At 53.6% G+C, this 143,733-nt stretch overlaps 1 protein-coding gene across 2 annotated transcripts; it reads right to left on the bottom strand.

Moving 5' to 3' along the window:
• Positions 1 to 26,428: 26,428 nt before the first annotated feature.
• Positions 26,429 to 118,036, bottom strand: LOC140411766 (heme-binding protein 2-like). 2 transcript variants are annotated; one of them, XM_072500748.1, is made up of 5 exons: positions 117,979 to 118,036; positions 49,361 to 49,554; positions 38,100 to 38,229; positions 29,116 to 29,290; positions 26,429 to 28,214 (listed from the first exon to the last, which is right to left on the bottom strand). In XM_072500748.1, exons 1-5 carry the CDS (start codon positions 117,995 to 117,997, stop codon positions 28,049 to 28,051), a joined length of 684 nt encoding a protein of 227 aa, XP_072356849.1. In that variant the 5' UTR covers positions 117,998 to 118,036; the 3' UTR covers positions 26,429 to 28,048. The 2 variants fall into 2 exon arrangements, with proteins under 2 accessions (XP_072356849.1, XP_072356850.1); XM_072500749.1 differs by lacking the exon at positions 117,979 to 118,036 and adding an exon at positions 116,426 to 116,581.
• Positions 118,037 to 143,733: the final 25,697 nt, after the last annotated feature.

Genomic DNA, 143,733 nt, shown 5'->3' with positions numbered 1-143,733 from the left:
GAAAGACAAAACTCGATTAGCCTTCTTAATCACCTGTTGCACCTGCACACCAACTTTTTGCGACTCGTGCACCAGCACACCCAGGTCCCTCTGCACAGCAGCATGTTTTAACATCTTACCGTTTAAATAATAATCCATTCTGCTGTTATTCCTCCCAAAATGGATAGCCTCACACTTGGCAACATTGAATTCCATCTGCCGGACCTAGCCCATTCACCTAACCTATCCAAATCCTTCTGCAGACTTCCGGTATCCTCTGCACATTTTGCTTTACCACTCATCTTAGTGTCGTCTGCAAACTTTGACACATTGCACTTGGTCCCCAACTCCAAATCATCTATGTAAATTGTGAACAACTGAGGGCCCAACACTGATCCTTGAGGCACACCACTAGTTACAGGTTGCCAACCAGAGAAACACCCATTTATCCCCACTCTCTGCTTTCTGTTAGTTAACCAATCCTCTACCCATGCTACCACTTTACCCTCAATGCCATGCATCTTTAGTTTATGCAGCAACCTTTTGTGTGGCACCTTGTCAAAAGCGTTCTGGAAATCCAGATATACCACATCCATTGGCTCCCCGTTATCTACCGCACTGGTAACGTCCTCAAAAAATTCTACCAATAGAACCAATAGAATTATGTCCAATATCAATCAACAGCAACTTAAACTGAAGTGTTCTGATTGATGTCAAGTCAACTCTGATTGGCCGAGGCGTTGCCATGGAGAATGCATGAGGAACAATAGTCTCCCCAAAACCTCCGCATAATTCAAAAACAACGCAGCAACTTGGACACATTCCTCCTGTTTTTGTCTGAATCTGTGTCACTTGTAGAAAGTGTAAATGACTCACATTTAACCTTGACTGATTATCTTAAATTGGTTTAGTTAGATAAGATAATTGGATTATCTTAAAGTGCTAACTTAGTTAGTGTTAGTGTTAAATTAGTTAGTGTTAGTGACAAATTAGTTAGTGTTAGTGACAAAGTAGTTAGCGTTAGTGCTAACTGAGTTAGTGTTAGTGTTAAATTAGTGTTAGTGACAAAGTAGTTAGCGTTAGTGCTAACTGAGTTAGTGTTAGTGTTAAATTAGTGTTAGTGACAAAGTAGTTAGCGTTAGTGCTAACTGAGTTAGTGTCAGTGACTTTTTGGACTGAAAGTGGTTATAAACTCCTGGACACTGAGGAATCCTCTTGTTGCTCGTCCAACAGCCCCCTACACCTGGCATTGTCAAACTCGGGGGTGTGACCCGGGGGTGGGTCGCGGGTGGGTGTCGGGAGGGTCGCGGAGCCGTCCATTGCGGTGCTCCCAATCGCGCAAATCCACGCGCAACAGCTGGCTTTTAACCATGCCGGCTGCAAGCGGCCTTCAAAAAGGCCGTGTCCATAGAAATAAAATTTGGCCGCACTGCGCATGCGTGTCCGGTCATTGGTGCGCTGCGCATGCCCACCGATGATCAGGCACGCTTTCGCAGTGCGGCCAAATTTTTTTTATGTGCTCGGGCCTTTTTTTTTTGGCAAGTTCGGGGAACCAAAGGGACGATTGGGGCCAAAGGGACCAAAAACCATTTCCTCCATTTTTATCAGCAACAAACAAGTAAGAGAAAATGGTGGGTCGCGCAGGTCAGCCGGCGTGGGTCGCGAAGGTCAGCCGGCGTGGGTCGCGAAGGTCAGCCGGCGTGGGTCGCGCAGGTCAGCCGGCGTGGGTCGCGAAGGTCGGCCGGCGTGGACAGCGAAGGTCGGCCGGCGTGGACAGCGAAGGTCAGCCGGCGTGGGCCGCGAAGGTCGGCCGGGTTGGGTCGCGAAGGTCGGCCGGCGTGGGTCGCGCAGGTCAGCCGGCGTGGGTCGCGCAGGTCAGCCGGCGTGGACAGCGAAGGTCGGCCGGCGTGGGTCGCGAAGGTCAGCCGGCGTGGGTCGCGAAGGTCGGCCGGGTTGGGTCCTGAAGGTCGGCCGGGTTGGGTCCTGAAGGTCGGCCGGGTTGGGTCCTGAAGGTCGGCCGGGTTGGGTCCGAAGGTCGGCCGGGTTGGGTCCTGAAGGTCGGCCGGGTTGGGTCCTGAAGGTCGGCCGGGTTGGGTCGCGAAGGTCGGCCGGGTTGGGTCCTGAAGGTCGGCCGGTTGGGTCCTGAAGGTCGGCCGGGTTGGGTCGCGAAGGTCGGCCGGGTTGGGTCGCGAAGGTCGGCCGGGTTGGGTCCTGAAGGTCGGCCGGGTTGGGTCCTGAAGGTCGGCCGGGTTGGGTCCTGAAGGTCGGCCGGGTTGGGTCCTGAAGGTCGGCCGGGTTGGGTCCTGAAGGTCGGCTGGGTTGGGTCCTGAAGGTCGGCCGGGTTGGGTCCTGAAGGTCGGCCGGGTTGGGTCCGAAGGTCGGCCGGGTTGGGTCCTGAAGGTCGGCCGGGTTGGGTCCTGAAGGTCGGCCGGGTTGGGTCGCGAAGGTCGGCCGGGTTGGGTCCTGAAGGTCGGCCGGTTGGGTCCTGAAGGTCGGCCGGGTTGGGTCGCGAAGGTCGGCCGGGTTGGGTCGCGAAGGTCGGCCGGGTTGGGTCCTGAAGGTCGGCCGGGTTGGGTCCTGAAGGTCGGCCGGGTTGGGTCCTGAAGGTCGGCCGGGTTGGGTCCTGAAGGTCGGCCGGGTTGGGTCCTGAAGGTCGGCCGGGTTGGGTCCTGAAGGTCGGCTGGGTTGGGTCCTGAAGGTCGGCTGTGTTGGGTCCTGAAGGTCGGCCGGGTTGGGTCCTGAAGGTCGGCCGGGTTGGGTCCTGAAGGTCGGCCGGGTTGGGTCCTGAAGGTCGGCCGGGTTGGGTCCTGAAGGTCGGCCGGGTTGGGTCCTGAAGGTCGGCCGGGTTGGGTCCTGAAGGTCGGCCGGGTTGGGTCCTGAAGGTCGGCCGGGTTGGGTCCTGAAGGTCGGCCGGGTTGGGTCCCGAAGGTCGGCCGGGTTGGGTCCTGAAGGTCGGCCGGGTTGGGTCCTGAAGGTCGGCTGTGTTGGATCCTGAAGGTCGGCCGGGTTGGGTCCTGAAGGTCGGCCGGGTTGGGTCCTGAAGGTCGGCCGGGTTGGGTCCTGAAGGTCGGCCGATGGTAAAAATGGGTCCCCGGAAACAGAGTTTGAAAAACACTGGTCTACACGGAGTCACCTCCAGACTGAAATCCAGCTCCTCCCACAGTGATGACATCACCCTGTTGGGGCGTAACCAGGATCACAAACCCATCACCAGGTGACATCACAAAGGAGACAACAGCCAATCACAGCAGCTCGAATGATGTCACCGAGCAGCTGTGGCCCCTCCCACTCACGATGTAACAGGGTCACATGACCAGGCTCGTCTCCAGTCTGTCTACAGGCTCATCATATAACCTGTGTTCATGGCCAATCCGTCCTGTCTCTGACTCCCCTCCCCATGGACGGAGTCTCCTGAGAGCATCGCCCAAAATGTCCCCTCATCAACCCTGTCTCTGGTGTTACAAATGTGACGTTCCACTATTCAGTAATGTCCCTGCACACCTCACACTTTATACCTCACACAGACTCCCTCTCCTTATATCAGGGAATGTGTCTGTACTGCTCCAGTAGGAAGCAGGTTGAGGGAATGGTGTTGGGATGGGCAGGAATGTCACTGCCTCCTCTATGTCTGAAATCACTTCATTCCCTGGAATAGGAAGGGGCATCAGAGGCAATAATTGTTGGAATGATAAGGAGTATCCAGTGATTTGAGTATTGGAGCAACAATTATATCAGGCCAATGACTGGTTAAACCTTCCCCACAATAGTCCATCAAATATTCCCAGATCACGTACATCACAGGGTTACACACAGAATAAACCACTTTCTACAAAGTCCCCATCAGACACTCCCAGGACAGGTACAGCACGGGGTTAGTTACAGAGTAAAGCTCCCTCTACACTGTCCCCATCAAACACTCCCAGGACAGGTACAGCACGGGGTTAGATACAGAGTAAAGCTCCCTCTACACTGTCCCCATCAAATACTCCCAGGACAGGTACAGCACGGGGTTAGATACAGAGTAAAGCTCCCTCTACACTGTCCCCATCAAACACTCCCAGGACAGGTACAGCACGGGGTTAGATACAGAGTAAAGCTCCCTCGACACTGACCCCATCAAACACTCCCAGGACAGGTACAGCATGGGGTTAGATACAGAGTAAAGCTCCCTCTACACTGTCCCCATCAAACACTCCCAGGACAGGGACAGCACGGGTTAGATACAGAGTAAAGCTCCCTCGACACTGACCCCATCAAACACTCCCAAGACAGGTACAGCACGGGGTTAGATAGAGAGTAAAACTCCCTCTACACTGTCCCCATCAAACACTCCCAGGACAGGTAGAGCACGGGGTTAGATACAGAGTAAAGCTCCCTCTACACTGTCCCCATCAAACACTCCCAGGAAATGTACAGCATGGGGTTAGATACAGAGTAAAGCTCCCACTACACTGACCCATCAAACACTCCCAGGACAGGTACAGCACGGGGTTAGATACAGAGTAAAGCTCCCTCTACACTGACCCCATCAAACACTCCCAGGACAGGTACAGCATGGGGTTAGATACAGAGTAAAGCTCCCTCTACACTGTCCCCATCAAATACTCCCAGGACAGGTAGAGCACGGGGTTAGATACAGAGTAAAGCTCCCTCTATACTGTCCCCATCAAACACTCCCAGGACAGGTACAGCACGGGGTTAGATACAGAGTAAAGCTCTCTCTACACTGTCCCCATCAAACACTGCCAGGACAGGTACAGCACGGTGTTAGATACAGAGTAAAGCTCCCTCTACACTGTCCCCATCAGACACTCCCAGGACAGGTACAGCACAGGGTTAGATACAGAGTAAAGCTCCCTCTGCACTGTCCCCATCAGACACTCCCAGGACAGGTACAGCACAGGGTTAGATACAGAGTAAAGCTGCCTCTACACTGTCCCCATCAAACACTCCCAGGACAGGAACAGCACAGGGTTAGATACAGAGTAAAGGTCCCTCTGCACTGTCCCCATCAGACACTCCCAGGACAGGTACAGCACAGGGTTAGATACAGAGTAAAGCTCGCTCTACAGTGTCCCCCATCAAACACTCCCAGGACACTTACAGCACGGGGAGAGATACAGAGTAATGCTCTGTATCTTGATATCAAGTCAACTCTGATTGGCCGAGGCGTTGCCATGGAGAATGCATGGGGAACAATAGTCTCCACAAAACTTCCGCATCATTCAAAAACAACGCAGCAACTTGAACACATTCCTCCTGTTTTTGTCTGAATCTGTGTCACTTGTAGAAAGTGTAAATGACTCACATTTAACCTTGACTGATTATCTTAAATTGGTTGAATTAGATAAGATAATTGGATTATCTTAAAGTGCTAACTTAGTAAGTGTTAGTGTTAAATTAGTTAGTGTTAGTGACAAAGTAGTTAGTGTTAGTGTTAAATTAGTTGTCAGCGCACTAAAAATTGTTCAACAAGTGCTGCCCAATCACACAGGAGGCTTTATTTTGTGTGTTGCGAGCACGAGCTGGTTGGGTACGGCCTGTACTTTGCCTGTTATTAACAACCAGAGAAACATGCAGTTTGATTAGATCAGCTGGTCATTGGCACTAACGCTTTCCGTACCTGGCATCGCACCGACCGGCACTGAGATTCAGACACAATGTGGATCAAAGTCTTTTCAGGCTGATGGTGGTTATAAACTCCTGGACACTGAGGAATCCGCTTGCTGCTCTTCCAACAGCCCCCTACACCTGGCATTGTCAAACTCGGGGGCATGACCCACGGGTGGGTCGTGGGCGGGTGTCGGGAGGGTCGCGGAGCAGTCCATTGTGGCGCTCCCGATTGCCGCAAATCATTGATGCAGAGTAAAGCTCCCCATCAAACACTCCCAGGACAGGTACAGAACGGGGTTAGATACAGAGTAAAGCTCCCTCTACACTGTCCCCATCAAACACTCCCAGGACAGGTACAGCATGGGGTTAGCTACAGAGTAAAGCTTCCTTCCTACACTGTCGCTATCAAACACTCCCAGGACAGGTACGGCAGGGGGTTAGATACAGAGTAAAGCTCCCTCTACACTGTCCCCATCAGACACTCCCAGGCCAGGTACAGCACGGGGTTAGATACAGAGTAAAACTCTCTCTACACTGTCCCGATCAAACACTCCCAGGACAGGTACAGCACAGGGGTAGATACAGAGTAAAGCTCCCTCTACACTGTCCCCATCAAACACTCCCAGGACAGGTACAGCACGGGGTTAGATACAGAGTAAAGCTTCCTTCCTACACTGTCGCTATCAAACACTCCCAGGACAGGTACGGCAGGGGGTTAGATACAGAGTAAAGCTCCCTCTACACTGTCCCCATCAGACACTCCCAGGCCAGGTACAGCACGGGGTTAGATACAGAGTAAAACTCTCTCTACACTGTCCCGATCAAACACTCCCAGGACAGGTACAGCACAGGGGTAGATACAGAGTAAAGCTCCCTCTACACTGTCCCCATCAAACACTCCCAGGACAGGTACAGCACGGGGTTAGATACAGAGTAAAGCTTCCTTCCTACACTGTCGCTATCAAACACTCCCAGGACAGGTACGGCAGGGGGTTAGATACAGAGTAAAGCTCCCTCTACACTGTCCCCATCAGACACTCCCAGGCCAGGTACAGCACGGGGTTAGATACAGAGTAAAACTCTCTCTACACTGTCCCGATCAAACACTCCCAGGACAGGTACAGCACAGGGGTAGATACAGAGTAAAGCTCCCTCTACACTGTCCCCATCAAACACTCCCAGGACAGGTACAGCACGGGGTTAGATACAGAGTAAAGCTCCCTCTACACTGTCCCCATCAAACACTCCCAGGCCAGGTACAGCACGGGGTTAGATACAGAGTAAAACTCCCTCTACACTGTCCCGATCAAACACTCACAGGACAGGTACAGCATGGGGTTAGATACAGCGTAAAGCTCCCTCTACACTGTCCCCATCAAACACTCCCAGGACAGGTACAGCACGGGGTTAGATACAGAGTGAAACTCCCTCTACACTGTCCCGATCAAACACTCCCAGGACAGGTACAGCACGGGGTTAGATACAGAGTAAAGCTCCCTCTACACTGTCCCCATCAAACACTCCCAGGACAGGTACAGCACTGGGTTAGATACAGAGTAAAACTCCCTCTACACTGTCCCGATCAAACACTCCCAGGACAGGTACAGCACGGGGTTAGATACAGAGTAAAGCTCCCTCTACACTGTCCCCATCAAACACTCCCAGGACAGTTACAGCACGGGGTTAGATACAGAGTAAAGCTCCCTCGACACTGACCCCATCAAACACTCCCAAGACAGGTACAGCACGGGGTTAGATAGAGAGTAAAACTCCCTCTACACTGTCCCCATCAAACACTCCCAGGACAGGTACAGCACGGGGTTAGATACAGAGTAAAGCTCCCTCTACACTGTCCCCATCAAACACTCCCAGGACAGTTGCTATAGAAAGGATAGAACAGGAGGTAAGAGAGGAGGGGGAGTGGCGGTTTTGATTAGGGAGAACATCACGGCAGTACTTAGAGGGGATATATCCGAGGGTTCGCCCACTGAGTCTATATGGGTGGAACTGAAAAATAAGAAGGGAGAGATCACCTTGGTAGGACTGTACTACAGGCCCCCAAATAGTCAGCGGGAAATTGAGGAGCAAATATGTAAGGAGATTACAGATAGCTGCAAGAATAATAATGTGGTAGTAGTAGGGGACTTTAACTTTCCCAACATTGACTGGGACAGCCATAGCATTAGGGGCTTGGATGGAGGGAAATTTGTTGAGTGTATTCAGGAGGAATTTCTCATTCAGTATGTGGATGGACCGACCAGAGAGGGGGCAAAACTTGACCTCGTCTTGGGAAATAAGGAAGGGCAAGTGACAGAAGTGCTAGTGAGGGATCACTTTGGGACAAGTGACCATAACTCCATTAGTTTTTAGATAGCTATGGAGAATGATAGGTCTGGCCCAAGAGTTAAAATTCGTAATTGGGGCAAGGCCAATTTTGATGGTATCAGACAGGAACTTGCAGAGGTAGATTGGGGGAGACTGTTGGCAGGCAAAGGGACGGCTGGTAAATGGGAGGCTTTTAAAAATGTGTTAACCAGGGTGCAGGGTAAGCACATTCCCTTTAGAGTGAAAGGCAAGGCTGGTAGAAGTCGGGAAGCCTGGATGACTCGAGATATTGAGACTCTGGTCAAAAAGAAGAAGGAGGCATATGACGTACATAAGTAACTGGGATCAAGTGGATCCCTTGAAGAGTATAGAGATTGTCGAAATAGAGTTAAGAGGGAAATCAGGAGGGCAAAAAGGGGACATGAAATTGCTTTGGCAAATAATGCAAGGGAGAATCCAAAGAGATTCTACAGATACATAAAGGGGAAAAGAGTAACTAGGGACAGAGTAGGGCCTCTTAAGGATCAACAAGGACACCTATGTGCAGAGCCACAAGAGTTGGGTGAGATCCTGAATGAATATTTCTCATCGGTATTCACGGTGGAGAAAGGCATGGATGTTAGGAAACTAAGGGAAATAAATAGTGATGTCTTGAGAAGTGTGCATATTACAGAGGAGGAGGTGCTGGAAGTCTTAAAGCGCATCAAGGTAGATAAATCCCCGGGACCTGATGAAATGTATCCCAGGATGTTGTGGGAGGCTAGGGAGGAAATTGCGGGTCCACTAACAGAGATATTTGAATCATCGGCAGCCACAGGTGAGGTGCCTGAAGATTGGAGAGTGGCGAATGTTGTGCCCTTGTTTAAGAAGGGCAGCAGGGAAAAGCCTGGGAACTACAGACCGGTGAGCCTAACGTCTGTTGTAGGTAAGTTGCTAGAAGGTATTCTGAGAGACAGGATCTACAAGCATTTAGAGAGGCAAGGACTGATTCGGGGCAGTCAGCATGGCTTTTTGCGTGGAAAATCATGTCTCACAAATTTGATTGAGTTTTTTGAGGGGGTGACCAAGAAGGTAGATGAGGGCAGTGCAGTAGACGTTGTCTACATGGACTTTAGCAAAGCCTTTGACAAGGTACCGCATGGTAGGTTGTTGCAGAAGGTTAAAGCTCACGGGATCCAGGGTGAGGTTGCCAATTGGATTCAAAATTGGCTGGACGACAGAAGGCAGAGGGTGGTTGTAGAGGGTTGTTTTTCAAACTGGAGGCCTGTGACCAGTGGTGTGCCTCAGGGATCGGTGCTGGGTCCACTGTTATTTGTGATTTATATTAATGACTTGGATGAGAATTTAGGAGGCATGGTTAGTAAGTTTGCAGATGACACCAAGATTGGTGGCACAGTGGATAGTGAAGAAGGTTATCTAGGATTGCAACGGGATCTTGATCAATTAGGCCAGTGGGCCGACGAATGGCAGATGGAGTTTAATTTAGATAAATGTGAGGTGATGCATTTTGGCAGATCGAATCAGGCCAGGACCTACTCAGTTAATGGTATGGCGTTGGGGAGAGTTATAGAACAAAGAGATCTAGGAGTACAGGTTCATAGCTCCTTGAAGGTGGAGTCGCAGGTGGACAGGGTGGTGAAGAAGGCATTCGGCATGCTTGGTTTCATTGGTCAGAACATTGAATACAGGAGTTGGGACGTCTTGTTGAAGTTGTACAAGACATTGGTACGGCCACACTTGGAATACTGTGTGCAGTTCTGGTCACCCTATTATAGAAAGGATATTATTAAACTGGAAAGAGGGCAGAAAAGATTTACTAGGATGTTGCCGGGACTTGATGGTTTGAGTTATAAGGAGAGGCTGGATAGACTGGGACTTTTTTCCCTGGAGCGTAGGAGGCTGAGGGGTGATCTTATAGAGGTCTATAAAATAATGAGGGGCATAGATAAGGTAGATAGTCAACATCTTTTCCCAAAGGTAGGGGAGTCTAAAACTAGAGGGCATAGGTTTAAGGTGAGAGATTCAGAAAGGCCCAGAGGGGCAATTTCTTCACTCAGAGGGTAGTGAGTGTCTGGAATGGGCTGCCAGAGGTAGTAGTAGAGGCGGGTACAATTGTGTCTTTTAAAAAGCATTTAGATAGTTACATGGGTAAGATGGGTATAGAGGGTTATGGGCCAAGTGCGGGCAACTGGGACTAGCTTAATGGTAAAAACTGGGCGGCATGGACTGGTTGGGCCGAAGGGCCTGTTTCCATGCTGTAAACTTCTATGATTCTAGGTACAGCACGGGGTTAGATACAGAGTAAAGCTCCATCTACACTGTCCCCATCAAACACTCCCAGGACAGGGACAGCACGGGGTTAGATACAGAGTAAAGCTCCTCTACACTGTCCCCATCAAACACTCCCAGGACAGGTACAGCACGGGGTTAGATACAGAGTAAAGCTCCCTCTACACTGCCCCCATCAAACACTCCCAGGACAGGTACAGCACGGGGTTAGATACAGAGTAAAGCTCCCTCGACACTGTCCCCATCAAACACTCCCAGGACAGGGACAACGCGGGGTTAGATACAGAGTATAGCCCCAGACCACAGCAATGTGGTTGTATCAGGTTGTCAACAGGTGGACAGGGTGGTGAAGGAGGCATTCAGCAGGCTTGGTTTCATTGGTCAGAGTATTGAATACAGGAGTTGGGATGTATTGTTGAAGTTGTAGCAGACATTGCTAAGGCCACACATGGAATACTGTGTTCAGTTCTGGTCACCCTATTATCGGAAGGATGTTGTTAAACTAGAAAGAGTGCAGTAGGAAGTCTTACAACACCAGGTTAGATTCTGTAGCAGCTCGGACACTGAACGGCCTAACGGAATGGCACGGAATAGCACACTTCAGCTCAGGCCCATCAGAAAACACAGGGCACGGAATGAGCTTTGACTTTTCGGGGTGAAGATATTTGCAGTCTTTCCAGCCTGCCACAAGGGGGAGCTGCAATGTCAACACAGTTGTGGGGGGAGATTTCCCTTCGGAAAGAATATGTGGAGAGGTTGGACAACATCTGCTCCTGGTTCTGGGTCTGTTGATTTGGGGGGAGGGGGAGCAGATGTTTTCGTGCCATTGAGTCACGGGTCAGCCCAGGTTTCTGCCTGTGTCCCTGAACAGCGAGTTGTTCATTTCTGTGTGAGCTCTCTGGTGCTCTGGGGTAAAAGACAGGTGATATCCTGCAGGGAATTCTCTGTCCAATATTCAGTCAGGGGCCTGGGAGCAGAGCATCATCCTGTCCTCGCGTCACAAATGGGATGTGGTGGGTCTGGGACAGAAGGGAAATTACAGGAGGATGATAAGGATGTGCTACTAAAAAGATTAATGATGGAATGTGCCAATTTGCTTTGTTAGCCCAGTCTGGGGTCATTCAGGCAGAGGTCGCTGCAAATGAACAGCACTGGCACCAAATGCTTAGCTCCCAAACCCCCTTTTGGGTGTAATGTCAAGGCTCCAGTACGAGTGAGGATGCATTTATACAGTGCAAGCTCACAGCTTGCTTCGTGCCCTGAAGGTACATTAAGCAGCAACATTAAAGGGGCTGGTGCAGGAGGATCGCCGACATCTGAAAGTTGCCCTCCAAGCCAGCCACCACGCTGACGTGGATATATATCTGACAGGGTCAGAATGCTGGAACTCCCTCCCTAACAGCACTGAGGGTGTACCTACACCACATGCACTGCAGCGCTTCAACACGGCAGCTCACCACCACCTTCTCAAGGGCAATTAGGGATGGGCAATAAACACTGGCCCAGACAGCTAAGCCCACACCCAAGAGGTGAACTAAAAAACACGGTTCCATTTAGTCCGAATTCTGAGAATTTGTCGAGGTCGTGATTGTCGAAAATTATAAGAAAACCAATTAAAGATTTTTATTTTGCCCCTGCCGTGTGTTTAGAATATTGGTATAATTATAATACAATGAGGGCAGCACGGTGGCACAGTGGTTAGCACTGCTGCCTCACGGGGCCGAGGACCCGGGTTCGATCCCGGCTCTGGGTCACTGTCCGTGTGGAGTTTGCACATTCTCCCCGTGACCGCGTGGGTCTCACCCCCACAACCGAAATGTGTGTAGGGGAGGTGGATTGGCCACGCTGAATTGCCCCTTAATTGGAACAAAAAAAATGATCCTATGGCTGAGGGAGGCAAGGGAGCAAAATGAGGGTGGGGGGCCTCAATGTCCATCACCAAGAGTGGGTCGGTAATACCAGCACAGACCGAGTTGGCCGGGTCCTGAAGGTATTCCCCAATCGGAAACCCTGCTCAACCAAAATGCCCACTCGCTGCTGAGGTCCCGGACGGAGGCGTTCAAGTCTGACCCCCCTGACCTCGATAAGAAATCCTGGTACGACGTACGGAAAGCCATCAGGGACGGCAAAAGGCAATACCGGATCAAACTAGAATCCCAGGCCAACGACCCAACCCACGACCATAAGACCATAAGACATAGGAGCAGAATTAGGCCACTCGGCCCATCAACTATGGCCGGGCCTACACAAGATGACAGGCTACAAAGCAAGGCCGGGCGGAATATCTGGGGCTGGAGCATCTCTACTCGAGGAACTGAACAGGTTCAATGCCCGCTTTGAGCAGTCAGCCAATGTATCAGTGCCTCCCGCCCCAACAGCCCTGGACACACCCGTACCCACTATTACAGCCTCAGGGGTAAGAGCTGCCTTCTTGAAAGTGAATCCGCGGAAAGCGACGAGCCCCGACGGAGTCCCTGGGCGAGCACTCAGAGCCTGCACAGACCAGCTGGCGAGTGTATTCGCAGATATCTTCACCACCTCACTCCCCCGCTCTGAGGTCCCCACCTCCTTCAAGAAGACCACCACAATACCAGCACCAAAGAAGAACAAGGTAGCCTGCCTCAACGACTACCGACCGGTGGCCCTGACGTCTGTTATCATGAAATGCTTCGAGCGGCTAGTCATGAGACGGATCCACGCCAGCCTCCCAGACGGTCTCGATCCACTGCAGTTCGCCGATCACCGCAACCGGTCCACAGCAGATGCTGTTTCCCTGGCTCTGCAATCAACACTCGAACACCTCGGCATGGGGGGACCAGGACAGGTTGTTGGTGATCTGGACACCTAAAAACCTGAATCTCTCGACCCTTTCTACTTCGTTCCCATTGATGTAGACAGGGCCATGTTCTCCTCTACGTTTCCTGAAGTTGATGACAATCTCCTTCGTTTTGTTGACATTGAGGGAGAAATTACTCCTATTATTCTCCTTATACACCTGTGACTGTGGCTTAAGGGGCTAAGGGGCTGGTTTAGCACAGTGGGCTAAACAGCTGGCTTGTAATGCAGAACGCGGCCAGCAGCGCGGGTTAAATTTCCATACCAGCCTCCCCGAACAGGCGCCGGAGTGTGGCGACTAGGAGCTTTTCACAGTAACTTCATTGAAACCTCCTTGTGGCAATAAGCGATTATTATGATTACATTTCCCTCCAGCTCAATTTTCAAATTTGCTGATGACACCACCGTAGTGGGTCGGAGTTCAAACAATAACGAGACAGAGTACAGGAATGAGATAGAGAATCTGGTGAACTGGTGCGAAGACAATAATCTCTCCCTCACTGTCCACAAAACAAAGGAGATTCTCATCGACTCCAAGAAGCGTAGAGGACACGATAGTTAAGAAAGCCCATCAACAACTCCACTTTCTCAGAAGACTAAGGAAATTTGGCATGTCAGCTACGACCCTCACCAACTTCTACAGATGCCCCATAGAAAGCATTCTTTCTGGTTGTATCACAGCTTGGTATGGAGCCTGCTCTGCCCAAGACCGCAGGAAACTACAAACAGTCGTGAATGTAGCCCAGTCCATCTCGCAAACCAGCCTCCCATCCATTGACTCTATCTATAATTCCCGCTGCCTCAGAAACGCAGCCAGCATAATTCAGGACCCCACGCACCCCGGACATACTCTCTTCCACCTCCTTCCGTCAGGAAAAAGGTACAAAAGTTTGAGGTCACGTACCAACCGACTCAAGAACAGCTTCTTCCCGACTGCCATCAGACTTTTGAATGGACCTACCTCGTATTAAGTTGATCTTTTCTCTACACCTTGCTATAACTGTAACATTATATTCTGCAGTCTCTCCTTCCTTCCCTATGTACGGTGTGAATTGTCTGTACAGCGTGCAGGAAACAACACTTTTCACTGTCCACTGATACATGTGACAACAATAAATCAAATCCAATCAAACACAACAAGAACACCTACATCAGACTTCTGTTCATCGACTACAGCTCCGCCTTCAACACCATTCTCCCAACAAGACTAATAACCAAACTCCGCAACCTTGGACTTGACCCCTCTCTGTGCAGCTGGAGCCTCGACTTCCTCACCAACAGACCCCAATCTGTCAGGATAGGTAACAGCACCTCCTCCACAATAGTCCCCAACACCGGGGCCCCGCAAGGATGTGTGCTCAGTCCTCTACTGTACTCCCTGTACACACACGGCTGTGCGGCAAGATTTAACTCCAACTCAATCTGGAAGTTTGCGGATGATACGACTGTGGTGGGCCGTATCTCAAACAACGACGAATCAGACTACAGGAGGGAGATCACTTGGTTGCATAGTGTACCGAAAACACCCTCTCTAAATGTCGGAAAGACCAAGGAACTGATCAGCGACTGCAGGAAGCACAGCACGGCCCCCCCCCCCGGCCTGCATCAATGGCTCAGAAGGGGAGATGGTCGATAGCTTTAAGTTCCTGGGGGTCACCATCACCAACAGCCTGTCCTGGTCCACTCACGTTGATGCAACAGTCAAGAGCACTCAACAACGTCTCTATTTCCTACGGAAGCTAAAGAAATTCGGCATGTCTGCATCAACTCTCACAAACCTCTACAGATGTGCGATAGAGAGCATCCTATCCAGCTGCATCACAGCCTGGTATGGAAACTGCTCGGTCCAAGATCGCAAGAAGCTGCAGAGTGTGGTGAACTCAGCCCAACGCATCACACCAGCTTGCCACCCCCACATTGATTCTGTCTACACCTCCCGCTGCCTCAGGAAGGCAGGCAGCATTATCAGAGACCCCTCCCACCCAGGCATTGCCTTCTTCCAGACCCTTCCATCAGGCAGAAGGTACAGAACTCTGAAGACCCGCACATCCAGACATAGAAACAGCTTCTTCCCCACAGCTACCAGACTCCTCAACGACTCCCCCTCGGACTGATCTGTTCCCTGTAAGAACACTGTTCACGACGCCCTATGCTGCTCTTGTTTGGCCTTGTTCCTCACTGTAACCAATAACTATTTGTTGATGTATCATTTGTCAATGTTCTCTGTCGGTTATTCTTGTGTCTACTATGTACGTCCTGTATACGTTCCCCCGGCCGCAGAAATATACTTTTCACTGGACTTCGGTACGTGTGAGAATAAAAACCAATCAATCAATAGCTGCTGGACGGGGACTGTGGCAGGCGGCGAGGGAAGCAACACGAGGGACAAACATACTTGACCCCATCCTCACCAAGCTGCTGCAGAGGGATCTGTCCATGACAGGATCGGTAGAAGTGACCGCCGCACAGTCCTTGTGGAGACAAAGTCCCGTCTTCACATTGAGGATCCCTCCATCGTGCTGTGTGGAACTACAACTGCGCGAACAGGTCGAGCCACTCCAGCCTGGCCTCCATGAGGTGCTGGGGGCCATCAGCAGCAGCACTGTACTCAGCCTCAATCTGATTCATAGATTCATAGAATTTACAGTGCAGAAGGAGGCCATTCGGCCCATCGAGTCTGCACCAGCCCTTGGAAAGAGCACCCACTTAAGCCCACACTCCCACCCTATCCCCGTAACCCAGTAACCCCACCTAATCTTTTTTGGACACTAAGGGCAATTTATCATGGCCAATCCACCTCACCTGCACATCTTTGGACTGTGGGAGGAAACCGGAGCACCCGGAGGAAACCCACGCACACACGGGGAGAACGTGTAGACTCCGCACAGACAGTGACCCAAGCCGGGATCGAACCTGGGACCCTGGCGCTGTGAAGCAACAGTGCTAACCACTGAGCTACTGTGCCGCCCATTTCCCAACAAGAAGTCAAGTTTTGCCCCCTCCCCATTCGGCCCATCCACGTACTGAATGAGAAATTCCTCCTGAATACACTCGACAAATTTCTCTCCATCCAAACCCCTGGTGCTATGGCTGTCCCAGTTAATGTTGGGAAAGTTAACGTCCCCGACTATTACCACCCTATTGTTCCAGCAGCTATCTGTAATCTCCTGAGCAGTTTCTATTCAAACCCGTTTCCCCGGTGACGCTACTCACGAGATGAACAAAGGACAAGAGTGGATTTGTTGTTCAACCCAATGTTATTCCAGAATCTTATTGTCCAAACTCGATTCACAAAAACAACTGGAGTCAAATGTTTCCACAAGGCCCAAAATCAAACCTGATCATCAAACAAACATCGACTAAATGTCTTTCTGTCTCTCAGTGTCCAGAGTAAAATGAGCTGGCACAAACATCGCAGCAAATGCTCTGCCTTTATCTGTCTCTCACTAACTTAACTGCGACAATTGTTCTGCTGTCTCTGTAAGGTGGGGAATAAAATATCCCTGTGATCACAGAGCTGTCTTTAAAACTGATGGGGGAAATCTCGGAATAATGTTCCCCCTGTGCTGATCGGGGCTGTGTCCATTCCCTGAAATGTGAATGTTTAAGAAGGTGATTTCTGATTCCAGTATCTGAGTATCCAATAGCAGGGCCGGCCCTCTCACTGACCCTGTATTGTTATAGAGAGAATGTCCCAGGTGTCAGCGTGAAGACCAATCCTTTTCCCGCTGATTGACACAATCGGGTGGGTGTAAAAGGAGCCGCGATTCCCTATATCTCAGATTGTATTAAAACATAGAACAGACAGTGCAGAAGGTGGCCATTCGGCCCATCGAGTCTGCACCGAACCACTTAAGCCCCTCACTTCCACCCGATCCTCGGAACCCAATAACCCCTCCTAACCCTTTTTGGACACTCGGGGCAATTTAGCATGGCCAATCCACCTAACCTGCCGTGGGAGGAAACCGGAGCACCCGGAGGAAACCCACGCAGACACGGGGAGAATGTGCAGACTCCGCACATACAGAGACCCAGCGGGGAATCGAACCTGGGACCCTGGAGCTGTGAAGCCACAGTGCTAACCCCTGTGATACCGTGCTGCCCTGGTTTTTTTTTAACTTTCTGCTGGCCGGTTTGTTTTGCCTCACGGTATTGGCGAATGTGTTTCCCATGACACACTTCATACGTCCAGTAAGATTCAATCCTGTAAGAACAACTGCTCTGTTTGAACAGAGGTTCCAGTAGATCCCTGGGCCCATGTCCTTTGTAATCATAGAACATAGAACATCGAACAATACAGCGCAGTACAGGCCCTTCGGCCCACGATGTTGCACCGAAACAAAAGCCATCTAACCTACACTATGCCATTATCATCCATATGCTTATCCAATAAACTTTTAAATGCCCTCAATGTTGGCGAGTTCACTACTGTAGCAGGTAGGGCATTCCACGGCCTCACTACTCTTTGCGTAAAGAACCTACCTCTGACCTCTGTCCTATATCTATTACCGCTCAGTTTGAAGCTATGTCCCTCGTGCTAGCCATTTCCATCCGCGGGAGAAGGCTCTCACTGTCCACCCTATCTAACCCCCTGATCATTTTGTATGCCTCTATTAAGTCTCCTCTTAACCTTCTTCTCTCCAACGAAAACAACCTCAAGTCCATCAGCCTTTCCTCATAAGATTTTCCCTCAATACCAGGCAACATCCTGGTAAATCTCCTCTGCACCCGCTCCAAAGCCTCCACGTCCTTCCGATAATGCGGTGACCAGAACTGTACGCAATACTCCAAATGCGGCCGTACCAGAGTTTTGTACAGCTGCAACATGACCTCCCGACTCCGGAACTCAATCCCTCTACCAATAAAGGCCAACACTCCTGTAGAGGGTTCCATCTCTGCTACTCCACTACTGGGCCGATATCTGGGGTTTGAGTATCTGTGTGTGTCTCTCTCCAGCTGGCACTGAAACTTCAGAGGCCAGGGGATGCCGCACTGGGACACCTCTGCGGGAGAGAGCACTGAATCAAGCCTGCCGTTTATCCCTAACCGGAAGCCTGAGGCTTATATCACACAGATATCCAGACCCCCACCAATGCCCAGGTGATTCTCTCTCTTGCCGGCGGTACAACACCCACCCGGTTCCTACTTCGCTGGAGTAGCTTTCCCAAGAGAGAGAATAGGACACTGCTGTTTATTACCTAACCAGCAGCCTGTCCTGAGTCAACGGGTTCGAATCGTTCAAGATGACCCCAGATTCTCGACCCCGGAATTAAGGTGAGGAATATCTTAACAATGACTTGGTCAGAGATCGCTGGTGAGAGATTGAAGAATTGAAACAACTCCAATTATCAGCAAATCGAGGTTTATTGCAAAACCCAGGTCAAAATCATCAAACAGAAGAAATTATAATAAAATCTTAAGCTCTAACACAAACTATGTCTATTCAGGAAGTATTATAACGGACACAACGTAAAATCTTATTGTTACACAATTTTAGCAATGGCACAAAACACAAATCAAGCCCCCTGCCCCAAAGCCTCAACCACTATCAAAGTCCCGGGAGTTTCGCTCGCTGCTGCAGGGTACTTACAGTCCAGGGCTGCGGCTCGAGCGGGAGGTCAGGTCGAAGGTGGAGAGGTCAAGCCAAGAGACCCTCAATCGACACACAGCCCCTTTTATATTGTTTTACCTGGCTTTTTCCTGTGTTCGGCCAGCCCCTTTTGCATTGAATCGGTAAGGTTTAAAGGTCCCGCTGGTCCCGCCCCCTTTGAGCCGGTCAGACCTGTCGACGTCCGGGTTCTCCTCGCAGGTCCGCTCCTTCCAGCCAGGCAGACCTGTCCCGATTTGAACTTGGCGCCGACTCCGCCCCCTCCACCCAGTGAGTTCCTGCCGGTGGCTTCTGTCAAGATTGGAGTACCTCCCCCAGGTCCGCCTCCAACTCGGGTTTTTCTACCGTTTATCTTTCCGGGGCTTTTCCAGCGCAATATACTGAGCCCAGACAGTCTGCCTTTTGGGATAACGAGGTTAAGCTCTCTTGTGAAGATTTTCAAAGTCTTCCATCTGCTCTGGAGATCGCTGCTATGTTGATGGGGTGTTGATTGGATTCCGCTCTGGTGGAGGCCAAGTCATTTACATCTGCATGGGGGCTATGACCATCCCATTGTCCTGCTTGCAGGCAGGCCCCTTTGTATTACCGTGCCCCTTTGTCTGTGTTTAATCTTATCTAGTTGTCTGGCTCCTTCTTCCTTGTAGCTCCTGGGGCGGGCGGCGGGGTGGGGGGCGGGGGGGGGGGGGGGTTATAAGTATCCATACACCTACCCAGCTCAGCAGGCCAAGCCTGCTGGGAAATTTGGTTATGTTCCCGTCTCTGGATTTTACTCTTGAACAGTCCAAAAAGGGCCGAATTGCCCGAAAACCTTACAGATGCCCCTTCGATACGTCCCTACCTGCTTGGTTCGTATCGACACTGGTGAAGGGCAATCATTTCCTTTCGTGTGGACCGCAGGCACCCCCTCAACAACCTGCGAAACTACAAGTCCCAAGACAGTTCCCTTAATCTAGGCTACCCCTAATTTAATTGAAAGGGACCATCCTTACAAGACCATACTTAATTTATACACACAGTAACATACACACATTTCACCGGAACCCCAAACGTAAGGGTCCCTGTACAAACACCACAATCAAATAATTGAAACCCGCGAATCCATACAACTATTTACATTTGAATCTCTTTATTACACTAAGGATCCTCTTTTCTGGGCTGCACTTCGCTTCTTCCCAAAAGCCCGTTGAAGGCTCTTCATTTTCCTCCGCCGTCGATACCTGCAGCTGAGAGATGTTGTACCCCCTGGGTACAACATTTTCTTTGTGGGGACAAACACTAAACCATTCTCAGGCCCCCCTGGTGGTGATCGGACAGTTGTGAGGGTCGATTGGTTGGGCTGTGGGCAGGGGTCTCTTTACCTGAACCAGCAGTTCGGTAGCTTTTACAGTCATCCCTTCCCTGGGCGTTACACATCCCTCCCCACTGCGGTCAATTCATCCCGTTCCCTGGGTTCTGCCACCACCTTACAAAAGTGATCGATGCCCCTTGTGGAAATGCCTTGGCAGACCCCCATAAACACAAATAAATGCCCTGGTCAGAAGCCCACCACTTATCCCAGCAAACGGTGATCCTACCCGGTGACCCCGTGATGGTCTGTTAGGTGTTGTTGTCCAGGCGTTCCCAGTCCGAGGACCGATCCCTCATGTCCAGGCTCAGCTTCCTGGGCCACCACCATCTCCCCAAAGGAACGTCCCCCTTACAGGTTAAACACACCCGCCTGCCCTCAGTCACCCTAACCCGGTCAGTCGCCACCTGTATCTCCTCGCAGAGTACAGAGGCCTCTCCATAGGTGAAGCTCTGGTGGCTGGAGTACCTGGTCGAGTTCGACCCCAGCCATCCAGGCCACCTCCCCAGGTGGGAGTAGCGGGTCTGCTCTGTGGCCACCTGGTCTTCCTGTCCGGTAGTGACAAGAGGGGCTCTGCCGCCAGAGCACCCGTAGACGAAGGACTCTTCTGTCTCGCCTCTGCGGAGTTCTCCCGGTCCCACCATCGCCAGGATCATCAGCAAGCTCCACATCGGCGGGTGCCCCATCTGTAAAACAGACAAAACACATCCTTGCCTCTACAGAACTACCTACCTGAAAGTGCATGGCTTCTATCCAGCGGCAGCAGCAGCTCCCGCTTTGAAGTTGGGAAATCGACATGAAATTGCCGCAGCCTGTCTGTGATTCTGTGTCCACAGCCCGGCTCCACCAGGGTCCTAGTGCCTGCTGCTCATTCTTTATATTACTGCACTATGCGCTCCTGTGATCCCACGATCCTAAATAACCCACACACCACTAAACACTAATTAGAACTAACAGGGGGGGAATGCTATGTACAATGCCACCCATCTCCGGGTGGCCAAATTAAAACTGGACCCCACTATACTGGGGCTGTTCACCTGTTTGGACCATCGGCTCGGGCCAGACCTCCCCCTCCCGGGGGTCCGGGCTGCCCCTTGCCTCTCCTTCCCCAAAGGGGTTCGGGGATCCCTTTCTGCTCCCTCCGGAGACTGGGCTACCTGTGGCAGCACTGGGTAATGTCCTACATCCCTCACCGTTCCCTTCTACTGGGGACCATCTTACCGGGGGCTTGGAGACCTGATTGCTTCTTCGTCCCCTGGATGGTTCCCACGCCCAAGGTGATACCTCCCTCTCCTCTGCCTCCCTAGCCTCTATACTAAGGCAGGCCACCTGACCCACAGGTAATGGCTTGGGAATCGTTACTGTCCCTGGGCTGGGTGCTTGCAGCACTGTCGGTTTCTTTGGGACTGCCCCATCGGGACAGCACCTTGTCACCGGTTGTGTGACCGTGGAGTCAGGGACCTCCCCCACCGTCGTTAATTCTACGGGGGGTTTCTCCACTACCACCCCCAGTCTTCCCCCCACCTTGCTCTTTCTTGCCCTTATGGGGTGGAACAATTTAAATTGACTGATGTGGCGTTCGCATGGGTCCCACCTTAAGGGATTTAAACTGCAAATAGCCCCTGAGGCAGCCTCCAGAATGGGACCCTGCACCTGGACCGGACCAGGGTCTGGGGCTAGAACTACCCCTGCGCTCCCTTTTTCCTGAGGCTGCTCCCTGGGTAGTCATACGGGTTCTTGTGGTGTGGGTGCGGGCAGGTCCTGGCCCGTTGCCATTGCCACCCGTCCCGACCCAGCTGCTGGGCTCTGCAAAAAGGCTAAAAGTTTTTTTAAATCGATGGTTTCCGGGGCAGCTGCTCCTGCCACCGGGGTCTGACTCTCTACTGCGGGAGCCCTCTCCTCCTTGCTAGGGTTCTCACACTCCCTCTTAAAATGCCCGGTCTTACCACACCCGTAGCATACCGGTCTCTTGTCGGAGGTCCGGGTGCCCTCATGCTTCCATGCGCGATTTCATGCACTTTACCCTGAAGGAGCTTTTCCTCACTCCTCTCCCCGTTGCGATATGCGAGGGTGAGTTTCCTAAGGACCTCTGCCTCATTAAGGGCCGGGGTCTGCGGGTCGAACCAGTGTTCAGCTTTTGCCCTAACGTTAGGGAGACAGTTGGCTACTAGGGTCTTTAGCCAGTGGGCTGTTCTCTCCCCTAAATTCTGTCTATCCGCGGGAACCCCGCATGCCTCCACATAGACAGTCCACAGCCTGTCTGCGAACATAGTGGGAGATTCCCCTGGTTGCTGCTTGGTTTCCCCCACCCTCATGAAAGGGCTCCCCAGATTCAAGCCCATTGCCTCCAGCACAGCAGTCTGTGCTGCTGCCCATGTGTCAGGTCGTCCCCCATTCCCGGAGGTCACTGCCCTGCATAGTTGGGGATCTAGGGTCATCAGGAGCATCCTTACCTGCTCCCCCTCGTCGCAGTCATTAATGCTGGCTGCCTGCTCCACCTCCATAAAATGAAGCGACGGATCCCCTTTCGGAGTTAGCCTGGGAACGTGGGCCACCATCCCCCTGAGCACGGATGCCCCATGAGGAATTATAATGTCGCCCTCAACCAGTCCCCTATTCGCCAGCCCCGCCGGGGGACCATACCTTCTCTGCCTGACAGGGCACATCTGCCCTACCTGGGGTTCCTGCTCCTCCGCCTCCCCGGCGTCCAGCTCTCCTGCCCCGTTGGGTAGCCCCCCTGTCCCCGGGCTAACTACCCATATAGGAGACGCCGCTATCTGGGGATACACCACTGACCCCCCTTGGACCTGCCCCTGACCGGGCGGTCCGAACCCTACCTGCTGACCCGGCCCCATCACCGGCATCCCAGGCAGCGGTCTGTCCCCATCCCATGGGGACCCACATACGAAACCAGGCGGGCACGCCGCCAGCTGGGGGTACCATGCTGACCCCCCCTGGACTTGCCCCTGAACGTGCAGTCCGATCCCCCCCTGCCGACCCGGACACAATCCCGGTGCCTCAGGAGGCGGTCTATTCCCCTTGGCCTTTGAGGAATCATCCGCTGCGAGGAGCATCTTGCCCCTTGGGAACCCCCCTGGACCTACCAGGTGTACCTGTCCCCTGACCTTGGACAAGGTCTCCTCCAACTCCGTTATCCGTGCCTGGCACGGCCCGTGAGCACAGTCCCCTACTTCCTCGCGAGCCACTCGGTATGCTGCCTGGATGTCCCGGTACTTCCCCTCCAGCTTCCTACACTGCTCTGTACTCCGAGCATAGAGTTCCTGGAGCCTCCATTCCTTTATCTTACCCTCCAGCCACACTGCCTTCTCCAAGTGCCTTTTGTGTGCCTTACTTTCTGTCCATGCGGCCGCCGCCATTACGGGTCGCTCCGCATTGATTAGTTCTGAGACCCAAGGTTTGGTGAGGTTGACCTTTTGCCACATATACGAGGAGATTCTCTCCTCCATTTTACTTCGTTCCCTCACCCCCTCTGCCACGTCACATACTCCAAACCACCGGGCTCCTGCCGCGGTCGCCATTGTAGAGGGTGCCATCTCTGCTACTCCACTACTGGGCCGATATCTGGGGTTTGAGTATCTGTGTGTGTCTCTCTCCAGCTGGCACTGAAACTTCAGAGGCCAGGGGATGCCGCACTGGGACACCTCCACGGGAGAGGGCACTGAATCAAGCCTGCCGTTTATCCCTAACCGGAAGCCTGAGGCTTATATCACACAGATATCCAGACCCCCACCAATGCCCAGGTGACTCTCTCTCTTGCCGGTGGTGCAACACCCACCCGGTTCCTACTTCGCTGGAGTAGCTTTCCCAAGAGAGAGAATAGGACACTGCTGTTTATTACCTAACCAGCAGCCTGTCCTGAGTGAACGGGTTCGAATCGTTCAAGATGACCCCAGATTCTCGACCCCGGAATTAAGGTGAGGAATATCTTAACAATGACTTGGTCAGAGATCGCTGGTGAGAGATTGAAGAATTGAAACGACTCCAATTATCAGCAAATCGAGGTTTATTGCAAAACCCAGGTCAAAATCATCAAACAGAAGAAATTATAATAAAATCTTAAACTCTAACACAAACTAAGTCTATTCAGAAAGTACTATAACGGACACAACGTAAAATCTTATTGTTACACAATTTTAGCAATGGCACAAAACACAAATCAAGCCCCCTGCCCCAAAGCCTCAACCACTATCAAAGTCCCGGGAGTTTCGCTCGCTGCTGCAGGGTACTTACAGTCCAAGGCTGCAGGAGGTCAAGTTGAAGGTGGAGAGGTCAAGCCAAGAGACCCTCAATCGACACACAGCCCCTTTTATATTGTTTTACCTGGCTTTTTCCTGTGTTCAGCCAGCCCCTTTTGCATTGAATCGGTAAGGTTTAAAGTTCCCGCTGGTCCCGCCCCCTTTGAGCCGGTCAGACCTGTCGACGTGCGGGTTCTCCTCGCAGGTCCGCTCCTTCCAGCCAGGCAGACCTGTCCCGATTTGAATTTGGCGCCGACTCCGCCCCCTCCACCCAGTGAGTTCCTGCCGGTGGCTTCTGTCAAGATTGGAGTACCTCCCCCAGGTCCGCCTCCAACCTCGGGTTTTTCTACCGTTTATCTTTCCGGGGCTTTTCCAGCGCAATATACTGAGCCCAGACAGTCTGTTTTTTGGGATAACGAGGTTAAGCTCTCTTGTGAAGATTTTCAAAGTCTTCCATCTGCTCCGGAGATCGCTGCTCTTCTCACCTCGCTATGTTGATGGGGTGTTGATTGGATTCTGCTCTGGTGGAGGCCAAGTCATTTACATCTGCATGGGGGCTATGACCATCCCATTGTCCTGCTTGCAGGCAGGCCCCTTTGTATTACCGTGCCCCTTTGTCTGTGTTTAATCTTATCTAGTTGTCCGGCTCCTTCTTCCTTGTAGATCCGGGGGGGGGGGGGGGCGGGGGGGTTGTAAGTATCCATACACCTACCCAGCTCAGCAGGCCAAGCCTGCTGGGAAATTTGGTTATGTTCCAGTCTCTGGGTTTTATTCTTGGGCAGTCCAAAAAGGGCCGAATTGCCCGAAAACCTTCCAGTGAGGAGGTTGCAGAGCTGCTTCAGCGGGATTTGGACAGGCTGAGTGAGTGGCCACATGCCTGGCAGATGCAGTATAATGTGGATAAATGTGAGGTTATCCGCTTCGGGAGCAAAAATAGGAAGGCAGATTATTATTACATTGAGAGAGGCGGATACTCAGCGAGACCTTGCTGTCCTCGTGCATCAGTCGCTGAAAGTAAGCGCGCAGGTACAGCAGGCAGGAAAGAAGGCAAATGGTATGTTGGCCTTCATAGCGAGAGGATTGGAGTCTAGGAATAGGGATGTTTTACTGCAATTGTATCGGGCATTGGTGAGGCCACACCTGGAGTATTGTGCCCAGTTTTGGCTCCCTGATCTGAGGAAGGATGTTCTTGCTATGGAGGGAGAGCAGCGAAGGTTAACCAGGCTGATTCCTGGGATGGCGGGACTGTCATATGAGGAGAGACTGAGTCAGTTAGGATTATATTCATTGGAGTTTAGAGAATGAGGGGGTCGCATAGAAACTTACACAATTCTACCAGGATTAGACAGATTCAGAAAGAACGTTCCCGATGGTGGGGGAGTCCAGAACGAGGGGTCATAGTTTGAGGATAAGGGTAAACCTTTTAGGACTGAGGTGAGGAGAGATTTCTCCACCCAGAGAGCGGTGAATCTGTGGAATTCACTCCCACAGAAAGTAGTTGAGGCCAAAACGTTGTGTGATTTCAATAAAGAATTAGATACTGTGCTTGGGGCGAAAGGGCTCGAGGGATATGGGGGAAGGCGGGATCAGGGTATTGAACTTGATGATCAGCCATGATCACAATGATTAGCGGAGCAGGCTCGAAGGGCCGAATGGCCTCCTCCTGTATCTCTGTCTGTTTCTATGTCGGGATTCTATGAACCAGATCCCAAATTAAATTCCTCCCCGGCCCACCCAGATTGGGGAGATTTTCCAAACAGGGAAGAAATTCCCAACACCAGGTCGATGATTGATCCATGAATTGTTGTGTGTTGGCCTCTATCTCTCCAGTGATATCCCATTGACAGAGTTAGAAAGACTGCTCAGAGTGGAGTGTGACAGATTGAAGTGTCGGACTGCACGCGGTGTGAGCTGTCACCTGACCAATATGGAGCTCGCTCTCCAAGTGTCACATCTCCCAATAAATTACTCTCCGTCTCTTCGTTCTTTCTCATTCTTTAACTTTACACCTCAACATCTTAACAGAATCATTTCACTGAAATGTGCAGAGTTTATCTGATATGAAAGTAGCGATGTGATCAGTGACCCAGATTTATTTGTGAGGAAGAATCTAACACGAGACCAAATGTGTAAATGCATCACCCTCTTTATTTCACAGTGAGAATCCATTCCCAGCAGTTTGAAAAACAAAAGACAAACAAAGACTAGAAGACGATGGATTATTTACTGCACCAGACAAACCTGTGAATGGGTCACCTGTTAACGGGAGTCAGATCTGAATCGATCATTTTCTCAGTCACAGATTCAGTCTGTCGATATTCCCAAAGTCAGCTCCCACTGTGGGTTTGAGGAGATCGGAATGGAAACTTTATTCCACCTTCAGTCTCTGGATTCTAATTTTAGATTGGGATTCTTTCTCCGGTTTAAGGACCAGTTTTAAGCTGCTTCACACCTGGGTCACAAAACTCCCACTTTCACTTTCGTGACCTGGGCCCATCTGTTTCCTGAACTTGGACTGATCTGAGTCAGACCAAACCGGATTGAGAAACAACCTTTTTAATCATCCCCACCACAATGTCCAGTGTTTGATTCTCAGGACTGGCAGGAAAAGGGAATATTTTACTGCCCACACAGGGTGTGGTCTCCATTAGCAGGTTTCTCCAGTGAGTGACGTGTTCTTCCTACAGTGTCCAGTGTCTATTCCACACAGTCTGTTCTCTGGTCCATTCCCATTATATTTCAGAGCACAGGACACAGAACTATTCAAACATTGAAGCAAAATCTTCCCGATGATGTGATGAAAATCTCATTATTTTACAAATGGTGAACACACTGTCTCTTTACAGTTTAAACATTCCCTTGTAATTAAATAATTCCATCTGGAACTAACTCCGAGTGAGAGAGCCCAGGAACAGTCCCACATCTGATCACTCCATGATTTCACATTTAACAGCTTCAATACTCTGTGCTCTGTAACAAATCCCAACTCTTTTCACATCAACTTGAAACATTCTGGTCAGTATGATGGATAAATATGAATATATTCCATGGCTGTGTGAAGATGGAAAATTCTGGAACTATATCTGTCACTAGGATCATCTCAGTCTCAGTCTCACAATTCATTGAAAGCAAGATTACAGAAAAAGCAAATTAGTGCAGTGATTAATCTCCGTTCCCCAATAGAGGGCCCACCACCCGGTACAATTGAGTTTTGCCCTGTATCTGTGCAGTGTGGAGACGTGTTCAGCAATGAATTTCAGATGTTGAAGGGAGACCTAATTATAAATAATATTAATGGGAAATAGAGCAGGCGGGATTCAGAGACAGTCAAATATATCAGGGCTGGAGTCACATGTACGGTTCACGTGTGGGTGGACGATCACGTGTGTGCTCCACATTTGGTTGGTTCAGTGAGTGGTTCAGAACATGGCAGGTAGAATATGATGTGGTGATGTTTGGGCTCCTTAGTTAAGGGTGGATGAACCGAGTTTAGTGGGAGTGCATTCCCTGTTTATCAGACAGATTACACACTCGAGGGACAGTGTGGGAAGGTGGAGTTCAGGTCGAAGATCAGCCATGATCTTCCTGAATGGTGGAGCGGATTGAAGAGTCTCTGTTTTTATTTAATTTTCACAACAGACATTGCGTTCCCTCAAAAGGTCCTTCTTGAGGGAAGGAGATTAAACTATGCTCGGTATTCCAGATTAAACTCAATGGAAAGTTAAACAGTTTTAGAATAGAGTTAAGCACATCTCACTGTTTGATGTCTTGAAATGTACAGAACCTTCCAGAACACCTTCATTCTCCTGTCTTCATAAAACCCATTTCCATTAACCCTTGTGTGTCAAAATAACCGATGCCAAAAAATGTGCTATTGAAGGGCTGGTTGTCTTGTTCCAAATCCTTCAGTAATTGAATCACACGTTCTTCAGTTTGTTGTTCATTAACTTTCTTGTCAAAAACCCTGCAACAGGATTAAGAACAGAGGATTTAATTTTTATACTCCCGACAAAACCTGTTTGGAAAGTCGGTTGCCGGGACAACAGGGACAGGAGTTGACCATTCAGCCCATTGAGCCTCCTGCACCAGTCAGTTAGTCCACAGCTGGAGTAAGATCATCGAGAAGCTGGCCAAATGGGCAGACAAGTGGCAGATAGAGTTTAACACAGAGAAATGTGAGGTGATGCATTTTACAGAAAGGGTGGAGAGAGTCTATCCAGACTTAATGGCTCAGTTCTAAAGAGAGTGCAGTAGCAGAGGGACCTCGGGGTGCCCCCCCAGGATAGATTCTCTGCCATTCCGGTGGGAAAAACGCCAGTGTGAGAAACATTCTTCACAATGTAGTGTGCCAAAGTCAGGATGCGTGGCACTGCCCACAGAGTTGAGGATGGAGAGCGCCCACAACCCTGGACCCTGGAGCACCACAGCAGTGGGTTGGGGGAGATTGGGCCCTTGGATCTTCCGTATTATGTGTTCTGGAGGGGGTCCTCCTGCTGGCCTGTTTCTGGGTGACCAATGTTGCTGGAAATCGATCTGCATTTTCAGGAGGTCCACCTTCTTTTGTCAACATGGCTCAGTGTTGTTGGACATCTTTTCAATATGACACCCGGGCAGGAGGGCGGACTACACACCATCCAGGCCTGACCCACTGCTGAAAACAGCGGAAAACACCCAGGGGAATAATTACTGATGGGTGGGAAGGTTCAGAATGTTTTCCGGCAAGAATCCGCAGCAGGAACACTCCACATTCCTGCCCACACCACAGCACTTAGTCTCAAAACGGGAGAATCCCACCCCAGGCTGATGTTGATACAAGAGCTGACAGAAAGGAACATCAATCCCAATATATCAGTCACTAAACTCACCTGGCATAGTACCCAACAGGAGGTCCAGTTTGTAATGTAACTGCTGGATCTGTTGGTTCCGGTGGATTGTTGACTTCGGGAACTATCCAGACAAACACACTGAATCTTTGTTGTATTTTGCCATTTTCCAAGTATCCAAAAACTCCCCAAGGTGCAGCGAGAGGAATAATGGTACCTGTAGACAGAGAGACACGGCATTTAACTGGGTGATCAGCTTACGGGGAGTAACAAGTTACAGGCGAGGGGGCAGGGTCACTTTGGTGAGATGTGGAAAATGTTGTGATATCACTTTAAGGGAATATGCAAATGAACAAGTAGCCAGGATGTAGAGCAGCACGTGACGAACTAACTCCACCATCAACAACCAAGAAACAAATCACCCCGAAGCCCTGACAATCGTGGCTGGAGACTTCGACCAGGCCAACCTCAGGAAGGTTCCACCCAAACTCCATCAACATATCTCCTGCTCCACCAGAGGTGCGAACACGCTGGACACTGCTACACGGGCATCAAAGGGGCCGACCGCTCCATTCCCCAACCACACTTTGGCAAATCCGACCACAGGTCGGTATTCCTACTTCCGGCTGACAAACAGCAACTCCAGCGCGCTGAGCCAGTCAGGAAAACCGCGCAGTGCTGGTCCGAGGAATCTGAGGCCATTCTCCACGACTGCTTGTAGTCTGTGGACTGGTCCATATTCAAGGCCCCGGCAGCGAACCTGGACGAATACGCAACCACCGTCACAGACTTCACCAGGAAGTATGTCGAGGACGGTGTCGCAAAGAAGACAATACGGGTATTCCCCAAGCGGAAACCCGGCTCAACCAAAAGGCCCACTCGCTGCTGAGGTCCCGGACTGAGGCGTTCAAGTCTGACCCCCCTGACCTCGATAAGAAATCCAGGTACGACGTACGGAAAGCCATTGGGGATGCAAAAAGACAATACCACATGAAACCAGAGTCCCAGGCCAACGACACTCACCCACGGCGACTATGGCCGGGCCTACACAAGATAACAGGCTACAAAGCAAGGCCGGGCGGAATATCTGGGGCTGGAGCATCTCTACTCGAGGAACTGAACAGGTTCAATGCCCGCTTTGAGCAGTCAGCCAATGTATCAGTGCCTCCCGCCCCAACAGCCCTGTACACACCCGTACCCACTATTACAGCCTCAGGGGTAAGAGCTGCCTTCTTGAAAGTGAATCCGCAGAAAGCGACGAGCCCCGACGGAGTCCCTGGGCGAGCACTCAGAGCCTGCGCAGACCAGCTGGCGAGTGTATTCGCAGATATCTTCACCACCTCACTCCCCCGCTCTGAGGTCCCCACCTCCTTCACGAAGACCACCACAATACCAGCACCAAAGAAGAACAAGGTAGCCTGCCTCAACGACTACCGACCGGTGGCCCTGACGTCTGCTATCATGAAATGCTTCGAGCGGCCAGTCATGAGACGGATCCACGCCAGCCTCCCAGACGGTCTCGATCCACTGCAGTTCGCCGATCACCGCAACCGGTCCACAGCAGATGCTGTTTCCCTGGCTCTGCAATCAACACTCAAACACCTCGACAACAAGGACACCTGTGTAAGACTGCTATTCATCGACTACAGCTCCGCCTTCAACACCATTCTCCCAACAAGACTAATAACCAAACTCCGCAACCTTGGACTTGACCCCTCCCTGTGCAGCTGGAGCCTCGACTTCCTCACCAACAGACCCCAATCTGTCAGGATAGGTAACAGCCCCTCCTCCACAATAGTCCCCAACACCGGGGCCCCGCAAGGATGTGTGCTCAGTCCTCTACTGTACTCCCTGCACACACACGGCTGTGTGGCAAGATTTAACTCCAACTCAATCTGGAAGTTTGCGGATGATACGACTGTGGTGGGCCGTATCTCAAACAACGACGAATCAGACTACAGGAGGGAGATCACTTGGTTGCATAGTGTAACGAAAACAACCTCTCTAAATGTTGGGAAGACCAAGGAACTGATCAGCGACTGCAGGAAGCGCAGCACGGCACACACTCCCGTCTGCATCAATGGCTCTGAAGGGGAGATAATAATAATAATCGCTTATTGTCACAAGTAGGCTTCAATGAAGATACTGTGAAAAGCCCCTAGTCGCCACATTCCGGCATCTGTTCGGGGAGGCCTGTATGGGAATTGAACCCGTGTTGCTGGTCTTGTTTGGCATTACAAGCCAGCTGTTTAGCCCACTGTGCTAAACCAGCCCCTAAACCAGATGGTCGATAGCTTTAAGTTCCTGGGGGTCACCATCACCAACAGTCTGCCCTGGTCCACTCACGTTGATGCAACAGTCAAGAAAGCCCAACAACGTGTCTACTTCCTACGGAAGCTAAAGAAATTCTGCATATCTGCATCAACTCTCACAAACGTCTCCAGATGTGCGATAGAGAGCATCCTATCCGGCTGCATCACAGCCTGGTATGGAAACTGCTCAGTCCACGATCGCAAGAAACTGCAGAGTGTGGTGAACTCAGCCCAACGCATCACACCAGCTTGCCACCCCCCACATTGATTCTGTCTACACCTCCCGCTGCCTCAGGAAGGCAGGCAGCATTATCAGAGACCCCTCCCACCCAGGCATTGCCTTCTTCCAGACCCTTCCATCATGCAGAAGGTACAGAAGTCTGAAGACCCGCACATCCAGACATAGAAACAGCTTCTTCCCCACAGCTACAAGACTCCTCAACGACTCCCCCTCGGACTGATCTATTCCCTGTAAGAACACTATTCACGACGCCCTATGCTGCTCTTGTTTGGCCTTGTTCTGCACTGTAACCAATCACTATTTGTTGATGTACCATTTGTTCCCCTGGCCGCAGAAAACTACTTTTCACTGTACTGAGTTACATGTGACAATAAATATCAATCAACCAATCAATGGATCAATTCTGGATCCGTGCTGCCGTCCCCTTCCATCACATGAGTTTAAATTTTGCTAAGTCTGTTGTAAAAATGGTAATTTGTCAAACTCGTTTTGAAAGTTTCCATACATAACATCATTGTACACCCTCAACCACCATAAACCATTAAACATTCACCCACAACCACCATTAACCATTAAACATTCACCCTCAACCACCATTAACCATTAAACATTCACCCTCAACCACCATTAACTATTAAACATTCACCCACAATCACCATAAACCATTAAACATTCACCCTCAACCACCATAAACCATTAAACATTCACCCTCAACCACCATTAACCATTAAACATTCACCCTCAACCACCATAAACCATTAAACATTCACCCTCAACCACCATTAACCATTAAACATTCACCCTCAACCACCATTAACTATTAAACATTCACCCACAATCACCATAAACCATTAAACATTCACCCTCAACCACCATAAACCATTAAACATTCACCCTCAACCACCATTAACCAATAAACATTCACCCTCAATCACCATTAACCATTAAACATTCACCCTCAACCACCATTAACCATTAAACATTCACCTTCAACAACCATAAACCATTAAACATTCACCCTCAATCACCATAAACCATTAAACATTCACCCTCAACCACCATTAACCAATAAACATTCACCCTCAACCACCATGAACCATTAAACATTCACCCTCAACCACCATTAACCATTAAACATTCACCCTCAACCACCATGAACCATTAAACATTCACCCTCAATCACCATAAACCATTAAACATTCACCCTCAACCACCATTAACCATTAAACATTCACCCTCAATCACCATTAACCATTAAACATTCACCTTCAACAACCATAAACCATTAAACATTCACCCTCAACCACCATAAACCATTAAACATTCACCCTCAACCACCATTAACCAATAAACATTCACCCTCAATCACCATAAACCATTAAACATTCACCCTCAACCACCATTAACCAATAAACATTCACCCTCAACCACCATGAACCATTAAACATTCACCCTCAACCACCATTAACCATTAAACATTCACCCTCAACCACCATGAACCATTAAACATTCACCCTCAATCACCATAAACCATTAAACATTCACCCTCAACCACCATTAACCATTAAACATTCACCCTCAATCACCATTAACCATTAAACATTCACCTTCAACAACCATAAACCATTAAACATTCACCCTCAATCAACATTAACCATTAAACATTCACCCTCAACCACCATTAACCATTAAACATTCACCCTCAACCACCATAAACCATTAAACATTCACCCTCAATCAACATTAACTATTAAACATTCCCCCTCAACCACCAGAAACCATTAAACATTCACCCTCAACCACCATAAACCATTAAACATTCACCCTCAACCACCATAAACCATTAAACATTCAACCTCAACAACCATTAACCATTAAACATTCACCCTCAACCACCATTAACCATTAAACATTCACCCTCAACCACCATTAACCATTAAACATTCACCCTCAACCACCATTAACCATTAAACATTCACCCTCAACCACCATTAACCACCATGCAATGGAAGGATGCTTTTCTAATTGGAGGGCTGTGACCAGTGGTGTTCCACAGGGATCAGTGCTGGGACCTTTGCTCTTTGTAGTATATATAAATGATTTGGAGGAAAATGTAACTGGTCTGATTAGTAAGTTTGCAGACGACACAAAGGTTGGTGGAATTGCGGATAGCGATGAGGACTGTCAGAGGATACAGCAGGATTTAGATTGTCTGGAGACTTGGGCGGAGAGATGGCAGATGGAGTTTAATCCGGACAAATGTGAGGTAATGCATCTTGGAAGGTCTAATGCAGGTAGGGAATATACGGTGAATGGTAGAACCCTCAAGAGTATAGAAAGTCAAAGAGATCTAGGAGTACAGGTCCACAGGTTATTGAAATACAGGTCCACAGGTTATTAGAACCTTAGTTAGGCCACACTTGGAGTATAGTGTTCAATTCTGGTCGCCACACTACCAGAAGGATGTGGAGGCTTTAGAGAGGGTGCAGAAGAGATTTACCAGAATGTTGCCTGGTATGGAGGGCATCAGCTATGAGGAGCGATTGAATAAACTCGGTTTGTTCTCACTGGAACGAAGGAGGTTGAGGGGCGACCTGATAGAGGTATACAAAATTATGAGGGGCATAGACAGAGTGGATAGTCAGAGGCTTTTCCCCGGGGTAGAGGGGTCAATTACTAGGGGGCATAGGTTTAAGGTGAGAGGGGCAAAGTTTAGAGTAGATGTACGAGGCAAGTGTTTTACGCAGAGGGTAGTGGGTGCCTGGAACTCACTACCGGAGGAGGTAGTGGAGGCAGGGACGATAGGGACATTTAAGGGGCATCTTGACAAATATATGAATAGGATGGGAATAGAAGGATACGGACCCAGGAAGTGTAGAAGATTGTAGCTTAGTCGGGCAGTATGGTCGGCACGGGCTTGGAGGGCCGAAGGGCCTGTTCCTGTGCTGTACATTTCTTTGTTCTTTGTTCTTTGAAAGGGGCAACACAGGTGGAGAAGGTAGTCAAGAAGGCATACGGCATGCTTGCCTTCATTGGCCGGGGCATTGAGTATAAGAATTGGCAAGTCATGTTGCAGCTGTATAGAACCTTAGTTAGGCCACACTTGGAGTATAGTGTTCAATTCTGGTCGCCACACTACCAGAAGGATGTGGAGGCTTTAGAGAGGGTGCAGAAGAGATTTACCAGAATGTTGCCTGGTATGGAGGGCATAAGCTATGAGGAGCGATTGAATAAATTCGGTTTGTTCTCACTGGAACGAAGGAGGTTGAGGGGCGACCTGATAGAGGTATACAAAATTATGAGGGGCATAGACAGAGTGGATAGTCAGAGGCTTTTCCCCAGGGTAGAGGGGTCAATTACTAGGGGGCATAGGTTTAAGGTGAGAGGGGCAAGGTTTAGAGTAGATGTACGAGGCAAGTTTTTTACGCAGAGGGTAGTGGGTGCCTGGAACTCGCTACCGGAGGAGGTGGTGGAAGCAGGGACGATAGTGACATTTAAGGGGCATCTTGACAAATATATGAATAGGATGGGAATAGAGGGATACGGACCCAGGAAGTGTAGAAGATTGTAGTTTAGTCGGGCAGCATGGTCGGCACGGGCTTGGAGGGCCGAAGGGCCTGTTCCTGTGCTGTACATTCCTTTGCTCTTTGTTCTTCTTTGTATTAACCATTAAACATTCACCCTCAACCACCATAAACCATTAAACATTCACCCTCAACCACCATTAACCATTAAACATTCACCTCAACCACCATTAACCATTAAACATTCACCCTCAACCACCATAAACCATTAAACATTCACCCTCAACCACCATTAACCATTAAACATTCACCCTCAACCAGCATTAACCATTAAACATTCACCCTCAAACACCATTAACCATTAAACATTCACCCTCAACCACCATAAATCATTAAACATTCACCCTCAACCACCATTAACCATTAAACATTCACCCTCAACCACCATTAACCATTAAACATTCACCCTCAATCACCATAAACCATTAAACATTCACCCTCAATCACCATTAACCATTAAACATTCACCCTCAACCACCATTAACCATTAAACATTCATCCTCAACCACCATTAACCATTAAACATTCACCCTCAATCACCATTAACCATTAAACATTCATCCTCAACCACCATTAACCATTAAACATTCACCCTCAATCACCATTAACCATTAAACATTCACCCTCAATCACCATTAACCATTAAACATTCACCCTCAACCACCATAAATCATTAAACATTCACCCTCAACCACCATTAACCATTAAACATTCATCCTCAACCACCATTAACCATTAAACATTCACCCACAATCACCATTAACCATTAAACATTCACCCTCAACCACCATTAACCATTAAACATTCACCCTCAATCACCATTAGCCATTAAACATTCACCCTCAACCACCATTAACCATTAAACATTCACCCTCAACCATCATAAACCATTAAACATTCACCCTCAACCACCATTAACCATGAAACATTCACCCTCAACCACCATTAACCATTAAACATTCACCCTCAACCATCATAAATCATTAAACATTCACCCTCAACCACCATTAACCATGAAACATTCACCCTCAACCACCATTAACCATTAAACATTCATCCTCAACCACCATTAACCATTAAACATTCACCCTCAACCACCATAAATCATTAAACATTCACCCTCAACCACCATTAACCATTAAACATTCACCCTCAACCACCATTAACCATTAATCATTCACCCTCAACAACCATTAACCAATAAACATTCACCCTCAACCACCATTAACCATTAAACATTCACCCTCAACCACCATTAACCATTAAACATTCACCCTCAACCACCATAAACCATTAAACATTCACCCTCAATCATCATTAACCATTAAACATTCACCGTCAACCACCATGAACCATTAAACATTCACCCTCAACCACCATTAACCATTAAACATTCACCCTCAACCACCATTAGCCATTAAACATTCACCCTCAACCACCATTAACCATTAAACATTCACCCTCAACCACCATAAACCATTAAACATTCACCTTCAACCACCATTAACCATTAAACATTCACCCTCAACCATCATTAACCATTAAACATTCATCCTCAACCACCATTAACCATTAAACATTCACCCTCAACCATCATTAACCATTAAACATTCAACCTCAACCACATTAACCATTAAACATTCACCCTCAACCACCATAAACCATTAAACATTCACCCTCAACCACCATAAACCATTAAACATTCACCCTCAATCACCATTAACCATTAAACATTCACCCTCAACCACCATTAACCATTAAACATTCACCTTCAACCACCATTAACCATTAAACATTCACCCTCAACCATCATTAACCATTAAACATTCACCCTCAACCACCATTAACCATTAAACATTCACCCTCAACCACCATTAACCATTAAACATTCAACCTCAACCACATTAACCATTAAACATTCACCCTCAACCACCATTAACCATTAAACATTCACCCTCAACCATCATTAACCATTAAACATTCACCCTCAACCACCATTAACCATTAAACATTCAACCTCAACCACATAAACCATTAAACATTCACCCTCAACCACCATTAACCATTAAACATTCACCCTCAACCACCATTAACCATTAAACATTCACCCTCAACCACCATTAACCATTAAACATTCACCCTCAACCACCATTAACCATTAAACATTCACCCACAACCACCATTAACCATTAATTATTCACCCTCAACCACCATTAACCATTAAACATTCACCCTCAACCACCATTAACCATTAAACATTCACCCTCAACCACCATTAACCATTAAATAACTGGACGCAGCTAGTTACACAGGATTTCTCTTTAACAAGGTAGAATTTCCTGTCACTGAGTCTCAGACAGGAGCCAGCATTCCCGCAGCATCCACTGAGCTGAGAGAGATGCAGTTTCTCAGCTTCCACAAGGGTTCATGTCGACTCCAAGAGCGGGTTGATGCCTGACAAGGAGCCTTTATTACACTCGGGAAATTCAGCAACCACAGCTGGAATCTCACTCCCAGCACAGGTGGGAAACCTTCCCCGATTCTGGAAACATAAAGCCTGAAGGTATCAAAGAAGTAGGGCTCAGGAGATCATGGGATATGGGGGGAAGGCAGGAACTTGATGATCAGCCATGATCAGAATGAATGGCGGAGCAGGCTCAAGGGGCCGAATGGCCTCCTCCTGCTTCTATTTTCTCGGTTTGTTTCTATGTGTGTAAGTAGCCCAAATAGCGCCTCAACCCACTAGTCACATGTGAGCGAGGAACGCTCTGGGATTGACAATTCTTTGCTCAGTGTGTCAGTCTGTACAGAAAGTTTCAAACGTGACAGGTTAAAGAGTGAGTGGCTGTTTTATAATCTGTTGTTACTTTGAAGGAACATCTGACATACCTGCAACATTCCCACAACGTGCATAACTGAATAGTTTGTCCTGACCGATCGCCAGCGCACTTTCAATATCCACGGCATCAACTTCAGTTTGAACCCATTGGCGAAATTTGAATTCCATCTCAACATAATTCTAAAACAAGAAAATAAAATCCATTACCATGTGACACAACTGAACTCGCACCAAAACACATCAGTGTTGAGGGGACTGTCCTCGTTCCCAGGTGTGGGAGCAGTATTCATGTCCTGCATGGACTGACCTGGTAAAAGAGTTTGGAATTTTTGATGGGAGTCTTGGCATCACCACTTCCAGATTGATTTTCCTGACCCCCTCATGCACTCTTTCAACTTTAGAGTTATCCTGCCCATTGGGCCTCACACCTTCCCCTTGGGCTTTCAATGAAAACAAATGTGGAGAATGTTCTGGAAGGCCATCGACACTGAATCATGTCCAGTAATTGTGTTTCCCTTTGGCTGTTTTACCACATTATTGAAACAGAAAGGTTTCAATGGGTTAGGAATTGGTCCTCGTATCCAGGCACTAATCCAGGTGAAAATAAAACAATGTCATTGGACCATAAGAAATAGGAGCTGGAATCGGCCCAATAACTCCTCAAGCCTTTTTTTTAGAAAATATTTTATTGAAGCATTTGTAATTTTCACAATTTAACATATTGACATTTCTAAAACAATCGCGCGGGTTGACGCACAAAATACCCCCTAAAAGAACAAATAATAAACCACGTCCCCCTCTTCTCCCGCCCTGTCCCCAATTACCCGGAGACTAAGCTCCCTGTCCTTATTTAACATTCCCCTGCCTTCTGTTTTCCTCCCCTCCCCCCCTTTTCCCTTTCCCCCTTACTGCTGACGTTCAATGTTTGTCAAAGAAATCGATGAACGGCTGCCCACTCCGGGCCAATCCCTGTATTGATCCTCTCAGAGCGAACTTGATTTTCTCCAGACTGAGAAACTCTACCATATCGCTGACCCACACTCCTGACTTCGGAGGCTCCGAGTCCCTCCATCTCAGCAAGATCCATCTCCGGGACACCAGGGAGGAGGAGGCCAGAATATCAGCCTCCCTCCCCCCCCCCCCCCGTGCCCCCGGATCCTCCGACACCCCAAATATTGTTAATTCTGGACTCAGAGTTACCCTACCTTCCCGGACTTCGACATAACATCCGCAAATCCCTGGCAGAATTCCCTCAGTTTCGGACATGCCCAAAACATATGGACATAGTTGGCAGGGCTACCCCCACACCGCCCACATCTGTCCTCCACCTCCTCGAAGAACCTACTCATCCGGGCTACCGTTATGTGGGCCCTGTGGGCCACCTTGAACTGAACCAAGCTGAGTCTAGCTCAGGACGAGGATGCATTCACCCTTTTCAAAGCTTTTCCCACAGTTCAGTTCCCAGCTCCCCTCCGAGCTCCTCTTCCCACTTCCTCTTCACCTCTCTGACAGGGGCCCCTTCCCACCCTAACAATTCCCTGTATATCTACGAAACCTTCCCACTCCAATCCCTGTTTTTGACAGCACTTTATCCTGTAGTCCCCTCAGGGGGAGGCGAGGAAAGCTTGGGACCTGCCTCCGTACAAAGTCCCGCACTTGAAGATACCGAAACCCGTTCCCACCCGGCAAGTCAAACTCCTGCTCTAATGTCTCCAAGGTCGGGAAGCCCTCCTGGATGAATAGATCCCCAAACCTCTCAATCCCTGCCTGCTGCCATACCTTAAAGCCCCCATCCAGCCCCCCCGGGACAAACCGGGGATTGTCACAGATCGGTGACCACACTGATGCCCCCTCCAGTCTCATATGCTGCCTCCATTGCCCCCACACCCTCAGGGCTGCCACCACCACAGGGCTTGAGGAGCACCGAGCCGGCGAGCCGGCGAGATCGCAGGGTTTAGATCAAAGATACATTTTATAATCCAAGTGAAATAAAGGTTACTTTATGAGAAAGCCATAAAAACATAATAACTGTGAGAAAGAGAATATAAACCCAGAGACCAGAGCAGGAACTACCAGAACTCAGAGAGAACTCAGAGAGAGACAGAACCTTACTCGGTGACGGGAAAGCACCATCGGAGGACCGAGCAACCCAGAGAAACTAGCAGAAGATCCAAAATTAACTGATTGTCAAGAAAGACTTAAAGTCTGCAACTGGTCCCCACAAGACAAGACCTTATTTGCCTTTCTAACAAAAGTAATTTAATCTTTTTAACGTGAAAGTAAAGTTAAGTTCAAGTTGTTAACCTGAAAGAGTGGTTATTATTACCATTTTGTAAGTTTACTGTACTTTACTTAGCAAGCCGGACCCGTAGGTGAGCTCCTAGGTGGTAAGTAAATAAAATTCTTCTCTGAAGATACAGGTTATGCCGGGGGATAACTTGAAACATTAGTTTGACCCGAATAGCACCCGCTTAAGTCTGCATAGGAGTCAGGGAGTTCAAATCCCTGCTCACCAGTTAGAATATATTGACCCGGGCATCACGGTGGCACAGTGGGTTAGCACTGCTGCATCACGGCGCTGAGGTCCCGGGTTCGATCCCGGCTCTGGGTCACTGTCCGTGTGGAGTTTGCACGTTCTCCCCGTGTCTGTGTGGGTTTCACCCCCACAACCCAAAACTGTGCAAGCTACGTGGATTGGCCACGCTAAATTGCCCCTTAATTGGAAAAAATGAATTGGGTACTCTAAAATCTAAAATCTAAAATCTAAAAAATTGTCTAATAAAAACGAATATATTGACCCTTTTCTGGTATCGAGGGAAATTCTAAGAATAGTGGTGAGGTAAAAACTACACTCCCCAGGAATTGATTCATGCCCTCCCCCCCATCCGGGGGTTCCGACTCGTATAGCTGGCTATACAATTCCCGGGACCCCCCCGACACGAGCTTCTTTTCGTGCTGCTTTCTGCGAGACTCTCAGATCACGAGTATATGTCACTTCCTGCTAGTGACATCACAGGGTTAACCCTTCACAGGACCTGTCCGAATATACTCCATTATACTACACCCCGAGGAACCTGGAATCCTAAATTTACCTTGTTATCTTGTCTGTTTCAATGAGATCGCTCTCATTCTCCTAAATTCCAGAGAGTTCCCGACAATATGATTCCTTTCAGTATTGGACAACTCTGTGACCCAGGAATCAACCCAGTGAATCTTCACTGCATCATCTCCAAGGAATGGACGTCCTGTTTTGGATCCGGTGCGAGCGTGCGTACCCTGGTCGAGGCCAGAGTGGGCCTCCAGGACTGGCAGTGCCAGGTGGCGGGGTTTTCTCAGGGATTACCCGCACCCTAGTCCTATGGAGATGCCTGGGGGCCACCGGGCACCCCGAGGGAGGAGGAGGTGCTGGGGCTGTGCCGGAGACTCCCGCAGGGGAGGTATCAGAACACCGCAGCCCCAAACTCCACCCCTCCTGTCCCTGGAGCCTCCAGTGGGCAGCAGGCAGAACAGGCCGGCACCACACCACCTGGGACACACGGGCAGGAGCCGGGCCCATCCAGGCCCGATCGCCCCAGAAGGCACCCGCCAACCGGGACCCAGGTGGCAGGGCGGGAATCACAGCAGGGCCTCCTCCACTCCTGCTGTACCGTCTGGGGAACTACCTAGGCGCAGTGTTAGGGCTGGAAGGCCAGAACGTTAGACACCAGTTAAGTTGGCACGGGTGCAGGGCACAGTTTCGAGTTAGGGTTTCGGGTTTTCACATTAAACACCAGTTCACACCGTTCCAACCGGCCTCGGTGCTCTGTCAGGGTGTGAGGGGTGGGCTGGTCTGGGCGGGCCACAGAGGAGGTGAGGTGGGGGGGGGGGGGGGAATGGGCGGATGTTGTGGGTGGCGAGGGCTCCCCACGGTACACTCCCCCCCCACCCCCCACCTCCCACCCCACCGACCGTGTGATGGACTGGCCAGCTGGCATGCAGGGTTCACCCAGGTGGAAGGTGCGACCGTGGGCATGAGGCAGACATTGTCAAACGATGTGGAGCACGGAGCTCATGGCAGAGCGGGCTGTCATCACCCTCCATCCCATGGCTCCGACCCGCTGTTACTGCCAACCCAGGGCCCCCAGCTCGGAGCGCCGCAGGTATGTATCACCGAGCGGCAGGCGGGGGATGTGGGGGCCTGGGGGTGGGAGGCGGTGTCCGTGCCCCAGGACAGATTCCCCCCCCCCGTCTAGTTGGTGAACATGGACACGATCAGTCCCGTGCCCATTGGCCCCGGTGCACACATCGTGCGGCCCCCTGAGCTGCCCATTGCAGGGGACCCGGGGGGGGGGCTCACTGTCACAGGGGTCTCTGTGGGGGGGGTTTTCCCTATCACAGGGGTCTCTGTGGGGGGGTCTCCCTATCACAGGGGTCTCTGGGGGGGGGGCTCCCTATCACAGGGGTCTCTGTGGAGGGGTCTCCCTATCACAGGGGTCTCTGTGGGGGGGGGGCTTTCCCTATCACAGGGGTCTCTGGGGGGGGGGCTCCCTATCACAGGGGTCTCTGGGGGGGGGGGCTCCCTATCACAGGGGTCTCTGTGGGTGGGGGGAAGTCTCCCTATCACAGGGGACACTGTGGGAGGGGGGTCTCCCTATCACAGGGGTCTCTGTGGGGGAGGGGTCTCTGTATCACAGGGTTCTCTGGGGGGGGGTCTCCCTATCACAGGGGTCTCTGTGGGGGGGGATCTTCCTATCACAGGCGTCTCTGTGTGGGGGTCTCCCTATCACAGGGGTCTCTGTGGGGGGTCTCCCTATTACAGGGGTCTCTGTGGGGGGGGGGGGTCTCCATATCACAGGGGTCCCTGTGGGGTGGCGTTCCCTATCAGAGGGGTCTCTGTGTGGGGGTATCCCTATCACGGGGTCACTGTGAGGGGTCTCCCTATCACAGGTGTCTCAGTGGGGGGGGGTCTCCCTATCACGGGGTCACTGTGAGGGGTCTCCCTATCACAGGTGTCTCAGTAGGGGGGGTCTCCCTATCACTGGGGTCTCTGTGGGGGGGGGGGGCTCCCTGTGGGTGGGGGGAAGTCTCCCTATCACAGGGGACACTGTGGGGGGGCCTCCCTATCACAGGGGACACTGTGGGGGGGCCTCCCTATCACAGGGGTCTCTGTGGGGGGGTCTCCCTATTACAGGGGTCTCTGTGGGGTGGGGGTCTCCATATCACAGGGTTGTCTGTGGGGGGGGGGGTCTCCCTATCACAGAGGTCTCTGTGGGGGGGTCTCCCTATTACAGGGGTCTCTGTGGGGTGGGGGTCTCCATATCACAGGGTTGTCTGTGGGGGGGGGGGGTCTCCCTATCACAGGGGTCTCTGTGGGGGGGGTCTCCCTATCACAGGGGTCTCTGTGGGGGGGGTCTCCCTATCACAGGGGTCTCTGTGGGGGGGGTGGGTCTCCCTACCACAGGGGTCTCTGTGGGGGGGTCTCCATATTACAGGGGTCTCTGTGGGGTGGGGGTCTCTATATCACAGGGGTCTCTGTGGGGGGGTCTCCCTATCACAGGGGTCTCTGTGGGGGGGGTCTCCCAATCACAGGGGCCTCTGTGGGGGTGGGTCTCCCTATCACAGGCGTCTCTGTGGGGGGATCTCCCGATCACAGGGGCCTCTTTGTGGGGGGTCTCTCTATCACAGGGGTCCCTGTGGGGTGGCGTTCCCTATCAGAGGGGTCTCTGTGTGGGGGGTCTCCCTATCACAGGGGTCTCTGTGCGGGAGGTCTCCCTATCACGGGGTCACTGAGGGGGGTCTCCCCATCACAGGTGTCTCAGTGGGGGGGGGTCTCCCTATCGGGGTCACTGTGGGGGGGTCTCCCTATCACAGGTGTCTCAGTGGGGGGGGGTCTCCCTATCACGGGGTCACTGTGGGGGGGTCTCCCTATCACAGGTGTCTCAGTGGGGGGGGGGTCTCCCTATCACTGGGGTCTCTGTGGGGGGGTCTCCCTATCACAGGGGTCTCTGTGGGGGTCTCCCTATCACGGGATCTCTGTGGGGGGGGGTCTCCCTATCACAGGGGTCTCTGTGGGGGTCTCCCTATCACGGGGTCTCTGTGGGGGGGGGTCTCCCTATCACAAGGGTCTCTGTGGGGGGGGGGGTCTCCCTATCACAGGGGTCTCTGTGGGGGTCTCCCTATCACGGGGTCTCTGTGGGGGGGGGGTCTCCCTATCACAGGGGTCTCTGTGGGGGTCTCCCTATCACGGGGTCTCTGTGGGGGGGGTCTCCCTATCACAAGGGTCTCTGTGGGGGGGGGTCTCCCTATCACAGGGGTCCCTGGGGAGTTGTACCACCCCTGTTGTTGTGGGTTGGGGGGGGGGCACACACACAATCCGGTGTGTGGGGGCTGCTTTTCTGGGGTGTAGGGTGGGGGTCTGGTGTGAGGGGAGTGGGTTTGAGCTTCGGATGGGCTCAGATGGCTTCACAGCTCCAGGGTCCCAGGTTCGATTCCCCGCTGGGTCACTGTCTGTGTGGAGTCTGCACCTTCTCCCCGTGTCTGTGTGGGTTTCCTCCGGGTCCTCCGGGGGCCAAGGGGGCAAAGTCACGGGAGGGCCACGATGGTGGAGACCACGGCCGGGATTCCAAGGAGGAGGTAGGGGTCGGCGTGGGGGGGACGTCAGAGATGTCGCGACGGCACTGCCGCGGCTGTGGGAGGGGCCTTTGCCGGGGAGGAGGCCGCCCAGGGTAGGGAGGGCAGGGTCGGATATGGTGTCGGGGGGGTCAGGGGTTGGGGTGGGGGGGAGTGGGGAGTGTCGGGGATGGGGGGTGGGGAGCGTTGTGGAGGGGTCGAGGGTAGGAGGATGGGGAGTATCGGGGAGGGGTCGGGGGTGGGGAGTGTCGGGGAGGGGTCGAGGGTAGGCGGGTGGGGAGTGTCGGGGAGGGGTCGGGAGGGGGGAGTGTCGGGGAGGGGTCGGGGGTGGGGAGTGTCGGGGAGGGGTCGGGGGTGGGGAGTGTCGGGGAGGGGTCGGGAGGGGGGAGTGTCGGGGAGGGGTCGGCGGTGGGGAGTGTCGGGGAGGGGTCGGGAGGGGGGAGTGTCGGGGAGGGGTCGGGGGTGGGGAGTGTCGGGGAGGGGTCGGGAGGGGGGAGTGTCGGGGAGGGGTCGGGGTGGGGAATGTCGGGGAGGGGTCGAGGGTAGGCGGGTGGGGAGTGTCGGGGAGGGGTCGGGAGGGGGGAGTGTCGGGGAGGGGTCGGGGGTGGGGAGTGTCGGGGAGGGGTTGGGGGTGGGGAGTGTCGGGGAGGGGTCGGGGGTGGGGAGTGTCGGGGAGGGGTCGGGAGGGGGGAGTGTCGGGGAGGGGTCGGGGGTGGGGAGTGTCGGGGAGGGGTCGGGAGGGGGGGAGTGTCGGGGAGGGGTCGGGGGTGGGGAGTGTCGGGGAGGGGTCGAGGGTAGGCGGGTGGGGAGTGTCGGGGAGGGGTCGGGGGTGGGGAGTGTCGGGGAGGGGTCGGGGGTGGGGAGTGTCGGGGAGGGGTCGGGAGGGGGGAGTGTCGGGGAGGGGTCGGGAGGGGGGAGTGTCGGGGAGGGGTCGGGGTGGGGAATGTCGGGGAGTGGTCGGCGGTGGGGAGTGTCGGGGAGGGGTCGGGAGGGGGGAGTGTCGGGGAGGGGTCGGGGGTGGGGAGTGTCGGGGAGGGGTCGAGGGTGGGGAGTGTCGGGGAGTGGTTGGGAGGCGGGGGTGTCGGGGAGGGGTCGGGAGGGGGGAGTGTCGGGGAGGGGTCGGGGGTGGGGAGTGTCGGGGAGGGGTCGGGGGTGGGGAGTGTCGGGGAGGGGTCGGGAGGGGGGAGTGTCGGGGAGGGGTCGGGGGTGGGGGGTGTCGGGGAGGGGTCGGGGGTGGGGAGTGTCGGGGAGGGGTCGGGGGTGGGGAGTGTCGGGGAGGGGTCGGGAGGGGGGTGTGTCGGGGAGGGGGTCGGGAGGGGGGAGTGTCGGGGAGGGGTCGGGGGTGGGGAGTGTCGGGGAGGGGTCGGGAGGGGGGAGTGTCGGGGAGGGGTCGGGGGTGGGGAGGGTCGGGGAGGGGTCGAGGGTAGGCGGGTGGGGAGTGTCGGGGAGGGGTCGGGAGGGGGGAGTGTCGGGGAGGGGTCGGGGGTGGGGAGTGTCGGGGAGGGGTCGAGGGTGGGGAGTGTCGGGGAGGGATCGGGAGGGGGGTGTCGTGGAGGGGTCGGGAGGGGGGAGTGCCGGGGAGGGGTCGGGGGTGGGGAGTGTCGGGGAGGGGTCGGGAGGGGGGAGTGTCGGGGAGGGGTCGGGGGTGGGGAGTGTCGGGGAGGGGTCGAGGGTAGGCGGGTGGGGAGTGTCGGGGAGGGGTCGGGAGGGGGGAGTGTCGGGGAGGGGTCGGGGGTGGGGAGTGTCGGGGAGGAGTCGGGGGTGGGGAGTGTCGGGGAGGGGTCGGGAGGGGGGAGTGTCAGGGAGGGGTCGGGAGGGGGGGAGTGTCGGATAGGGGTCGGGGGAGGTGGGAGTGTCGGGGAGGGGTCGGGGTGGGGAATGTCGGGGAGTGGTCGGCGGTGGGGAGTGTCGGGGAGGGGTCGGGAGGGGGGGAGTGTCGGGGAGGGGTCGGGGGTGGGGAGTGTCGGGGAGGGGTCGAGGGTGGGGAGTGTCGGGGAGTGGTTGGGAGGCGGGGGTGTCGGGGAGGGGTCGGGAGGGGGGAGTGTCGGGGAGGGGTCGGGGGTGGGGAGTGTCGGGGAGGGGTCGGGGGTGGGGAGTGTCGGGGAGGGGTCGGGAGGGGGGAGTGTCGGGGAGGGGTCGGGGGTGGGGGGTGTCGGGGAGGGGTCGGGGGTGGGGAGTGTCGGGGAGGGGTCGGGGGTGGGGAGTGTCGGGGAGGGGTCGGGAGGGGGGGTGTGTCGGGGAGGGGTCGGGAGGGGGGAGTGTCGGGGAGGGGTCGGGGGTGGGGAGTGTCGGGGAGGGGTCGGGAGGGGGGAGTGTCGGGGAGGGGTCGGGGGTGGGGAGGGTCGGGGAGGGGTCGAGGGTAGGCGGGTGGGGAGTGTCGGGGAGGGGTCGGGAGGGGGGAGTGTCGGGGAGGGGTCGGGGGTGGGGAGTGTCGGGGAGGGGTCGAGGGTGGGGAGTGTCGGGGAGGGATCGGGAGGGGGGTGTCGTGGAGGGGTCGGGAGGGGGGAGTGCCGGGGAGGGGTCGGGGGTGGGGAGTGTCGGGGAGGGGTCGGGAGGGGGGAGTGTCGGGGAGGGGTCGGGGGTGGGGAGTGTCGGGGAGGGGTCGAGGGTAGGCGGGTGGGGAGTGTCGGGGAGGGGTCGGGAGGGGGGAGTGTCGGGGAGGGGTCGGGGGTGGGGAGTGTCGGGGAGGAGTCGGGGGTGGGGGAGTGTCGGGGAGGGGTCGGGAGGGGGGAGTGTCAGGGAGGGGTCGGGAGGGGGGAGTGTCGGATAGGGGTCGGGGGAGGTGGGAGTGTTGGGGAGGGGTCAGGGAGGGGGGAGTGTCGGGGAGGGGTGGGGGTGGGGAGTGTCGGGGAGGGTTCGGGATGGGGGAGTGTCGGGGAGGGGTCGGGGGAGGTGGGAGTGTTGGGGAGGGGTCAGGGAGGGGGGAGTGTCGGGGAGGGGTGGGGGTGGGGAGTGTCGGGGAGGGTTCGGGATGGGAGAGTGTCGGGGAGGGGTCGGGGGAGGTGGGAGTGTTGGGGAGGGGTCAGGGAGGGGGGAGTGTCGGGGAGGGGTGGGGGTGGGGAGTGTCGGGGAGGGGTCGGGGGTGGGGAGCATCTGGGAGGGGGTAGGGGGTGTGGGGGGAGTGTTGTGGAGGGGTCGGGTCTGGGGTGGAGTGTCGGGAAGGGGTCGGGTGGGGGGTGGGGGGGTGCGTTGGTGAGGGGTCGGGGGTGAGGGGTTGTGGGGAAGTGTCGGGGAGAGTTTGGGGGTCGGGGTTGGGGGGTGTCGGGGAGGGGACGGCGGTGGGGTGGAGTGTCGGGGAGGGGTTGGAGGTGGGGGAGTGGAGTGTCGGGGAGGGGTCGGGGGTGGGGGTGGGGAGTGTCGGGGAGGGGTCGGAGGTGGGGGGTGGGGAGTGTCAGGGAGGGGTAGGGGGTGTGGGGGGAATGTTGGGGAGAGTTTGGGGGTCGGGGTTGGGGGGGTTTCGGGGAGGGGACGGCGGTGGGGTTGTGTGGGGAGTGTTGGGGAGGGGTCGAGCGTGGGACGTCACGGTATCACAGTGGTTAGCACTGTTGCTACACAGCGCCAGGGTCCCAGGTTCGATTCCCGGCTTGGGTCACTGTCTGTGTGGCGTCTGCACGTTCTCCCCGTGTCTGCGTGGGTTTCCTCCGGGTGCTCCGGTTTCCTCCCACAAGTCCCGAAAGACGTGCTGTAGGTGAATTGGACATTCTGAATTCTCCCTCTGTGTACCCGAACAGGTGCCGGAATGTGGCGACTAGGGGATTTTCACAGTAACTTCATTGCAGTGTTAATGTAAAAACCTACTTGTGACAATAATAATGATTATTATTATTATCCTGTCCATGCCCCTCATAATCTTGTCCACCTCGATCAGATCGCCCCTCAGTCTTCTCTGCTCCAGCGAAAACAACCCAAGCCCCAACCTCTCTTCATAACTGAAATGTTCCGTCCCAGGCACCATCCTGGTGAATCTCCTCTGCACCCCCTCCAGCACCCCCTCCTTCCTATAATGTGGTGCCCAGAATTACACACAGTACTCCAGCTGTGTCCTCACCAATGTTCTGTACAACTCCAACATCACCTCCCTGCTTTTGTAATCTCTGTCCCGATTGAGAAAAGCCAGTGTCCCATTTGCCTTTTCTACCCCCCTATTAACCTGCCCTCTGCCTTCAGAGACCACCCTCAGCTTCCTGCCTCTCAGCCAATTGTGGGTCCAATGTGTCTCTTTGCCTTGTGTCCCATGGGCCCTGACTGGATCAGTCTGCCACGAGGGACCCTATCAAAAGCCTGGCTAAAGCCCATATCGACCACTCCAAATGCATTCCCCTCATCAACACTCCTGCTCACCGCCTCAAATAATTCAACTGTATTTGTCAAGAAAGACCTTCCACGCTGACTATCCCTGATTAATCCGTGTCTAAAGTACAGATAGATTCTGCTCCTCAGAATACTTTCCTGATCCCAGCCTTGAATTTAGAAACCATTAACTGTGTGAGTGCCGGGTCCCGGGATGTGTGAACCGCCCGGGGCAGATATTTCACTGTTTATTCCAGTTCACACACTCAGCATTGACAACCCTCCCTGCCTGAGTCAGACAGATGTTTGACAGTAAAGAGAGTAAAGGGGACTCGACCCAAAAACACAGCCATTAAATAATTTCCACTGGTACAAATATTACAGAATGCAGCGAACTCTGAACTATACTCACCTTGTCCTCAATGATGACTTCGGGTTTAATGCATTGCTCTTGTTCACAGAGTTCGATCACCTTGTCTACCGCATCCTGTGCAGCGAGTTGGTTCCAGAAGAGGACACACACGGTTAAGACGATTCTCAGCATCTTGGTGTCGGTACAGGTCACTGGTGAATTCACTGAATGCCCCTCAGCACCTTCAGCTCGATCTGCAGTTTGAGCAGAGAGCTCAGAGAGTTTTATACAGTTTTAGGGGGATGATTTTGAATAAAGATTAGCTACGGGAACATCACATGTTGAAGAAACACAACAACTAATTAACTATGGAAATGTTTTTTGGGCCCAACATTGAATTTAGAAATCATGATCTCTGTGATGCCGGTTGCCGGGAAATGTGAACCGCCCGGGACAGATATTTCACTATTGATTCCAGTTCACACACTCAGCATTGACCCCCCTGCCTGAGTTAGACAGGAAATGTGAACCGCCCGGGGCAGATATTTCACTATTGATTCCAGTTCACACACTCAGCATTGATCCCCCTGCCTGAGTTAGACAGGAAATGTGAACCGCCCGGGGCAGATATTTCACTATTGATTCCAGTTCACACACTCAGCATTGACCCCCCTGCCTGAGTTAGACAGGAAATGTGAACCGCCCGGGGCAGATATTTCACTATTGATTCCAGTTCACACACTCAGCATTGATCCCCCTGCCTCAGTTAGACAGGAAATGTGAACCGCCCGGGACAGATATTTCACTATTGATTCCAGTTCACACACTCAGCATTGACCCCCCTGCCTGAGTTAGACAGGAAATGTGAACCGCCCGGGGCAGATATTTCACTATTGATTCCAGTTCACACACACAGCATTGACCCCCCTGCTGAGTTAGACAGGAAACGTGAACCGCCCGGGGCAGATATTTCACTATTGATTCCAGTTCACACACTCAGCATTGACCCCTCTGCCTGAGTGAGACAGGAAATGTGAACCTCCCGGGGCAGATATTTCACTATTGATTCCAGTTCACACACTCAGCATTGACCCCCCTGCCTGGGTTCGACAGGAAATGTGAACCGCCCGGGGCAGATATTTCACTATTGATTCCAGTTCACACACTCAGCATTGACCCCCCTGCCTGAGTTAGACAGGAAATGTGAACCGCCCGGGGCAGATATTTCACTATTGATTCCAGTTCATACAGTCAGCATTGACCCCCCTGCCTGAGTTAGACAGGAAATGTGAACCGCCTGGGGCAGATATTTCACTATTGATTCCAGTTCACACACTCAGCATTGACCCCCCTGCCTGAGTTAGACAGGAAATGTGAACCGCCCGGGGCAGATATTACACTATTGATTCCAGTTCACACACTCAGCATTGACCCCCCTGCCTGAGTTAGACAGGAAATGTGAACCGCCCGGGGTAGATATTTCACTATTGATTCCAGTTCACACACTCAGCATTGACCCCCCTGCCTGAGTTAGACAGGAAATGTGAACCGCCCGGGGCAGATATTTCACTATTGATTCCAGTTCACACACTCAGCATTGATCCCCCTGCCTGAGTTAGACAGGAAATGTGAACCGCCCGGGGCAGATATTTCACTAATGATTCCAGTTCACATGCTCAGCATTGACCCCCCTGCCTGAGATAGACAGGAAATGTGAACCGCCCGGGGCAGATATTTCACTATTGATTCCAGTTCACACACTCAGCATTGACCCCCCTGCCTGAGTTAGACAGGAAATGTGAACCGCCCGGGGCAGATATTTCACTATTGATTCCAGTTCACACACTCAGCATTGACCCCCCTGCCTGAGTTAGACAGGAAATGTGAACCGCCCGGGGCAGATATTTCACTATTGATTCCAGTTCACACACTCAGCATTGATCCCCCTGCCTGAGTTAGACAGGAAATGGGAACCGCCCGGGGTAGATATTTCACTATTGATTCCAGTTCACACACTCAGCATCGATCCCCCTGCCTGAGTTAGACAGGAAATGTGAACCGCCCGGGGCAGATATTTCACTATTGATGCCAGTTCACACACTCAGCATTGACCCCCCTGCCTGAGTTAGACAGGAAATGTGAACCGCCCGGGGCAGATATTTCACTATTGATTCCAGTTCACACACTCAGCATTGACCCCCCTGCCTGAGCTAGACAGGAAATGTGAACCGCCCGGGGCAGATATTTCACAATTGATTCCAGTTCACACACTCAGCATCGATCCCCCTGCCTGAGTTAGACAGGAAATGTGAACAGCCCGGGGCAGATATTTCACTATTGATTCCAGTTCACACACTCAGCATTGACCCCCCTGCCTGAGTTAGACAGGAAATGTGAACCTCCCGGGGCAGATATTTCACTATTTATTCCAGTTCACACACTCAGCATTGACCCCACTGCCTGAGTTAGACAGGAAATGTGAACCGCCCGGGGCAGATATTTCACTGTTGATTCCAGTTCACACACTCAGCAATGACCCCCCTGCCTGAGTTAGACAGGAAATGTGAACCGCCCGGGGCAGATATTTCACTCTTGATTCCAGTTCACACACTCAGCATTGATCCCCCTGCCTGAGTGAGACAGGAAATGTGAACCGCCCGGGGCAGATATTTCACTATTGATTCCAGTTCACACACTCAGCATTGATCCCCCTGCCTGAGTTAGACAGGAAATGTGAACCGCCCGGGGCAGATATTTCATTATTGATTCCAGTTCACACATTCAGCATTGACCCCCCTGCCTGAGTTGGACAGGAAATGTGAACCGCCCGGGGCAGATATTTCAATATTGATTCCAGTTCACACACTCAGCATCGATCCCCCTGCCTGAGTTAGACAGGAAATGTGAACCGCCCGGGACAGATATTTCACTATTGATTCCAGTTCACACACTCAGCATTGACCCCCCTGCCTGAGTTAGACAGGAAATGTGAACCGCCCGGGGCAGATATTTCACTATTGATTCCAGTTCACACACTCAGCATTGACCCCCCTGACCGAGTTAGACAGGAAATGTGAACCGCCCGGGGCAGATATTTCACTATTGATTCCAGTTCACACACTCAGCATTGACCCCACTGCCTGAGTTAGACAGGAAATGTGAACCGCCCGGGGCAGATATTTCACTATTGATTCCAGTTCACACACTCAGCATTGACCCCCCTGCCTGAGTTAGACAGGAAATGTGAACCGCCCGGGGCAGATATTTCACAATTGATTCCAGTTCACACACTCAGCATTGATCCCCCTGCCTGAGTAAGACGGGAAATGTGAACCGCCCGGGGCAGATACTTCACTATTGATTCCAGTTCACACACTCAGCACTGATCCCCCTGCCTGAGTTAGACAGGAAATGTGAATCGCCCGGGGCAGATATTTCACGATTGATTCCAGTTCACACACTCAGCATTGACCCCCCTGCCTGAGTTAGACAGGAAATGTGAACCGCCCGGGGCAGATATTTCACTATTGATTCCAGTTGACACACTCAGCATTGACCCCCCTGCCTGAGTTAGACAGGAAATGTGAACCGCCCGGGGCAGATATTTCACTATTGATTCCAGTTCACACACTCAGCATTGACCCCCCTGCCTGAGTTAGACAGGAAATGTGAACCGCCCGGGGCAGATATTTCACTATTGATTCCAGTTCACACACTCAGCATTGACCCCCCTGCCTGAGCTAGACAGGAAATGTGAACCGCCCGGGGCAGATATTTCACAATTGATTCCAGTTCACACACTCAGCATCGATCCCCCTGCCTGAGTTAGACAGGAAATGTGAACAGCCCTGGGCAGATATTTCACTATTGATTCCAGTTCACACACTCAGCATTGACCCCCCTGCCTGAGTTAGGCAGGAAATGTGAACCTCCCGGGGCAGATATTTCACTATTGATTCCAGTTCACACACTCAGCATTGACCCCACTGCCTGAGTTAGACAGGAAATGTGAACCGCCCGGGGCAGATATTTCACTATTGATTCCAGTTCACACACTCAGCAATGACCCCCCTGCCTGAGTTAGACAGGAAATGTGACTCGCCCGGGGCAGATATTTCACTCTTGATTCCAGTTCACACACTCAGCATTGATCCCCCTGCCTGAGTTAGACAGGAAATGTGAACCGCCCGGGGCAGATATTTCACTCTTGATTCCAGTTCACACACTCAGCATTGATCCCCCTGCCTGAGTTAGACAGGAAATGTGAACCGCCCGGGGCAGATATTTCATTATTGATTCCAGTTCACACATTCAGCATAGACCCCCCTGCCTGAGTTGGACAGGAAATGTGAACCGCCCGGGGCAGATATTTCACTATTGATTCCAGTTCACACACTCAGCATCGATCCCCCTGCCTGAGTTAGACAGGAAATGTGAACCGCCCGGGGCAGATATTTCACTATTGATTCCAGTTCACACACTCAGCATTGACCCCCCTGCCTGAGTTAGACAGGAAATGTGAACCGCCCGGGGCAGATATTTCACAATTGATTCCAGTTCACACACTCAACATTGATCCCCCTGCCTGAGTAAGACGGGAAATGTGAACCGCCCGGGGCAGATATTTCACTATTGATTCCAGTTCACACACTCAGCATTGACCCCCCTGCCTGAGTTAGACAGGAAATGTGAACCGCCCGGGGCAGATATTTCACTATTGATTCCAGTTCACACACTCAGCATTGACCCCCCTGCCTGAGTTAGACAGGAAATGTGAACCGCCCGGGGCAGATATTTCACTATTGATTCCAGTTCACACACTCAGCATTGACCCCCTTGCCTGAGTTAGACAGGAAATGTGAACCGCCCGGGGCAGATATTTCACTATTGATTCCAGTTCACACACTCAGCATTGATCCCCCCTGCCTGAGTTAGACAGGAAATGTGAACCGCCCGGGGCAGATATTTCACTATTGATTCCAGTTCACACACTCAGCATTGATCCCCCTGCCTGAGTTAGACAGGAAATGTGAACCGCCCTGGGGCAGATATTTCATTGTTGATTCCAGTTCACACACTCAGCATTGACCCCCCTGCCTGAGTTAGACAGGAAACGTGAACCGTACGGGGCAGATATTTCACTATTTCACTATTGATTCCAGTTCAAACACTCAGCATTGACCCCCCTGCCTGAGTTAGACAGGAAATGTGAACTGCCCGGGGCAGATATTTCACTATTGATTCCAGTTCACACACACAGCATTGACCCCCCTGCCTGAGTTCGACAGGAAATGTGAACCGCTCGGGGCAGATATTTCACTATTGATTCCAGTTCACACACTCAGCACTGACCCCCCTGCCTGAGTTAGAGAGGTAATGTGAACCGCCCGGGGCAGATATTTCACTATTGATTCCAGTTCACACACTCAGCATTGACCCCCCTGCCTGAGTGAGACAGGAAATGTGAACCGCCCGGGACAGATATTTCACCATTGATTCCAGTTCACACACTCAGCATTGACCACCCTGCCTGAGTTAGACAGGAAATGTGAACCGCCCGGTGCAGATATTTCACTATTGATTCCAGTTCACACACTCAGCATCGATCCCCCTGCCTGAGTTAGACAGGAAATGTGAACCGCCCGGGGCAGATATTCCACTATTGATTCCAGTTCACACACTCAGCATCGATCCCCCTGCCTGAGTTAGACAGGAAATGTGAACCGCCCGGGGCAGATATTTCTCTATTGATTCCAGTTCACACACTCAGCATTGTCCCCCTGCCTGAGTTAGACAGGAAATGTGAACCGCCCGGGGCAGATATTTCACTATTGATTCCAGTTCACACACTCAGCATTGACCCCCCCTGCCTGAGTTAGACAGGAAATGTGAACCGCCCGGGACAGATATTTCACTAATGATTCCAGTTCACACACTCAGCATTGACCCCCCTGCCTGAGTTAGACAGGAAATGTGAACCGCCCGGGGCAGATATTTCACTATTGATTCCAGTTCACACACTCAGCATTGACCCCCCTGCCTGAGTTAGACAGGAAATGTGAACCGCCCGGGGCTGATATTTCACTATTGATTCCAGTTCACACACTCAGCATTGATTGTCCTGCCTGAGTTAGACAGGAAATGTGAACCGCCAGGGGCAGATATTTCACTGTTGATTCCAGTTCACACACTCAGCATTGACCCCCCTGCCTGAGTTAGACAGGAAATGTGAACCGCCCGGGGCAGATACTTCACTATTGATTCCAGTTCACACACTCAGCATTGATCCCCCTGCCTGAGTTAGACAGGAAATATGAACCGCCCGGGGCAGATATTTCACTATTGATTCCAGTTCACACAATCAGCATTGACCCCCCTGCCTGAGTTAGACAGGTTTCTGGTGGGAAAGGAAGTCGAGGGTTATGGGGACAGGCAGCAAAGTGGAGTTAAGGCCACAGTTTGATCAGACATGATCTAATGGAACGATGGAGCAGGTTGGAGGTGCTGATTGATCTACTCCAGCTCCAATCTTTTTTTATTTATTCTTGGGATGTGGGTGTTGCTGGGCGGGGCTGGCATTTGTTGCCCGACCCTAATTGCCCTGGAACTGAGTGGTTTGCTAAGACAAGCCAGTGGACAGTGCGGAAGGATGCTACAAGTTACAGAGGGACATAGATAAGCTGCAGCGCTGGGCTGAGAGGTGGCAAATGGAGTTTAATGCAGAAAAGTGTGAGGTGATTCATTTTGGGAGGAATAACAGGAATAGAGAGTACTGGGCTAATGGTAAGATTCTTGGCAGCGTGGATGAGCAGAGAGATCCCAGTGTCCATGTACATAGATCCCTGAAAGTTGCCACCCAGGTTGAGAGGGTTGTTATGAAGGCGTACGGTGTGTTAGCTTTTATTGGTAGAGGGATTGAGTTTCGGAGCCATGAGGTCATGTTGCAGCTGTACAAAACTCTGGTGCGGCCGCATTTGGAGTATTGCGTGCAATTCTGGTCGCCGCATTATAGGAAGGATGTGGAAGCATTGGAAAGGGTGCAGAGGAGATTTACCAGGATGTTGCCTGGTATGGAGGGAAGATCTTAGGAGGGAAGGCTGTGGGACTTGAGCGAAGAAGGTTAAGAGGTGACTTAATTGAGGCATACAAGATGATCAGAGGATTGGATAGGGTGGACAGTGAGAGCCTTTTTCCTCGGATGGGGATGTCAGCACGAGGGGACATAGCTTTAAATTGAGGGGCAGTAGATATAGGACAGATGTCAGGGGTGGGTTCTTTACTCAGAGAGTAGTAAGGGCGTGGAATGCCCTGCCTGCAACAGTAGTGGACTAGCCAACACTAAGGGCATTCAAATGGTCATTGGATAGACATATGGACGATAAGGGAATAGTGTAGATGGGCTGTGGAGTGGTTTCACAGGTCGGCGCAACATCGAGGGCCGAAGGGCCTGTACTGCGCTGTAATGTTCTATGTTCTCAGAGGAAACTGCATTGCTGTGGGTCTGGAGTCACGTGTAGGCCAGACCGGGTAAGGGCGGCAGATTTCCTTCCCGAAAGGACATTAGTGAACCAGGGGGGATTTTATCAATCAATCGACTTTAAATTCCAGATTTTTTTTATTGAATTAAAATTTCACCACCTGCCAGAGTGGGATTCGATCCGGGGATCCCAGAGCATTCCCCTGGATTACTTGCCCAGCGACAAGGCCACTGCGCCCCCTCCTCCTCTAATGATTTGATGCCAGCACCTGTTGCGATGCAGCATCCTCTGTATTTAGCCGAGAGAATCCGTTCCCAGCCTTTTGTAAAACAAGACACATGAAGGTGAGAAGACATTGTTTAATTTACTCCACAAGAAATACCTGGCAATGGGCTGCCTTTAATCGGAGCAATGACCACACAGAGAATCCCTATAGTGCAGAAAGAGGCTATTCGGCCCATTGAATCTGCACCGACCCTACCTAGGCCCACTGCCCACCATATCCCCATAACCCCAGCTAACCTTTGGACACTAAGGGGCAATTAACATGACCAATCATGGTCATGGAGTAGACAGGATCTACTCCCATTTGGAAGCAACTGGACGTATTAGTGAGAGGCAGCATGGTTTTGTGACGGGGAGGTCGTGTCTCACTAACTTGATAGAGTTTTTCGAGGAGGTCACTAAGATTATTGATGGGGGTAGGGCAATGGATGTTGTCTATATGGACTTCAGTAAGGCCTTTGACAAGGTCCCTCATGGTAGACTAGTACAAAAGGTGAAGTCACACGGGATCAGGGGTGAGCTGGCAAGATGGATACAGAACTGGCTAGGTCATAGAAGGCAGAGAGTAGCAATGGAAGGATGCTTTTCTAATTGGAGGGCTGTGACCAGTGGTGTTCCACAGGGATCAGTGCTGGGACCTTTGCTGTTTGTAGTATATATAAATGATTTGGAGGAAAATGTAACTGGTCTGATTAGTAAGTTTGCAGACGACACAAAGGTTGGTGGAATTGCGGATAGCGATGAGGACTGTCAGAGGATACAGCAGGATTTAGATTGTTTGGAGACTTGGGCGGAGAGATGGCAGATGGAGTTTAATCCGGACAAATGTGAGGTAATGCATTTTGGAAGGTCTAATGCAGGTAGGGAATATACAGTGAATGGTAAAACCCTCAAGAGTAATGAAAGTCAAAGAGATCTAGGAGTACAGGTCCACAGGTCATTGAAAGGGGCAACACAGGTGGAGAAGGTAGTCAAGAAGGCATACGGCATGATTGCCTTCATTGGCCGGGGCATTGGGTATAAGAATTGGCAAGTCATGTTTCAGCTGTATAGAACCTTAGTTCGGCCACACTTGGAGTATAGTGTTCAATTCTGGTCGCCACACTACCAGAAGGATGTGGAGGCTTTAGAGAGGGTGCAGAAGAGATTTACCAGAATGTTGACTGGTATGGAGGGCATTAGCTATGAGGAGCGGTTGAATAAACTCGGTTTGTTCTCACTGGAACGAAGGAGGTTGAAGGGCGACCTTATAGAGGTCTACAAAATTATGAGGGGCATAGACAGAGTGGATAGTCAGAGGCTTTTCCCCAGGGTAGAGGGGTCAATTACTAGGGGGCATAGGTTTAAGGTGAGAGGGGCAAGGTCTAGAGTAGATGTACGAGGCAAGTTTTTTACGCAGAGGGTAGTGGGTGCCTGGAACTCGCTACCGGACGAGGTGGTGGAAGCAGGGGCGAAAGGGACATTTAAGAGGCATCTTGACAAATACATGAATAGGATGGGAATAGAGGGATACGGACCCAGGAAGTGTAGAAGATTGTAGTTTAGTCGGGCAGCATGGTCAGAACGGGCTTGGAGGGCCGAATGGCCTGTTCCTGTGCTGTACATTTCTTTGTTCTTTGTTCTTTGTAATCCACCCAACCTGCACATCTTTGGACTGTGGGAGGAAACCGGAGCACCCGGAGGAAACCCACGCAGACACGGGGAGAAGGTGCAGACTCCACACAGTCACCCGAGGCTGGAAATGAACCGGGTACCTGGTTCTGTGAGACAGCAGTGTTAACCCGGGTCCCTGACACTGTGAGACAGCAGTGTTAACCCGGGTCCCTGGCACTGTGAGACAGCAGTGTTAACCCGGGTCCCTGGCACTGTGAGACAGCAGTGTTAAACCGGGTCCCTGGCACTGTGAGACAGCAGTGTTAACCCGGGTCCCTGGCACTGTGAGACAGCAGTGTTAACCCGGGTCCCTGGCACTGTGAGACAGCAGAGTTAACCCGTGTCCCTGGCACTGTGAGGCAGCAGTGTTAACCCGGGTCCCTGGCACTGTGAGACAGCAGTGTTAACCCGGGTCCCTGGCACTGTGGGACAGCAGTGTTAACCCGGGTCCCTGGCACTGTGAGACAGCAGTGTGAACCCGGGTCCCTGGCTCTGTGAGACAGCAGTGTTAACCCGGGTCCCTGGCACAGTGAGACAGCAGTGTTAACCCGGGTCCCTGGCACAGTGAGACAGCAGTGTTAACCCGGGTCCCTGGCTCTGTGAGACAGCAGTGTTAACCCGGGTCCCTGGCTCTGTGAGACAGCAGTGTTAACCCGGGTCACTGGCACTGTGAGACAGCAGTGTTAACCCGGGTCCCTGGCTCTGTGAGGCAGCAGTGTTATCCCGGGTCCCTGGCACTGTGAGGCAGCAGTGTTAACCCGGGTCCCTGGCACTGTGAGACAGCAGTGTTAACCCGGGTCCCTGGCACTGTGAGACAGCAGTGTTAACCCGGGTCCCTGGCTCTGTGAGACAGCAGTGTTAACCCGGGTCCCTGGCACTGTGAGACAGCAGTGTTAACCCGGGTCCCTGGCACTGTGAGACAGCAGTGTTAACCCGGGTCCCTGGCACAGTGAGACAGCAGTGTTAACCCGGGTCCCTGGCTCTGTGAGACAGCAGTGTTAACCCGGGTCCCTGGCACTGTGAGACAGCGTGTTAACCCGGGTCCCTGGCACAGTGAGACAGCAGTGTTAACCCGGGTCCCTGGCACTGTGAGACAGCAGTGTTAACCCGGCTCCCTGGCACTGTGAGACAGCAGTGTTAACCCGGGTCCCTGGCACTGTGAGACAGCAGTGTTAACCCGGCTCCCTGGCACTGTGAGACAGCAGTGTTAACCCGGGTCCCTGGCACAGTGAGACAGCAGTGTTAACCCGGGTCCCTGGCACTGTGAGACAGCAGTGTTAACCCGGGTCCCTGGCACAGTGAGACAGCAGTGTTAACCCGGGTCCCTGGCACTGTGAGACAGCAGTGTTAACCCGGGTCCCTGGCACTGTGAGACAGCAGTGTTAACCCGGGTCCCTGGCTCTGTGAGACAGCAGTGTTAACCCGGGTCCCTGGCATTGTGAGACAGCAGTGTTAACCCGGGTCCCTGGCACTGTGAGACAGCAGTGTTAACCCGGGTCCCTGGCACAGTGAGACAGCAGTGTTAACCCGGGTCCCTGGCTCTGTGAGACAGCAGTGTTAACCCGGGTCCCTGGCACTGTGAGACAGCAGTGTTAACCCGGGTCCCTGGCTCTGTGAGACAGCAGTGTTAACCCGGGTCCCTGGCACAGTGAGACAGCAGTGTTAACCCGGGTCCCTGGCTCTGTGAGACAGCAGTGTTAACCCGGGTCCCTGGCACTGTGAGACAGCAGTGTTAACCCGGGCCCCTGGCTCTGTGAGACAGCAGTGTTAACCCGGGTCCCTGGCACTGTGAGGCAGCAGTGTTAACCCGGGTCCCTGGCACTGTGAGACAGCAGTGTTAACACGGGTCCCTGGCACTGTGAGACAGCAGTGTTAACCCGGGTCCCTGGCTCTGTGAGACAGCAGTGTTAATCCGGGTCCCTGGCTCTGTGAGACAGCAGTGTTAACCCGGGTCCCTGGCACTGTGAGACAGCAGTGTTAACCCGGGTCCCTGGCACAGTGAGACAGCAGTGTTAACCCGGGTCCCTGGCACTGTGAGACAGCAGTGTTAACCCGGGTCCCTGGCACTGTGAGACAGCAGTGTTAACCCGGCTCCCTGGCACTGTGAGACAGCAGTGTTAACCCGGGTCCCTGGCACTGTGAGGCAGCTGTGTTAACCCGGCTCCCTGGCACTGTGAGACAGCAGTGTTAACCCGGGTCCCTGGCACTGTGAGGCAGCAGTGTTAACCCGGGTCCCTGGCACTGTGAGACAGCAGTGTTAACCCGGTTCCCTGGCTCTGTGAGACAGCAGTGTTAACCCGGGTCCCTGGCACTGTGAGACAGCAGTGTTAACCCGGGTCCCTGGCACTGTGAGACAGCAGTGTTAACCCGGGTCCCTGGCACTGTGAGACAGCAGTGTTAACCCGGGTCCCTGACACTGTGAGACAGCAGTGTTAACCCGGGTCCCTCGCACTGTGAGTCAGCAGTGTTAACCCAGGTCCCTGGCACTGTGAGACAGCAGTGTTAACACGGGTCCCTGGCACTGTGAGACAGCAGCGTTAACCCAGGTCCCTGGCTTTGTGAGACAGCAGTGTTAAACCGGGTCCCTGGCACTGTGAGACAGCAGTGTTAACCCGGGTCCCTGGCTCTGTGAGACAGCAGTGTTAACCCGGGTCACTGGCACTGTGAGACAGCAGTGTTAACCCGGGTCTCTGGCACTGTGAGGCAGCAGTGTTAACCCGGGTCCCTAGCACTGTGAGGCAGCAGTGTTAACCCAGGTCCCTGGCACTGTGAGACAGCAGTGTTAACCCGGGTCCCTGGCACTGTGAGACAGCAGTGTTAACCCAGGTCCCTGGCACTGTGAGACAGCAGTGTTAACACGGGTCCCTGGCACTGTGAGACAGCAGCGTTAACCCAGGTCCCTGGCTCTGTGAGACAGCAGTGTTAAACCGGGTCCCTGGCACTGAGAGACAGCAGTGTTAACCCGGGTCCCTGGCTCTGTGAGACAGCAGTGTTAACCCGGGTCACTGGCACTGTGAGACAGCAGTGTTAACCCGGGTCCCTGGCACTGTGAGACAGCAGTGTTAACCCGGGTCCCTGGCACTGTGAGACAGCAGTGTTAACCCGGGTCTCTGGCACTGTGAGTCAGCAGTGTTAACCCTGGTCCCTGGCACTGTGAGACAGCAGTGTTTACCCGGGTCCCTGGCACTGTGAGACAGCAGTGTTAACCCGGGCCCCTGGCTCTGTCAGGCAGCAGTGTTAAACCGGTTCCCTGGCTCTGTGAGACAGCAGTGTTAACCCGGGTCCCTGGCACTGTGAGACAGCAGTGTTAACCCGGGACCCTGGCACAGTGAGACAGCAGTGTTAATCCGGGTCCCTGGCATAGTGAGACAGCAGTGTTAACCCGGATCCCTGGCACTGTGAGACAGCAGTGCTAACCCGGGTGCCTGGCACTGTGAGACAGCAGTGTTAACCCGGGTCCCTGGCACTGTGAGACAGCAGTGTTAACCCGGGTCCCTGGCACTGTGAGACAGCAGTGTTAACCCGGGTCCCTGGCACTGTGAGACAGCAGCGTTAACCCGGGTCCCTGGCACTGTGAGACAGCAGTGTTAACCCGGATCCCTGGCACCATGAGACAGCAGTGTTAACCCGGGTCCCTGGCACTGTGAGACAGCAGTGTTAACCCGGGTCCCTTGCACTGTGAGACAGCAGTGTTAACCTGGGTCCCTGGCACTGTGAGACAGCAGTGTTAACCGGGGTCCCTGGCACCGTGAGACAGCAGTGTTAACCCGGGTTCCTGGCACTGTGAGACAGCAGTGTTAACCCGGGTCCCTGGCACTGTGAGACAGCAGTGTTAACCCGGGTTCCTGGCACTGTGAGACAGCAGTGTTAACCCGGGTCCCTGGCACTGTGAGACAGCAGTGTTAACCCGGGTCCCTGGCACTGTGAGACAGCAGTGTTAACCCGGGTCCCTGGCACTGTGAGACAGCAGTGTTAACCCGGGTCCCTGGCACTGTGAGACAGCAGTGTTAACTCAGGTCCCTGGCACTGTGAGACAGCAGTGTTAACCCGGCTCCCTGGCACTGTGAGACAGCAGTGTTAACCCGGGTCCCTGGCACTGTGAGACAGCAGTGTTAACCCGGGTCCCTGGCACAGTGAGACAGCAGTATTAACCCGGGTCCCTGGCACTGTGAGACAGCAGTGTTAACCCGGGTCCCTGGCACTGTGAGACAGCAGTGTTAACCCGGGTCCCTGGCTCTGTGAGACAGCAGTGTTAACCCGGGTCCCTGGCATTGTGAGACAGCAGTGTTAACCCGGGTCCCTGGCACTGTGAGACAGCAGTGTTAACCCGGGTCCCTGGCACAGTGAGACAGCAGTGTTAACCCGGGTCCCTGGCTCTGTGAGACAGCAGTGTTAACCCGGGTCCCTGGCACTGTGAGACAGCAGTGTTAACCCGGTTCCCTGGCACTGTGAGACAGCAGTGTTAACCCGGGTCCCTGGCACTGTGAGACAGCAGTGTTAACTCAGGTCCCTGGCACTGTGAGACAGCAGTGTTAACCCGGGTCCCTGGCACTGTGAGACAGCAGTGTTAACCCGGGTCCCTGGCTCTGTGAGACAGCAGTGTTAACCCGGGTCCCTGGCACTGTGAGACAGCAGTGTTAACCCGGGTCCCTGGCACTGTGAGACAGCAGTGCTAACACGGATCCCTGGCACTGTGAGACAGCAGTGTTAACCCGGGTCCCTGGCTCTGTGAGACAGCAGTGTTAATCCGGGTCCCTGGCTCTGTGAGACAGCAGTGTTAACCCGGGTCACTGGCACTGTGAGACAGCAGTGTTAACCCGGGTCCCTGGCACAGTGAGACAGCAGTGTTAACCCGGGTCCCTGGCTCTGTGAGACAGCAGTGTTAACCCGGGTCCCTGGCACTGTGAGACAGCAGTGTTAACCCGGGTCCCTGGCTCTGTGAGACAGCAGTGTTAACCCGGGTCCCTGGCACCGTGAGACAGCAGTGTTAACCCGGGTCCCTGGCTCTGTGAGACAGCAGTGTTAACCCGGGTCCCTGGCACTGTGAGACAGCAGTGTTAACCCGGGTCCCTGGCTCTGTGAGACAGCAGTGTTAACCCGGATCCCTGGCACTGTGAGACAGCAGTGTTAGCCCGGGTCCCTGGCACTGTGAGACAGCAGTGTTAACACGGATCCCTGGCACTGTGAGACAGCAGTGTTAACCCGGGTCCCTGGCTCTGTGAGACAGCAGTGTTAATCCGGGTCCCTGGCTCTGTGAGACAGCAGTGTTAACCCGGGTCACTGGCACTGTGAGACAGCAGTGTTAACCCGGGTCCCTGGCACAGTGAGACAGCAGTGTTAACCCGGGTCCCTGGCACTGTGAGACAGCAGTGTTAACCCGGGTCCCTGGCACTGTGAGACAGCAGTGTCAACCCGGCTCCCTGGCACTGTGAGACAGCAGTGTTAACCCGGGTCCCTGGCACTGTGAGGCAGCAGTGTTAACCCGGCTCCCTGGCACTGTGAGACAGCAGTGTTAACCCGGGTCCCTGGCACTGTGAGGCAGCAGTGTTAACCCGGGTCCCTGGCACTGTGAGGCAGCAGTGTTAACCCGGTTCCCTGGCTCTGTGAGACAGCAGTGTTAACCCGGGTCCCTGGCACTGTGAGACAGCAGTGTTAACCCGGGTCCCTGGCACTGTGAGACAGCAGTGTTAACCCGGGTCCCTGGCACTGTGAGACAGCAGTGTTAACCCGGGTCCCTGACACTGTGAGACAGCAGTGTTAACCCGGGTCCCTCGCACTGTGAGACAGCAGTGTTAACCCAGGTCCCTGGCACTGTGAGACAGCAGTGTTAACACGGGTCCCTGGCACTGTGAGACAGCAGCGTTAACCCAGGTCCCTGGCTTTGTGAGACAGCAGTGTTAAACCGGGTCCCTGGCACTGTGAGACAGCAGTGTTAACCCGGGTCCCTGGCTCTGTGAGGCAGCAGTGTTAACCCGGGTCACTGGCACTGTGAGACAGCAGTGTTAACCCGGGTCCCTGGCACTGTGAGGCAGCAGTGTTAACCCGGGTCCCTAGCACAGTGAGGCAGCAGTGTTAACCCAGGTCCCTGGCACTGTGAGACAGCAGTGTTAACTCGGGACTCTGGCTCTGTGAGACAGCAGTGTTAACCCGGATCCCGGGCACTGCGAGACAGCAGTGTTAACCCGGGTCCCTGGCTCTGTGAGGCAGCAGTGTTAAACTGGGTCCTTGGCACTGTGAGACAGCAGTGTTAACCCGGGTCCCTGGCACTGTGAGACAGCAGTGTTAACCCGGGTCCCTGGCACTGTGAGACAGAAGTGTTAACCCGGGTCCCTGGCACTGTGAGACAGCAAAGTTCACCCGGGTCACTGGCACTGTTAGACAGCAGTGTTAACCCGGGTGCCTGGCACTGTAAGACAACAATGTTCACCCGGGTCTCTGGCACTGTGAGACAGCAGTGTTAACCCGTGTCCCTGGCACTGTGAGACAGCAATGTTCGCCCGGGTCCCTGGCACTGTGAGACAGCAGTGTTAACCCAGGTCCCTGGCCCTGTGAGACAGCAGTGTTAACCCTGGTCCCTGGCACTGTGAGACAGCAGTGTTTACCCGGGTCCCTGGCACTGTGAGACAGCAGTGTTAACCCGGGCCCCTGGCTCTGTCAGGCAGCAGTGTTAAACCGGTTCCCTGGCTCTGTGAGACAGCAGTGTTAACCCGGGTCCCTGGCACTGTGAGACAGCAGTGTTAACCCGGGACCCTGGCACAGTGAGACAGCAGTGTTAATCCGGGTCCCTGGCATAGTGAGACAGCAGTGTTAACCCGGATCCCTGGCACTGTGAGACAGCAGTGCTAACCCGGGTGCCTGGCACTGTGAGACAGCAGTGTTAACCCGGGTCCCTGGCACTGTGAGACAGCAGTGTTAACCCGGGTCCCTGGCACTGTGAGACAGCAGTGTTAACCCGGGTCCCTGGCACTGTGAGACAGCAGCGTTAACCCGGGTCCCTGGCACTGTGAGACAGCAGTGTTAACCCGGATCCCTGGCACCATGAGACAGCAGTGTTAACCCGGGTCCCTGGCACTGTGAGACAGCAGTGTTAACCCGGGTCCCTTGCACTGTGAGACAGCAGTGTTAACCTGGGTCCCTGGCACTGTGAGACAGCAGTGTTAACCGGGGTCCCTGGCACCGTGAGACAGCAGTGTTAACCCGGGTTCCTGGCACTGTGAGACAGCAGTGTTAACCCGGGTCCCTGGCACTGTGAGACAGCAGTGTTAACCCGGGTTCCTGGCACTGTGAGACAGCAGTGTTAACCCGGGTCCCTGGCACTGTGAGACAGCAGTGTTAACCCGGGTCCCTGGCACTGTGAGACAGCAGTGTTAACCCGGGTCCCTGGCACTGTGAGACAGCAGTGTTAACCCGGGTCCCTGGCACTGTGAGACAGCAGTGTTAACTCAGGTCCCTGGCACTGTGAGACAGCAGTGTTAACCCGGCTCCCTGGCACTGTGAGACAGCAGTGTTAACCCGGGTCCCTGGCACTGTGAGACAGCAGTGTTAACCCGGGTCCCTGGCACAGTGAGACAGCAGTATTAACCCGGGTCCCTGGCACTGTGAGACAGCAGTGTTAACCCGGGTCCCTGGCACTGTGCGACAGCAGTGTTAACCCGGGTCCCTGGCTCTGTGAGACAGCAGTGTTAACCCGGGTCCCTGGCATTGTGAGACAGCAGTGTTAACCCGGGTCCCTGGCACTGTGAGACAGCAGTGTTAACCCGGGTCCCTGGCACAGTGAGACAGCAGTGTTAACCCGGGTCCCTGGCTCTGTGAGACAGCAGTGTTAACCCGGGTCCCTGGCACTGTGAGACAGCAGTGTTAACCCGGGTCCCTGGCACTGTGAGACAGCAGTGTTAACCCGGGTCCCTGGCACTGTGAGACAGCAGTGTTAACTCAGGTCCCTGGCACTGTGAGACAGCAGTGTTAACCCGGGTCCCTGGCACTGTGAGACAGCAGTGTTAACCCGGGTCCCTGGCTCTGTGAGACAGCAGTGTTAACCCGGGTCCCTGGCACTGTGAGACAGCAGTGTTAACCCGGGTCCCTGGCACTGTGAGACAGCAGTGTTAACACGGATCCCTGGCACTGTGAGACAGCAGTGTTAACCCGGGTCCCTGGCTCTGTGAGACAGCAGTGTTAATCCGGGTCCCTGGCTCTGTGAGACAGCAGTGTTAACCCGGGTCACTGGCACTGTGAGACAGCAGTGTTAACCCGGGTCCCTGGCACAGTGAGACAGCAGTGTTAACCCGGGTCCCTGGCTCTGTGAGACAGCAGTGTTAACCCGGGTCCCTGGCACTGTGAGACAGCAGTGTTAACCCGGGTCCCTGGCTCTGTGAGACAGCAGTGTTAACCCGGGTCCCTGGCACCGTGAGACAGCAGTGTTAACCCGGGTCCCTGGCTCTGTGAGACAGCAGTGTTAACCCGGGTCCCTGGCACTGTGAGAAAGCAGTGTTAACCCGGGTCCCTGGCTCTGTGAGACAGCAGTGTTAACCCGGGTCCCTGGCACTGTGAGACAGCAGTGTTAACCCGGGTCCCTGGCACTGTGAGACAGCAGTGTTAACAAGGATCCCTGGCACTGTGAGACAGCAGTGTTAACCCGGGTCCCTGGCTCTGTGAGACAGCAGTGTTAATCCGGGTCCCTGGCTCTGTGAGACAGCAGTGTCAACCCGGCTCCCTGGCACTGTGAGACAGCAGTGTTAACCCGGGTCCCTGGCACTGTGAGGCAGCAGTGTTAACCCGGCTCCCTGGCACTGTGAGACAGCAGTGTTAACCCGGGTCCCTGGCACTGTGAGGCAGCAGTGTTAACCCGGGTCCCTGGCACTGTGAGGCAGCAGTGTTAACCCGGTTCCCTGGCTCTGTGAGACAGCAGTGTTAACCCGGGTCCCTGGCACTGTGAGACAGCAGTGTTAACCCGGGTCCCTGGCACTGTGAGACAGCAGTGTTAACCCGGGTCCCTGGCACTGTGAGACAGCAGTGTTAACCCGGGTCCCTGACACTGTGAGACAGCAGTGTTAACCCGGGTCCCTCGCACTGTGAGACAGCAGTGTTAACCCAGGTCCCTGGCACTGTGAGACAGCAGTGTTAACACGGGTCCCTGGCACTGTGAGACAGCAGCGTTAACCCAGGTCCCTGGCTTTGTGAGACAGCAGTGTTAAACCGGGTCCCTGGCACTGTGAGACAGCAGTGTTAACCCGGGTCCCTGGCTCTGTGAGGCAGCAGTGTTAACCCGGGTCACTGGCACTGTGAGACAGCAGTGTTAACCCGGGTCCCTGGCACTGTGAGGCAGCAGTGTTAACCCGGGTCCCTAGCACAGTGAGGCAGCAGTGTTAACCCAGGTCCCTGGCACTGTGAGACAGCAGTGTTAACCCGGGTCCCTGGCACCATGAGACAGCAGTGTTAACCCGGGTCCCTGGCACTGTGAGACAGCAGTGTTAACCCGGATCCCGGGCACTGCGAGACAGCAGTGTTAACCCGGGTTCCTGGCACTGTGAGACAGCAGTGTAAACCCGGGTCTCTGGCTCTGTGAGACAGCAGTGTTAACCCGGGTCCCTGGCTCTGTGAGACAGCAGTGTTAACACGGGTCCCCTGGCACTGTGAGACAGCAGTGTTAACCCGGGTCCCTGGCACTGTGAGACATCAGTGTTAACCCGGGTCCCTGGCTCTGTGAGACAGCAGTGTTAACACGGGTCCCCTGGCACTGTGAGACAGCAGTGTTAACACGGGTCCCCTGGCACTGTGAGACAGCAGCGTTAACCGGGGTCCCTGGCACCGTGAGACAGCAGTGTTAACCCGGGTTCCTGGCACTGTGAGACAGCAGTGTTTACCCGGGTCCCTGGCACTGTGAGACAGCAGTGTTAACCCGGGTCCCTGGCACTGTGAGACAGCAGTGTTAACCCGGGTCCCTGGCACCGTGAGACAGCAGTGTTAACCCGGGTCCCTGGCACTGTGAGACAGCAGTGTTAACTCAGGTCTCTGGCACTGTGAGACAGCAGTGTTAACCCGGGTCCCTGGCACTGTGAGACAGCAGTGTTAACCCGGGTCCCTGGCCATGTGAGACAGCAGTGTTAACCCGGGTTCCTGGCACTGTGAGGCAGCAGTGTAAACCTGGGTCCCTGGCTCTGTGAGACAGCAGTGTTAACCCGGGTCCCTGGCACTGCGAGACAGCAGTGTTAAGCCGGGTCCCTGGCACTGTGAGACAGCAGTGTTAACCAATGTCCCTGGCACTGTGAGACAGCAGTGTTAACCCGGGTCCCTGGCACTGTGAGACAGCAGTGTTAACCCATGTCCCTGGCACTGTGAGACAGCAGTGTTAACCCTGGTCCCTGGCACTGTGAGACAGCAGTGTTAACCCGGGTCCCTGTCACTGTGAGACAGCAGTGTTAACCCGGCTCCCTGGCACTGTGAGACAGCAGTGTTAACTCGGGACCCTGGCTCTGTGAGACAGCAGTGTTAACCCGGATCCCGGGCACTGCGAGACAGCAGTGTTAACCCGGGTCCCTGGCTCTGTGAGGCAGCAGTGTTAAACTGGGTCCCTGGCACTGTGAGACAGCAGTGTTAACCCGGGTCCCTGGCACTGTGAGACAGCAGTGTTAACCCGGGTCCCTGGCACTGTGAGACAGAAGTGTTAACCCGGGTCCCTGGCACTGTGAGACAGCAAAGTTCACCCGGGTCACTGGCACTGTTAGACAGCAGTGTTAACCCGGGTGCCTGGCACTGTAAGACAACAATGTTCACCCGGGTCTCTGGCACTGTGAGACAGCAGTGTTAACCCGTGTCCCTGGCACTGTGAGACAGCAATGTTCGCCCGGGTCCCTGGCACTGTGAGACAGCAGTGTTAACCCAGGTCCCTGGCCCTGTGAGACAGCAGTGTTAACCCGGGTCCCTGGCACTGTGAGACAGCAGTGTTAACCCGGGTCCCTGGCACTGTGAGAAAGCAGTGTTAACCCGGGTCCCTGGCACTGTGAGACAGCAGTGTTAACCCGGGTCCCTGGCCATGTGAGACAGCAGTGTTAACCCGGGTTCCTGGCACTGTGAGGCAGCAGTGTAAACCTGGGTCCCTGGCTCTGTGAGACGGCAGTGTTAACCCGGGTTCCTGGCACTGCGAGACAGCAGTGTTAAGCCGGGTCCCTGGCACTGTGAGACAGCAGTGTTAACCCATGTCCCTGGCACTGTGAGACAGCAGTGTTAACCCGGGTTCCTGGCACTGTGAGACAGCAGTGTTAACCCGGGTCCCTGGCACTGTGAGACAGCAGTGTTAACCCATGTCCCTGGCACTGTGAGACAGCAGTGTTAACCCTGGTCCCTGGCACTGTGAGACAGCAGTGTTAACCCGGGTCTCTGGCACTGTGAGACAGCAGTGTAAACCCGGCTCCATGGCACTGTGAGACAGCAGTGTTAACCCGGGTCCCTGGCACTGTGAGACAGCAATGTTAACCCGGGTCCCTGGCTCTGTGAGACAGCAGTGTTAACCCGGGAACCTGGCACTGTGAGACAGCAGTGTTAACCCGGGTCCCTGGCTCTGTGAGACAGCAGAGTTAACCCGTGTCCCTGGCACTGTGAGACAGCAGTGTTAACCCGGGTCCCTGGCACTGTGAGACAGCAGTGTTAACCCGGGTCCCTGGCACTGTGAGACAGCAGTGTTAACCCGGGTTCCTGGCACTGTGAGGCAGCAGTGTAAACCTGGGTCCCTGGCTCTGTGAGACGGCAGTGTTAACCCGGGTCCCTGGCACAGTGAGACAGCAGTGTTAACCCGGGTCCCTGGCTCTGTGAGACAGCAGTGTTAACCCGGGTCCCTGGCACTGTGAGACAGCAGTGTTAACCCGGGTCCCTGGCACTGTGAGACAGCAGTGTTAACCCGGGTCCCTGGCACTGTGAGACAGCAGTGTTAACTCAGGTCCCTGGCACTGTGAGACAGCAGTGTTAACCCGGGTCCCTGGCACTGTGAGACAGCAGTGTTAACCCGGGTCCCTGGCTCTGTGAGACAGCAGTGTTAACCCGGGTCCCTGGCACTGTGAGACAGCAGTGTTAACCCGGGTCCCTGGCACTGTGAGACAGCAGTGTTAACACGGATCCCTGGCACTGTGAGACAGCAGTGTTAACCCGGGTCCCTGGCTCTGTGAGACAGCAGTGTTAATCCGGGTCCCTGGCTCTGTGAGACAGCAGTGTTAACCCGGGTCACTGGCACTGTGAGACAGCAGTGTTAACCCGGGTCCCTGGCACAGTGAGACAGCAGTGTTAACCCGGGTCCCTGGCTCTGTGAGACAGCAGTGTTAACCCGGGTCCCTGGCACTGTGAGACAGCAGTGTTAACCCGGGTCTCTGGCTCTGTGAGACAGCAGTGTTAACCCGGGTCCCTGGCACCGTGAGACAGCAGTGTTAACCCGGGTCCCTGGCTCTGTGAGACAGCAGTGTTAACCCGGGTCCCTGGCACTGTGAGAAAGCAGTGTTAACCCGGGTCCCTGGCTCTGTGAGACAGCAGTGTTAACCCGGGTCCCTGGCACTGTGAGACAGCAGTGTTAACCCGGGTCCCTGGCACTGTGAGACAGCAGTGTTAACAAGGATCCCTGGCACTGTGAGACAGCAGTGTTAACCCGGGTCCCTGGCTCTGTGAGACAGCAGTGTTAATCCGGGTCCCTGGCTCTGTGAGACAGCAGTGTCAACCCGGCTCCCTGGCACTGTGAGACAGCAGTGTTAACCCGGGTCCCTGGCACTGTGAGGCAGCAGTGTTAACCCGGCTCCCTGGCACTGTGAGACAGCAGTGTTAACCCGGGTCCCTGGCACTGTGAGGCAGCAGTGTTAACCCGGTTCCCTGGCTCTGTGAGACAGCAGTGTTAACCCGGGTCCCTGGCACTGTGAGACAGCAGTGTTAACCCGGGTACCTGGCACTGTGAGACAGCAGTGTTAACCCGGGTCCCTGGCACTGTGAGACAGCAGTGTTAACCCGGGTCCCTGACACTGTGAGACAGCAGTGTTAACCCGGGTCCCTCGCACTGTGAGACAGCAGTGTTAACCCAGGTCCCTGGCACTGTGAGACAGCAGTGTTAACACGGGTCCCTGGCACTGTGAGACAGCAGCGTTAACCCAGGTCCCTGGCTTTGTGAGACAGCAGTGTTAAACCGGGTCCCTGGCACTGTGAGACAGCAGTGTTAACCCGGGTCCCTGGCTCTGTGAGGCAGCAGTGTTAACCCGGGTCACTGGCACTGTGAGACAGCAGTGTTAACCCGGGTCCCTGGCACTGTGAGGCAGCAGTGTTAACCCGGGTCCCTAGCACAGTGAGGCAGCAGTGTTAACCCAGGTCCCTGGCACTGTGAGACAGCAGTGTTAACCCGGGTCCCTGGCACCATGAGACAGCAGTGTTAACCCGGGTCCCTGGCACTGTGAGACAGCAGTGTTAACCCGGATCCCGGGCACTGCGAGACAGCAGTGTTAACCCGGGTTCCTGGCACTGTGAGACAGCAGTGTAAACCCGGGTCTCTGGCTCTGTGAGACAGCAGTGTTAACCCGGGTCCCTGGCTCTGTGAGACAGCAGTGTTAACACGGGTCCCCTGGCACTGTGAGACAGCAGTGTTAACCCGGGTCCCTGGCACTGTGAGACATCAGTGTTAACCCGGGTCCCTGGCTCTGTGAGACAGCAGTGTTAACACGGGTCCCCTGGCACTGTGAGACAGCAGTGTTAACACGGGTCCCCTGGCACTGTGAGACAGCAGTGTTAACCAGGGTCCCTGGCACCGTGAGACAGCAGTGTTAACCCGGGTTCCTGGCACTGTGAGACAGCAGTGTTTACCCGGGTCCCTGGCACTGTGAGACAGCAGTGTTAACCCGGGTCCCTGGCACTGTGAGACAGCAGTGTTAACCCGGGTCCCTGGCACCGTGAGACAGCAGTGTTAACCCGGGTCCCTGGCACTGTGAGACAGCAGTGTTAACTCAGGTCTCTGGCACTGTGAGACAGCAGTGTTAACCCGGGTCCCTGGCACTGTGAGACAGCAGTGTTAACCCGGGTCCCTGGCCATGTGAGACAGCAGTGTTAACCCGGATTCCTGGCACTGTGAGGCAGCAGTGTAAACCTGGGTCCCTGGCTCTGTGAGACAGCAGTGTTAACCCGGGTCCCTGGCACTGCGAGACAGCAGTGTTAAGCCGGGTCCCTGGCACTGTGAGACAGCAGTGTTAACCAATGTCCCTGGCACTGTGAGACAGCAGTGTTAACCCGGGTCCCTGGCACTGTGAGACAGCAGTGTTAACCCATGTCCCTGGCACTGTGAGACAGCAGTGTTAACCCTGGTCCCTGGCACTGTGAGACAGCAGTGTTAACCCGGGTCCCTGTCACTGTGAGACAGCAGTGTTAACCCGGCTCCCTGGCACTGTGAGACAGCAGTGTTAACTCGGGACCCTGGCTCTGTGAGACAGCAGTGTTAACCCGGATCCCGGGCACTGCGAGACAGCAGTGTTAACCCGGGTCCCTGGCTCTGTGAGGCAGCAGTGTTAAACTGGGTCCCTGGCACTGTGAGACAGCAGTGTTAACCCGGGTCCCTGGCACTGTGAGACAGCAGTGTTAACCCGGGTCCCTGGCACTGTGAGACAGAAGTGTTAACCCGGGTCCCTGGCACTGTGAGACAGCAAAGTTCACCCGGGTCACTGGCACTGTTAGACAGCAGTGTTAACCCGGGTGCCTGGCACTGTAAGACAACAATGTTCACCCGGGTCTCTGGCACTGTGAGACAGCAGTGTTAACCCGTGTCCCTGGCACTGTGAGACAGCAATGTTCGCCCGGGTCCCTGGCACTGTGAGACAGCAGTGTTAACCCAGGTCCCTGGCCCTGTGAGACAGCAGTGTTAACCCGGGTCCCTGGCACTGTGAGACAGCAGTGTTAACCCGGGTCCCTGGCACTGTGAGAAAGCAGTGTTAACCCGGGTCCCTGGCACTGTGAGACAGCAGTGTTAACCCGGGTCCCTGGCCATGTGAGACAGCAGTGTTAACCCGGGTTCCTGGCACTGTGAGGCAGCAGTGTAAACCTGGGTCCCTGGCTCTGTGAGACGGCAGTGTTAACCCGGGTTCCTGGCACTGCGAGACAGCAGTGTTAAGCCGGGTCCCTGGCACTGTGAGACAGCAGTGTTAACCCATGTCCCTGGCACTGTGAGACAGCAGTGTTAACCCGGGTTCCTGGCACTGTGAGACAGCAGTGTTAACCCGGGTCCCTGGCACTGTGAGACAGCAGTGTTAACCCATGTCCCTGGCACTGTGAGACAGCAGTGTTAACCCTGGTCCCTGGCACTGTGAGACAGCAGTGTTAACCCGGGTCTCTGGCACTGTGAGACAGCAGTGTAAACCCAGCTCCATGGCACTGTGAGACAGCAGTGTTAACCCGGGTCCCTGGCACTGTGAGACAGCAATGTTAACCCGGGTCCCTGGCTCTGTGAGACAGCAGTGTTAACCCGGGAACCTGGCACTGTGAGACAGCAGTGTTAACCCGGGTCCCTGGCTCTGTGAGACAGCAGAGTTAACCCGTGTCCCTGGCACTGTGAGACAGCAGTGTTAACCCGGGTCCCTGGCACTGTGAGACAGCAGTGTTAACCCGGGTCCCTGGCACTGTGAGACAGCAGTGTTAACCCGGCTCCCTGGCTCTGTGAGACAGCAGTGTTAACCCGGTTCCCAGGCACTGTGAGACAGCAGTGTTAACCCGGGTCCCTGGCACTGTGAGACAGCAGTGTTAACCCGCGCCCCTGGCACTGTGAGACAGCAGTGTTAACCCGGGTCCCTGGCACTGTGAGACAGCAGTGTTAACCCGGGTCCCTGCCACTATGAGACAGCAGTGTTAACCCGGGTCCCTGGCACTGTGAGACAGCAGTGTAAACCCGGCTCCCTGGCACTGTGAGACAGCAGTGTTAACCCGGGTTCCTGGCACTGTGAGACAGCAGTGTTAACCCGGGTTTCTGGCACTGTGAGGCAGCAGTGTTAACCCGGCTCCCTGACACTGTGAGACAGCAGTGTTAACCTGAGTCCCTGGCACCGTGAGGCAGCAGTGTTAACCCGGCTCCCTGGCACTGTGAGGCAGCAGTGTTAACCCGAGTCCCTGGCACTGTGAGACAGCAGTGTTAACCCGAGTCCCTGGCACTGTGAGATAGCAGTGTTAACCCGGGTCCCTGGCACTGTGAGACAGCAGTGTTAACCCGGGTCCCTGGCACTGCGAAACAGCAGTGTTAACCCGGGTCCCTGGCACTGCGAGACAGCAGTGTTAACCCGGGTACTGGCACTGTGAGGCAGCAGTGTTAACCCGGGTCCCTGGCACTGTGAGACAGCAGTGTTAACCCCGGTCCCTGGCACTGTGAGACAGCAGTGTTAACCCGGGTCCCTGGCATTGCGAGACAGCAGTGTTCACCCGGGTCCCTGGCACTGCGAGACAGCAGTGTTAACCCTGGTACTGGCACTGTGAGGCAGCAGTGTTAACCCGGGTCCCTGGCACTGTGAGACAGCAGTGTTAACCCCGGTCCCTGGCACTGTGAGACAGCAGTGTTAACCCGGGTCCCTGGCACTGTGAGGCAGCAGTGTTAACCCGGCTCCAGGGCACTGTGAGACAGCAGTGTTAACCCGGGTCCCTGGCACTGTGATGCAGCAGTGTTAACCCGGCTCCCTGGCACTGTGAGACAGCAGTGTTAACCCGGGTCCCTGGCACTGTGATGCAGCAGTGTTAACCCGGGTCCCTGGCACTGTGAGACAGCAGTGTTAACCCGTGTCCCTGGCACTGTGAGACAGCAGTGTTAACCCGGGTCCCTGGCACTGTGAGACAGCAGTGTTAACCCGGCTCCCTGGCACTGTGAGACAGCAGTGTTAACCCGGGTCCCTGGCACTGTGAGGCAGCAGTGTTAACCCGGCTCCCTGGCACTGTGAGGCTGCAGTGTTAACCCGGGTCCCGGGCACTGTGACATAGCAGTGTTAACCCGGGTCCCTGGCACTGTGAGACAGCAGTGTTAACCCGAGTCCCTGGCACTGTGAGACAGCAGTGTTAACCCGGGTCCCTGGCTCTGTGAGACAGCTGTGTTAACCCGGGTCCCTGGCTCTGTGAGACAGCAGTGTTAACCCGGGTCCCTGGCACTGTGAGACAGCAGTGTTAACCCGGGTCCCTGGCACTGTGAGACAGCAGTGTTAACCCGGGTCCCTGGCACTGTGAGACAGCAGTGTTAACCCGGGTCCCTGGCTCTATGAGACAGCAGTGTTAACCCGGGTCCCTGGCACTGTGAGACAGCAGTGTTAACCCGGGTCCCAAGCACTGTGAGACAGCAGTGCTAACCCGGTTCCCTGGCACTGTGAGGCAGCAGTGTTAACCCGGCTCCCTGGCACTGTGAGACAGCAGTGTTAACCCGGGTCCCTGGCACTGTGAGGCAGCAGTGTTAACCCGGCTCCCTGGCACTGTGAGGGAGCAGTGCTAACGCGGGTCCCTGGCGCTGTGAGGCAGCAGTGTTAACCCAGGTCCCTGGCACTGTGAGACAGCAGTGTTAACCCATGTCCCTGGCACTGTGAGACAGCAGTGTTAACCCGGGTCCCTGACACTGTGAGACAGCAGTGTTAACCCATGTCCCTGGCACTGTGAGACAGCAGTGTTAACCCGGGTCCCTGACACTGTGAGACAGCAGTGTTAACCCGGGTCCCTGGCACTATGAGACAGCAGTGTTAACCCATGTCCCTGGCACTGTGAGACAGCAGTGTTAACCCGGGTCCCTGACACTGTGAGACAGCAGTGTTAACCCGGGTCCCAGGCACTGTGAGGGAGCAGCGTTAACCCGGGTCACTGGCACTGTGAGACAGCAGTGTTAACCCGGGTCCCAGGCACAGTGAGGGAGCAGCGTTAACCCGGGTCACTGGCACTGTGAGGCAGCAGTGTTAACCCGGGTCCCTGGCACTGTGAGACAGCAGTGTTAACCCGGTTCCCTGGCTCTGTGAGACAGCAGTGTTAACCCGGGTCCCTGGCACTGTGAGACAGCAGTGTTAACCCGGGTCCCTGGCACTGTGAGACAGCAGTGTTAACCCGGGTCCCTGGCACTGTGAGACAGCAGTGTTAACCCGGGTCCCTGACACTGTGAGACAGCAGTGTTAACCCGGGTCCCTGGCACTGTGAGACAGCAGTGTTAACCCAGGTCCCTGGCACTGTGAGACAGCAGTGTTAAACCGGGTCCCTAGCACTGTGAGACAGCAGTGTTAACCCGGGTCCCTGGCTCTGTGAGACAGCAGTGTTAACCCGGGTCACTGGCACTGTGAGACAGCAGTGTTAACCCGGGTCCCTGGCACTGTGAGGCAGCAGTGTTAACCCGGGTCCCTAGCACTGTGAGGCAGCAGTGTTAACCCAGGTCCCTGGCACTGTGAGACAGCAGTGTTAACCCGGGTCCCTGGCTCTGTGAGTCAGCAGTGTTAACCCGGGTCACTGGCACTGTGAGACAGCAGTGTTAACCCGGGTCCCTGGCACTGTGAGACAGCAGTGTTAACCCGGGTCCCTGGCATTGTGAGACAGCAGTGTTAACCCGGGTCTCTGGCACTGTGAGTCAGCAGTGTTAACCCTGGTCCCTGGCACTGTGAGACAGCAGTGTTTACCCGGGTCCCTGGCACTGTGAGACAGCAGTGTTAACCCGGGCCCCTGGCTCTGTCAGGCAGCAGTGTTAAACCGGTTCCCTGGCTCTGTGAGACAGCAGTGTTAACCCGGGTCCCTGGCACTGTGAGACAGCAGTGTTAACCCGGGACCCTGGCACTGTGAGACAGCAGTGTTAATCCGGGTCGCTGGCATAGTGAGACAGCAGTGTTAACCCGGATCCCTGGCACTGTGAGACAGCAGTGCTAACCCGGGTGCCTGGCACTGTGAGACAGCAGTGTTAACCCGGGTCCCTGGCACTGCGAGACAGCAGTGTTAACCCGGATCCCTGGCACCATGAGACAGCAGTGTTAACCCGGGTCCCTGGCACTGTGAGACAGCAGTGTTAACCCGGGTCCCTTGCACTGTGAGACAGCAGTGTTAACCTGGGTCCCTGGCACTGTGAGACAGCAGTGTTAACCCGGGTCCCTTGCACTGTGAGACAGCAGTGTTAACCGGGGTCCCTGGCACTGTGAGACAGCAGTGTTAACCCGGGTTCCTGGCACTGTGAGACAGCAGTGTTAACCCGGGTCCCTGGCACTGTGAGACAGCAGTGTTAACCCGGGTCCCTGGCACTGTGAGACAGCAGTGTTTACCCGGGTCCCTGGCACTGTGAGACAGCAGTGTAAACCCGGGTCCCTGGCACTGTGAGACAGCAGTGATAACCCAGGTCCCTGGCACTGTGAGACAGCAGTGTTAACCCGGGTCCCTGGCACTGTGAGACAGCAGTGTTAACCCGGGTCCCTGGCCATGTGAGACAGCAGTGTTAACCCGGGTTCCTGGCACTGTGAGGCAGCAGTGTAAACCTGGGTCCCTGGCTCTGTGAGACAGCAGTGTTAACCCGGGTCCCTGGCACTGCGAGACAGCAGTGTTAAGCCGGGTCCCTGGCACTGTGAGACAGCAGTGTTAACCAATGTCCCTGGCACTGTGAGACAGCAGTGTTAACCCGGGTCCCTGGCACTGTGAGACAGCAGTGTTAACCCATGTCCCTGGCACTGTGAGATAGCAGTGTTAACCCTGGTCCCTGGCACTGTGAGACAGCAGTGTTAACCCGGGTCCCTGTCACTGTGAGACAGCAGTGTTAACCCGGGTCCCAGGCACTGTGAGACAGCAGTGTTAACTCGGGACCCTGGCTCTGTGAGACAGCAGTGTTAACCCGGATCCCGGGCACTGCGAGACAGCAGTGTTAACCCGGGTCCCTGGCTCTGTGAGGCAGCAGTGTTAAACTGGGTCCCTGGCACTGTGAGACAGCAGTGTTAACCCGGGTCCCTGGCACTGTGAGACAGCAGTGTTAACCCGGGTCCCTGGCACTGTGAGACAGCAGTGTTAACCCGGGTCCCTGGCACTGTGAGACAGCAAAGTTCACCCGGGTCACTGGCACTGTTAGACAGCAGTGTTAACCCGGGTGCCTGGCACTGTAAGACAGCAATGTTCACCCGGGTCTCTGGCACTGTGAGACAGCAGTGTTAACCCGTGTCCCTGGCACTGTGAGACAGCAATGTTCGCCCGGGTCCCTGGCACTGTGAGACAGCAGTGTTAACCCAGGTCCCTGGCCCTGTGAGACAGCAGTGTTAACCCGGGTCCCTGGCACTGTGAGACAGCAGTGTTAACCCGGGTCCCTGGCACTGTGAGACAGCAGTGTTAACCCGGGTCCCTGGCACTGTGAGACAGCAGTGTTAACCCGGGTCCCTGGCCATGTGAGACAGCAGTGTTAACCCGGGTTCCTGGCACTGTGAGGCAGCAGTGTAAACCTGGGTCCCTGGCTCTGTGAGACGGCAGTGTTAACCCGGGTTCCTGGCACTGCGAGACAGCAGTGTTAAGCCGGGTCCCTGGCACTGTGAGACAGCAGTGTTAACCCATGTCCCTGGCACTGTGAGACAGCAGTGTTAACCCGGGTTCCTGGCACTGTGAGACAGCAGTGTTAACCCGGGTCCCTGGCACTGTGAGACAGCAGTGTTAACTCTTGTCCCTGGCACTGTGAGACAGCAGTGTTAACCCTGGTCCCTGGCACTGTGAGACAGCAGTGTTAACCCGGATCTCTGGCACTGTGAGACAGCAGTGTAAACCCGGCTCCATGGCACTGTGAGACAGCAGTGTTAACCCTGGTCCCTGGCACTGTGAGACAGCAATGTTAACCCGGGTCCCTGGCTCTGTGAGACAGCAGTGTTAACCCGGGAACCTGGCACTGTGAGACAGCAGTGTTAACCCGGGTCCCTGGCTCTGTGAGACAGCAGAGTTAACCCGTGTCCCTGGCACTGTGAGACAGCAGTGTTAACCCGGGTCCCTGGCACTGTGAGACAGCAGTGTTAACCCGGGTCCCTGGCACTGTGAGACAGCAGTGTTAACCCGGGTCCCTGCCACTGTGAGACAGCAGTGTTAACCCGGGTCCCTGGCACTGTGAGACAGCAGTGTAAACCCGGCTCCCTGGCACTGTGAGACAGCAGTGTTAACCCGGGTTCCTGGCACTGTGAGACAGCAGTGTTAACCCGGGTTTCTGGCACTGTGAGGCAGCAGTGTTAACCCGGCTCCCTGACACTGTGAGACAGCAGTGTTAACCTGAGTCCCTGGCACCGTGAGGCAGCAGTGTTAACCCGGCTCCCTGGCACTGTGAGGCAGCAGTGTTAACCCGAGTCCCTGGCACTGTGAGACAGCAGTGTTAACCCGAGTCCCTGGCACTGTGAGATAGCAGTGTTAACCCGGGTCCCTGGCACTGTGAGACAGCAGTGTTAACCCGGGTCCCTGGCACTGCGAAACAGCAGTGTTAACCCGGGTCCCTGGCACTGCGAGACAGCAGTGTTAACCCTGGTACTGGCACTGTGAGGCAGCAGTGTTAACCCGGGTCCCTGGCACTGTGAGACAGCAGTGTTAACCCCGGTCCCTGGCACTGTGAGACAGCAGTGTTAACCCGGGTCCCTGGCATTGCGAGACAGCAGTGTTAACCCGGGTCCCTGGCACTGCGGGACAGCAGTGTTAACCCTGGTACTGGCACTGTGAGGCAGCAGTGTTAACCCGGGTCCCTGGCACTGTGAGACAGCAGTGTTAACCCCGGTCCCTGGCACTGTGAGACAGCAGTGTTAACCCGGGTCCCTGGCACTGTGAGGCAGCAGTGTTAACCCGGCTCCAGGGCACTGTGAGACAGCAGTGTTAACCCGGGTCCCTGGCACTGTGATGCAGCAGTGTTTACCCGGCTCCCTGGCACTGTGAGACAGCAGTGTTAACCCGGGTCCCTGGCACTGTGATGCAGCAGTGTTAACCCGGGTCCCTGGCACTGTGAGACAGCAGTGTTAACCCGTGTCCCTGGCACTGTGAGACAGCAGTGTTAACCCGGTTCCCTGGCACTGTGAGACAGCAGTGTTAACCCGGCTCCCTGGCACTGTGAGACAGCAGTGTTAACCCGGGTCCCTGGCACTGTGAGGCAGCAGTGTTAACCCGGCTCCCAGGCACTGTGAGGCTGCAGTGTTAACCCGGGTCCCGGGCACTGTGACATAGCAGTGTTAACCCGGGTCCCTGGCACTGTGAGACAGCAGTGTTAACCCGGGTCCCTGGCACTGTGAGACAGCAGTGTTAACCCGGGTCCCTGGCTCTTTGAGACAGCAGTGTTAACCCGGGTCCCTGGCACTGTGAGGCAGCAGTGTTAACCCGGCTCCCTGGCACTGTGAGACAGCAGTGTTAACCCGGGTCCCTGGCTCTATGAGACAGCAGTGTTAACCCGGGTCCCTGGCACTGTGAGACAGCAGTGTTAACCCGGGTCCCTGGCACTGTGAGACAGCAGTGCTAACCCGGGTCCCTGGCACTGTGAGGCAGCAGTGTTAACCCGGGTCCCTGGCACTGTGAGACAGCAGTGTTAACCCGGGTCCCTGGCACTGTGAGACAGCAGTGTTAACCCGGATCTCTGGCACTGTGACTCAGCAGTGTTAACCCTGGTCCCTGGCACTGTGAGACAGCAGTGTTTACCCGGGTCCCTGGCACTGTGAGACAGCAGTGTTAACCCGGGCCGCTGGCTCTGTCAGGCAGCAGTGTTAAACCGGGTTCCTGGCACTGTGAGGCAGCAGTGTAAACCTGGGTCCCTGGCTCTGTGAGACGGCAGTGTTAACCCGGGTTCCTGGCACTGCGAGACAGCAGTGTTAAGCCGGGTCCCTGGCACTGTGAGACAGCAGTGTTAACCCATGTCCCTGGCACTGTGAGACAGCAGTGTTAACCCGGGTTCCTGGCACTGTGAGACAGCAGTGTTAACCCGGGTCCCTGGCACTGTGAGACAGCAGTGTTAACTCTTGTCCCTGGCACTGTGAGACAGCAGTGTTAACCCTGGTCCCTGGCACTGTGAGACAGCAGTGTTAACCCGGATCTCTGGCACTGTGAGACAGCAGTGTAAACCCGGCTCCATGGCACTGTGAGACAGCAGTGTTAACCCTGGTCCCTGGCACTGTGAGACAGCAATGTTAACCCGGGTCCCTGGCTCTGTGAGACAGCAGTGTTAACCCGGGAACCTGGCACTGTGAGACAGCAGTGTTAACCCGGGTCCCTGGCTCTGTGAGACAGCAGAGTTAACCCGTGTCCCTGGCACTGTGAGACAGCAGTGTTAACCCGGGTCCCTGGCACTGTGAGACAGCAGTGTTAACCCGGGTCCCTGGCACTGTGAGACAGCAGTGTTAACCCGGGTCCCTGCCACTGTGAGACAGCAGTGTTAACCCGGGTCCCTGGCACTGTGAGACAGCAGTGTAAACCCGGCTCCCTGGCACTGTGAGACAGCAGTGTTAACCCGGGTTCCTGGCACTGTGAGACAGCAGTGTTAACCCGGGTTTCTGGCACTGTGAGGCAGCAGTGTTAACCCGGCTCCCTGACACTGTGAGACAGCAGTGTTAACCTGAGTCCCTGGCACCGTGAGGCAGCAGTGTTAACCCGGCTCCCTGGCACTGTGAGGCAGCAGTGTTAACCCGAGTCCCTGGCACTGTGAGACAGCAGTGTTAACCCGAGTCCCTGGCACTGTGAGATAGCAGTGTTAACCCGGGTCCCTGGCACTGTGAGACAGCAGTGTTAACCCGGGTCCCTGGCACTGCGAAACAGCAGTGTTAACCCGGGTCCCTGGCACTGCGAGACAGCAGTGTTAACCCTGGTACTGGCACTGTGAGGCAGCAGTGTTAACCCGGGTCCCTGGCACTGTGAGACAGCAGTGTTAACCCCGGTCCCTGGCACTGTGAGACAGCAGTGTTAACCCGGGTCCCTGGCATTGCGAGACAGCAGTGTTAACCCGGGTCCCTGGCACTGCGGGACAGCAGTGTTAACCCTGGTACTGGCACTGTGAGGCAGCAGTGTTAACCCGGGTCCCTGGCACTGTGAGACAGCAGTGTTAACCCCGGTCCCTGGCACTGTGAGACAGCAGTGTTAACCCGGGTCCCTGGCACTGTGAGGCAGCAGTGTTAACCCGGCTCCAGGGCACTGTGAGACAGCAGTGTTAACCCGGGTCCCTGGCACTGTGATGCAGCAGTGTTTACCCGGCTCCCTGGCACTGTGAGACAGCAGTGTTAACCCGGGTCCCTGGCACTGTGATGCAGCAGTGTTAACCCGGGTCCCTGGCACTGTGAGACAGCAGTGTTAACCCGTGTCCCTGGCACTGTGAGACAGCAGTGTTAACCCGGGTCCCTGGCACTGTGAGACAGCAGTGTTAACCCGGCTCCCTGGCACTGTGAGACAGCAGTGTTAACCCGGCTCCCAGGCACTGTGAGGCTGCAGTGTTAACCCGGGTCCCGGGCACTGTGACATAGCAGTGTTAACCCGGGTCCCTGGCACTGTGAGACAGCAGTGTTAACCCGGGTCCCTGGCACTGTGAGACAGCAGTGTTAACCCGGGTCCCTGGCTCTTTGAGACAGCAGTGTTAACCCGGGTCCCTGGCACTGTGAGGCAGCAGTGTTAACCCGGCTCCCTGGCACTGTGAGACAGCAGTGTTAACCCGGGTCCCTGGCTCTATGAGACAGCAGTGTTAACCCGGGTCCCTGGCACTGTGAGACAGCAGTGTTAACCCGGGTCCCTGGCACTGTGAGACAGCAGTGCTAACCCGGGTCCCTGGCACTGTGAGGCAGCAGTGTTTACCCGGGTCCCTGGCACTGTGAGACAGCAGTGTTAACCCGGGTCCCTGGCACTGTGAGACAGCAGTGTTAACCCGGGTCTCTGGCACTGTGAGTCAGCAGTGTTAACCCTGGTCCCTGGCACTGTGAGACAGCAGTGTTTACCCGGGTCCCTGGCACTGTGAGACAGCAGTGTTAACCCGGGCCGCTGGCTCTGTCAGGCAGCAGTGTTAAACCGGGTCCCTGGCTCTGTGAGACAGCAGTGTTAACCCGGGTCCCTGGCACTGTGAGACAGCAGTGTTAACCCGGGTCCCTGGCACTGTGAGACAGCAGTGTTAACCCGGGTCCCTGGCACTGTGAGACAGCAGTGTTAACCGGGGTCCCTGGCACTGTGAGACAGCAGTGTTAACCCGGGTTCCTGGCACTGTGAGACAGCAGTGTTAACCCGGGTCCCTGGCACTGTGAGACAGCAGTGTTAACCCGGGTCCCTGGCACTGTGAGACAGCAGTGTTAACCCGGGTCCCTGGCACTGTGAGACAGCAGTGTTAACCCGGGTCCCTGGCACTGTGAGACAGCAGTGTTAACCCAGGTCCCTGGCACTGTGGGACAGCAGTGTTAACCCGGGTCCCTGGCCATGTAAGACAGCAGTGTTAACCCGGGTTCCTGGCACTGTGAGGCAGCAGTGTAAACCTGGGTCCCTGGCTCTGTGAGACAGCAGTGTTAACCCGGGTCCCTGGCACTGCGAGACAGCAGTGTTAAGCCGGGTCCCTGGCACTGTGAGACAGCAGTGTTAACCAATGTCCCTGGCACTGTGAGACAGCAGTGTTAACCTGGGTCCCTGGCACTGTGAGACAGCAGTGTTAACCCGGGTCCCTGGCACTGTGAGACAGCAGTGTTAACCCGGGTCCCTGGCACTGTGAGACAGCAGTGTTAACCCGGGTCCCTGGCTCTGTGAGACAGCAGTGATAACCCGGGTTCCTGGCACTGTGAGACAGCAGTGTTAACCCGGGTCCCTGGCACTGTGAGACAGCAGTGTTAACCCATGTCCCTGGCACTGTGAGACAGCAGTGTTAACCCGGCTCCATGGCACTGTGAGACAGCAGTGTTTACCCGGGTCCCTGTCACTGTGAGACAGCAGTGTTAACCCGGGTCCCAGGCACTGTGAGACAGCAGTGTTAACTCGGGACCCTGGCTCTGTGAGACAGCAGTGTTAACCCGCATCCCGGGCACTGCGAGACAGCAGTGTTAACCCGGGTCCCTGGCTCTGTGAGGCAGCAGTGTTAACCTGGGTCCCTGGCACTGTGAGACAGCAGTGTTAACCCGGGTCCCTGGCACTGTGAGACAGCAGTGTTAACCCGGGTCCCTGGCACTGTGAGACAGCAGTGTTAACCCGGGTCCCTGGCACTGTGAGACAGCAAAGTTCACCCGGGTCACTGGCACTGTTAGACAGCAGTGTTAACCCGGGTGCCTGGCACTGTAAGACAGCAATGTTCACCCGGGTCTCTGGCACTGTGAGACAGCAGTGTTAACCCGTGTCCCTGGCACTGTGAGACAGCAATGTTCGCCCGGGTCCCTGGCACTGTGAGACAGCAGTGTTAACCCAGGTCCCTGGCCCTGTGAGACAGCAGTGTTAACCCGGGTCCCTGGCACTGTGAGACAGCAGTGTTAACCCGGGTCCCTGGCACTGTGAGACAGCAGTGTTAACCCGGGTCCCTGGCACTGTGAGACAGCAGTGTTAACCCGGGTCCCTGGCCATGTGAGACAGCAGTGTTAACCCGGGTTCCTGGCACTGTGAGGCAGCAGTGTAAACCTGGGTCCCTGGCTCTGTGAGACGGCAGTGTTAACCCGGGTTCCTGGCACTGCGAGACAGCAGTGTTAAGCCGGGTCCCTGGCACTGTGAGACAGCAGTGTTAACCCATGTCCCTGGCACTGTGAGACAGCAGTGTTAACCCGGGTTCCTGGCACTGTGAGACAGCAGTGTTAACCCGGGTCCCTGGCACTGTGAGACAGCAGTGTTAACCCATGTCCCTGGCACTGTGAGACAGCAGTGTTAACCCTGGTCCCTGGCACTGTGAGACAGCAGTGTTAACCCGGGTCTCTGGCACTGTGAGACAGCAGTGTAAACCCGGCTCCATGGCACTGTGAGACAGCAGTGTTAACCCGGGTCCCTGGCACTGTGAGACAGCAATGTTAACCCGGGTCCCTGGCTCTTTGAGACAGCAGTGTTAACCCGGCAACCTGGCACTGTGAGACAGCAGTGTTAACCCGGATCCCTGGCTCTGTGAGACAGCAGAGTTAACCCGTGTCCCTGGCACTGTGAGACAGCAGTGTTAACCCGGGTCCCTGGCACTGTGAGACAGCAGTGTTAACCCGGGTCCCTGGCACTGTGAGACAGCAGTGTTAACCCGGCTCAATGGCTCTGTGAGACAGCAGTGTTAACCCGGTTCCCTGGCACTGTGAGACAGCAGTGTTAACCCGGGTCCCTGGCACTGTGAGACAGCAGTGTTAACCCAGGTCCCTGGCACTGTGAGACAGCAGTGTTAAAGCGGGTCCCTGGCACTGTGAGACAGCAGTGTTAACCCGGGTCCCTGGCACTGTGAGACAGCAGTGTAAACCCGGCTCCCTGGCACTGTGAGACAGCAGTGTTAACCCGGGTTCCTGGCACTGTGAGACAGCAGTGTTAACCCGGGTTTCTGGCACTGTGAGGCAGCAGTGTTAACCCGGCTCCCTGACACTGTGAGACAGCAGTGTTAACCCGGCTCCCTGGCACTGTGAGACAGCAGTGTTAACCCGAGTCCCTGGCACTGTGAGACAGCAGTGTTAACCCGAGTCCCTGGCACTGTGAGATAGCAGTGTTAACCCGGGTCCCTGGCACTGTGAGACAGCAGTGTTAACCCGGGTCCCTGGCACTGCGAGACAGCAGTGTTAACCCGGGTCCCTGGCACTGCGAGACAGCAGTGTTAACCCTGGCACTGTGAGACAGCAGTGTTAACCCGGGTCCCTGGCCATGTGAGACAGCAGTGTAAACCCGGGTTCCTGGCACTGTGAGGCAGCAGTGTAAACCTGGGTCCCTGGCTCTGTGAGACGGCAGTGTTAACCCGGGTTCCTGGCACTGTGAGACAGCAGTGTTAAGCCGGGTCCCTGGCACTGTGAGACAGCAGTGTTAACCCGGGTTCCTGGCACTGTGAGACAGCAGTGTTAACCCGGGTCCCTGGCACTGTGAGACAGCAGTGTTAACCCGGGTTCCTGGCACTGTGAGACAGCAGTGTTAACCCGGGTCCCTGGCACTGTGAGACAGCAGTGTTAACCCATGTCCCTGGCACTGTGAGACAGCAGTGTTAACCCTGGTCCCTGGCACTGTGAGACAGCAGTGTTAACCCGGGTCTCTGGCACTGTGAGACAGCAGTGTAAACCCGGCTCCATGGCACTGTGAGACAGCAGTGTTAACCCGGGTCCCTGGCACTGTGAGACAGCAATGTTAACCCGGGTCCCTGGCTCTTTGAGACAGCAGTGTTAACCCGGCAACCTGGCACTGTGAGACAGCAGTGTTAACCCGGATCCCTGGCTCTGTGAGACAGCAGAGTTAACCCGTGTCCCTGGCACTGTGAGACAGCAGTGTTAACCCGGGTTCCTGGCACTGTGAGACAGCAGTGTTAACCCGGGTTTCTGGCACTGTGAGGCAGCAGTGTTAACCCGGCTCCCTGACACTGTGAGACAGCAGTGTTAACCCGGGTTCCTGGCACTGTGAGGCAGCAGTGTAAACCTGGGTCCCTGGCTCTGTGAGACAGCAGTGTTAACCCGGGTCCCTGGCACTGCGAGACAGCAGTGTTAAGCCGGGTCCCTGGCACTGTGAGACAGCAGTGTTAACCAATATCCCTGGCACTGTGAGACAGCAGTGTTAACCTGGGTCCCTGGCACTGTTAGACAGCAGTGTTAACCCGGGTCCCTGGCACTGTGAGACAGCAGTGTTAACCCGGGTCCCTGGCACTGTGAGACAGCAGTGTTAACCCGGGTCCCTGGCTCTGTGAGACAGCAGTGATAACCCGGGTTCCTGGCACTGTGAGACAGCAGTGTTAACCCGGGTCCCTGGCACTGTGAGACAGCAGTGTTAACCCATGTCCCTGGCACTGTGAGACAGCAGTGTTAACCCGGCTCCATGGCACTGTGAGACAGCAGTGTTAACCCGGGTCCCTGTCACTGTGAGACAGCAGTGTTAACCCGGGTCCCAGGCACTGTGAGACAGCAGTGTTAACTCGGGACCCTGGCTCTGTGAGACAGCAGTGTTAACCCGGATACAGGGCACTGCGAGACAGCAGTGTTAACCCGGGTCCCTGGCTCTGTGAGGCAGCAGTGTTAACCTGGGTCCCTGGCACTGTGAGACAGCAGTGTTAACCCGGGTCCCTGGCACTGTGAGACAGCAGTGTTAACCCGGGTCCCTGGCACTGTGAGACAGCAGTGTTAACCCGGGTCCCTGGCACTGTGAGACAGCAAAGTTCACCCGGGTCACTGGCACTGTTAGACAGCAGTGTTAACCCGGGTGCCTGGCACTGTAAGACAGCAATGTTCACCCGGGTCTCTGGCACTGTGAGACAGCAGTGTTAACCCGTGTCCCTGGCACTGTGAGACAGCAATGTTCGCCCGGGTCCCTGGCACTGTGAGACAGCAGTGTTAACCCAGGTCCCTGGCCCTGTGAGACAGCAGTGTTAACCCGGGTCCCTGGCACTGTGAGACAGCAGTGTTAACCTGGGTCCCTGGCACTGTGAGACAGCAGTGTTAACCCGGGTCCCTGGCACTGTGAGACAGCAGTGTTAACCCGGGTCCCTGGCCATGTGAGACAGCAGTGTTAACCCGGGTTCCTGGCACTGTGAGGCAGCAGTGTAAACCTGGGTCCCTGGCTCTGTGAGACGGCAGTGTTAACCCGGGTTCCTGGCACTGCGAGACAGCAGTGTTAAGCCGGGTCCCTGGCACTGTGAGACAGCAGTGTTAACCCATGTCCCTGGCACTGTGAGACAGCAGTGTTAACCCGGGTTCCTGGCACTGTGAGACAGCAGTGTTAACCCGGGTCCCTGGCACTGTGCGACAGCAGTGTTAACCCATGTCCCTGGCACTGTGAGACAGCAGTGTTAACCCTGGTCCCTGGCACTGTGAGACAGCAGTGTTAACCCGGGTCTCTGGCACTGTGAGACAGCAGTGTAAACCCGGCTCCATGGCACTGTGAGACAGCAGTGTTAACCCGGGTCCCTGGCACTGTGAGACAGCAATGTTAACCCGGGTCCCTGGCTCTTTGAGACAGCAGTGTTAACCCGGCAACCTGGCACTGTGAGACAGCAGTGTTAACCCGGATCCCTGGCTCTGTGAGACAGCAGAGTTAACCCGTGTCCCTGGCACTGTGAGACAGCAGTGTTAACCCGGGTCCCTGGCACTGTGAGACAGCAGTGTTAACCCGGGTCCCTGGCACTGTGAGACAGCAGTGTTAACCCGGCTCCCTGGCTCTGTGAGACAGCAGTGTTAACCCGGTTCCCTGGCACTGTGAGACAGCAGTGTTAACCCGGGTCCCTGGCACTGTGAGACAGCAGTGTTAACCCGCGCCCCTGGCACTGTGAGACAGCAGTGTTAACCCAGGTCCCTGGCACTGTGAGACAGCAGTGTTAACGCGGGTCCCTGGCACTGTGAGACAGCAGTGTTAACCCGGGTCCCTGGCACTGTGAGACAGCAGTGTAAACCCGGCTCCCTGGCACTGTGAGACAGCAGTGTTAACCCGGGTTCCTGGCACTGTGAGACAGCAGTGTTAACCCGGGTTTCTGGCACTGTGAGGCAGCAGTGTTAACCCAGCTCCCTGACACTGTGAGACAGCAGTGTTAACCTGAGTCCCTGGCACCGTGAGGCAGCAGTGTTAACCCGGCTCCCTGGCACTGTGAGACAGCAGTGTTAACCCGAGTCCCTGGCACTGTGAGACAGCAGTGTTAACCCGAGTCCCTGGCACTGTGAGATAGCAGTGTTAACCCGGGTCCCTGGCACTGTGAGACAGCAGTGTTAACCCGGGTCCCTGGCACTGCGAGACAGCAGTGTTAACCCGGGTCCCTGGCACTGCGAGACAGCAGTGTTAACCCTGGTACTGGCACTGTGAGGCAGCAGTGTTAACCCGGGTCCCTGGCACTGTGAGACAGCAGTGTTAACCCGGTCCCTGGCACTGCGAGACAGCAGTGTTAACCCTGGTACTGGCACTGTGAGGCAGCAGTGTTAACCCGGGTCCCTGGCACTGTGAGACAGCAGTGCTAACTCCGGTCCCTGGCACTGTGAGACAGCAGTGTTAACCCGGGTCCCTGGCACTGTGAAGCAGCAGTGTTAACCCGGCTCCAGGGCACTGTTAGACAGCAGTGTTAACCCGGGTCCCTGGCACTGTGATGCAGCAGTGTTAACCCGTGTCCCTGGCACTGTGAGACAGCAGTGTTAACCCGGGTCCCTGGCACTGTGATGCAGCAGTGTTAACCCGGGTCCCTGGCACTGTGAGACAGCAGTGTTAACCCGGGTCCCTGGCACTGCGAGACAGCAGTGTTAACCCGGGTCCCTGGCACTGCGAGACAGCAGTGTTAACCCTGGTACTGGCACTGTGAGGCAGCAGTGTTAACCCGGGTCCCTGGCACTGTGAGACAGCAGTGTTAACCCGGTCCCTGGCACTGCGAGACAGCAGTGTTAACCCTGGTACTGGCACTGTGAGGCAGCAGTGTTAACCCGGGTCCCTGGCACTGTGAGACAGCAGTGTTAACCCCGGTCCCTGGCACTGTGAGACAGCAGTGTTAACCCGGGTCCCTGGCACTGTGAGACAGCAGTGTTAACCCGGCTCCAGGGCACTGTGAGACAGCAGTGTTAACCCGGGTCCCTGGCACTGTGATGCAGCAGTGTTAACCCGTGTCCCTGGCACTGTGAGACAGCAGTGTTAACCCGGGTCCCTGGCACTGTGATGCAGCAGTGTTAACCCGGGTCCCTGGCACTGTGAGACAGCAGTGTTAACCCGTGTCCCTGGCACTGTGAGACAGCAGTGTTAACCCGGGTCCCTGGCACTGTGAGACAGCAGTGTTAACCCGGCTCCCTGGCACTGTGAGACAGCAGTGTTAACCCGGGTCCCTGGCACTGTGAGGCAGCAGTGTTAACCCGGCTCCCTGGCACTGTGAGGCTGCAGTGTTAACCCGGGTCCCGGGCACTGTGACTCAGCAGTGTTAACCCGGGTCCCTGGCACTGTGAGACAGCAGTGTTAACCCCGGTCCCTGGCACTGTGAGACAGCAGTGTTAACCCGGGTCCCTGGCTCTTTGAGACAGCAGTGTTAACCCGGGTCCCTGGCACTGTGAGGCAGCAGTGTTAACCCGGCTCCCTGGCACTGTGAGACAGCAGTGTTAACCCGGGTCCCTGGCACTGTGAGACAGCAGTGTTAACCCGGGTCCCTGGCACTGTGAGACAGCAGTGCTAACCCGGGTCCCTGGCACTGTGAGGCAGCAGTGTTAACCCGGCTCCCTGGCACTGTGAGACAGCAGTGTTAACCCGGGTCCCTGGCACTGTGAGACAGCAGTGTTAACCCGGGTCCCTGGCTCTATGAGACAGCAGTGTTAACCCGGGTCCCTGGCACTGTGAGGCAGCAGTGTTAACCCGGCTCCCTGGCACTGTGAGACAGCAGTGTTAACCCGGGTCCCTGGCACTGTGAGCCAGCAGTGTAAACCCGGGTCCCTGGCTCTGTGAGACAGCAGTGTTAACCCGGGTCCCTGGCACTGCGAGACAGCAGTGTTAAGCCGGGTCCCTGGCACTGTGAGACAGCAGTGTTAACCAATGTCCCTGGCACTGTGAGACAGCAGTGTTAACCTGGGTCCCTGGCACTGTGAGACAGCAGTGTTAACCCGGGTCCCTGGCACTGTGAGACAGCAGTGTTAACCCGGGTCCCTGGCACTGTGAGACAGCAGTGTTAACCCGGGTCCCTGGCTCTGTGAGACAGCAGTGATAACCCGGTTTCCTGGCACTGTGAGACAGCAGTGTTAACCCGGGTCCCTGGCACTGTGAGACAGCAGTGTTAACCCATGTCCCTGGCACTGTGAGACAGCAGTGTTAACCCGGCTCCATGGCACTGTGAGACAGCAGTGTTAACCCGGGTCCCTGTCACTGTGAGACAGCAGTGTTAACCCGGGTCCCAGGCACTGTGAGACAGCAGTGTTAACTCGGGACCCTGGCTCTGTGAGACAGCAGTGTTAACCCGGATCCCGGGCACTGCGAGACAGCAGTGTTAACCCGGGTCCCTGGCTCTGTGAGGCAGCAGTGTTAACCTGGGTCCCTGGCACTGTGAGACAGCAGTGTTAACCCGGGTCCCTGGCACTGTGAGACAGCAGTGTTAACCCGGGTCCCTGGCACTGTGAGACAGCAGTGTTAACCCGGGTCCCTGGCACTGTGAGACAGCAAAGTTCACCCGGGTCACTGGCACTGTTAGACAGCAGTGTTAACCCGGGTGCCTGGCACTGTAAGACAGCAATGTTCACCCGGGTCTCTGGCACTGTGAGACAGCAGTGTTAACCCATGTCCCTGGCACTGTGAGACAGCAATGTTCGCCCGGGTCCCTGGCACTGTGAGACAGCAGTGTTAACCCAGGTCCCTGGCCCTGTGAGACAGCAGTGTTAACCCGGGTCCCTGGCACTGTGAGACAGCAGTGTTAACCCGGGTCCCTGGCACTGTGAGACAGCAGTGTTAACCCGGGTCCCTGGCACTGTGAGACAGCAGTGTTAACCCGGGTCCCTGGCCATGTGAGACAGCAGTGTTAACCCGGGTTCCTGGCACTGTGAGGCAGCAGTGTAAACCTGGGTCCCTGGCTCTGTGAGACGGCAGTGTTAACCCGGGTTCCTGGCACTGCGAGACAGCAGTGTTAAGCCGGGTCCCTGGCACTGTGAGACAGCAGTGTTAACCCATGTCCCTGGCACTGTGAGACAGCAGTGTTAACCCGGGTTCCTGGCACTGTGAGACAGCAGTGTTAACCCGGGTCCCTGGCACTGTGAGACAGCAGTGTTAACCCATGTCCCTGGCACTGTGAGACAGCAGTGTTAACCCTGGTCCCTGGCACTGTGAGACAGCAGTGTTAACCCGGGTCTCTGGCACTGTGAGACAGCAGTGTTAACCCCGGTCCCTGGCACTGTGAGACAGCAGTGTTAACCCGGGTCCCTGGCACTGTGAGACAGCAGTGTTAACCCGGCTCCAGGGCACTGTGAGACAGCAGTGTTAACCCGGGTCCCTGGCACTGTGATGCAGCAGTGTTAACCCGTGTCCCTGGCACTGTGAGACAGCAGTGTTAACCCGGGTCCCTGGCACTGTGATGCAGCAGTGTTAACCCGGGTCCCTGGCACTGTGAGACAGCAGTGTTAACCCGTGTCCCTGGCACTGTGAGACAGCAGTGTTAACCCGGGTCCCTGGCACTGTGAGACAGCAGTGTTAACCCGGCTCCCTGGCACTGTGAGACAGCAGTGTTAACCCGGGTCCCTGGCACTGTGAGGCAGCAGTGTCAACCCGGCTCCCTGGCACTGTGAGGCTGCAGTGTTAACCCGGGTCCCGGGCACTGTGACTCAGCAGTGTTAACCCGGGTCCCTGGCACTGTGAGACAGCAGTGTTAACCCCGGTCCCTGGCACTGTGAGACAGCAGTGTTAACCCGGGTCCCTGGCTCTTTGAGACAGCAGTGTTAACCCGGGTCCCTGGCACTGTGAGGCAGCAGTGTTAACCCGGCTCCCTGGCACTGTGAGACAGCAGTGTTAACCCGGGTCCCTGGCACTGTGAGACAGCAGTGTTAACCCGGGTCCCTGGCACTGTGAGACAGCAGTGCTAACCCGGGTCCCTGGCACTGTGAGGCAGCAGTGTTAACCCGGCTCCCTGGCACTGTGAGACAGCAGTGTTAACCCGGGTCCCTGGCACTGTGAGACAGCAGTGTTAACCCGGGTCCCTGGCTCTATGAGACAGCAGTGTTAACCCGGGTCCCTGGCACTGTGAGGCAGCAGTGTTAACCCAGCTCCCTGGCACTGTGAGACAGCAGTGTTAACCCGGGTCCCTGGCACTGTGAGCCAGCAGTGTAAACCCGGGTCCCTGGCTCTGTGAGACAGCAGTGTTAACCCGGGTCCCTGGCACTGCGAGACAGCAGTGTTAAGCCGGGTCCCTGGCACTGTGAGACAGCAGTGTTAACCAATGTCCCTGGCACTGTGAGACAGCAGTGTTAACCTGGGTCCCTGGCACTGTGAGACAGCAGTGTTAACCCGGGTCCCTGGCACTGTGAGACAGCAGTGTTAACCCGGGTCCCTGGCACTGTGAGACAGCAGTGTTAACCCGGGTCCCTGGCTCTGTGAGACAGCAGTGATAACCCGGGTTCCTGGCACTGTGAGACAGCAGTGTTAACCCGGGTCCCTGGCACTGTGAGACAGCAGTGTTAACCCATGTCCCTGGCACTGTGAGACAGCAGTGTTAACCCGGCTCCATGGCACTGTGAGACAGCAGTGTTAACCCGGGTCCCTGTCACTGTGAGACAGCAGTGTTAACCCGGGTCCCAGGCACTGTGAGACAGCAGTGTTAACTCGGGACCCTGGCTCTGTGAGACAGCAGTGTTAACCCGGTTCCCGGGCACTGCGAGACAGCAGTGTTAACCCGGGTCCCTGGCTCTGTGAGGCAGCAGTGTTAACCTGGGTCCCTGGCACTGTGAGACAGCAGTGTTAACCCGGGTCCCTGGCACTGTGAGACAGCAGTGTTAACCCGGGTCCCTGGCACTGTGAGACAGCAGTGTTAACCCGGGTCCCTGGCACTGTGAGACAGCAAAGTTCACCCGGGTCACTGGCACTGTTAGACAGCAGTGTTAACCCGGGTGCCTGGCACTGTAAGACAGCAATGTTCACCCGGGTCTCTGGCACTGTGAGACAGCAGTGTTAACCCGTGTCCCTGGCCTGTGAGACAGCAATGTTCGCCCGGGTCCCTGGCACTGTGAGACAGCAGTGTTAACCCAGGTCCCTGGCCCTGTGAGACAGCAGTGTTAACCCGGGTCCCTGGCACTGTGAGACAGCAGTGTTAACCCGGGTCCCTGGCACTGTGAGACAGCAGTGTTAACCCGGGTCCCTGGCACTGTGAGACAGCAGTGTTAACCCGGGTCCCTGGCCATGTGAGACAGCAGTGTTAACCCGGGTTCCTGGCACTGTGAGGCAGCAGTGTAAACCTGGGTCCCTGGCTCTGTGAGACGGCAGTGTTAACCCGGGTTCCTGGCACTGCGAGACAGCAGTGTTAAGCCGGGTCCCTGGCACTGTGAGACAGCAGTGTTAACCCATGTCCCTGGCACTGTGAGACAGCAGTGTTAACCCGGGTTCCTGGCACTGTGAGACAGCAGTGTTAACCCGGGTCCCTGGCACTGTGAGACAGCAGTGTTAACCCATGTCCCTGGCACTGTGAGACAGCAGTGTTAACCCTGGTCCCTGGCACTGTGAGACAGCAGTGTTAACCCGGGTCTCTGGCACTGTGAGACAGCAGTGTAAACCCGGGTCCCTGGCACTGTGAGACAGCAATGTTAACCCGGGTCCCTGGCTCTTTGAGACAGCAGTGTTAACCCGGCAACCTGGCACTGTGAGACAGCAGTGTTAACCCGGATCCCTGGCTCTGTGAGACAGCAGAGTTAACCCGTGTCCCTGGCACTGTGAGACAGCAGTGTTAACCCGGGTCCCTGGCACTGTGAGACAGCAGTGTTAACCCGGGTCCCTGGCACTGTGAGACAGCAGTGTTAACCCGGCTCCCTGGCTCTGTGAGACAGCAGTGTTAACCCGGTTCCCTGGCACTGTGAGACAGCAGTGTTAACCCGGGTCCCTGGCACTGTGAGACAGCAGTGTTAACCCGCGCCCCTGGCACTGTGAGACAGCAGTGTTAACCCAGGTCCCTGGCACTGTGAGACAGCAGTGTTAACCCGGGTTTCTGGCACTGTGAGGCAGCAGTGTTAACCCGGCTCCCTGACACTGTGAGACAGCAGTGTTAACCCGGCTCCCTGGCACTGTGAGACAGCAGTGTTAACCCGGGTTCCTGGCACTGTGAGGCAGCAGTGTAAACCTGGGTCCCTGGCTCTGTGAGACGGCAGTGTTAACCCGGGTTCCTGGCACTGCGAGACAGCAGTGTTAAGCCGGGTCCCTGGCACTGTGAGACAGCAGTGTTGACCCATGTCCCTGGCACTGTGAGACAGCAGTGTTAACCCGGGTTCCTGGCACTGTGAGACAGCAGTGTTAACCCGGGTCCCTGGCACTGTGAGACAGCAGTGTTAACCCATGTCCCTGGCACTGTGAGACAGCAGTGTTAACCCTGGTCCCTGGCACTGTGAGACAGCAGTGTTAACCCGGGTCTCTGGCACTGTGAGACAGCAGTGTAAACCCGGGTCCCTGGCACTGTGAGACAGCAGTGTTAACCCATGTCCCTGGCACTGTGAGACAGCAGTGTTAACCCTGGTCCCTGGCACTGTGAGACAGCAGTGTTAACCCGGGTCTCTGGCACTGTGAGACAGCAGTGTAAACCCGGCTCCATGGCACTGTGAGACAGCAGTGTTAACCCGGGTCCCTGGCACTGTGAGACAGCAATGTTAACCCGGGTCCCTGGCTCTTTGAGACAGCAGTGTTAACCCGGCAACCTGGCACTGTGAGACAGCAGTGTTAACCCGGATCCCTGGCTCTGTGAGACAGCAGAGTTAACCCGTGTCCCTGGCACTGTGAGACAGCAGTGTTAACCCGGGTCCCTGGCACTGTGAGACAGCAGTGTTAACCCGGGTCCCTGGCACTGTGAGACAGCAGTGTTAACCCGGCTCCCTGGCTCTGTGAGACAGCAGTGTTAACCCGGTTCCCTGGCACTGTGAGACAGCAGTGTTAACCCGGGTCCCTGGCACTGTGAGACAGCAGTGTTAACCCGCGCCCCTGGCACTGTGAGACAGCAGTGTTAACCCAGGTCCCTGGCACTGTGAGACAGCAGTGTAAACCCGGCTCCCTGGCACTGTGAGACAGCAGTGTTAACCCGGGTTCCTGGCACTGTGAGACAGCAGTGTTAACCCGGGTTTCTGGCACTGTGAGGCAGCAGTGTTAACCCGGCTCCCTGACACTGTGAGACAGCAGTGTTAACCCGGCTCCCTGGCACTGTGAGACAGCAGTGTTAACCCGAGTCCCTGGCACTGTGAGACAGCAGTGTTAACCCGAGTCCCTGGCACTGTGAGATAGCAGTGTTAACCCGGGTCCCTGGCACTGTGAGACAGCAGTGTTAACCCGGGTCCCTGGCACTGCGAGACAGCAGTGTTAACCCGGGTCCCTGGCACTGCGAGACAGCAGTGTTAACCCTGGCACTGTGAGACAGCAGTGTTAACCCGGGTCCCTGGCCATGTGAGACAGCAGTGTAAACCCGATTTCCTGGCACTGTGAGGCAGCAGTGTAAACCTGGGTCCCTGGCTCTGTGAGACGGCAGTGTTAACCCGGGTTCCTGGCACTGCGAGACAGCAGTGTTAAGCCGGGTCCCTGGCACTGTGAGACAGCAGTGTTAACCCGGGTTCCTGGCACTGTGAGACAGCAGTGTTAACCCGGGTCCCTGGCACTGTGAGACAGCAGTGTTAACCCATGTCCCTGGCACTGTGAGACAGCAGTGTTAACCCTGGTCCCTGGCACTGTGAGACAGCAGTGTTAACCCGGGTCTCTGGCACTGTGAGACAGCAGTGTAAACCCGGCTCCATGGCACTGTGAGACAGCAGTGTTAACCCGGGTCCCTGGCACTGTGAGACAGCAATGTTAACCCGGGTCCCTGGCTCTTTGAGACAGCAGTGTTAACCCGGCAACCTGGCACTGTGAGACAGCAGTGTTAACCCGGATCCCTGGCTCTGTGAGACAGCAGAGTTAACCCGTGTCCCTGGCACTGTGAGACAGCAGTGTTAACCCGGGTTCCTGGCACTGTGAGACAGCAGTGTTAACCCGGGTTTCTGGCACTGTGAGGCAGCAGTGTTAACCCGGCTCCCTGACACTGTGAGACAGCAGTGTTAACCCGGGTTCCTGGCACTGTGAGGCAGCAGTGTAAACCTGGGTCCCTGGCTCTGTGAGACAGCAGTGTTAACCCGGGTCCCTGGCACTGCGAGACAGCAGTGTTAAGCCGGGTCCCTGGCACTGTGAGACAGCAGTGTTAACCAATATCCCTGGCACTGTGAGACAGCAGTGTTAACCTGGGTCCCTGGCACTGTTAGACAGCAGTGTTAACCCGGGTCCCTGGCACTGTGAGACAGCAGTGTTAACCCGGGTCCCTGGCACTGTGAGACAGCAGTGTTAACCCGGGTCCCTGGCTCTGTGAGACAGCAGTGATAACCCGGGTTCCTGGCACTGTGAGACAGCAGTGTTAACCCGGGTCCCTGGCACTGTGAGACAGCAGTGTTAACCCATGTCCCTGGCACTGTGAGACAGCAGTGTTAACCCGGCTCCATGGCACTGTGAGACAGCAGTGTTAACCCGGGTCCCTGTCACGGTGAGACAGCAGTGTTAACCCGGGTCCCAGGCACTGTGAGACAGCAGTGTTAACTCGGGACCCTGGCTCTGTGAGACAGCAGTGTTAACCCGGATACCGGGCACTGCGAGACAGCAGTGTTAACCCGGGTCCCTGGCTCTGTGAGGCAGCAGTGTTAACCTGGGTCCCTGGCACTGTGAGACAGCAGTGTTAACCCGGGTCCCTGGCACTGTGAGACAGCAGTGTTAACCCGGGTCCCTGGCACTGTGAGACAGCAGTGTTAACCCGGGTCCCTGGCACTGTGAGACAGCAAAGTTCACCCGGGTCACTGGCACTGTTAGACAGCAGTGTTAACCCGGGTGCCTGGCACTGTAAGACAGCAATGTTCACCCGGGTCTCTGGCACTGTGAGACAGCAGTGTTAACCCGTGTCCCTGGCACTGTGAGACAGCAATGTTCGCCCGGGTCCCTGGCACTGTGAGACAGCAGTGTTAACCCAGGTCCCTGGCCCTGTGAGACAGCAGTGTTAACCCGGGTCCCTGGCACTGTGAGACAGCAGTGTTAACCTGGGTCCCTGGCACTGTGAGACAGCAGTGTTAACCCGGGTCCCTGGCACTGTGAGACAGCAGTGTTAACCCGGGTCCCTGGCCATGTGAGACAGCAGTGTTAACCCGGGTTCCTGGCACTGTGAGGCAGCAGTGTAAACCTGGGTCCCTGGCTCTGTGAGACGGCAGTGTTAACCCGGGTTCCTGGCACTGCGAGACAGCAGTGTTAAGCCGGGTCCCTGGCACTGTGAGACAGCAGTGTTAACCCATGTCCCTGGCACTGTGAGACAGCAGTGTTAACCCGGGTTCCTGGCACTGTGAGACAGCAGTGTTAACCCGGGTCCCTGGCACTGTGAGACAGCAGTGTTAACCCATGTCCCTGGCACTGTGAGACAGCAGTGTTAACCCTGGTCCCTGGCACTGTGAGTCAGCAGTGTTAACCCGGGTCTCTGGCACTGTGAGACAGCAGTGTAAACCCGGCTCCATGGCACTGTGAGACAGCAGTGTTAACCCGGGTCCCTGGCACTGTGAGACAGCAATGTTAACCCGGGTCCCTGGCTCTTTGAGACAGCAGTGTTAACCCGGCAACCTGGCACTGTGAGACAGCAGTGTTAACCCGGATCCCTGGCTCTGTGAGACAGCAGAGTTAACCCGTGTCCCTGGAACTGTGAGACAGCAGTGTTAACCCGGGTCCCTGGCACTGTGAGACAGCAGTGTTAACCCGGGTCCCTGGCACTGTGAGACAGCAGTGTTAACCCGGCTCCCTGGCTCTGTGAGACAGCAGTGTTAACCCGGTTCCCTGGCACTGTGAGACAGCAGTGTTAACCCGGGTCCCTGGCACTGTGAGACAGCAGTGTTAACCCGGGTCCCTGGCACTGTGAGACAGCAGTGTTAACCCGCGCCCCTGGCACTGTGAGACAGCAGTGTTAACCCAGGTCCCTGGCACTGTGAGACAGCAGTGTTAACGCGGGTCCCTGGCACTGTGAGACAGCAGTGTTAACCCGGGTCCCTGGCACTGTGAGACAGCAGTGTAAACCCGGCTCCCTGGCACTGTGAGACAGCAGTGTTAACCCGGGTTCCTGGCACTGTGAGACAGCAGTGTTAACCCGGGTTTCTGGCACTGTGAGGCAGCAGTGTTAACCCGGCTCCCTGACACTGTGAGACAGCAGTGTTAACCTGAGTCCCTGGCACCGTGAGGCAGCAGTGTTAACCCGGCTCCCTGGCACTGTGAGACAGCAGTGTTAACCCGAGTCCCTGGCACTGTGAGACAGCAGTGTTAACCCGAGTCCCTGGCACTGTGAGATAGCAGTGTTAACCCGGGTCCCTGGCACTGTGAGACAGCAGTGTTAACCCGGGTCCCTGGCACTGCGAGACAGCAGTGTTAACCCGGGTCCCTGGCACTGCGAGACAGCAGTGTTAACCCTGGTACTGGCACTGTGAGGCAGCAGTGTTAACCCGGGTCCCTGGCACTGTGAGACAGCAGTGTTAACCCGGTCCCTGGCACTGCGAGACAGCAGTGTTAACCCTGGTACTGGCACTGTGAGGCAGCAGTGTTAACCCGGGTCCCTGGCACTGTGAGACAGCAGTGTTAACCCCGGTCCCTGGCACTGTGAGACAGCAGTGTTAACCCGGGTCCCTGGCACTGTGATGCAGCAGTGTTAACCCGTGTCCCTGGCACTGTGAGACAGCAGTGTTAACCCGGGTCCCTGGCACTGTGATGCAGCAGTGTTAACCCGGGTCCCTGGCACTGTGAGACAGCAGTGTTAACCCGGGTCCCTGGCACTGCGAGACAGCAGTGTTAACCCGGTTCCCTGGCACTGCGAGACAGCAGTGTTAACCCTGGTACTGGCACTGTGAGGCAGCAGTGTTAACCCGGGTCCCTGGCACTGTGAGACAGCAGTGTTAACCCGGTCCCTGGCACTGCGAGACAGCAGTGTTAACCCTGGTACTGGCACTGTGAGGCAGCAGTGTTAACCCGGGTCCCTGGCACTGTGAGACAGCAGTGTTAACCCCGGTCCCTGGCACTGTGAGACAGCAGTGTTAACCCGGGTCCCTGGCACTGTGAGACAGCAGTGTTAACCCGGCTCCAGGGCACTGTGAGACAGCAGTGTTAACCCGGGTCCCTGGCACTGTGATGCAGCAGTGTTAACCCGTGTCCCTGGCACTGTGAGACAGCAGTGTTAACCCGGGTCCCTGGCACTGTGATGCAGCAGTGTTAACCCGGGTCCCTGGCACTGTGAGACAGCAGTGTTAACCCGTGTCCCTGGCACTGTGAGACAGCAGTGTTAACCCGGGTCCCTGGCACTGTGAGACAGCAGTGTTAACCCGGCTCCCTGGCACTGTGAGACAGCAGTGTTAACCCGGGTCCCTGGCACTGTGAGGCAGCAGTGTTAACCCGGCTCCCTGGCACTGTGAGGCTGCAGTGTTAACCCGGGTCCCGGGCACTGTGACTCAGCAGTGTTAACCCGGGTCCCTGGCACTGTGAGACAGCAGTGTTAACCCCGGTCCCTGGCACTGTGAGACAGCAGTGTTAACCCGGGTCCCTGGCTCTTTGAGACAGCAGTGTTAACCCGGGTCCCTGGCACTGTGAGGCAGCAGTGTTAACCCGGCTCCCTGGCACTGTGAGACAGCAGTGTTAACCCGGGTCCCTGGCACTGTGAGACAGCAGTGTTAACCCGGGTCCCTGGCACTGTGAGACAGCAGTGCTAACCCGGGTCCCTGGCACTGTGAGGCAGCAGTGTTAACCCGGCTCCCTGGCACTGTGAGACAGCAGTGTTAACCCGGGTCCCTGGCACTGTGAGACAGCAGTGTTAACCCGGGTCCCTGGCTCTATGAGACAGCAGTGTTAACCCGGGTCCCTGGCACTGTGAGGCAGCAGTGTTAACCCGGCTCCCTGGCACTGTGAGACAGCAGTGTTAACCCGGGTCCCTGGCACTGTGAGCCAGCAGTGTAAACCCGGGTCCCTGGCTCTGTGAGACAGCAGTGTTAACCCGGGTCCCTGGCACTGCGAGACAGCAGTGTTAAGCCGGGTCCCTGGCACTGTGAGACAGCAGTGTTAACCCGGGTCCCTGGCACTGTGAGACAGCAGTGTTAACCCGGGTCCCTGGCACTGTGAGACAGCAGTGTTAACCCATGTCCCTGGCACTGTGAGACAGCAGTGTTAACCCGGGTCCCTGGCACTGTGACACAGCAGTGTTAACCAATGTCCCTGGCACTGTGAGACAGCAGTGTTAACCTGGGTCCCTGGCACTGTGAGACAGCAGTGTTAACCCGGGTCCCTGGCACTGTGAGACAGCAGTGTTAACCCGGGTCCCTGGCACTGTGAGACAGCAGTGTTAACCCGGGTCCCTGGCTCTGTGAGACAGCAGTGATAACCCGGGTTCCTGGCACTGTGAGACAGCAGTGTTAACCCGGGTCCCTGGCACTGTGAGACAGCAGTGTTAACCCATGTCCCTGGCACTGTGAGACAGCAGTGTTAACCCGGCTCCATGGCACTGTGAGACAGCAGTGTTAACCCGGGTCCCTGTCACTGTGAGACAGCAGTGTTAACCCGGGTCCCAGGCACTGTGAGACAGCAGTGTTAACTCGGGACCCTGGCTCTGTGAGACAGCAGTGTTAACCCGGATCCCGGGCACTGCGAGACAGCAGTGTTAACCCGGGTCCCTGGCTCTGTGAGGCAGCAGTGTTAACCTGGGTCCCTGGCACTGTGAGACAGCAGTGTTAACCCGGGTCCCTGGCACTGTGAGACAGCAGTGTTAACCCGGGTCCCTGGCACTGTGAGACAGCAGTGTTAACCCGGGTCCCTGGCACTGTGAGACAGCAAAGTTCACCCGGGTCACTGGCACTGTTAGACAGCAGTGTTAACCCGGGTGCCTGGCACTGTAAGACAGCAATGTTCACCCGGGTCTCTGGCACTGTGAGACAGCAGTGTTAACCCGTGTCCCTGGCACTGTGAGACAGCAATGTTCGCCCGGGTCCCTGGCACTGTGAGACAGCAGTGTTAACCCGGGTCCCTGGCACTGTGAGACAGCAGTGTTAACCCGGGTCCCTGGCACTGTGAGACAGCAGTGTTAACCCGGGTCCCTGGCCATGTGAGACAGCAGAGTTAACCCGGGTTCCTGGCACTGTGAGGCAGCAGTGTAAACCTGGGTCCCTGGCTCTGTGAGACGGCAGTGTTAACCCGGGTTCCTGGCACTGCGAGACAGCAGTGTTAAGCCGGGTCCCTGGCACTGTGAGACAGCAGTGTTAACCCATGTCCCTGGCACTGTGAGACAGCAGTGTTAACCCGGGTTCCTGGCACTGTGAGACAGCAGTGTTAACCCGGGTCCCTGGCACTGTGAGACAGCAGTGTTAACCCATGTCCCTGGCACTGTGAGACAGCAGTGTTAACCCTGGTCCCTGGCACTGTGAGACAGCAGTGTTAACCCGGGTCTCTGGCACTGTGAGACAGCAGTGTAAACCCGGCTCCATGGCACTGTGAGACAGCAGTGTTAACCCGGGTCCCTGGCACTGTGAGACAGCAATGTTAACCCGGGTCCCTGGCTCTTTGAGACAGCAGTGTTAACCCGGCAACCTGGCACTGTGAGACAGCAGTGTTAACCCGGATCCCTGGCTCTGTGAGACAGCAGAGTTAACCCGTGTCCCTGGCACTGTGAGACAGCAGTGTTAACCCGGGTCCCTGGCACTGTGAGACAGCAGTGTTAACCCGGGTCCCTGGCACTGTGAGACAGCAGTGTTAACCCGGCTCCCTGGCTCTGTGAGACAGCAGTGTTAACCCGGTTCCCTGGCACTGTGAGACAGCAGTGTTAACCCGGGTCCCTGGCACTGTGAGACAGCAGTGTTAACCCGCGCCCCTGGCACTGTGAGACAGCAGTGTTAACCCAGGTCCCTGGCACTGTGAGACAGCAGTGTTAAAGCGGGTCCCTGGCACTGTGAGACAGCAGTGTTAACCCGGGTCCCTGGCACTGTGAGACAGCAGTGTAAACCCGGCTCCCTGGCACTGTGAGACAGCAGTGTTAACCCGGGTTCCTGGCACTGTGAGACAGCAGTGTTAACCCGGGTTTCTGGCACTGTGAGGCAGCAGTGTTAACCCGGCTCCCTGACACTGTGAGACAGCAGTGTTAACCCGGCTCCCTGGCACTGTGAGACAGCAGTGTTAACCCGAGTCCCTGGCACTGTGAGACAGCAGTGTTAACCCGAGTCCCTGGCACTGTGAGATAGCAGTGTTAACCCGGGTCCCTGGCACTGTGAGACAGCAGTGTTAACCCGGGTCCCTGGCACTGCGAGACAGCAGTGTTAACCCGGGTCCCTGGCACTGCGAGACAGCAGTGTTAACCCTGGCACTGTGAGACAGCAGTGTTAACCCGGGTCCCTGGCCATGTGAGACAGCAGTGTTAACCCGGGTTCCTGGCACTGTGAGGCAGCAGTGTAAACCTGGGTCCCTGGCTCTGTGAGACGGCAGTGTTAACCCGGGTTCCTGGCACTGCGAGACAGCAGTGTTAAGCCGGGTCCCTGGCACTGTGAGACAGCAGTGTTAACCCGGGTTCCTGGCACTGTGAGACAGCAGTGTTAACCCGGGTCCCTGGCACTGTGAGACAGCAGTGTTAACCCATGTCCCTGGCACTGTGAGACAGCAGTGTTAACCCTGGTCCCTGGCACTGTGAGACAGCAGTGTTAACCCGGGTCTCTGGCACTGTGAGACAGCAGTGTAAACCCGGCTCCATGGCACTGTGAGACAGCAGTGTTAACCCGGGTCCCTGGCACTGTGAGACAGCAATGTTAACCCGGGTCCCTGGCTCTTTGAGACAGCAGTGTTAACCCGGCAACCTGGCACTGTGAGACAGCAGTGTTAACCCGGATCCCTGGCTCTGTGAGACAGCAGAGTTAACCCGTGTCCCTGGCACTGTGAGACAGCAGTGTTAACCCGGGTTCCTGGCACTGTGAGACAGCAGTGTTAACCCGGGTTTCTGGCACTGTGAGGCAGCAGTGTTAACCCGGCTCCCTGACACTGTGAGACAGCAGTGTTAACCCGGGTTCCTGGCACTGTGAGGCAGCAGTGTAAACCTGGGTCCCTGGCTCTGTGAGACAGCAGTGTTAACCTGGGTCCCTGGCACTGCGAGACAGCAGTGTTAAGCCGGGTCCCTGGCACTGTGAGACAGCAGTGTTAACCAATGTCCCTGGCACTGTGAGACAGCAGTGTTAACCTGGGTCCCTGGCACTGTGAGACAGCAGTGTTAACCCGGGTCCCTGGCACTGTGAGACAGCAGTGTTAACCCGGGTCCCTGGCACTGTGAGACAGCAGTGTTAACCCGGGTCCCTGGCTCTGTGAGACAGCAGTGATAACCCGGGTTCCTGGCACTGTGAGACAGCAGTGTTAACCCGGGTCCCTGGCACTGTGAGACAGCAGTGTTAACCCATGTCCCTGGCACTGTGAGACAGCGGTGTTAACCCGGCTCCATGGCACTGTGAGACAGCAGTGTTAACCCGGGTCCCTGTCACTGTGAGACAGCAGTGTTAACCCGGGTCCCAGGCACTGTGAGACAGCAGTGTTAACTCGGGACCCTGGCTCTGTGAGACAGCAGTGTTAACCCGGATCCCGGGCACTGCGAGACAGCAGTGTTAACCCGGGTCCCTGGCTCTGTGAGGCAGCAGTGTTAACCTGGGTCCCTGGCACTGTGAGACAGCAGTGTTAACCCGGGTCCCTGGCACTGTGAGACAGCAGTGTTAACCCGGGTCCCTGGCACTGTGAGACAGCAGTGTTAACCCGGGTCCCTGGCACTGTGAGACAGCAAAGTTCACCCGGGTCACTGGCACTGTTAGACAGCAGTGTTAACCCGGGTGCCTGGCACTGTAAGACAGCAATGTTCACCCGGGTCTCTGGCACTGTGAGACAGCAGTGTTAACCCGTGTCCCTGGCACTGTGAGACAGCAATGTTCGCCCGGGTCCCTGGCACTGTGAGACAGCAGTGTTAACCCAGGTCCCTGGCCCTGTGAGACAGCAGTGTTAACCCGGGTCCCTGGCACTGTGAGACAGCAGTGTTAACCTGGGTCCCTGGCACTGTGAGACAGCAGTGTTAACCCGGGTCCCTGGCACTGTGAGACAGCAGTGTTAACCCGGGTCCCTGGCCATGTGAGACAGCAGTGTTAACCCGGGTTCCTGGCACTGTGAGGCAGCAGTGTAAACCTGGGTCCCTGGCTCTGTGAGACGGCAGTGTTAACCCGGGTTCCTGGCACTGCGAGACAGCAGTGTTAAGCCGGGTCCCTGGCACTGTGAGACAGCAGTGTTAACCCATGTCCCTGGCACTGTGAGACAGCAGTGTTAACCCGGGTTCCTGGCACTGTGAGACAGCAGTGTTAACCCGGGTCCCTGGCACTGTGAGACAGCAGTGTTAACCCATGTCCCTGGCACTGTGAGACAGCAGTGTTAACCCTGGTCCCTGGCACTGTGAGACAGCAGTGTTAACCCGGGTCTCTGGCACTGTGAGACAGCAGTGTAAACCCGGCTCCATGGCACTGTGAGACAGCAGTGTTAACCCGGGTCCCTGGCACTGTGAGACAGCAATGTTAACCCGGGTCCCTGGCTCTTTGAGACAGCAGTGTTAACCCGGCAACCTGGCACTGTGAGACAGCAGTGTTAACCCGGATCCCTGGCTCTGTGAGACAGCAGAGTTAACCCGTGTCCATGGCACTGTGAGACAGCAGTGTTAACCCGGGTCCCTGGCACTGTGAGACAGCAGTGTTAACCCGGGTCCCTGGCACTGTGAGACAGCAGTGTTAACCCGGCTCCCTGGCTCTGTGAGACAGCAGTGTTAACCCGGTTCCCTGGCACTGTGAGACAGCAGTGTTAACCCGGGTCCCTGGCACTGTGAGACAGCAGTGTTAACCCGCGCCCCTGGCACTGTGAGACAGCAGTGTTAACCCAGGTCCCTGGCACTGTGAGACAGCAGTGTTAACGCGGGTCCCTGGCACTGTGAGACAGCAGTGTTAACCCGGGTCCCTGGCACTGTGAGACAGCAGTGTAAACCCGGCTCCCTGGCACTGTGAGACAGCAGTGTTAACCCGGGTTCCTGGCACTGTGGGACAGCAGTGTTAACCCGGGTTTCTGGCACTGTGAGGCAGCAGTGTTAACCCGGCTCCCTGACACTGTGAGACAGCAGTGTTAACCTGAGTCCCTGGCACCGTGAGGCAGCAGTGTTAACCCGGCTCCCTGGCACTGTGAGACAGCAGTGTTAACCCGAGTCCCTGGCACTGTGAGACAGCAGTGTTAACCCGAGTCCCTGGCACTGTGAGATAGCAGTGTTAACCCGGGTCCCTGGCACTGTGAGACAGCAGTGTTAACCCGGGTCCCTGGCACTGCGAGACAGCAGTGTTAACCCGGGTCCCTGGCACTGCGAGACAGCAGTGTTAACCCTGGTACTGGCACTGTGAGGCAGCAGTGTTAACCCGGGTCCCTGGCACTGTGAGACAGCAGTGTTAACCCGGTCCCTGGCACTGCGAGACTGCAGTGTTAACCCTGGTACTGGCACTGTGAGGCAGCAGTGTTAACCCGGGTCCCTGGCACTGTGAGACAGCAGTGTTAACCCCGGTCCCTGGCACTGTGAGACAGCAGTGTTAACCCGGGTCCCTGGCACTGTGAAGCAGCAGTGTTAACCCGGCTCCAGGGCACTGTGAGACAGCAGTGTTAACCCGGGTCCCTGGCACTGTGATGCAGCAGTGTTAACCCGTGTCCCTGGCACTGTGAGACAGCAGTGTTAACCCGGGTCCCTGGCACTGTGATGCAGCAGTGTTAACCCGGGTCCCTGGCACTGTGAGACAGCAGTGTTAACCCGGGTCCCTGGCACTGCGAGACAGCAGTGTTAACCCGGGTCCCTGGCACTGCGAGACAGCAGTGTTAACCCTGGTACTGGCACTGTGAGGCAGCAGTGTTAACCCGGGTCCCTGGCACTGTGAGACAGCAGTGTTAACCCGGTCCCTGGCACTGCGAGACAGCAGTGTTAACCCTGGTACTGGCACTGTGAGGCAGCAGTGTTAACCCGGGTCCCTGGCACTGTGAGACAGCAGTGTTAACCCCGGTCCCTGGCACTGTGAGACAGCAGTGTTAACCCGGGTCCCTGGCACTGTGAGACAGCAGTGTTAACCCGGCTCCAGGGCACTGTGAGACAGCAGTGTTAACCCGGGTCCCTGGCACTGTGATGCAGCAGTGTTAACCCGTGTCCCTGGCACTGTGAGACAGCAGTGTTAACCCGGGTCCCTGGCACTGTGATGCAGCAGTGTTAACCCGGGTCCCTGGCACTGTGAGACAGCAGTGTTAACCCGTGTCCCTGGCACTGTGAGACAGCAGTGTTAACCCGGGTCCCTGGCACTGTGAGACAGCAGTGTTAACCCGGCTCCCTGGCACTGTGAGACATCAGTGTTAACCCGGGTCCCTGGCACTGTGAGGCAGCAGTGTTAACCCGGCTCCCTGGCACTGTGAGGCTGCAGTGTTAACCCGGGTCCCGGGCACTGTGACTCAGCAGTGTTAACCCGGGTCCCTGGCACTGTGAGACAGCAGTGTTAACCCGGGTCCCTGGCACTGTGAGACAGCAGTGTTAACCCGGGTCCCTGGCTCTTTGAGACAGCAGTGTTAACCCGGGTCCCTGGCACTGTGAGGCAGCAGTGTTAACCCGGCTCCCTGGCACTGTGAGACAGCAGTGTTAACCCGGGTCCCTGGCACTGTGAGACAGCAGTGTTAACCCGGGTCCCTGGCACTGTGAGACAGCAGTGCTAACCCGGGTCCCTGGCACTGTGAGGCAGCAGTGTTAACCCGGCTCCCTGGCACTGTGAGACAGCAGTGTTAACCCGGGTCCCTGGCACTGTGAGACAGCAGTGTTAACCCGGTCCACTGGCACTGTGAGGCAGCAGTGTTAACCCGGGTCCCTGGCACTGTGAGCCAGCAGTGTAAACCCGGGTCACTGGCACTGTGAGACAGCAGTGTTAACCCGGGTCCCAGGCACTGTGAGGGAGCAGCGTTAACCCGGGTCACTGGCACTGTGAGACAGCAGTGTTATCCCGGGTCCCTGGCCACTGCAGTACCACTCCTGGCCACTGCAGTACCGCTCCTGGCCACTGCAGTACCGCTCCTGGCCACTGCAGTACCGCTCCTGGCCACTGCAGTACCGCTCCTGGCCACTGCAGCACCGCTCCTGGCCACTGCAGTACCGCTCCTGGCCACTGCAGTACCGCTCCTGGCCACTGCAGTACCGCTCCTGGCCACTGCAGTACCGCTCCTGGCCACTGCAGTACCGCTCCTGGCCACTGCAGCGCCGCTCCGAGCCGGGTTGGAGATCTGGCGACCAATCCCGCAGGCAGGACTTCCTTTGAAGGGTCGGACGGGAATCCCGTCCTCTACCAAGTCGGCCAAAGCTCACTGTCCAGTGGGAATTCGAGAGTCAGCGGGATCCCCTTTCCTTAAAATCCTCCCCACTGTCTCTTTCCAGTCTGGAACTAACACAGCGAGAGCTCAGGAACAATCCAGCAGCTGGTTTAGCACAGGGCTAAATGGCAGGCTATGAAAGCAGACCAAGGCAGGCCAGCAGCACGGTTCAATTCCCGTACCAGCCTCCCCGAACAGGTGCCGGAATGTGGCGACTAGGGGCTTTTCACAGTAACTTCATTTGAAGCCGACTTGTGACAATAAGCGATTTCCATTTTCTCATTTCATCCCACACGGACCTCTCCGTGATTTCACATTGAACAACTTCAATACTCTGCGCTCTGTGTCGAGGGCAGCAAAACGCCTGCAGCCGCACACTGTGACCGTTCTATATAAACCCAGACGGAAACGGGGTAGTGTGGACATCGTGGATCCTCTCGTGGTGGCAGATTGCTTTTTCTGGGTCCAGGGGTCCCATTAATCCTTTCTTCCATCGGGAGAATTTCAGTGGGAGCACAGTTAGGGACACAGCCAGAAGCAGGATGCCGATTCCCGCCAGGTGGGACAGCAGGCGCACCCATGGGTGAATTTGGATGAATCCTAATCGCAGAGGTCCTCCCACCAGTAGACAATTGGTCCCAATTTCTTGTAGATTTTCGGGCAGAAGTGTATCAACTTTTTAAAGTACTTCCCCAAAGTCTGTCTAAATTCCTGGCGACGTTTCTCAGTGTTTTCTCTCTCCTGTGTGTGTCCACCATCTCAACTAATCAATCAAAGAACAAAGAACAAAGAAATGTACAGCCCGGGAACAGGCCCTTCGGCCCTCCAAGCCCGTGCCGACCATGCTGCCCGACTAAACTGAAATCCTCCACACTTCCGGGGTCCGTATCCCGACATTCCCATCCTATTCATGTATTTGTCAAGATGCCCCTTAAATGTCCCTATCGCCCCTGCTTCCACCGCCTTCCTCCGGCAGCGAGTTCCAGGCACCCACTACCCTCTGTGTAAAACACGTTATAAAGAAGCAAAGAAAGGCCTTCCAGCATGACAGGAAAACACAAAATATCCAAATGCCTGACACCTGTAAGGCTGATAAATTTCCCAGCGATACAGATAGAACTTTGGTGAAGGGTCAGGAGGGGCTTGTTTTCTATCTGACTTTTCAAACACACACAACAAATCCCACTCCCTATTCTCAGTGTAACAGGCAGCTCCCAGTGTATAAGATGGAGACAAGATGATAAAAGGTGTGGATAAAGTAGACAGGGAGCAGATGCTTCCTCTTATGGGGAATTCGGAAACGAGACGTCACAGACTTTAGATCAGAGGAAGAAAGTTTAAAACAGATTTGAGGTGAAACTACTTCTCCCAAAGGGTTGAGAATCTGTGGAATTCGCCCCCACACCCAAAGATGTGCAGGGTGGGTGAATTGGCCACACTAAATTGCCCCTTAATTGGAAAAAATGAATTGGGTACTCTAAATTTATTTATTTTATTAAATTTAAGGGGGAGTTAGACAGATTTTCAATTGGTAATGGGGTGAAGGGTTATGGAGAACGGGCAGGACGGTGGAGTTGAGGTCAGGATGGCATCAGCCATGATCGAACGACGGAACAGGGTCAAAGGGCAGATGCCCAAATTCTGCTCCTTGATATCTGATCGAATCTTATTAGCAACGCCACCCCTCAGGGAGATGAAATGAAATGAAAATCCCTTATTGTCACACGTAGGCTTCAAATGAAGTTACTGTGAAAACCCTCTAGTCGCCACATTCCGGCGCCTGTTCGGGGAGGCTGGTACGGGAATTGAACCGTGCTGCTGGCCTGCCTTGGTCTGCTTTAAAAGCCAGCTCTTTAGCCCTGTGCTAAACCAGCCCCAATGTGGACATTGGGGGATTGTGTGCAATGGGCTCCGTCAGCTCAGTTGCATCTCTTCAATATTCAAACTGTCTCAATGTGTCTCTGAAATCCAGCCCGGTCCCAGTTAGTGAGTTGTCCTGTGATGTGGGCCAGTGTCATGGAGACCAGGATAGAGCCATGGGGAGGGGGTTGTTTTGGGCAGGATGACAGATTGGGTGATAGTAGATCAGGGCCTGATTTACACTCCAATCCATTCCACCAGAGTCAATGGGAATGAAAATGGAGCTGCTGCCCAGGATGGGTTTCAGGCCCTGCTTTACCCTCCAGCCTGTGCTGTCTGATTGGATCTCAGCTGGCCCAATAGGTGGCTGGTGTACGCTCACACATTGGTGCTCCTGTCCAAGACAAATTTAAACTGCTGCTGGAATCCCCACTGAGTTATCCAATCACACCTCGCTGTCAATGAGGCTACAACAGGCAGATTAACCTCGCAGGTCTGGGAAGTGGGAACAATCCACGTTCCTCTCCAAAAACTCAATCTCCATTTTCCCACTGCCGCTGGCTTGAAATCCTGGAACTGAGAACTTAACGATGTTGGTGTATCTGCACCACATGGAACGCAGCGTTTACAAACAGGGCTCATCGCCATCTTCGAACAAAGAACAAAGAACAAAGAAATGTACAGCACAGGAACAGGCCCTTCGGCCCTACAAGCCCGTGCCGACCATGCTGCCCGACTAAACTACAATCTTCTACACTTCCTGGGTCCGTATCCCTCTATTCCCATCCTATTCATGTATTTGTCAAGATGCCCCTTAAATGTCACTATCGTCCCTGCTTCCACCGCCTCCTCCGGCAGTGAGTTCCAGGCACCCACTACCCTCTGCGTAAAAAACTTGCCTCGTACATCTACTCTAAACCTTGCCCCTCTCACCAGAAACCTATGCCCCCTAGTAATTGACCCCTCTACCCCGGGGAAAATCCTCTGACTATCCACTCTGTCTATGCCCCTCATAATTTTGCAGACCTCTATCAGGTCGCCCCTCAACCTCCTTCGTTCCAGTGAGAACAAACCGAGTTTATTCAACCGCTCCTCATAGCTAATGCCCTCCATACCAGGCAACATTCTGGTAAATCTCTTCTGCACCCTCTCTAAAGCCTCCACATCCTTCTGGTAGTGTGGTGACCAGAATTGAACACTATACTCCAAGTGTGGCCTAACTAAGGTTCTATACAGCTGCAACATGACTTGCCAATTCTTATACTCAATGCCCCGGCCAATGAAGGCAAGCATGCCGTATGCCTTCTTGACTACCTTCTCCACCTGTGTTGCCCCTTTCAGTGACCTGTGGACATGTACTCCTAGATCTCTTTGACTTTCAATACTCTTGAGGGTTCTACCATTCACTGTATATTCCCTACCTGCATTAGACCTTCCAAAATGCATTACCTCACATTTGTCCGGATTAAACTCCATCTGCCATCTCTCCGCCCAAGTCTCCAAACAATCTAAATCCTGCTGTATCCTCTGACAGTCCTCATCGCTATCCGCAATTCCACCAACCTTTGTGTCGTCTGCAAACTTACTAATCAGACCAGTTACATTTTCCTCCACATCATTTATATATACTACAAGGAGCAAAGGTCCCAACACTGATCCCTGTGGAACACCACTGGTCACAGCCCTCCAATTAGAAAAGCATCCTTCCATTGCTACTCTCTGCCTTCTATGACCTAGCCAGTTCTGTATCCACCTTGCCAGCTCACCCCTGATCCCGTGTGACTTCACCTTTTGTACTAGTCCACCATGAGGGACCTTGTCAAAGGCCTTACTGAAGTCCATATAGACAACATCCACTGCCCTACCTGCATCAATCATCTTAGTGACCTCCTCGAAAAACTCTATCAAGTTAGTGAGACACGACCTCCCCTTCACAAAACCATTATGCCTCTCACTAATATGTCCATTTGCTTCCAAATGGGAGTAGATCCTGTCTCGAAGAATTCTCTCCAGTAATTTCCCTACCACTGAAGTTAGGCTCACCGGCCTGTAGTTCCCTGGATTATCCTTGCTACCCTTCTTAAACAGAGGAACAACATTCGCTATTCTCCAGTCCTCCGGGACATTACCTGAAGACAGTGAGGATCCAAAGATTTCTGTCAAGGTCTCAGCAATTTCCTCTCCAGCCTCCTTCAGTATTCTGGGGTAGATCCCATCCGGCCCTGGGGACTTATCTACCTTAATATTTTTTAAGACACCCAACACCTCGTCTTTTTGGATCTCAATGTGACCCAGGCTATCTACACACCCTTCTCCAGACTCAACATCTACCAATCTCTTCTCTTTGGTGAATACTGATGGAAAGTATTCGTTTAGTACCTCGCCCATTTCCTCTGGCTCCACACATAGATTCCCTTGCCTATCCTTCAGTGGGCCAACCCTTTCCCTGGCTACCCTCTTGCTTTTTATGTATGTGTAAAAAGCCTTGGGATTTTACTTAACCCTATTTGCCAATGACTTTTCGTGACCCCTTCTAGCCCTCCTGACTCCTTGCTTAAGTTCCTTCCTACTTTCCTTATATTCCACACAGGCTTCATCTTTTCCCAGCCTTTTAGCCCTGACAAATGCCTCCTTTTTCTTTTTGACGAGGCCTACAATATCTCTTGTTATCCAAGGTTCCCGAAAATTGCCGTATTTATCCTTCTTCCTCACAGAAACATGCCGGTCCTGAATTCCTTTCAACTGACACTTGAAAGCCTCCCACATGTCAGATGTTGATTTGCCCTCAAACATCCGCCCCCAATCTAGGTTCTTCAGTTCCCGCCTAATATTGTTATAATTAGCCTTCCCCCAATTTAGCACATTCATCCTAGGACCACTCTTATCCTTGTCCACCAGCACTTTAAAACTTACTGAATTGTGGTCACTGTTCCCGAAATGCTGCCCTCCTGAAACATCTACCACCTGGCCGGGCTCATTCCCCAATACCAGGTCCAGTACCGCCCCTTCCCTAGTTGGACTGTCCACATATTGTTTTAAGAAGCCCTCCTGGATGCTCCTTACAAACTCCGCCCCGTCTAAGCCCCTGGCACTAAGTGAGTCCCGGTCAATATTGGGGAAGTTGAAGTCTCCCATCACCACAACCCTGTTGTTTTTACTCTTTTCCAAAATCTGTCTACCTATCTGCTCCTCTATCTCCCGCTGGCTGTTGGGAGGCCTGTAGTAAACCCCCAACATTGTGACTGCACCCTTCTTATTCCTGATCTCTACCCATATAGCCTCACTGCCCGCTGAGGTGTCCTCCCGCAGTACAGCTGTGATATTCTCCCTAACCAGTAGCGCAACTCAGCCACCCCTTTTAAATCCCCCTCTATCCCGCCTGAAACATCTAAATCCTGGAACGTTTAGCTGCCAATCCTGCCCTTCCCTCAACCAGGTCTCTGTAATGGCAACAACATCATAGTTCCAAGTACTAATCCAAGCTCTAAGTTCATCTGCCTTACCCGTAATACTTCTTGCATTAAAACATATGCACTTCAGGCCACCAGACACGCTGTGTTCAGCAACTTCTCCCCGTCTGCTCTGCCTCAGAGCCACACTGTCCATATTCCCTAGTTCTCCCTCAATGCTCTCACCTTCTGACCTATTGCTCCCGTGCCCACCCCCCTGCCATATTAGTTTAAACCCTCCCGTGTGACACTAGCAAACCTCGCGGCCAGGATATTTATGCCTCTCCAGTTTAGATGCAACCCGTCCTTCTTATATAGGTCACACCTGCCCCGGAAGAGCTCCCAGTGGTCCAGATAACGGAAACCCTCCCTCCTACACCAGCTGTTTAGCCACGTGTTTATCTGCTCTATCTTCCTATTTCTAGCCTCACTGGCACATGGCACAGGGAGTAATCCCGAGATTGCAACCCTCGAGGTCGTGTCTTTTAACTTTCTGCCTATCTCCCTGAACTCCTGCTGCAGGACCTCATGCCCCTTCCTGCCTATGTCGTTAGTACCAATATGTACAACGACCTCTGCCTGTTTGCCCTCCCCCTTCAGGATGTCCTGTGTTCGTTCAGAGACATCCTGGACCCTGGCACCAGGGAGGCAACATACCATCCTGGAGTCTCTTTCACGTCCACAGAACCGCCTATCTGTGCCCCTGACTATAGAGTCCCCTATTACTATTACTCTTCTGCGCTTTGACCCTCCCTTCTGAACATCAGAGCCAGCCGTGGTGCCACTGCTCTGGCTGCTGCTGTTTGCCCCCACCAAGGGGACCAAGGAAAGGGTCATAAAAACCAACCTTGTCGACAACTCCCACACCCCAAGAAGCAATAATAAATACCATGTGACCACAATCTGCAATGACCCAACCAAATATGTTCCTGGTTAAAGTTTTTTTACAGCTTCATTTTCCTGCAGGATTGAGGAGCAATGGAACAATTTCAAATATAAAAATCAGCTCCACCTATTGCTCTGAAAAGTGGGCCCTGTAAATGTCCCGATGGACAATTGAAATGAGGTTTCAGATCTGCCTTTGGGGCAGTTTTACTTCAGTGGTCAGTGGGTGCTCCAGATCTCCCGGACATTTCCAATGACCTTGTTATTGAGTGAGGCACTCAGCTGATGTGATGACTTTGCATTGACAGAGCCACACACCATCGCCTGGCCTCTCTTCACAGTAACATTTACATGGTGCTTTGCAACTTCTGATGTTGAACTCATGGGAGACGAAGAAAAACATTGTCACAAGCTCAAAGTGACTTCACCTGCACCTGGACAAAGTAAATTGCTGAATTTTCTACCCTGATATTCAAAATGGAGCTGTAATTCTCTCTGACTCTTTATTCCCGGGATTAGTTACACAGATTGTCACAAGCCAGAAGCTGACAGGAATGAGGAGGTGGGTGGTGGGTGTGAGTGTGATTCCTCACAGCAGAGACTGGAGGGAATGATCCCTGGCATCCGGAAAGGGGGCAGGGAAAATATCTGGGTTATTGCAGCTGGGAAAGGTGAAGAGAATTCTGCACCAAAGAATGGCCAAGAGTTTCGATTGTGCCCTGGAGTGACTCAAATAGACCAGGGGCTCTGATTGGACAGACAGTCGGTGGGGGTGGGGGGTGGGGGGTTGAACTATCTGTTCCTGCCCTCTCTGTCCAATAGGAGCCCTTCAAAACATTAAAAAGATGTGTTGGAGGGCATTTTGTGATACTGGACTATGATATAAATTATAGGTGGCCCTGTCACTACATTTGTGCTCCTATATTACTTTTGAATAGTTCTGATGAAACAAAAGGTACTCATTGGCTTCGATGCCTGTTTAGAAGAGGCAATTTGTCGAAATAGAGAGTGTACACACAATGCTGTTAATACCAGAAAAGACACAAAATGGTTGTTAGCTATTTCCGCGTATCCGGTGTGACTAGGCGACTGTGCTCCGAGGCTTTACCGGTCGTCCACTCCCGTAGGGTGGCGGGCCTGGCTTGGCACTGTGTCACAATAAATTTCACCACCCGTTATTCACTCAACAGTCTGTGCGCCTCGGATTCCCAACTAACTCTGGCCGTCACGTGAGAGCTCAATTGCCCCCTTAATTCAGGTTCGGCATGGGGCCTCGAGCAGCCAATTAGTACTGAAGAAAATGGTACAGCGAACCAACAAAACAAAACCATAAAAAGACATTTTAAACTGAGTCTGTTACTCACTTGGCCTTGATAGCAGATTCGTTGGATGTGACCTCACCGTCCGTCCGCCTCGCCGTGTGACTCTAATTTCTGGCGGTCAACGGTTTGACTACTCGCCTTGTCCACCGGCTCGAGCGGCGTCCGGCTCAGCAACATCCCGCCAGACTACGCCAAATGTTAGAGGTGAAAATATTCACACGAAGGCCTGAGTATCAGTAAAAAAAAGCAGTTTATGTCAGGATTCTGGGAGACAAGGCCTGGGGACTCCGCAGCCTATTGACAGCACCCTTTCTCACTTGAGCTAAGGCTCACACGGGTTAATATACAGATTGAAGGGGCGGAATTAGTTGTTTTCTCAATTACATACAATCAATCAACTATATTCACGTCACACTTATTACATGCGGTACATCAATTTTCCAAGCATCCCCAATTATCACATATATGGTTAAAGTGGGTGTTGTCTTACCCGCCCCTAACTTCATACAGAAGTCATTCAAAACTAACATCATGATGTGTCCTGTCTCCAGCTGTAGACCTTGAGCTTATCAAGGATACATTGCAAGTCTTGTTCTGTGAAGCTGTTATCAGCGGCTGTTGGGACACTCTCTATACAGACCCACGCTTGGCTCTCATGAGACAGTTTACAGGGAATGAGGCTTGTTCAGCCATTTTATATCAGGGTGACAGAGACGACACGGTTAACACATCCTGGAAAAGAGAGGCACAAGGCCGCTTTTCTGGGGTCCCCCCGGGGAGCCATGAGTCTGGCGTTCGGGTAAGAGCAAAATACTCTGGTAGAAAATAAACACTGATGAAAGATGGGTGGGATCCCACGCAGCCCCCGTGGAACAGAGACAATGGTGAGATACACAGAAGTGAGATCAGACAAATAAAACAGGAGTCATCTTAGTTCACCAGTTAGAAGAACAAATGACTGAAATGAAGCCTTCACACCGTTTGGAAAACAGGCTAGTTTCAAGGAATTGAGCTCTGACTCCTTTAAGCACAGCAATAAAGCGAGTAAAGATAGCGGCAGTACAGACTGTGCAAACTGGCAACGACATCACAGAAAACTGCTCCAATTACGGCTAAAGACTGTCCTGGAATGTCTCAAGGAGAGGGGAAAGAATTAGGCTCCCTGGAAATGGACATTTTAAATCAACTAAAAGTTTAGACATATCCAAAGGACAGGGAGGGAAAAAAATCAAATAAAGGAAAGTCCAAAAGATCAGAAAGGGGCTGAAACGCTCAATCAGCTTTTGTTCAGAAATATCTGAGGATGACAAATCCCCCTCCCAATACGGAAAATGGGGAGTAAAGTCAATACAAGATTATGGTTCGAAACGTAACAATGGATTCTTGTCCAGAATAACTTCAGATCGTTTCGAGCAGTCCAGATAGACTCGGCAGTAATTCGATTCAGTTGAAGCAGAAAAAAATATCCATCCAGTCACATCTCTTTCAAACACTGGTTAAATAGCGAACATTGAAAATTGAATTCAGTTTGAAGAACAAGAAAGAAATTTGAGTAACATTGAAGGAAAGAATAAATAAAGTTTGAGGTCACGTACCAGATAAAAATGGCATCATGCCAAGTTCTCCGCCTCTTTCGATTCTGCACAAAAATGTAACCATTTCAGCAAGCAGGTCACCTGTGCAAAGAAATATACGTCTCTAAGAATAGCTAATGCCTAGAAAGTTAATCAGTGGCAATCGACTGAAATGGAATAACATAGATAAAGTTTCACGCCGAATGAGAATGGTAGATTTTGTTCAGTATTTTAATGAAGCGATTGTGAAATTGCTGTCTCTTTACGCTGATATTTGCGACCTGTGAGAATGTGTGTGTTTGGTCTGTGAATGTTAATATCTCTCTGCTAAGGTTTATCTTCTAAGAAAGTAACCTTGGGTTTATAATCTGGAATTTTAGAATAGGCTCCAGAATGATTGTTACCTAACTTATTTTGGTGTGTCGTCTGAAATAGTGATTTAAAAGTTTATAGTTTGAGTGTAGTTAACAATGACATTTCCAGGGTAATTTTCATACACAAGAGATTTTAATCAGGGTACAGAATCACGTATGTAAGAATAAGAAAATATTAGTTTTATGGTGTTTATTGGAAGTTCGGACAGTTGAAATACATATGACATATGGCCAAGCCGGTGTTTCATTAGTTCAGGGTTAAAACTTCCCTGACACAAATACTTTGTGATCATCAGTAGGGTGAAACTAACCTGTCTCACAACGGAGATGTTTTAATTCTGAGACTGCTGGATTAGGTGTAAAGGACTGATGGGTAAATAAAATATGTCCATGACCATGTTTCTTGTTTAAACAAAAGTAGGCTGGTGACAACATGCCGCCTGGTAGAGAGCCCCGATACAGCGCAAGATTGGTTCAGTCATATATTCAACAACTTATTGTGTTTGATATTTTAAAATAAATGTTTAAAATTAGCTTGGAAATTAAAACTGCAGACAATGTGCAAGCTGGTTTTAAAAGGAAAAACACCCAACTCTGATTGGAAGCAAAACTATATTCCAAAAAACACATCGTTCTCAGATACTTGATACAGGAACTTGGCAGCAATCCAACTTTTACTCCACCCCCTTTTCAAACCAGCAGAGAATTGCCCCGGGCTGGGTTTGCCTGTCCACACTCTGAGCTCAGGCTTCGTCATTCTGATAAAGTAATAAAAGACAAAACAGCTGAAGATGTATTTTTAACTGGAACTGACAAATCTTAAGTTTTGAATTGTCAGATATATTCAGATGAGTTAAGCCACTCTGTCCCATGCAGAATGGATCTTTGGTGTTAGAACATAGACATAGAACATGCAGTGCGGAACTTTACAAGTAACTATAAGTGCCTGGATATTTGCAGCAGCTTCAGGAATTTGAGACAGTTGAGTTATTGTAAACGGGCTAATTAACCAGGCAAATGCACGTCAAGGTCGAGTTCAAACCCAACAGAACTAGGAAAATGGATATGAACGGGTTGGAACATATCGAAGGACAACTAACCCCTGCATAACACACGTGTTCGGCCCAGACAGGAAAAGCTTTATACGGACAACATCTAACACCTGGTGACGACCAGGACACTTTCCCACTTTTCCTTTAAACTTTTAGGTTAAACATCCAAGAAGGGCTGGAACGGCAGCAGCAGCTGTGGGGACTCGTGAGGGCTCTTGAGACCTCAGAACAACGACAAGCACTTCAAGGCGCTTGAACATCATTGACGTCACAACGTACACAGGATGCACACAGATATATGAACTATGGTGCTCTATATAATTTTATTGCCGGGATGTGCATCCCAGCAGCCAGAGACTGGACCAATGATATAGTTTATTTTTATGTTTGGCTACAGCTACATTCGGGGAAAGACATCGGATGCGAATACAACTTGTGTCTGTACTTCTCGCGCGTTCCGGTATTGTTTATAACATGAAATAAATATGCGCAGTGTTTTTAGTAAGGTTGTTATGAAGCAGGCTGCCAATGACACGGGCTAGATTTTTCGGGCATGACAACCTACACAGGGTTAGAAGAGGCAGAATCAATGATGCAGTGACTTGACTGAACACAGAAACTTCGATGGTAAAGTCACCGGACATACGGAGGTTAAATGCGAAGGTGGAACAACTTACAGGAATAAAGAAGAGAATGTTAGGGAAAGCAGAGAAAGGTCTAGCCAGCTTGGGGAAGAGGGCCTGGATATACAATTGAATAGGACAACAGTGTTAGGTACACACACTCAGACACTCAACAATAATGAACAAACACCCTCTGCACCCCAGCATTGAAATGTTCAAGAGGACCCTGCCTGCCTCCAGCGGAACGTTGGTGAAGTGAACGTGGAGTTTGGCCTGGAATAGATCGACAGCAAGTCAATAAGTTTCTCTTTCAGCCTTATTCCTGCACACACACACTCCTGGTAACTACGTTGTGGGTTGGGAGGTGTAGGGTTCTGGAGGCGGTGACAAAGGTCGGAGTGTTAGAACAAAGAACAAGACAGCACAGGAACAGGCCATTCGGCCCTCCAAGCCACGCCGGTCACATGTCCTATCTCGACCAACCACCTGTATTCTCCAATACCCCGTCTGTTCATGTGTCTGAAAGGTCGCTAACGTATCGCTTCAACCAGCTCACTTGGTCGTGCATTCCAGGTCACCACCAGCCTCTGTGAAAAAAACGTCCCCCCCCCCGTTGATCGCCCGAGACCAGGTTGATCACATGGAATGTGAGAGGGCTGAATGGGCCGGTCAAGAGGACTCGCGTGTTTGCGCATCTGAAGAGTTTAAAGGCGGGCGTGGCAATGTTACAAGAGACACACCTGAGGGTGGCGGATCAGACTAGGCTGAGGAAGGGGTGGGTCGGGCAGGTATTTCACTAGGGGCTAGACTCTAAAACTAGGGGGACAGGGATTTTGATTAATAAGTGGGTGTGATCTGAAGTGGGAAGTACAGTGGGGGACTCGGGGCGTAGGTACGTTATGCTGAGTGGGAAGCTGGAGGGGGTGACGGTGGTGCTGGGGAACATTGATGCACCAAACTGGGACGATGTGGAGTTCATGGCGGGTATTGGGGGAGATCCCTGATCTGGACTCGTATCAGCTGATCATGGGGGGGCACTTTAACTGTATTAAAGTGAACTAGATTCACAGTATAAAAGTGACCCCCTACAGTGCAGACTTTGTTTGCACTGAGTGCTGAATTTGGTGCATTTGAGTGCGATAGTGAGAGTTTGGTGACCGAGGGAGTATAAGGCTTCATTTTTATCTAAAGTTTAGTCTTTCTTTTATTTAGTTAATTAACTTAAAAGTTGCTGTTTGGTTTAGAAGAAGGTGAATTTTCAATCAGCTTTAAACAGGCTTCTACTTGTAGGCACTTGCAGCTGGAGCTTGTTAATTAGTTAATTGGATTAGGCCAGTTTTCAGAGGCTAGATTCACAGTATAAAAGTGATCCCCTACAGTGCAGACTTTGTTTGCACTGAGTGCTGAATTTGGTGCTTTTTGAGTGCGATAGTGAGAGTTTGGTGACCGAGGGAGTGCTGAATTTGGTGCTTTTTGAGTGCGATAGTGAGAGCTTGGTGACCGAGGGAGTGTTGAATTTGGTGCTTTTTGAGTGCGATAGTGAGAGTTTGGTGACCGAGGGAGTGCTGAATTTGGTGCTTTTTGAGTGCGATAGTGAGGGTTTGGTGACCGAGGGAGTTAGGTGAGGAGGGAGTAAGGTGCTCCTTTCATTTTGTTTCCGACATTTCCGCAAAGAGTACGAAGAGAGCCAGGAGTTTACAGGAAGTGTAGCTGACTGGGAGCAGAGTCGGAGGGCGGAGATCTAGTTAGTCCACACAGCAACTATATTCTGTAAGGTAAGAGGGGATGGAGGCTAGGCCAGTTGCATGCTCCTCCTGTAGGATGTGGGTGGTGAGGGATACCACCGGTGTCCCCGCTGACTATACCTGCGGGAAGTGCACCCAACTTCAGCTCCTCAAAGACCGTGTTAGGGAACTGGAGCTGAAGCTGGATGAACTTCGGATCATCCGGGAGGCAGAGGGGGTGATTGAGAAGAGTTACAGGGAGGTAACCACACCCAAGGTACAGGACAAGAATAGCTGGGTTACAGTCAGGGGGAAAAAAACAAACAGGCAGACAGTGCAGGGATCCCTCGTGGCCGTTCCCCTTCAAAACAAGTATACCGTTTTGGATGCTGTTGGGGGGGATGACCTACCGGGGGAAGGCCCTAGCGGCCAGGTCTCTGGCACTGAGTCTGGCTCTGGGGCTCAGAAGGGAAGGGGGGAGAATAGAAAAGCAATAGTTGTAGGAGATTCAATGGTTAGGGGAATAGATAGGAGATTCTGTGGTCGCGAGCGAGACTCCCGGAAGGTATGTTGCCTCCCGGGTGCCAGGGTCAGGGATGTCTCGGATCGCGTCTTCAGGATCCTTAAGGGGGAGGGGGAGCAGCCAGAAGTCGTGGTGCACATTGGTACCAACGACATAGGTAGGAAAAGGGGTGTGGAGGTAATAAACAAGTTTAGGGAGTTAGGCTGGAAGTTGAAAGCCAGGACAGACAGAGTTGTCATCTCTGGTTTGTTGCCGGTGCCACGTGATAGCGAGGCTAGGAATAGGGAGAGAGTGCAGTTGAACACGTGGCTGCAGGAATGGTGTAGGGGGGAGGGCTTCAGGTATTTGGATAATTGGAGCGCATTCTGGGGAAGGTGGGACCTGTACAAGCAGGACGGGTTGCATCTGAACCAGAGGGGCACCAATATCCTGGGAGAGAGGTTTGCTAGTACTCTTCGGGAGGGTTTAAACTAATTTGGCAGGGGAATGGGAACCGGATTTGTAGTCCAGCAACTAAGGTAGCCGATATTCAGGACGCCAAAGCATGTAATGAGGCAGTGGGGAAGGGAACACTGACAAAGGAGAGTATTTGCAGGCACGGAGATGGGTTGAAGTGTGTATACTTCAACGCAAGAAGCATCAGGAATAAGGTGGGTGAACTTAAGGCATGGATCGGTACTTGAGACTACGATGTGGTGGCCATCACGGAAACTTGGATAGAAGAGGGGCAGAAATGGTTGTTGGAGGTCCCTGGTTATAGATGTTTCAATAAGATTAGGGAGGGTGGTAAAAGAGGTGGGGGGGTGGCATTATTAATTAGAGATAGTATAGCAGCTGCAGAAAGGCAGTTCGAGGAGTATCACCCTATTGAGGTAGTATGGGTTGAAGTCAGAAATAGGAAAGGAGCAGTCACCTTGTTAGGAGTTTTCTATAGGCCCCCCAATAGTAGCAGAGATGTGGAGGAACAGATTGGGAAACAGATTTTGGAAAGGTGCAGAAGTCATAGGGTAGTAGTCATGGGCGACTTTAACTTCCCAAATATTGAGTGGAAACTCTTTAGATCAAATAGTTTGGATGGGGTGGTGTTTGTGCAGTGTGTCCAGGAAGCTTTTCTAACACAGTATGTAGATTGTCCAACCAGAGGAGGGGCAATATTGGATTTAGTACTGGGTAATGAACCAGGGCAAGTGATAGATTTGTTAGTGGGGGAGCATTTTGGAGATAGTGACCACAATTCTGTGACTTTCACTTTAGTAATGGAGAGGGATAGGTACGTGCAACAGGGCAAGGTTTACAATTGGGGGAAGGGTAAATACGATGTTGTCAGACAAGAATTGAAGTGCATAAGTTGGGAACATAGGCTGGCAGGGAAGGACACAAGTGAAATGTGGAACTTGTTCAAGGAACAGGTGCTACGTGTCCTTGATATGTATGTCCCTGTCAGGCAGGGAAGAGATGGTCGAGTGAGGGAACCATGGTTGACAAGAGAGGTTGAATGTCTTGTTAAGAGGAAAAAGGTGACTTATGTAAGGCTGAGGAAACAAGGTTCAGACAGGGCATTGGAGGATACAAGATAGCCAGGAGGGGACTGAAGAAAGGGATTAGGAGAGCTAAGAGAGGGCATGAACAATCTTTGGCGGGTAGGATCAAGGAAAACCCCAAGGCCTTTTACACATATGTGAGAAATATGAGAATGACTAGAGCGAGGGTAGGTCCGATCAAGGACAGTAGCGGGAGATTGTGTATTGAGTCTGAAGAGATAGGAGAGGTCTTGAATGAGTACTTTTCTTCTGTATTTACAAATGAGAGGGGCGATATTGTTGGAGAGGACAGTGTGAAACAGATTGGTAAGCTCGAGGAAATACTTGTTAGGAAGGAAGATGTGTTGGGCATTTTGAAAAATTTGAGGATAGACAAGTCCCCCGGGCCTGACGGGATATATCCAAGGATTCTATGGGAAGCAAGAGATTAAATTGCAGAGCCGTTGGCAATTATCTTTTCGTCCTCACTGTCAACAGGGGTGGTACCAGGGGATTGGAGAGTGGCGAATGTCGTGCCCCTGTTCAAAAAAGGAACTAGGGATAACCCTGGGAATTACAGGCCAGTTAGTCTTACTTCGGTGGTAGGCAAAGTAATGGAAAGGGTACTGAAGGATAGGATTTCTGAGCATCTGGAAAGACACTGCTTGATTAGGGATAGTCAGCACGGATTTGTGAGGGGTAGGTCTTGCCTTACAAATCTTATTGAATTCTTTGAGGAGGTGACCAAGCATGTGGATGAAGGTAAAGCAGTGGATGTAGTGTACATGGATTTTAGTAAGGCATTTGATAAAGTTCCCCATGGTAGGCTTCTGCACAAAGTAAGGAGGCATGGGATAATGGGAAATTTGGCCAGTTGGATAACAAACTGGCTAACCGATAGAAGTCAGAGAGTGGTGGTGGATGGCAAATATTCAGCCTGGATCCCAGTTACCAGTGGTGTACCGCAGGGATCAGTTCTGGGTCCTCTGCTGTTTGGGATTTTCATTAATGACTTGGATGAGGGAGTTGAAGGGTGGGTCAGTAAATTTGCAGACGATACGAAGATTGGTGGAGTTGTGGATAGTAAGGAGGGCTGTTGTCGGCTGCAAAGAGACATAGATAGGATGCAGAGCTGGGCTGAGAAGTGGCAGATGGAGTTTAACCCTGAAAAGTGTGAGGTTGTCCATTTTGGAAGGACAAATATGAATGCGGAATACAGGGTTAACGGTAGAGTTCATGGCATTGTGGAGGAGCAGAGAGACCTTGGGGTCTATGTTCATACATCTTTGAAAGTTGCCACTCAAGTGGATAGAGCTGTGAAGAAGGCCTATGGTGTGCTCGCGTTCATTAACAGAGGGATTGAATTTAAGAGCCGTGAGGTGATGATGCAACTGTACAAAACTTTGGTAAGGCCACATTTGGAGTACTGTGTACAGTTCTGGTCGCCTCATTTTAGGAAGGATGTGGAAGCTCTGGAAAAGGTGCAAAGAAGATTTACCAGGATGTTGCCTGGAATGGAGAGTAGGTCTTACGAGGAAAGGTTGAGGGTGCTAGGCCTTTTCTCATTAGAGCGGAGAAGGATGAGGGGCGACTTGATAGAGGTTTATAAGATGATCAGGGGAATAGATAGAGTAGACAGTCAGAGACTTTTTCCCCAGGTGGAACACACCATTACAAGGGGACATAAATTTAAGGTGAAAGGTGGAAGATATAGGAGGGATATCAGAGGTAGGTTCTTTACCCAGAGAGTAGTGGGGGCATGGAATGCACTGCCTGTGGAAGTAGTTGAGTCGTAAACATTAGGGACCTTCAAGCAGCTGTTGGATAGGTACATGGATTACGGGAAAATGATATAGTGTAGATTTATTTGTTCTTAAGGGCAGCACGGTAGCATTGTGGATAGCACAATTGCTTCACAGATCCATGGTCCCAGGTTCGATTCCAGCTTGGGTCATTGTCTGTGCGGAGTCTGCACGTCCTCCCCGTGTCTGCGTGGGTTTCCTCCGGGTGCTCCGGTTTCCTCCCACAGTCCAAAGATGTGCGGGTTAGGTGAATTGGCCAATGGTAAATTGCCCTTAATGTCCAAATTGCCCTTGGTGTTGGGTGGAGGTGTTGAGTTTGGGTAGGGTGCTCTTTCCAAGAGCTGGTGCAGACTCAAAGGGCCGAATGGCCTCCTTCTGCACTGTAAATTCAATGATAATCTATGATTAATCTAGGACAAAGGTTCGGCACAACATCGTGGGCCGAAGGGCCTGTTCTGTGCTGTATTTTCTATGTTCTATGTTCTATGTTCTATTTGATGCCAGGCTGGATCGGTCGAGCTCGGGGACAGGGGGGGTATCAGCGGCTGTGAAGGAACTAAAGGGGTTTATGGAGCAGATGGCGAGGGGGTCGATCCGTGGAGGTTTGGGCGGCCGATTTCGAAGGAGTTTTCTTTTCTCTCCCATGCACACAAAGTGTACTCCCGGATCAATGTTTTGGTTTGGATAGGGCTTTGCTGGTGGGGGTGGTAGATGCCGAATACTCGGTGATTGTAGTGTCGGACCATGCCCCACACTGGGGGGACTTACAGGTGAGCAAGGAGGGGGGTCCGTGCCCGCAATGGAGATTGGATGTCGGACCGTTAGCGGAGGAGGGGGTGTGTGGGTGGGTGAGGGAGGCTATGCGGAACGATGTGGAGATAAACAACACGGGGGAGGTTTCGGCGGTAACGGTGTGGGAGGCACTGAAGGCAGCAGTTAGGGAGGAGCTGATTTCGATGTGGGCGCACAGGGAGAAGGTGGAGCGGGCAGAGATGGATAGGCTGGTCAGGGAGATATCCCAGGTGGATAGAAGGTATTCTGAAGCCCCGGAGGCGGGGCTGTCGAAGGAGCGACAGGAGCTGCAGATGGAGTTTGGTCTGATATCCACAGGGAAGGCGGTGGGGCGGTTGAGGAAGGCGAGAGGGGCGGTGTATGAATACGGGGAGAAGGCCAGTAGGATGTTAGCACACCAGCTCAGGAAACGGGAGGCAGCGAGGGAGATAGGATGAGTGAAGGATAGAGGGGGGAACACGGTCTTGGGCCCAGTGGGGGTGAACGGGGTGTTCAGGGAATTTTATAGTAGGCTGTACGAGTTGGAACCCTCAGCTGGGGTGGAGGGGGTGAGGTGGGCTTTGGAGGGACTGGAGTTTCCGAGGGTGGAGGAGGGATTGATGGAGGGTCTGGGAGCCCCGATCAGGCTCTTTGAAGTAATGGAGGGATTGGAGGCCACACAGTCGGGCAAGGCCCCGGGGCCGGACGGGTGCCCAGTGGAATTCTACAGGAGGTTTTCCGGAATGCTGGGCCCGCTGCTGGTTCGGGCGTTTAATGAGGCTCGGGAGCGAGGTCCTGGGGTGGTCTGGGTTTGGGCAGGGCTTTGTACACTGGGTTCGGTTGCTGTACCCGGCACCAGTGGCGAGCGTGCGGACGAACTGGGTGAGCTCGGAATATTCCAGACTGGGCCGGGGGACGAGGCAGGGATGTCCCCACTCCCCGCTGGTGTTTGCCTTGGCTGCAGAGCGACTGGCGATAGCACTGAGAGCGTGAAAGGACTGGCAGGGGACAGTCCGGTGGGGGGGGCACAGGGTCTGGGTATATGCGGGTCACCTACTCCTGTATATTTCTGACCTGTTGGAGGGATTGGAGGAATTATGCGGGTTCCAGGGGAATTTGGCGGGTTTTCGGGGTATAAATTGAATGGGGGTCAGAGTGAGGTCTTTGCGATCCAGGCGAGGGGGCAGGAGAGGAGATTGGGGGGGTGCCCAGGTTAGGGGCTGGTTCAGCTCAGTGGGCTAGACAGCTGGTTTGTGATGCAGAACAAGGCCAGCAGCGAGGGTTCAATTCCCGTACCCGCTGAGAATTCTGAATTCTCCCTCAGTGACCCGAACAGGCGCCGGAATGTGGTGACTAGGGGCTTTTCACAGTAACTTCATTGCAGTGTTAATGTGAGCCTACTTGTGACAATAATAAAGATTATTATTATGCCGTTGAAAGTGATGGGAGGGAGTTTTCGCTACCTGGGTATTCAGGTGGCACGGGGATGGGAGCAGTTACACAAATTAAATCTGACCCGGTTAGTTGAGCAGATGAAGGGGGACTTTCGGAGGTGGGACATGCTCCCGTTGTCACTGGCGGGGGGGGGGGGGGTACAGACCGTAAAGATGACGTTTCTCCTGAGACTTCATATTCCAGTGTCTCCCTATTTTTATTCTACAGCCTTTTTTAAGTGGGTCAGTGCGGTGATCTCTGGGTTTGTGTGGGTGGGTAAATCCCCCTATGTGAAGATGAGGTGTGAAGTTTCGGTTGGGGCGATGGAGAGTTACAAGGTAGCGAGGAAGGATCTAAAGAGAGAGCTAAGACGAGCAAGGAGGGGACATGAGAAGTATTTGGCAGGAAGGATCAAGGAAAACCCAAAAGCTTTCTATAGGTATGTCAGGAATAAGCGAATGACTAGGGAAAGAGTAGGACCAGTCAAGGACAGGGATGGGAAATTGTGTGTAGAGTCTGAAGAGATAGGCGAGATACTAAATGAATATTTTTCGTCAGTATTCACTCAGGAAAAAGATAATGTTGTGGAGGAGAATGCTGAGCCCCAGGCTAATAGAATAGATGGCATTGAGGTACGTAGGGAAGAGGTGTTGGCAATTCTGGACAGGCTGAAAATAGATAAGTCCCCGGGACCTGATGGGATTTATCCTAGGATTCTCTGGGAGGCCAGGGAAGAGATTGCTGGACCATTGGCTTTGATTTTTATGTCATCATTGGCTACAGGAATAGTGCCAGAGGACTGGAGGATAGCAAATGTGGTCCCTTTGTTCAAAAAGGGGAGCAGAGACAACCCCGGCAACTATAGACCGGTGAGCCTCACGTCTGTAGTGGGTAAAGTCTTGGAGGGGATTATAAGAGACAAGATTTATAATGATCTAGATAGGAATAATATGATCAGGGATAGTCAGCATGGCTTTGTGAAGGGTAGGTCATGCCTCACAAACCTTATTGAGTTCTTTGAGAAGGTGACTGAACAGGTAGACGAGGGTAGAGCAGTTGATGTGGTGTATATGGATTTCAGCAAAGCGTTTGATAAGGTTCCCCACGGTAGGCTATTGCAGAAAATACGGAGGCTGGAGATTGAGGGTGATTTAGAGATGTGGATCAGAAATTGGCTAGCTGAAAGAAGACAGAGGGTGGTGGTTGATGGGAAATGTTCAGAATGGAGTTCAGTCACAAGTGGAGTACCACAAGGATCTGTTCTGGGGCCGTTGCTGTTTGTCATTTTTATCAATGACCTAGAGGAAGGCGCAGAAGGGTGGGTGAGTAAATTTGCAGACGATACTAAAGTCGGTGGTGTTGTCGATAGTGTGGAAGGAAGTAGCAGGTTACAGAGGGATATAGATAAGCTGCAGAGCTGGGTTGAGAGGTGGCAAATGGAGTTTAATGTAGAGAAGTGTGAGGTGATTCACTTTGGAAGGAATAACAGGAATGTGGAATATTTGGCTAATGGAAAAGTTCTTGAAAGTGTGGATGAGCAGAGGGATCTAGGTGTCCATGTACATAGATCCCTGAAAGTTGCCTCCCAGGTTGATAGGGTGGGGAAGAAGGCCTATGGAGTGTTGGCCTTTATTGGTAGAGGGATTGAGTTCCGGAGTCGGGAGGTCATGTTGCAGCTGTACAGAACTCTGGTACGGCCGCATTTGGAGTATTGCGTACAGTTCCAGTCACCGCATTATAGGAAGGACGTGGAGGCTTTGGAGCGGGTGCAGAGGAGATTTACCAGGATGTTGCCTGGTATGGAGGGAAAATCTTATGAGGAAAGGCTGATGGACTTGAGGTTGTTTTCGTCAGGAGAGAAGAAGGTTAAGAGGAGACTTAATAGAGGCATACAAAATGATCAGGGGGTTGGATAGGGTGGACAGTGAGAGCCTTCTCCCGCGGATGGATATGGCTGGCACGAGGGGACATAACTTTAAACTGAGGGGTAATAGATATAGGACAGAGGTCAGAGGTAGGTTCTTTACGCAAAGAGTAGTGAGGCCGTGGAATGCCCTACCTGCTACAGTAGTGAACTCGCCAACATTGAGGGCATTTAAAAGTTTATTGGATAAACATATGGATGATAATGGTATAGTGTAGGTTAGATGGCTTTTGTTTCGGTGCAACATCGTGGGCCGAAGGGCCTGTACTGCGCTGTATTGTTCTATGTTCTATGTTCTATGTTCTAAGGAAGGTTCTGCTGGAGCGGAGCCGAGTTGGGTGGGGGGGAATGTTGGCCCCACCCAATTTTAAGAACAGTTATTGGGCGGCAAATATAGCCATGATTAGGAAGTGGGGCGTGGGAGGGGTCGGGGTGGGAGTGGGTAGAGGCGGCATCATGTAGGGGCACAAGCTTGGGGGCATTGGTAACGGCACCTCTGCCGTTCTCGCCAGCTCGGTACCCTACAAGCCCGGTGGTGGTGGCAGGTCTGAGAGTTTGGGGACAATGGCGGCAGCATATGGGAGTGGAGGGAGTGTCGGTGTGGGCTCCAATCGGTGGTAATCACCGGTTTGTCCCGGGGAGGATGGATGGGGGGTTTCGGAGGTGGCCGAGAGCAGGGATTGGGAGGCTGGGGGATCTGTTTATTGATGGGAGCTTTCCCTGTGTGGAGGATTTGGAGGAGGAGTTTGAATTGCCGGGTGGGAATGGGATTCGCTATCTGCAGGTGAGGGACTTTGTACAAAGGCAGGTTTCCACCTTTCCGCTCCTCCCGCCACAGGGGATACAGGACAAGGTAGTGTCGAAATCGGGGGTGGGGGAGGGGACGGTCTCAGAAATTCATAAAGAGCTCATGGAGTGAGAGGGACCCAGATAGGGGAGGTAAAGCGTAAATGGGAAGATGAGTTGGGCAAGGAGTCTGTGGGAGGATGCCCTGAGTAGAGTGAACACGTCTTCATCACGTGCCAGGCTCAGCCTGGTACAATTTAAGGTGGTCCACAGGGTACACATGACGGTGACCCGGAGGGGCAGGTTTGTTTGGGTAGAGGACAGGTGTGTGAGGTGTGCGTGAGGGCCGCGAATCATGTCCACATGTTTTGGGCATGTCCGAAGCTGAGGGGATTCTGGCAGGGGTTTGCGGAGGTCATGCCCACGGTGTTAAAAACGAGGGTGGCACCGAGTCCAGAGGTGGCGATTTTTGGAGTGTCGGAAGACCCGGGAGTCCAGGGGGCAAGAGGGGCTGAGGTTTTGGCCTTTGCCTCCCTGGTAGCCCGGAGACGGATCTTATTGGCGAGGAGGGACTCGGAGCCCCCGAAATCGGGGGTTTGGCTCAGCGACGGGGCCGACTTTCTCAGGCTTGAGAAAATGAAGTTCACCCCGAGAGGATCAACGTTAGGGTTCGTTCGGAGGTGGCAGCCGTTTATCAACTTCTTCGGGGAAAACTAACCTGTCACAGATACGCTAGTGTGGGGGCGGGGGGGGGGGGGGGGGGGGGGGGGGGCGGGTATTTACTGAGGTTTGTTTACATTCAAAATTGTTGTCAAAAAATCAGAAATGCCTCAATAAAATGTTTTTTAAATCCTCCCTCCACCTTCGAAAGCACATTTGCCACCCCCACCCAGAACCCCTGCAGTGCCGGGCATGACCAAAACATGTGGGTGTGGTTTTCTGGGCTTCTCGAGCATCTCCCACACCAATCCTCTACCCCAAAAAATTTACTGAGCCTTGCTCCGGTCATATGCGCCCTGTGCAAAACCTTGAATTGTATCAGGCTTAGCCTGGCGCACGAGGACGAAGAGTTTACCCTACGTAGGGCATCTGCCCACAGCCCCTCTTCAATCTCTTCCCCCAGCTCTTCTTCCCATTTTCCCTTCAGCTCATCCACCATCATCTCCCCCTCGTCCCTCATTTCCCTGTATATATCCGAGACCCGACCATCCCCCACCCATGTCCCTGAGATCACTCTATCCTGAATCTCCTGCGTCGGGAGCTGCGGGAATTCCCTCACCTGTTGCCTCGCAAAAGCCCTCAGTTGCATGTACCGAAATGCATTCCCTTGGGGCAACCCATATATTTTTCCGTCAGCGCTCCCAGACTCGCAAACGTCCCGTCCAGGAACAGATCTCTCAGTTGCACAATCCCAGCTCTCTGCCATGCTCCAAATCCCCCATCCATTCTCCCCGGGACAAACCTATGATTATTTCTTATCGGGGACCGCACCCGTCCTTCCCCTATGCCGTCTCCACTGCCCTCAAATTTTCAGTGTTGCCACCACCACTGGACTTGTGGTGTATTTCTTCGGGGAGAACGGCAACGGCGCCGTCACCATTGCTTGTCGGCTGGTTCCCTTGCAGGACGCCATCTCCAATCTCTTCCACGCCGCTCCCTCCCCTTCTCCCATCCACTTACACACCATTGAGATATTGGTGGCCCAGTAGTACTCACTTAAGCTCGGTAGTGCCAGTCCTCCCCTATCCCTGCTACGCTGCAAAAAACGCCTCCTCACTCTCGGGGTCTTCCCGGCCCACACAAAACTCATGACACTTTTCTCGATTTCCTTGAAAAAAGCCTTCGTGACCATCACCGGGAGGCACTGAAACACAAAAAGGAATCTCGGGAGGACTACCATTTTGACCGCCTGCACCCTACCCACTAGTGACAGGGGCACCATGTCCCATCTCTTAAAATCCTCCTCCATCTGTTCCACCAATCTTGTTAAATTAAGCCTATGTAAGGTTCCCCAACTCCTGGCTATCTGAATCCCTAAGTACCGGAAATCTCTTGTTACCTTCCTCAGCGGTAAATCATCTATTCCCTGCTCTGCTCCCCCGGATGCACCACAAACAACTCACTCTTACCCATATTCAATTTGTACCCCGAAAATTCCCCAAACTCCCCGAGTGTCTGCATTATCTCAGGCATCCCCTCCACTGGGTCCGCAACATACAGCAATAAATCATCTGCATACAAGGATACCCGGTGTTCTTCTCCTCCCCTGAGCACTCCCCTCCACTTCCTGGAGCCCCTCAGTGCTATGGCCAGGGGCTCAATCGCCAATGCAAACAGTAACGGAGACAGGGGACACCCCTGCCTCGTCCCTCTATGAAGTCGGAAGTAGTCAGACCTCTGCCTGTTCGTGACCACACTCGCCACCGGGGCCCTATACAGCAACTGTACCCATCCAATAAACCCTTCTCCAAAACCAAATCTCCTCAGCACCTCCCACAGATAGTCCCACTCCACTCTGTCGAATACTTTCTCGGCGTCCATCGCCACCATTATCTCTGCCTCCCCCTCTGGTGGGGGCATCATCATCACCCCTAGCAGCCTCCGTATGTTCGTGTTCAGCTGTATCCCCTTAACGAACCCAGTTTGATCCTCGTGGACCACCCCCGGGACACAATCCTCTATCCTCGTCGCCATCACCTTGGCCAGGAGCTTAGCATCTACATTTAAAAGGGAAATGGGCCTGTAGGACCCACACTGCAGCGGGTCTTTTTCCTTCTTCAAAAGTAGCGATATCGTCGCCTCCGACATAGTCGGGGGCAGCCTCCCCCTTTCCCTGGCCTCATTAAAGGTTCTCGTCAAAAGCGGGGCCAGTAGGTCCATATATTTCCTATAAAATTCCACCGGGAATCCGTCCGGTCCCGGGGCCTTCCCCGCCTGCATGCTCCCAATCCCTTTTACCACCTCCTCCATCTCAATCTGTGCTCCCAGTCCCACCCTCTCCTGCTCCTCCACCTTCGGGAATTCCAGCTGATCCAGGAAACACATCATTCCCTCCTTCCCTTCCGAGGGCTGAGCCTTATATAACCTCTCATAGAATGCCTTGAACACCCCATTCACTCTCTCCGCTCCCCGTTCCACCTCTCCCTCCTCATCTCTCACCCCACCTATCTCCCTCGCTGCTCTCCTCTTCCTCAATTGGTGGGCCAGTAGCCGACTCGCCTTCTCTCCATACTCATACCGTACACCCTGTGCCCTCCTCCACTGTGCCTCTGCCTTACCCGTGGTCAGCAGGTCAAATTCCACATGTAACCTTTGTCTTTCCCTGTACAGTCCCTCCTCCGGTGCCTCTGCATATTGCCTGTCCACCCTCAGAAGTTCTCTCAACAATCGCTCCCTTTCTTTACCCTCTTGCTTCCCTTTATGTGCCCTTATGGATATCAGTTCCCCTCTAACCACCGCCTTCAACGCCTCCCAGACCACTCCCACCTGAACCTCTCCGTTGTCCTTAAGCTCCAAGTACCTTTCGATGCACCCCCTCACCCTTAGACATACTCCCTCATCCGCCAATAAGCCCATATCCATTCTCCAGAGTGGGTGCTGTTCTTTTTCCTCTCCTACCTCCAGGTGTACCCAATGTGGAGCGTGGTCCGAAATGGCTATGGCCGTATACTCCGTCCCTGTCACCTTCGGAATCAGTGCCCTTCCCAAGACAAAAAAGTCTATCCGTGAGTATACTTTGTGAACATGGGAGAAAAATGAGAACTCCTTACTCCTAGGCCTAATAAATCTCCAGGGGTCTACTCCTCCCTTCTGCTCCATGAAGTCCTTGAGCACCCTGGCCGCTGCCGGCCTCCTCCCGGTCCTGGACCTCGACCGGTCCAGCCCTGGATCAAGCACCGTATTGAAGTCTCCTCCCATTACCAACTTTCCCGCCTCCAGGTCCGGGATACGCCCCAACATACGCCTCATAAAATTTGCATCATCCCAGTTCGGGGCGTATACGTTCACCAGAACCACCGCCTCCCCTTGCAATCTGCCACTCACCATCACATATCTACCCCCACTATCCGCCACTATGGTCTTTGCCTCAAACAGTACCCGTTTCCCCACTAAGATAGCCACCCCCCTATTCTTCGCATCTAAACCCGAATGAAACACCTGCCCCACCCATCCTTTGCGTAGCCTGACCTGGTCTATCAGTTTCAGGTGCGTCTCCTGCAACAAAACCACATCAGCCTTTAATTTCTTTAGGTGTGCGAGTACCCGTGCCCTTTTAATCGGCCCGTTCAGCCCTCTCACGTTCCACGTGATCAGCCGGGTTGGGGGGCTCTTTACCCGCCCCCCTTGTCGACTAGCCATCCCCTTTTTTAACCCAGCTCCTCGCCCGGTTCCCACGTACCCGTATATCCCACCGACGGTGCCCTCCCGCCTCGACCACCCCGCCCCATAACAGCTCCCCCTTCCCCTTAGCAGCAGCAACCCAGTTAACCCCCCCCCACTAGATCCCCCTCTAGCGTAGTTGCACCCCCCATGTTGCTCCCAGAAGTCAGCGAACTCTGGCTGAACTCGGCTTCCCCCCTTGCCCTCGGCCCCCACTGTGCGAGGCCCCCTCCATCCTGCGTCCCCGTTCCCGCCACAATTACCATAGCGCGAGAACAAAGCCCGCGTTTCCCACTCGGCCCCCCCCCCCCCCCTAATGGCGCATTTCCCTTCTCCTTCCCCTTTCCGTCCCACCGGCGCCCACAGTTCCTCATACTCCCCCCACCCCCCCAACATGGGGAAGAGAGAAAAGTTACAGGATCACAGAATTAACAAATTGAAAAATCATCCCCCCCCCTTCCCCCTTCCTCGCCCCACATAATCACCCCACCACTTTGTCCCAGAAGCTCTTTCTCTCGCCAGACTATTCCAGCTTCTCGTCCACAATGAATGTCCACGCCCCTTCTGCCATCTCAAAGTAGTGGTGCTTCCCTTGGTGTGTGACCCACAGTCTCGCCGGTTGCAACATTCCAAATTGAACCTTCTTTTTGTGAAGCACCGCCTTAGCTCGATTAAAACTTGCCCTCCTTCTCGCCACCTCCGCACTCCAGTCCTGGTATACGCGGATCACCGCGTTCTCCCACCTACAGCTCCGAGTTTTCTTCGCCCATCTGAGGACCGTCTCTCTGTCATTGTAGCGGAGAAACCTCACCACTATAGCTCGAGGTATTTCTCCAGCCTTCGGTCTTCGTGCCAGAACTCGATAAGCTCCCTCCACCTCCAAAGGGCCCGTCGGGGCCTCCGATCCCATGAGCGAGTGGAGCATCGTGCTCACATATGTCCCGACGTCCGCCCCTTCTGCGCCTTCGGGAAGACCCAGGACTCTTAAATTCTTCCTCCTCGAATTATTCTCCAGTGCTTCCAACCTTTCCACACACCTTTTGTGCTGCGCCTCGTGCGTTTCTGTCTTCACCACCAGGCCCTGTATTTCATCTTCGTTTTCGGCAGCCTTTGCCTTCACGACCCGAAGCTCCAGCTCTTGTGTCCTCTGCTCCTCCTTTAGCCCTTCAATCGCCTGTAATATCGGGGCCAACAGCTCCTTCAACTCCTTCTTCAGCTCTTCCACACAGCGCCGCAGGAACTCTTGTTGCTCCGGGCCCCATAACAAACGGCCGCCTCCGACGCCATCTTGCTTTGAGCTTCCCTTCCTTGCCACTGCTCCAGAGGATCTTCTGTAATCCGGCCGCTATCCTCTCCTTTTTCCATGAGTGTCCGGGGGGATTCCCTTCTGGTTTACCGCACAGTGTTTTTGGACGTTTAAATTTCCGTTGGGGCTCCTATTAAGAGCCCTAAAGTCCGTTCCAACGGGAGGTGCCGAAACGTGCGACTCAGCTGGTCATCGCCGCACCCGGAAGTCAGAAATCACCTTCTTAAACATTCACATTTCAGGGAATGGACACAGCCCCGATCAGCACAGGGGGAACATTATTCAGAGATTTCCCCCATCAGTTTTAAAGACAGCTCTGTGATCACAGGGATATTTTATTCCCCACCTTACAGAGATAGCAGAACAATTGCCGCAGTTAAGTTAGTGAGAGACAGATAAAGGCAGAGCATTTGCTGCGATGTTTGTGCCAGCTCATTTTACTCTGGACACTGAGAGACAGAAAGACATTTAGTCGATGTTTGTTTGATGATCAGGTTTGATTTTGGGCCTTGTGGAAACATTTGACTCCAGTTGTTTTTGTTAATCGAGTTTGGACAATAAGATTCTGGAATAACATTGGGTTGAACAACAAATCCACTCTTGTCCTTTGTTCATCTCGTGAGTAACGTCACCGGGGAAACGGGTTTGAATAGAAACTGCTCAGGAGATTACAGATAGCTGCTGGAACAATAGGGTGGTAATAGTCGGGGACGTTAACTTTCCCAACATTAACTGGGACAGCCATAGCACCAGGGGTTTGGATGGAGAGAAATTTGTCGAGTGTATTCAGGAGGAATTTCTCATTCAGTACGTTGATGGGCCGAATGGGGAGGGGGCAAAACTTGACTTCTTGTTGGGAAATGGGCGGCACGTAGCACAGTGGTTAGCACTGTTGCTTCACAGCGCCAGGGTCCCAGGTTCGATCCCGGCTTGCGTCACTGTCTGTGCGGAGTCTACACGTTCTCCCCGTGTCTCCGTGGGTTTCCTCCGGGTGCTCCGGTTTCCTCCCACAGTCCAAAGATGTGCAGGTGAGGTGGATTGGCCGTGCTAAATTGCCCTTAGTGTCCAAAAAAGGTTAGGTGGGGTTACTGGGTTACGGGGATAGGGTGGGAGTGTGGGCTTAAGTGGGGTGCTCTTTCCAAGGGCCGGAGCAGACTCGATGGGCCGAATGGCCTCCTTCTGCACTGTAAATTCTATGAATCTATGAATCAGATTGAGGCTGAGTACAGTGCTGCTGCTGATGGCCCCCAGCACCTCATGGAGGGCCAGGCTGGAGTGGCTCGACCTGTTCGCGCAGTTGTAGTTCCACACAGCACGATGGAGGGGATCCTCAATGTGAAGACGGGACTTTGTCTCCACAAGGACTGTGCGGCGGTCACTTCTACCGATCCTGTCATGGACAGATCCCTCTGCAGCAGGCAGCTTGGTGAGGATGGGGTCAAGTATGTTTGTCCCTCTTGTTGCTTCCCTCACCGCCTGCCACAGTCCCCGTCCAGCAGCTATTGATTGATTGGTTTTTATTCTCACACGTACCGAAGTCCAGTGAAAAGTATATTTCTGCGGCCGGGGGAACGTACACAGGACGTACATAGTAGACAAAAGAATAACCGACAGAGAACCACTGTGCCACCGTGCTGCCCTCGTTGTATTATAATTATACCAGTATTCTAAACACACGGCAGGGACAAAATAAAAATCTTTAATTGGTTTTCTTATAATTTTCGACAATCACGACCTCGACAAATTCTCAGAATTCGGACTAAATGGAACCGTGTTTTTTAGTTCACCTCTTGGGTGTGGGCTTTGCTGTCTGGGCCAGTGTTTATTGCCCATCCCTAATTGCCCTTGAGAAGGTGGTGGTGAGCTGCCGTGTTGAAGCGCTGCAGTGCGTGTGGTGTAGGTACACCCTCAGTGCTGTTAGGGAGGGAGTTCCAGCATTCTGACCCTGTCAGATATATATCCACGTCAGCGTGGTGGCTGGCTTGGAGGGCAACTTTCAGATGTCGGCGATCCTCCTGCACCAGCCCCTTTAATGTTGCTGCTTAATGTACCTTCAGGGCACGGAGCAAGCTGTGAGCTTGCACTGTATAATGCATCCTCACTCGTACTGGAGCCTTGACATTACACCCAAAAGGGGGTTTGGGAGCTAAGCATTTGGTGTCAGTGCTGTTCATTTGCAGCGACCTCTGCCTGAATGACCCCAGACTGGGCTAACAAAGCAAATTGGCACATTCCATCATTAATCTTTTTAGTAGCACATCCTTATCATCCTCCTGTAATTTCCCTTCTGTCCCAGACCCACCACATCCCATTTGTGAGGAGAGGACAGGATGATGCTCTGCTCCCAGGCCCCTGACTGAATATTGGACAGAGAATTCCCTGCAGGATATCACCTGTCTTTTACCCCAGAGCACCAGAGAGCTCACACAGAAATGAACAACTCGCTGTTCAGGGACACAGGCAGAAACCTGGGCTGACCCGTGACTCAATGGCACGAAAACATCTGCTCCCCCTCCCCCCAAATCAACAGACCCAGAACCAGGAGCAGATGTTGTCCAACCTCTCCACATATTCTTTCCGAAGGGAAATCTCCCCCCACAACTGTGTTGACATTGCAGCTCCCCCTTGTGGCAGGCTGGAAAGACTGCAAATATCTCCACCCCGAAAAGTCAAAGCTCATTCCGTGCCCTGTGTTTTCTGATGGGCCTGAGCTGAAGTGTGCTATTCCGTGCCATTCCGTTAGGCCGTTCAGTGTCCGAGCTGCTACAGAATCTAACCTGGTGTTGTAAGACTACCTACTGCACTCTTTCTAGTTTAACAATATCCTTCCTATAATAGGGTGACCAGAACTGAACACAGTATTCCATGTGTGGTCTTAGCAATGTCTGCTACAACTTCAACAATACATCCCAACTCCTGTATTCAATACTCTGACCAATAAAACCGAACATGCTGAATGCCTCCTTCACCACCCTGTCCACCTGTTGACAACCTGATACAACCACATTGCTGTGGTCTGGGGCTTTACTCTGTATCTCACCCTGCGTTGTCCCTGTCCTGGGAGTGTTTGATGGGGACAGTGCAGCGGGAGCTTTACTCTGTATCTAACCCCGTGCTGTCCCTGTCCTGGGAGTGTTTGATGGGGACAGTGTAGAGGGAGCTTTACTCTGTATCTAACCCCGTGCTGTACCTGTCCTGGGAGTGTCTGAATGGGACTTTGTAGAAAGTGTTTCATTCTGTGTGTAACCTACGCGACCCACGCCGGCTGACCTTCGCGACCCACGCCGGCTGACCTTCGCGACCCACGCCGGCTGACCTGCGCGACCCACCATTTTCTCTTACCTTGTTTGTTGCTGACAAAAATGGAGGAAATGGTTTTGGGTCCCTTTGGCCCCAATCGTCCCTTTGGTTCCCCGAACTTGCCAAAAAAAAAAGGCCCGACCATATTAAAAAAATTTGGCCACACTGCGAAAGCGTGCCTGATCATCGGTGGGCATGTGCAGCGCACCAATGCCCGGACACGCATGCGCAGTGCTGTCAAATTGTATTTCTATGGACACGGCCTTTTTGAAGGCCGCTTGCAGCCGGCATGGTTAAAAGCCGGCTGTTGCGCGTGGATTTGCGCGATCGGGAGCACCGCAATGGACGGCTCCGCGACCCTCCCGACACCCACCCGCGACCCACCCGCGGGTCACACCCCCGAGTTTGACAATGCCAGGTGTAGGGGGCTGTTGGAAGAGCAACAAGAGGATTCCTCAGTGTCCAGGAGTTTATAACCACTTTCAGTCCAAAAAGTCACTGACACTAACTCAGTTAGCACTAACGCTAACTACTTTGTCACTAACACTAATTTAACACTAACACTAACTCAGTTAGCACTAACGCTAACTACTTTGTCACTCACACTAATTTAACACTAACACTAACTCAGTCAGCACTAACGCTAACTACTTTGTCACTAACACTAATTTAACACTAACACTAACTCAGTTAGCACTAACGCTAACTACTTTGTCACTAACACTAATTTAACACTAACACTAACTCAGTTAGCACTAACGCTAACTACTTTGTCACTAACACTAATTTAACACTAACACTAACTCAGTCAGCACTAACGCTAACTACTTTGTCACTAACACTAATTTAACACTAACACTAACTCAGTTAGCACTAACGCTAACTACTTTGTCACTAACACTAATTTAACACTAACACTAACTCAGTTAGCACTAACGCTAACTACTTTGTCACTAACACTAATTTAACACTAACACTAACTCAGTTAGCACTAACGCTAACTACTTTGTCACTAACACTAACTAATTTGTCACTAACACTAACTCATTTAACACTAACACTAACTAAGTTAGCACTTTAAGATAATCCAATTATCTTATCTAACTAAACCAATTTAAGATAATCAGTCAAGGTTAAATGTGAGTCATTTACACTTTCTACAAGTGACACAGATTCAGACAAAAACAGGAGGAATGTGTCCAAGTTGCTGCGTTGTTTTTGAATTATGCGAAGGTTTTGGGGAGACTATTGTTCCTCAAGCATTCTCCATGGCAACGCCTCGGCCAATCAGAGTTGACTTGACATCAATCAGAACACTTCAGTTTAAGTTGCTGTTGATTGATATTGGACATAATTCTATTGGTTCTATTGGTAGAATTTTTTGAGGACGTTACCAGTGCGGTAGATAACGGGGAGCCAATGGATGTGGTATATCTGGATTTCCAGAAAGCTTTTGACAAGGTGCCACACAAAAGGTTGCTGCATAAACTAAAGATGCATGGCATTGAGGGTAAAGTGGTAGCATGGGTAGAGGATTGGTTAACTAACAGAAAGCAGAGAGTGGGGATAAATGGGTGTTTCTCTGGTTGGCAACCTGTAACTAGTGGGGTCCCTCAAGGATCAGTGTTGGGCCCGCAGTTGTTCACAATTTACATAGATGATTTGGAGTTGGGGACCAAGTGCAATGTGTCAAAGTTTGCAGACGACACTAAGATGAGTGGTAAAGCAAAAAGTGCAGAGGATACCGGAAGTCTGCAGAAGGATTTGGATAGGTTAGGTGAATGGGCTAGGGTCTGGCAGATGGAATTCAATGTTGCCAAGTGTGAGGCTATCCATTTTGGGAGGAATAACAGCAGAATGGATTATTATTTAAACGGTAAGATGTTAAAACATGCTGCTGTGCAGAGGGACCTGGGTGTGCTGGTGCACGAGTCGCAAAAAGTTGGTGTGCAGGTGCAACAGGTGATTAAGAAGGCGAATGGAGTTTTGTCTTTCATTGCTAGAGGGATGGAGTTCAAGACTAGGGAGGTTATGCTGCAATTGGTGTTGGTGAGGCCACATCTGGAGTATTCAGTTTTGGTCTCCTTCCCCGAGAAAGGACATATTGGCACTGGAGGGTGTGCAGAGGAGATTCACTAGGTTGATCCCAGAGTTGAGGGGATTAGATTATGACGAGAGGTTGAGTAGACTGGGACTGTACTCATTGGAGTTTAGAAGGATGCGGGGGGGGGATCTTATTGAAACATATAAAATTATGAAGGGAATAGATAGGATAGATGCGGGCAGGTTGTTTCCACTGGTCGGGGAAAGCAGAACTAGGGGACATAGCCTCAAAACAAGGGGAAGTAGATTTAGGACCGAGTTCAGGAGGAATTTCTTCACCCAAAGGGTTGTGAATCTCTGGAATTCCTTGCCCAGTGAAGCAGTTGAGGCTCCTTCTTTAAACGTTTTTAAGAAAAAGATAGATACCTTTCTAAAGAATAAAGGGATTCGGGGATATGGTGTACGGGCCGGAAAGTGGAGCTGAGTCCACAAAAGATCAGCCATGATCTCATTGAATGACGGAGCAGGCTCGAGGGGCCAGATGGCCGACTCCTGCTCCTAGTTCTTATGTTCTTATGGTCCTGGCATTGGATTCAACAATTATAGAGGGGGGCCCTTTAAAATATTAGATAAAATGATTCTTGAAAATTACTGAATTTGTAGAAATATGAGTAAGTTTTAATTGTTTGAATACTGTCCATGACTGACTCAAATGATACGAATAATAAAACATAGAACAGTACAGCACAGTGCAGGACATTTGGGCCACGATGTTGCGCCGACCACTTATCCTAATTTAAGATTGTGAGAAACACCGCTCACTTGATAATAATAACCTAATCTACACCCCTTCAATTTACTGCTGTCCACGTGTCTGTCCAAGAGTCGCTTAAATGTCCCGAATGACTCTGACTCCACCACCTCCGCTGGCAGTGCATTCCACACACCCACCACTCTCTGTGTAAAGAACCTCTGACATCTCCCCTATACCTTCCTCCAATCACCTTAAAATTATGTCCCCTCGTGACAGCCATTTCCACCCTGGGAAAAAGTCTCTGATTATCCACTCGATCCATGCCTCTCATCACCTTGATGTACCACAAGTACTGAGATGAAGGTACATTCACCAAGCTTGAAACAATATCGTAACTGAGACCAGAGATGACGTAGGGAGTTTGAACGTGGGACAAAAGTCGTGGGAAAGTTAATTAATTAATTTGGAGTAATTGATTAATGTCTAATTAACCAATCACCTGTTAAGTGACTGGCACTTTCCTGAACAAATCAAGGGGGTCTCAGCTGAACCAATGAAACTAAGGAAGGGGCTAAACCCAGATAAGGATTCCCTTCAGAATGTGATCCGTCCAACTGATTAGCAGAGGAATTATAGCCGTCGGAAATTCCTTGGAGCGTTGGTAAAAGTTACTTTTAAAGGCTTTATTGAAATGACTTTTAATATTGTAAATCTGAAGTCACTTTTATCTTGAAGTTTTTTGCTACCACTTGTTGGTGTCTGAAGGACATTTCTAGAGACACAGGAAAAAAGTATTTTCCAGTTAATTTTGTGTGAATGTCCCAAAATATGTTCTTAAATAAATAAGCATGACTGAAATTCATTCAACCGGACTGACTGATCTATGAGTGATTATTATAAGTGTGACATGGCAGCGCGATATTAACAGTAGAAGCAAGGGAATGTTGGGGAAGAGGGCAAGATGGGGGAAGGGAGATTTGTTTTTTAATTGAAAAAAATAATCTTTATTGTCACAAGTAGACTTACATTAACACTGCAATGAAGTTACTGTGAAAAGCCCCTAGTCGCCACACTCCGGCGCCTGTTCGGGTCACAGAGGGAGAATTCAGAATGTCCAATTCACCTAACAGCATGTCTTTCGGGACTTGTGGGAGGAAACCGGAGCACCCGGAGGAAACCCACGCAGACACGGGGAGAACGTGCAGACTCCGCACAGAAGAAAGAAAAGAAATGTACAGCACAGGAACAGGCCCTTCGGCCCTCCAAGCCCGTGCCGACCAGGCTGCCAACTAAACTACAATCTTCTAAACTTCCTGGGTCCGTATCCCTCTATTCCCATCCTATTCATGTATTTGTCAAGACGCCCCTCAAACGTCACTATCGTCCCTGCTTCCACCACCTCCTCCGGTAACGAGTTCCAGGCACCCACTACCCTCTGTGTGAACAACTTGCCTCATACA

Source organism: Scyliorhinus torazame, chromosome 4, assembly GCF_047496885.1.
Source record: "Scyliorhinus torazame isolate Kashiwa2021f chromosome 4, sScyTor2.1, whole genome shotgun sequence".
In the NCBI taxonomy this organism is placed as follows: Eukaryota; Metazoa; Chordata; class Chondrichthyes; order Carcharhiniformes; family Scyliorhinidae; genus Scyliorhinus; species Scyliorhinus torazame.
This window is presented reverse-complemented; position numbering and strand designations above follow the sequence as displayed.

What these genes read in the sequence shown, in the direction of transcription:
- LOC140411766 (XM_072500748.1), bottom strand. An exon ending in AAGTCATCATTGAGGACAAG is followed by an intron (nt 38,230 to 49,360) that starts GTGAGTATAGTT and finishes TTCTTGTTTTAG; the next exon opens with AATTATGTTGAGATGGAATT. An exon ending in CCTGTTGGGTACTATGCCAG is followed by an intron (nt 28,215 to 29,115) that starts GTGAGTTTAGTG and finishes ATCCTGTTGCAG; the next exon opens with GGTTTTTGACAAGAAAGTTA.